Genomic DNA, 144179 nt, shown 5'->3' with positions numbered 1-144179 from the left:
ACAGTCTTCTTCCCTGAAAATGGTGATTGTGGCTGCGTTGGAAACCACAAATCCTGGTCAGGACTCACTGCCCCGGCCGCATTGACCACCAGAGATTAAAGCTTCGGTAGCATTTGACGGCACCTCCTCCTAATGATGTACATCTCTCATTTGTTTCTGTACTTTATCTTAAAGTTCATACCGCACCACTGGAAGAAGAAATCAATACTTCAAATAATCTCCCTTTGCCCATCACACAATTTCACTGCACTGAGAGTACACGCTACCCAATACCAGCCCGTGAGCTAAGCATCCCCCATAGAGCAGCGCCAGCTGCTTTATCAGAAATTCTTTCGATTTTCTTAGCAACACGAGTCTCCCTTTCTAGAAGATGTTGCCTTTTGGGGAAATGCTTTTTCACCTCAAGTTAAACTAACTTTACCCGAAGAAACCGTTAGTTTTCAACCCTCCTCACCCCCCGCCCTTCCATGGTTCGTTCTCTCCTTACTCCAAACCTGGCCCCTTCCCCTCCCTCTCGCCCACCTCCTCTGATTTCCAGGAGTTCGCACGTGATTGCCTGTCTGGCAGAACCGGGCCGCAGCCCTTCGCTTTTAAACGCTCTCAAGCGACTTGTTTCTATCTCACTGAAGATGCTGCGAAACCGCGCATCGCTGTAAAGCCGTATCACTGAGTGCCTCCCTAGACTCGAGTCTCCTTTCTCTTCCTTCGGAGGAATACGAAGTGCCTGAGTTTCGCGGCCCCGAGGTGCAGGTCGGAGGCACGCGCCTGGAAACTTATCCCAACGGCTCGACTCCAGGACTGGGGGGCGCGGCGCTGCCCAGGAATCCCGATGTCGGCCGGGCTTGTGCCGGCTGCTTGGTTCTAGCCTTTCGTACCCGCCTCGGTCCTCAAAGGCGAGCTGGGGCTGGTTCCTGACTCATCGACACACACACACATACATACACACACACACTCACACACACACACACACACTCACACACTCTCACACTCACGCAGGCGCGCAGACGCCCGCTCCTGGAGAGCCGGAGTTTGCCGAGCCGGAGGGGTCGTTGGCTCTCGGCAATCCGGAGCGGGCGCCGGCAGGCGTGGAGAGCACCCAGGGCCCGCCGGGCGGGGCAGCCTGGAGAAAACCCCCAGCGCCGGCCATAGGCAGCCAGGGCGCCCCTTGGGGCCCCGCTTGCGCCTCTCCAGGGTCCCCAACTCCAGCGCCGGCCCGACCACCTCGGCAGCTTCTGCAAGTTTCTACTTGCAGCACGGCCTCCGCTATCCCGGCTGCCTCACCGCGAACCCTCACTTCACGTTCCTGGGCTGCCCTCCCGCCCCACCGGGGGCTCCGCGCCGGGCGCACGGCTGTCGTACTTCCCGGGGGCGGTGCAGACGCCCCCGCCAGCGGCGGCGGCCGGGCGGTCTGGCCAGAGCTCGCCGCCGCCTCCCACTGCTACTGCCGCGGCGGCGGGAGCCTCTCCAAGGCTCCCCGGCAGCCCTTATGTATTATTCACTGGGGTGGCCGCGGCGCTTTCTGGAGAGCCCACGCCGGAGAGGCGAGGTCTTCACCTGGCACCTGCTAGTTTGGCGATTTGTTTCTTGGAAACTTGGGGTGATGCGGGGGTGGCGGAGCACATTTTTCGGTTGTTTGCTTTGGGGATTGGCGTTTTTGCCGGGAGCTCGCAGGAGCGCGCTGCGCCCAGGCCCGGGAGGGAGCGCGCCAGCGCCGGCGAGCGCGGCGGGCAACCCCGCGAGCGGCCGAGGCTGGCTGGCGGGCTCCAGGGGAGAGGCGCCTCGGCGGCCGAGCGAGCTGGGCCAAACAGAGCTCTTTTCCTCGACACCCCCCCACCCCCCGCGGGCCCGCTCCCCCCGCGGCGCGCGCTCGGCGGGGCCCGGGAATCCCCGGCGCCCCGGACCGCCCACCGAGTTGCCGCTGCCTTTCACCACTGCTCCTCCACCTGGCCTCTGGCCCCAACTTTCCCCAGCCCCGACACGCGAGCGCGCGCACACACACACACACACACACGCGCACGCACACACACCCCCTCCCCTCCCTCGACCCCAGCTCCACTTCCCCGTGTAGTTTGGAGATGACAGATGCCCGTAGACTTTCACCAAACAAGCGGTGGGGGCAGCAGACTACAACAGTTATTTAATTAAAAGGCATTTTTCGTCTATTTCTCGCTCCAGCTCCCAGAATAGCTTTTTCACCCCTAGACCCTGAGCACATGCCTGTCTCTCCGGGTTACCAGTGGCCCGCTGACACCCATCTCCTTCCACGCCCCCCCTTCCGGCGTGAACCCCCAGCTTTCCTGGGCCCCCGAGTCACACCGACACGCACACCTACAGGCCGGCGGCGGGGAGCGTCTAGGGCACGATGCAGCGGGACTGCATTGCACAGTCATCAAAGTTAAGTGTGTGTGTTTGTGGGGTGCTCGTGTGCGCCGGGGGAGGCGCGGGGTCAAGAGGAGCGGAGCCTCCACTCTGCCCCCCCAACCTCCGCGGGTCAGGGGATGCCTCTACTTGAGATTGCAGCCATTTTAGGGAAAGAGGTGGCTCGGAGCCCGAGGGGAGTGAGGGGGCACAGCACGTCACGGGGGGCTGGCGGCTCCGCAGCCCCTCGGCGCAATTGGAGGGCGAGCAGGCGCCGGGCGCACAGGGGCGCGGCGCCCGCGGCGACTTGGGGAAGGTTGCGCTCGAGTTCCCTGGTTTTGCCTGGAGTTGTTCGGGGTAACGCGCCGGCTCCTGCCTCTTTCTCGGGTTCCCGCTGGGCTGAGAGGTGGGGGGGAGGTGTCGATGGCAGATTGGGCACGGGAGGGACGCAACAGACCCCTGGGGACTGGAGAGCTAGCGCTGGGGGAAGGGGCCACCTCCTCTCGCCGGTTGGCGCTGACCCAGACAGTGCGACCCACTTGGCCCCCCATCCTCCCCACCCCCTCCCGAGCCTCTGCCTCCCCGCCGAGTGCCAAGAGAGCGCGCGGCGGGGGGCGCGGGGCGCGACGCCACAAGGCACCCAGCCACCCCTTACCTGGTTGGAAGGGGTTTCCCAGGAGGAGCCGTAGTTGTAAAAGAAGGAAGAGAAGAAGGTGTCTTCCGACAGCCCGCAGCCCGCCATGCTCTGGATGCAAATAAAATGAGGAAAGAAAAAAAAGCACACACACACACAAAAGCAACCCAAAATTGTCAAAATCAAATTAAACCAATAAGCCAAGAAGAAATTCTCTCCAAAATAAAGAAAAGGAGGGGGAAGGGAATGGCAAAGGGAACGGAAACTCTCGGCGGTGCTCCCTCTCCGGGTGAGGAGGGATGCTCGGGCTGCCGCCGCCGCCGCCGCCGCCGCCGCCGCCGCTGCCGCCTTCTCGAGACGGTACCTAGAGAGGTTCGTCCTGACTTGGGCAGCCGCCGCCGCCGCCTGTGCCGGCTGCGTGTGTGCGCGCGTGTGTGTGCGTGTGCGTGTGCGGTGTGTGTGCGCGCAGAGCGAGAGACCGCAGGGGAAGCGAGAGGGCGAGAGAATGAGCGAGCCGGGATGGAGGGAGGGCGCAGAGGCAGAGCGGGCGGGCGGGCGTGTGCGCGCGGGGGTGCGTGCGTGTGTGTGTGTGTGCGCGCGCGCGCGTGTGGCTGGGTGTGCGTCTGTTTGGGGAGCTCACCGGAGAGCCGGGGCCGTCACGTGGGCGCGCTGACTCCGCCGGCTGCCGGGGACAGCCTGTACTACAGCCCCGGCCACTAAATCAGCCCGAGCCGCCAGACCTTCGCAGCCCGCGGCCGGCCCCGCCGCCCTGCACGACCTCCTCGCCATCCCCGCTGGGCCCTGCGAGCCCCAGGACGGCAGGGGGCGCCGGTGCGGCGGCGGGCAGGTGGCTGGGTGGGTGAGGAGGACGGGTCTCCCTGAGCCCGGGAAGGGAAAAGAAAGATGCGCGCGGAGACACACAGGCCCCCCGCTACACCCCGCACGCTGCTAGCAAGCCTTCCTCCCACCCTGTTTGAAGATTTTTTTTTTTTAATTCCCAAAATTGCTTTCCCGTGCTGAGACCCCTCTTCCAGCCACGGGAAAATTATTCTCACACAGTTGCTCAATTTTCTTTCTTTCTCGGTGCCCCAGACCCCCGCGCGCGCGTGTACACACACACACACACACACACACACACACCGGTGGCCACCTCCTCCCATCCCAAATGCAAACCCACTTCCTTTTGCCGGTTGCTGTAGTTAAGCTAAGTCAATGCTACATCAAACTAGGCTAGGCTGAGAGGACTGGAAAGTGGATTTAGGGGACAATACTGCCCCAGCAGGAAGAAAGGCTCTAGTTTGGCGTTCTGTTGATTTAACAGTTTAAAACGAAAAAGGATTTTGTAGCTTCTGCACTAAAACTCAGGCCCCTTGAGTCACAATTCTTTAAGGAGAGCTATTCTCTTAAGTCCATTATATGAAATAAAAATGAAAACGGTTATAATTTCCTCCTCCTTTCCCCTCAAGATGGTATTTTAGAACCAAACCTTTCTCTCAGTCTTAATTATCGGGTGACTGGAAGTTTTTTCTGCAAAAGACATTCCTTACCTCCTCCCCCCTTACTCTTTATATAGATATTTATAGAAAGTAAGATTCAAATAAAATCCAGCCTATCTGTGTAAGATGCTCTTACAAGTATTCGAATCCTCGCAGGGAAATTTGAAACAATCTCTTATAGTCAGTTTATACTGTTTTCTTTCCGAATCCTTTTTCCAAATGCTGCCCATTTTTATTCAAACCAATTGTGTTGTTCCAAGAGTTCACACTTCCTCTTGTAAATTCCCCACTTGAGGTTGAAATCCTCTGTGAAATAAACATTTCCACAGCAACCCAGTGATGTCAGAAACATCGGCTCATGATTTCAGAGGGGAAATAAGGCAGGAGGAAAGGATGGCTCTAGAAAGACAGTTCCTTTTTCCTTGCAAATAGCAATGGCTCCTGGTAGAAATTCAGAAAACATTTCTGGCTAAATACCTGTTTTTCTGAGATTGACTTATTTTTCAACGATATGTCAAATGACCTTTTGTTAAGAAAAAAAAATAGGTCACCATCCTCTTTTCCTCTTTTTTTGGATTCATGAAGAATAGTGTTTCAAATCAGTGGTCCCTAACCGCACTGGCCACTATAGATTTTAATAAAGGAAAAAAGGATTTTTTTTCTAAAAATTGATGTTGGAAAGAGTGAGAACATTGAGAGATGAAATGTAATGTACTAACTTCAGAAATAGTGTACTAACTTCAGCAAATAATGCTGACTGACCCAGCTTCAAAAAATAACAATAGTTTTTTTTTTTTTTAAAGTATTAGGCTCACAGACATTCTATGCAGTTATCAAAATTAGTGCTGATCTCACCAATAGTGAATAGAGGGGCTTCTCCTCCATCGTTCCCTCTATTGTTTCCTGTGTCCCCTGGCTGGGAGAAAGAGCGGAATCATTCTTCATGCTGCCCCTATGTCAATCCCCCTGCAGTCCCACCCCTATAAACACTAAATGTAAAGAGACTGGAAAATATAAAATTAGGCCCAACTTCTGGGGTTTCTTGGGCTTCCTGCGTAAATAAAGTTCCTTAGATACAGAGCACTATAGAAATTTACAGTTTGTAATGTGCTTTTTGTGCACGTACTAGCCCAAGTTAGCATTCTATTCCTGCAGCGACTCACTGCTTCCCTGCTCTCAGTTCAGGTCCCACTTCCACGCCAACAGATGTTAGTTAGTGCCGTCTCTGTTGTCCCTTCTCTTGTTTAATGAAGGCATTTATTCTTTGCAACAATCTTGGGAGAATCAGGACTTCTTATCTCCGTTTCACAGGTGTGGAAATAGGCTCAGAGATCTTAAATAACCTACCTGCCATCCCCCAGCTATAAAGTGGTTGGGATTGAACCCAGACTTCGTGACCTCACCTCCCTCCATATCTAACTGAGCCCATCATAGTGCTGTTCTTGAATGACCATTTCACCCACTCATCCCCAACAAATGGAGTGTTTCCAACCCTCTAATTTCCCCCAAACTGATGACAAATGTACATTTGTGACATGTGTTAATTTAAAAATTGATTGCATGTTCATTAGCTGATCCACCCTTCATGAGAGCCCTGTTAAGCAGTAGATGAGGAAACTGAGGCTCAAGGGAACACCCCCACACTCCCACTCCTACATACAGCTAGTGAGTGGCAGAGGTGGGTCTTGAACCAAAGACTTCTGGCTCATGCCTTCCCTTTCCCTGAAAGTTAGTCTTTCCCATCACCAGACACACAGGGAAACAAGTCCATGGATCCCCTGAGCAGGCACAGGGCCTGCAGAGGCAGGAGGGAGGGGCAGGAACAGGTGAAAAGCATCTCCTCTGAGCACAAACGGGAACATTTGTATAAATGAAGTCTGGCCTGCAGCCCCAAACATTTGGCTCCCCTCAAATTTCCAGTTCTTTCTTTTTTAAACAGGAAAGCTCCAAAGAGGACCACCTGAGTAGTTTTCTGATAAAATCCCTGCCCGGCTTGCCCCTCTGCTGGGGCAGCCCTGCCACCCTGAAAGAATCCTGCCATCCTCCGTAGATTTGCTCACCTGGCATTAGCACAGTAACATGAAGGTTTGTTTGCTAGTTCCCAACAACATAAAAACAAGCCCCCCCCCCATCCCCACTGGGCCCAGAACAGATGGAGACAGCCCCTCGGGAAACAGAGGGAGCCGCAAGCTCATTGAGAAAAGATCACTCCAGCCACCTTGCCAACTCCTTGCTGTGCAGTATTCAGAAGTCTGAAGATGGAAACCCAAAACAGAAAGCATTTTATTTCCAAATCCGCTGTGGTTGGTTCTCTCAAGACAAACCAAACTTTCTTCTGCATGCATTCCTCTAGCATATTGCCAAGTCATGAGTTGTCACACCGAAAACGTGTGTTTTGTTGAGTGAATATTATCCCATTAATGAGAAATCCATCTTTATTCATAAACACTTTCCTCCCAAGAAATAAGTTTTGCATTAATCCCGTATTGGAAATGGTTAATAGTCCAGATGATCCCGGGGTGTTTTCCTTGTTTATAAATGAGCTGCATTAACACTCTTATACCACTAGGGTATCATTTAGTGAATGGCTGCTCTGCTTTGCAGATGCAAGAGGCCAAATTCTTGTAGATGTGGATAAAAAACGATCGTTTTGGCTAAAACTGCAGATGGGAAGCAGATGTAATGTACAGAGGAAGTAGATTTCATTTAGTCTCCTTCCTTTATTAAAATAAAGTCTACTAATCTGTCTTGTTTAAAAAAGCCCGCTGAATACAAACGTATGTGTTAACTCGAGGCAAAGTGAAAAGCAATATTTTTCCTGCCTTCAATAAGTTTATGGTCTCAACAAATGTTGTTTGGCCTATCAGGTTTTTTGGTTACCAGTGTTTCTTTGTAATTGTTTAAAAATTCACATCATCTAATCAAAATTCTAATTACCCTGGGGAAAAATTAAAATTAAGAAGAAGTAGTGAGACACGGAAAAGTCGAGAGGGCAGAAGAAATGCTATAGCAAAAGAGGAAGACATCTTCCATGGAAAGTACAGATGACAAGGGCACGGAGGAAGATGCAGCAGTTAATGAAAAAGAAACCAAGGCAGAAATGAACCTCAAAAGACATACGGCAACAGTAACAACAAACACTTATCGAATGCCTCTAATGCGCCAGACATGATGTTAAGCACATGATAATCTTTCTTACTTTGGGCTTCCCGGAGACAAGGATTGGAGTGCAAGTTGTTTATTCGGGAGGTGGTCCTAGGAAACACAGAGAGGGAAGTAAGAGAAACGAGAGAAAGCAGTGGAAGAAGCTGTCAAAGGTGCAACTGCAGGTAACAGGAGTTTTGTCCTGCCTGGGTCCCTCTGGGAGACAGTGTAGAATGCACACCGCAGAGTGATCCTACTCAAGGGGCAAGGGAGCTGGGGCATTTATTGATCCTCCAGCTCCTCAGCAGAAGGCTCCTTCCAGGTGTTAATGTCCCAGCACATCTAACCTGTGGCCAGCAAGGATGCGGTGGGGTCTGGCAGCCAGAGACAGTGGTCAGGCAAAGGGATGCAGCTGCTGATGTTAGAACCCGGGGCCATGTACATGGAAATGGTCCAGGCGGTGGGGGTCTGGATGGGGCACCCACAGCATCTGCGACACAAACATTAACTCATTTAATTTTACAAAAACCTTATGAAGTGGGAACTATTACATTTCCAGTGTTTCCCAAGAGAACACAGTCTAAGAGAGTGAGGAGTGGCATCTGTTGTTTTTATCCAGCTAGCATCGGTTCCCTCTTCTGGGAACAGCCCCCCACTCGTCCTCTGAGAAACATTTCTTTCCCCGTCTCAGTGATCTAACCTAACTCCCTCACTCCAGGGATGTGCCAGGGACCCAGGTTGACCCAACGAGAGCTCTGCCTCGGATTTTCACTGAGAAAGAGAGGCGTGCTTGCCAGGAGAGCAAAGCTGGGAGAATGGAAGCCTGGCTCTCTTCCAGGCCATCTTACTCCCACAAGAATGAACCCAACTGCTTGAGAATGGAGCCAGCCCATAGGAAAGAGAGCCTGAGAGGAAGCACCACAGATTCCTGACTTACGTCTCTGGAGCGACTGGATCCAGCCCAACCTGAAGGCAGATACCTCCCTGGACTTTCCGGGAGTGTAAGCCAATAAACTTCTCTTTTATCATAACCCAGTTGGAGGCTGATTTATAGAAGTTAAGCAACTTGGCCAAGATCACACATCCGATGAGTGTGGAGTAATATTTAAACCCACATAACTCTAGTTCGATATGCACTAAGGTTCATGTTCTTAACCGCCATGCTCTAAGTGGCACTTAGCATCTATGATAGGACAGAGCTCAGAGCCACATCACCCTTCTCATTGCCTGGCCTCCACTTGGAGCCTCTTTCTTTCCAGAAGCAGCTGCCAATTTGTTTAAGAGGATAATTGATCAGGGTGCATCTCAGCTGTATTTGAATTTTTTGTTTCATCAAATCATTAAAAGTGTGGTCATGTTTTGACCACTTGGAAAAAGGTTGGAGTGGAAGTGAGAGAAAGTTTAAAAAGAAAATAAGGAATTAAGACCTTCAACTCTTGCCTTTTTTCTGGTGAGCCAATCAGAAGATATTTATGGCCAACCTCTTTATTAGTCAGGACTCTTGGTTGCAAGTGACAAAAACCCAACTCCAGTGACTGAAACAATAAAAAAAATTTTTTTATTGGCTCACCTAACTGAAGAGCCCAAGAGGCCTGTTTTCAGGCAAGGCTGGTCTATGCAAATCTCAAACAGTATCAACAACACTATTTCTTGGCTTTGGTTGACCTCATTCGCGATCCCATGTGGAGCCCTCAGCATTTCCTTTGGCTCATTCTTTCCTTTGTATCAGTGGTCCTAGCAGAAAGAGTGAAGAAGATAGATGTCTCTCTCTCTCTCTCTCTCTCTCTCTATCTCTTTCTCTCTTTCTGTCTCTCAGCAGTCCAGGCAAAACTCTTGAGAGTCCAAATCTTTGGCTGTGGGCTTTGTTTGGGTTACATGGCTATCTGTGCCTATCTTTACACTAATTGCACTAGCCAGTGGGATGCAGTGTTCTGATTGGCCAGGCTTCAGTCACACAGCCATCCCTGGCTCTAGACGTCAATATTGCCAAAGCAAATGAACTAGGACTGGGGAGGATGTGGCTCCCCAGAGGAAACTTGGGGCACAGTATGTTAATCTTCTACTTTGGGAAGAATGATGACTGGATACCAAGCAGGCAGAAATGGCCATCATACCCATCATCCACATCGCACCTACTATGCGCTCAGCACTGCGGTTGACGTTACCGAGGACCCATGACCTCTTTCCTGTCTTTAAAGAACACATACTACGTTCATAAAAAAAGTATTACTACATGTAGAATAACAAAGAAAATATATAATTATGGGCCCAGCACGCTTCTGCTGCACGACTCTGCTACCTAGAAAATATATAATTATAAATGAAGTTAATTGATGCGCATATTGCAGGTTGTTATTTGCAGGCAACAGAATTCACTTTAGATACTTTAAGCAGAAAGTCTTAGGTAATTCATATAATTCCTGGGAGAGTCAGAGAATTGGATTTGGATGCTACAAATAGGAACAAAGCCTCCAGGGATAAAAGCCGTATGATACTAGGGATTGGACACCAGAAACTCTCCCACCCACGGTCTTGGAAGAACAAGAAGTTTGATCACTTCGTTTGCCAGGACATCAGATCTCCCTGCACTTAGCAGCCACCATACATTTCTCACTGCTGCCTGTAAGACTGGAGAAGGTGTGTTTGTTTGGGGGCACCTTGGTCACATGGGTGACCTTACCTGCAGAGGAGTCTGGGAAATGCAGTTTTTAGCTTTCTGGCCTCTAAGTACAGAAGGGTTCATTAGGAGTGCGTTGCAATGGATGCTGGAGTGAGCTAATTTGAAATATCCGCCACAGGCAGATTACAGGCATTCAGTGGCGAGAAGAAGATAAAGGCTGGCTCAAGAGCTGATCATCCGTCACACTGGTGGTCTCACTTGGCTCTGACATTGGCTAAACAATTAGAGGATATAGATGCCAGGGGCTAAGGTGTCCACAGAAACCACACCTGGACCATACCTGCAAGTCCTGGATGCCATTTGAAGACAGATGACGGCAAGTCATTTGTCCATGGGAGGGCAGTCAGGAGGAACTCGGGGCAATGTTATATAAGCAGCCTTGACACCTCCCTCCCCTTCAGTATCCACGCGCAATGTCTCTCCTTAAACATTCCACTTCCCTCTCTTTCCACTCAGTCGCCTCGGCCAGGCCACCCTTCTCTCCTGTCAGGGCCATACAGGTCTTCTTGCATCCATTCTTGCCCGCTACCAGCCATTCTTTACCCTGCAAACAGAATAATCTTTTCAAAGCATAAACATAATCACAGCTTCCCTTCAATGGCTTCCATTGCTCTTTGGATTAAAACCTAAATCCTTAAAATGACCCCTTCCAATTCCTCCAATCTAGCCACCTGCCCGCCACCCCAGCTCTGGCACGATTTTCCACCATCCCATGTGGCCTTCTAAGGAGCCACAAGGCCCCCTCATAATCGGGTTCCTGCCACGTGCCTCTCCAGTCTCGTCCCAAGGGACTTTCTTCTCTGCTCTTCTCAGGGGCCTCCCAACCCACAAGAGGCTCCCGTGTGGCCAGCAGGCTCCGGGGCTCGCAGACGTCGGCTTCCTCCACATCAGTCTGGCTTTGCCCCCGCTGTTTCCTCTGCCTGGGATGCGTTGCCCAGGCTTCATGCCTGGCAAAGACCCTCTCACGCTCTCGTGTGGAAGTGGCCTCCTGGGGGAACGCGCCATCCCAGAGGAAATTCCTAGCACCTCTCTTCCCCGGTTTTCACCATCCCCCGTCCACTCCCCACAAGCCCGTCTTACTCACCTCAGTTCTCCTCACCTAGCCCAGGACCTACTCAATAAAGTTGGCTGAACAAGACTGAGTAAACTTTAAAAAGAAGAAAAAAAAAAAAAAAAAAGCAATCCCCCTACGCAGAACGCAATAATAAAGAAAATGTGTTCTACTACCACCTTGAGACCTCAATTAATGTGCTTTTCTCCTTGTGAATCCTTGCTTCCAAACAAACAGAATCTGACAGGCCGAATTAAATCATTTATCTTTCTGGTTCTCTGCCTTGGCTCTAACACTGGTGAAAAAGCCCTGATATTTCATAAGAGATTGGCAAAAACAAGAGCTACAGCCCGGTACCTCGACTTTATCTGGTTGTGCAACCCAGACAGACACGCATACAGGAGAAAATGTTCATTGCCAACGTTTCTTTGGAATCAAATGCCAAATTACCATATTTGATCAGTTTGTTTTCTCATATATACCCTAAAGAGGCTCTCTGTGTGTATGTGTATATGTGTGTACTCGCCAACTGTGTTATTTACTCCATACATGGCTAAAGCTGTGAATTACAGAGTGCAAACAGCCTTAGCGATAAAGAACACAACTAAAAATGCAAAAAAGTTCTGCTAAATGAAAATGCATTATACATTTTAGTGCCTTTTGATTTTGAGTGACCTATGGATTTCCAACCGTGGGCCATCGAGGAAACAAAAGATCATTTCCGCTCTGCCCTGTATAATTAAATACCTAGATGAAGTTTTCTCTGGTTCTACTTTCAGAGCCAAACAACACTTGTTTGCATTCCATCATCATATATAAACACCCACGGGCCAGGATAATTTACCTTTGCTGTTCTGTCACTGGACCCTTAAATCAGGGCACCCTGAACTGCATTTAAGCATATCAGAGAGGCTTCTGGTTATAAAGCCTGCAGTATTTATTTTTCTTTAAATAACAAAAATATTCTATTTGCCGTCCACTATTTGGAAAGGGATAACATGCGGGTAACACTCCATAGGTAATCCCCTCCTGGGGCCTACCGATTTGAACATCTTTTTTTTCTTCAAACCTTTGTCTGAGAGCCTCTGCGTTGTCACTAAAGAGAGTGATTTGCATTCACTTCTGCTCACTTCTCCTGCAGAGATCTGGAGAGTGAGACCCCAGTGAGATGGCTTCGGGGTCAGGCAGAAAGCAGGAAGGCAGTGGGGAGAGCCTGCGACGAGTTGGGGACTTGGTGTAGCTGGAAACAGCCTGAGAGACATCGTACAGCATGGTGGTTCAGACCAAGGCCCCTCAGCTTGACAGAGCACACGGATCCTCCAGGGATTTTGTTGCAATGCAGATTCTGGCTTGGCAGGGCTGGGGCCTGGGATTCTTCATTTTCTAGCAAGCCAATGGGTGGTGCTGATGCTACGGGCCCAGGGCCCACAATTTGAGCATTGAGAAGCTTTAGACCTCAGGCTCAGAGTCAGGCAGTACTGGCTGGGAATGCCCTTCCAGGCAGCTGGGCGATCTTGGGCAAATTACTGGACTCTATTGGCCCTGGATTCCTCATCCGTGCACCAGCAATGATAGCACCTGCCAGGCTTATCTGCACCGGAGGGTTTTAGGGTGATGTCTGGCATGTCAGAAAAGAACTTGCCAAATGTGTCTTACTATTATTTGATAGTGACAGAATGGGGACCAGGGCCTACCTTCCTCCCCTCCCCAGGGAGTGTGCCTTGCTTCTTTTTGTTATTTTATTATTTTTAACATTTAGACTATTCTTGGTTTTATTTTCACATTGCACAAAGTAATACACATTCATGAAAAGAAAGAGGAAGAAGATAGGAAGGTAAAGATGGAGGGAGGAAGGAAGGAAAGAACAAAATAAAATAAGAAAAGACTTCCAGAGAGACCAAGTGACATAGTGGTCTATATACTTCCAGACACACACACACATACTCTAAATAATGGAATTATACTGTACATACTATTTTGCAATCTTTTATTTTCACTCGATACATCACAACGACAACAGGTACGATAGTAGTAACAGCAACAATAACAATAGCTGGTCTTTATTTGGTGCTTACTGTGTGCCAAACACTCCTCTAACACACTGCAAGAGCGTTAACTCGTTAATTTTCATGACAGTTTGACAGGGACTCTTATCCTCCCCATTTGTAAATGAGGAAATTAAGGCCCAGGAAGTATGATTTCCCCAAGATCACACAACTAGTGGACGAGGAATTCAAGATGGAAACCAGGCGGTCCGGGGGCGCTGCCCCTCCCTCTGCTCTTCTTGTTCTGAGTCCTGATTACTTCCCACCCATCATACGCTGAGCATCTGTCCCTGCCATTCCGTATTTCTTGCACATCCTTTTTGGTAGCTGCACAGTATTTGTGGTCTATTAGCATCTCCGTTTTACAGATGAGCAAAGTGAGGTTCGGATGATCAATAGGTTATCAGAGAGTAAGTGAAATGACCATGAGCTGCCTGCAAGTCTAGGCTCTGTCCACCGACAATGCTCTGTCAGGAACAGAGACGTCGAGCACCTACTGTCCACGCAGGGGATTTGCTGATCTCAGTGGAGAATGGAAGACGATAGGATTCTTACTGGTGTAGAACTTGCTGTCCAGTGGGTCAGGACATGTAATAAAATAAGTAAGCGAGTACACCAACAAGATGACTTGAGACATCTATAAGTGCTAGAAAAACGATTCCACCCCGTGACGTGACGAACGTGAGTGGCAGTGATAATTCAGGAAGGCTTTGAGGAGGTAAGAGTTGAAGTGACACCCAGATGACAAGAGGAGGTAATCACACAGTAATCTGGAGGCAGATTTATTTAAATCTCTCAACATAAAACAAAAGCTTAATGGTGACCCTAGGGAATGGTGATCACAGATATCTTTTACTGTAAAAATCCTCATGTAGAACATGAGAGAGAGAGAGAGCAGGCAGAATGGACATGGAAAGGCAGGGGCCGGTGGAAGTGAGCCAGGCTCTGTCCTCTGTGTGGCCTTCGACACAGTCTCAGTCACCTCATCTGTAAAATGGGCCTGTGATTCCTACCTTAGGGCAGGACTGCCATCAACATGATATGGGATAACCATGTAAGGCAGTGGTCCCCAACATTTTTGGCACCAGGGACTGGTTTCATGGAACACAATTTTTCCACAGACCATGAGGTTAGGAGGGGGATGGTTTCAGGACGATTCAAACACATCACATTTATTGTGCAGTCAGACCTCTCTGCTAATGATCATCTGTATTTGCAGCCGCTCCCCAGTGCTAGCATCGCCACCTCAGCTCCACCTCAGACCATCAGGCAGTGGATTCTCATAAGGAGCCACAACCTAGATCTCTCGCATGCGCAGTTTACAGTAGGGTTGGGGCTCCTATGAGACTCTAATGCCACCGCTGATCTGACAGGAGGTGGAGCTCAGGCAGTGATGCAAGCGATGGAGATTGGCTGTAAATACAGATTCACCTCCTGTTGTGTGGCCTGGTTCCTAACAGGCCATGGGCCCATACCGATCTGTGGTCCCCAGGTCTGTGGCCCAGAGGCTGGGGACCGCAGTCATAAGGCACCTGGAGGACCCCAAACACTTTTGCTGCTGTTGACATTGACACTCAGGGTTTGATTGGTTTGTCTGGTGAAGCAGCAAATCTAGAGTATTAAGACATCAGCAGGAGAATAAGGAGATTCCTGAGACCTCACAAACTCCGTGTATTTTGAGCCTGTTGGGCACTGTCACCACCATGAATAAGATCCAGAGAAAATTCTGCACATCCTCTGCTCAGTCTCACCCCCGGTGCAACCTGGAAAATTCGGAGTAGTGACCTTTGGTTTCTCAGGTCACCTGTTTACTCTGATACACTGAGGGAGGGGCTCACTGGGCTACCTGTGGCCACCTTTGACCTTTCTAGCTGTCAGGTGGTGCCATCCTCGAGGGAGAGGCCTCTGGGGAAATCTTCCTTCGCCCATGGCAGTTAACCACTGAACAGGGGCCCTGACAATGTCCCAGGCCCTGGGCTAAGCACTTCCTAGCCATCAGCTCACTTCATCCTCCCATCTCCCATTCTCCCCATGTTACAGACGAGAGGACTGAGATTCCAGAAGTTACAGAGCTTGGCTGAGGTCGCACAGCCAGGTAAGCGGCTGGCTCGGTGCCGGGTCCTTCTGTCGTCCACTCACTGAGTCCTCACAACAGCCATCAGGACTTTCTGCCGCAGAAACCATTTATTCTCCCACTTTCCCCAGGTTAGTTCCAACCTCGCCTTCAGATCTCGGTTTGGGTCACCTGCTCAGTGAAATGCCCATGTTATGCGGTCGGCAAGCTCTGCATTCTTCATCCCACCTGTCACAGCCGCCACTGCACAGTTGTCCGTGTGACTGTTGGACCCACATACAACGTCGGGGTACAGAGCCCGGGCTCAGACGTCAGGTGGTGGGGTGGGAAGCAAGCGCCACCCCTCTCCAGCTGAGTGACTTGGGGCAAGTTATGTAGCCTCTGCCCATGTCAGTTTCCAAGCGTATAAAATGAGAATTGTAATAATACCTACCCCATAGTGTGGCGGTGACGATGAAATGAACTCATGTTGCCAGAGGACTTGGGGAAAATGCCCCACGGGTGGCATGCAATGCACATTGCACACAGGGAGGGACTAGAGGCTGTCCCCAGCTGCACCACACCCTCCACGAGGGCAGGGCAGTGTCAGGCTTGGCAGAGTCGGCCTTCCACAAATATCTGTGGAGCTCAATAAAGTGCAATCATGACCTTCGTTCTCATTTTACAAGCGAGCAGTTGAGTCGTTCGTCCAGGGATACCCAGCTGGTTAAGAGGCCGAGCTGAGGCTGGGCCCTAATCCTACGCTCACTGCACTTAGCTGTTCTGCTGGGCAACATAGGGTGGAAAAAGGAAAACCCCAGGGTCCAGGTGGGAGAGGTAACAGAGGGTCGCAGAGGATTAGGGAGGAAACACGACCAGGTAGGTGCATCTTCACACCTTCTCCCAAGCCCCTGTACCTGCAGACTCTCACTGGGCTGTGCTGTGCTGAGCAGCTGCTCCAGCCGGAAACCAAGATGGCAGCAGAGGGGCCAGAGGTCACTCCACAGAGGCGGAGGAGAGGGGCCTTGCTGTGCCCAGATAGACTTGCATGGGGCAGTGGGATCTCCCACCAGGCTTCAGTTTCCCGGGCACAGCATGAGGACTCTCAAATGCCCCGCTGTTTTTAACTTGTTCCTTCATTTCCCCAGGGGACTTGCATTGTGCCCAGGGCCCAATGATTTCCGGTGAACGTTCTACTTGGGGTGTTTTCCTGCGTCTTCAGAGGCAGGACTAATCCAGCCAGACAGGCTCCATTCCCCTGCCTTTACCCTCTCAGACCAGACCAATTGGGAGGTTTTTTTTTTTTTTCTCTTGAATTTAAGAGCCTTGCAGACATGAAGATCCTTTTAGCTTTTAACATATTTAATAATTTATTATTTATCTGATATTTTTGTAAATGTATTCCTCAGATCGTGTCTTTGCATCTCCGGTTTCCAATTTGCACCTACCTGACATAGTTTATATTACAATCCCTTGATGCTCTGAAGGCAGGGTTTCCTCTTTTAACACTTTTTTATAGTCCTAATGAACTTCTATGCTTCATTTACTCAAGAAGACGTCTCTCTCACTCTCCCCCTTTTACATTTTCCTGCTCACAGGCATACAAATCATATGTGTCACTAATACAGTGTTGATTTTCCCTGGGTTGGTTCTTTTTTTAAACATGTTTGCCCTTCAGCCTGCTATTAACCAGTTTCTTCCTACTTTGAAAAACTCACTCTTTTAAATTTCATCATTCAGTACTTCCTCAGGGATTTTACCCTTTATTAAGAAGTCAAAACCAATTTTGGAGCAATCATAGATACCAAATAGTCTCATGCATCTTTTGTGCCCTCCACGGGTCTGGCACAGGAGTGGGCACACGGCAGGGATGATCGATACTTGCGGGTCGATCCAGGTGGTCAACAAGCAATTCTTAAAGGGGTAGCTGGGGGTGCTGGTTCAGTACATGGGTGTGAAATCAAGCTTCGTGGGTTTCCGTGTTGGTTTTATCCCACATTGTCTGTGTGACCTTAAGCAAACCACCCGAATGCCCTGTGCTTTGGTTTCGCCAGCTACAAAATGAGAATGTGAGTCATTTCTACCATCTTTCAAGGCTTATTGCAAGGATTAAAACACTTACAATGACACTTGGGAGGGCAAGTTCTCAATGCACAATAGCTTTTGTTATCACTGGCCACCAACTCTTTGCAAAGTATTCAGATATTAGAGATCACCTCGAATCAAAAACAGAATGAGGCAATTTATACCTCTCCCCTTCCCTCAAAATTAAGAATCATGTGTGATAAAGATAATAAACAGATCTTGTTCCTGGTTGTCTACACAGCATGCAGGTGTGTGGAAATGGCCCATTCATGAGTCCCAGTGTCATTCTGTCACTTCTGTGTGACCGCAAGTCCTCCGGCATCTGCAAAATGGGGATGGATGGTACTTTGACCCTTGCTGGGGAAAGAACCCACAATCCCTGCTCTCAAACCTATCACCTTCATTTAAATAACTTCTTGCCTTGTTAGTCTAAAATGAATTGCCCACATAGCAGTTCCAAACACGTGGTAAGAAGCTACTTAGACAATAGAAGCTGTCCAGTCCTCAGAAGGATGTGTGGGCTCAGGTGGCAGAGGCAGAAATGCCCACTAGGGGGCGAGCGCGCTCATTCATTGTTCCCTGTGGGGGATCAGTGCAGGAACCAGGTAGGGAAAGCTCACGTATCGCGGGCACCGCCCTAGACCCATCTGTGTGTGTGCTACACAATCCTTCCGCTGCCCCAGCTCAGGAAGTTATGTTTTCTCCGTATTAGACCTAAGAAATCTGAGGCTCAGAGGGGTTAGTTAACCTGCCCAGAAACCCACACTTCTCTCTTCCTCTACCAGGCCCCCTCCAGGATCCCAGAAAAGGGATCAGCTTTGCCTGTGGGAAGGGAAGGTGTGCAGACGCCAGAAACGTAGACACTGACAAAGTGGTGGGTCACATACATCCTCCCCCAAAAAGGAACACCGGTTTAGGCGTGCGTTTCCCAAAGTGTGTCCTACAGAACCTAAGTCATGGGAAGTGCTCTGTAAAAAGGATCTGGGGTCATGTAAGTCTGTGAAATGTGGCATTCACTATTCTCTGAAATACAAAGTGCACGCCAGTTTGTTAAACGTCCTGCGAAGTCCTGCCGTAAAGAAACCTACTTGCTTGACTTTGTTTAAGCCAGTCCACATTTCCCTGGCCTATCTGACATCCGTGTTGTTATGTACATATGACATCTGTCAGTGTTCACTTTGAGAAATGCTTGTTTCAGAAAATGTAGAACATATTGAAAGTGAAAAAATGGGACTTTACACGTTTGAATAAGGGACTGCCACAGACGTCTCCAGGCTAGAGGAAAGCGTGTCCAAACGAGGTACTTATGCAGAGTCTGAGTTAAGAAACAAAAACAGACTCAGAACCATAAAGAAAGCTAAAGTGTCTATGACATGAAGAACCATTTCAGCATTCAGGATGACTCCCAAATGTAATCCAGAAGACAAAATATCATGGCAACCAGGATGTTTCACACCATGGGGTACAAAATCTGTATTTTATGAGTCCCCTCGATCTTGAAAATATGCTCAGAGCTAGATATTAGCATGGATTGTGAGTTTATTCATGAACCTGCTGTATTCACCAACACATACACACAATCAAAAACGGTTTTGCTGTGATGACTGTATTGAACGGCGTGAAGAGCACAGTCCACAGGACAGATGGTTAGACCTGTGGCTGGCTCCAACAGCTGTATTCTTCAGTTCAGCGAGAGGCCAGCGGAGACAAGTGAAGAACCAACTGGAGCAGCTGCAGGGACTGACCTTGAGTCACAGTCAGGACAGGAGCCCAGTGGCTCCAGTGGACCTCATGCCTTAGGACAGAGTACTCTGAAAAAGAGCACCTTCTTTTTCAGAGGAGATGAGAAGGGAAAAAAAGAAAGGAAGGAAAAGAACACCTATTATTCTTAGCGAGTTAAAGATGGCTGCAAATCTTTTAACACACCTCCTTTCAATAGATGGAGTCAGTTCTCCTCCCCTTGAGTCTGAGCTGGCCCTAATAGTTCACTTGACCAAGAAAAGGTGGCGGTGGTACCATTCTGGGACTTTTCAGGCTAAATCAAAAGAAGCATAGCAACTTCTGTCACAGTCTCTTGGAACACTCAGTCCTGGAACCTGGCCACTCTTGTGTGAGGAAGACCAAGCAGCCCTGTAGAGAGGCCTGGTGGAGCTCTGTGGCGCTCCAGCCAACGGCCAGCGCCATCTTGCCAGCCGCCTACAGGAGCCATCATGGAAGTGGATCTGCCAGCCCAGACAAACCACTTCAGCCATGGAGCCCCAACAAGACATCCAGCCCCCACACCCCGAATAACCTGGCCCTACATTTATGAAATGCAGTAAAATGGTGTTTTAAGCCACTAAATTTGAGGTCATTTGTTAGACAGCAATAGATGGAACACAATTTTATTCAGTTACTATAAGTGACAAGCACCAGAGTAGGTGCTTTGTATATATTACCTCCTGTACAGTCTTCTTTAGTTGTACAAATGTGAAAATTAAGAATGCAACCTTGGATAAATTATGAAACTCATCCCAAGTCACACAGAAACACTGTTTTGTCTGTCCAATGTCTTTAATGACTAGGAAACTCTTTAGGAAAAAAAAATCCACAAGATTTGCTAGAGATAAAATTAGTACTAGAAAAGTAGAGTGAATGGTGAGTTTGTGTGGGTGCAAAAGGATGCACCTCATATTCTGGCCTAAAATAAAACAAAAGTTGTAGACGGTTGAGAATTTTCATGAAAATATGCTCTCCCTCTGGCTTCAGTTATATCACTGCTATAAGACTGAAGAGGGAAAAGAGAAGGAATATTTTCACAATGTGAAAGATTTCTTGCTCTAACTTAGCGAAGCTAGCGCACCAGCTGGGCCCTCGACATTTGTCTTTACTAAGAGCACTTACGGATTTAGCACCTACTACGTGTTGGGCATTGCCTCAGGTGTTTCACCTGTCAGGTAACCACAGGCACATTTCTTTACGTTTGTAGGGGCTTTAGAGTTAGCAAAGTGCATTTACCCACATGCTCTCACTTCATCACAAGAGCAGATGCTTTTCCTGGGGAGTAAATGGAGCCAAATTCATCAACAAATGATTAATATTTACCAGGCATCACCTATGTGCTTTCAGAAATAAAATCCTTCCTTGCTTCCTCCTCCCCATGGGCTGGCTTGTTCCCCTTTGCTTTCTTAACAGTTTGTATTGTCATGGTTTGTACCTGTTTCCCGCATGAGTCTGTAAGTTTCTCTTGCATACCAAGAGCCTAAGTGCAGTGCTTGGGGCAGAACAGGCAAGTACTGCTGGTGAGATGGATGGATGGATGGATGGATGGATGGGTGGGAGAGTGTACAGATAGGTGGGTGGGAGGCTGGGTGGTGGGTTAGTGGACAGATGAATGGGGGGGTGGAGAATGGATGGAAGGGGGGCGGATGGATGGATGAAAGAACTATGTGATAGTTAAGTGGAGACCTGTGGAATTCAGGAACTATTACATTCCTCGCTATGTATCTGTGGGACAGGTATTTAACCTCTCTGAGTGGGGACTGTATTACTTACTTCCATAGAGTTGTTGGGGATAAGACAGAGATAGTGTTTACAGAAGGTCTCTCATAGAGGCTGACTCATTGTTTTTTGTTTGTTTTGCATGTTTGTTTTTTGGTTTTTTTCCTAACTCATTGTTAACTCTTGAAAGTGGTATCTAGGAAGAAGAGGAAGATGAGGAGAAGGATGCTTAAGAGAGTGAAGAGCCAGAAGAAAATGAGGATGAAGAAGACAGCATAGGAAAAGTCATCAAAACAGGCACAAAGGATGGGAAAAGACAAATTTAAAATATTGATGTTGTGTATCATGTGTATCATGGCGCCCAAGGCCTATTTAGGAGGAGATCAAACACAACAGAGCATCCAGTGTCGATTGTTGGCGCAGCCACTAGTGGGCGAGGCAATGAGGGAAGGTCTTTAGAAGGAGGGAGGACAGGAAGGATGTGACCTGTTGGGGCGGGATGGAGGCTGTGGAGGTGGCCGGGGAGGACAAAGACCGGCGTTAGACATATAGGCAAGGACACTGAGTGAGAGGTGCTTTCAGGGGCAGTGTGTTTGGGGGATGAGGGTGTGTGCCACCATGGAGTGCTCACGGGGAGCTGAGAGAAGATTCGGGACGGGCCTGTTGTGCAGCCCTCAGGTGCAAGGCAAGGGACACAGATGTTGATTCGAAAAAGAAAACACGGGGGTCAGAGTGGTATGGAGGCATCACAGCGGGGATCTCCCAGGTTTCCAGTGGCTGTCGTGTGAAGGGTTAGGTATCATCCCATCACAGTAACTGCTATTAATGTGCCAAGCAGTCTGCTAAGTTACTGCATGTATTATCTCACTCAGTCCCCCCCAAACTTATTTAGTACATACCATTATCCCCATTTTACAGAGGAGGAAAGAGAATCGAGACATCAAGTAAGTTGCCCAAGATCACCAGTTCCTAAGAGATGGAGCTAGGACTTGAATCCTGATTTGCCCAACTCCAAAACAGGAGGATGTACACTGTACCAAAGCCATTTTCTGTACTGCTCAAAAGGAGCAAAGGGTAGAAGTTACAGGGACACAGATCTGGATTAAGTAGAAACATTTCTCTCAGAATGACAGCTGAGCTAGATTGCTGTGGAAAAATTCAAGCAGAAGCGGCTGGTGGGGACAAACATCTGGTAAGAGCATACTGTGGACACCTGTCATGTTTCCTTACTGCCCAGAACCTCCTGAACACCCTGGCTATACCATCCAACACCATCTCCACATTACATGACTCTCCTCCCTGAGCCAGGGCCTGCAAACTTGCTTTCCCAGCCTCCCTTGCAGCTAGGACACAGGCGTCTGAGCCGGGATCCTCCAACCGGAGCATCCCAGACCGTGATTCAGAAGAGTGTGATGTGGAGTCCACCTTGCTAGAGGTTGGTTTTTTGAGGGTGGTAGTGGCCAAGAGGGCTACTTTCTGCCATAGAGTTGGCACCAGTGCTGGGGACGGTGGCAACTCTGATGAAAGCAAGTTGGCAGCATCAGTGGTGGTTTCCTCATCAGACCAGATCAGCACTTCCAAATGTGGCTCCTGGACTCTGAGCCCCATTCTCTGGCACCCTCAACCACTGTACAAGATCCCAACGTGCTCTCAGTGAATTCCTCCGCAGCCTGGTGAGCTGCAGCCAGTCCACTTCTACTACCCACCATTTAGGACGCTGGCCAAGACCAGTGCCCCAGGGGGGATTCCTTTACTGTGCAGAGCTGGACACGAACACCTCTTATCCCTGTCCCATGCTGATTCCAGAGTCTAGAGAATCGTTGTCCGTCAGCAGGAGAGGCGATTTCTAATGACTTCAGTACGCTGGTGACATGGCCCTATTAGGGGTGTATTAGTCATGGCTCTCTAGAGAAACAGAACCAACAGGAGAGAGAGAGAGAGAGAAAGAGAGAGGTTGATTTTAAGAACTGGCTCACATGACTGGAGGCTGACAGTCTGAAGTCTGCAGGGTAGGCAGCAGGCTGGACACCACAGGAAGAGCTGCAGTTCCAGTCCGAAGGTGGTCTGCTGGCCGAATCCCCTCTCCTTGGGGGCGGGTGTCAGTCTTTTTTCCTCTTAAGGCCTTCAATGGACTGGGTGAGGCCCACCCATATTATGGAGAATAATATGTTTTACTCAGAGTCCACTGATTCCAGTCTCATCTAAAATACACCTTGACAGAAACATCTAGAACGATGTGTGACTACCTATCGAGGCACCGGGGCCTCGCCAAGCTCACACATAAAATTAAGCATCATGGGACCCATCCCGAGCAACGTAATTATTTGTCGGGGGAAGAGTACCTGGCAACAAGCGCAGAGGCAGGAACCACCAGGGGATCAGAGCTCGGCACGCACTGACTGCACGTCACGTGGTGCCGCTCTGACGGGGGAGAGCCAGCACGATCCTTGAGCGTTTTTAAGCAAATTATACATAAGGGCCAAGAAGTAATTTTTCTACTGTGTAATGTATGGTTTGAGAGGTTTTTGGTCAATTTGGGGCTGTGTACTTTTGAAAAATATGAAAAACATTGAGAAGATGCAGAGAAGAATAACAGGTAATGAAAGGGCTGGACAGGAAGGCCGACTACTCACCGCCCATCCACCCATCCACCCGAGATGCATCAAGAACCTTCTTTGTGCCAGGTGCTGTGCTAAGTGCTGAGACGCACCGGAGGCAGGGGCAGCGTTTTATAAACCACAAGTCTCGAGCTGTCAGTGTGTTGCGAAAGGTGCCATAAATGGATTGGGCCCGGTACTTTCAAATAAACAGAACAGAGATGAAGCGTACCAGTCGTCACTCGAAGTCAGGGTACTTGGTGTTTCCTTAAACTTTGCTTCCAGTTTTCTGTTTACATAGGCTCGCGCCATGTAACGACATTCCGGTCAACGATGGACCGCCTATATGATGGTGGTCCCAGAAGATTATAATACCCTGTTTTCACTGCACCTTCTCTATGTTGAGATGTTCAGATACACAGATACGTCCCTTGTGTTCCAACTGCCTACAGCACTCAGTTCAGCGCCGCGCCGTGCAGGTGTGTAGCCTACGAGCAGTTGGCCAGACCACACAGCCCAGGTGTGTCGTGGGCTGTGCCACCTGGGTTTGTGTGACACTCCGTGGTGTTCACACAATGACAAACTCACCTACTGACACATTACTCAGATCCTATCCCTGACATTAAGTGACCCATGATTGTATGTGTACGTGAGCATGTACACTGGAATACCGTGTAAAATGTATTTATTTTTGTAGTTCATTGTCAAAAAAGTATGAAAGCCACCGGAATATAGCGTGACCCTTGCTCACCAGGAGCCTATAGTTTACTGAACAAATAACTTCCCTGGCGTGTTAGGAGATATAATAGAGCCACGAACTGAGCGGCACTGGCTGGCAGACGAGATCAATTTCCTCTGCCGGGGGTAGGGGCAGGGAGCGGGGCGGCTGGCCGGGCCTCACTCTCTGGGGTAAGGAGAGTTGGCGGGTGGTCAGCAGCGACTGGTGTGGGGAGGTGGAGGGTTCAGAGAGCACATGCCCAGGGGAGGGGGCAGCACGTGCAGAGAACAAAGACAGGAACAAGCGCAGCGCTGTCGTGAAGACACAGCTAGTTTTGGTGGTGTTGGTTTTGTGGTTCTTGCTTATTTTAATATCTCCGAGGAAAAGCCATGAGCATGGGGTTTAGCCTACACAAGGAAAAAGTGAGCTCAACAGGAATAGACTTACCACACCCAAGAGATTGCTAAAGAAGAAATAGGTTTCAAGAGGAGGACAGTCTGATGGGAAAGAAAGAACTGGAAATGTCCACTGGTGTAGTAAAACCTGGGCTCGTGCTGCAACGCCATGGGGCTCCCTGTGTACTGCTCTTCCCCGGGAGGCAGCAAGGAGGAAATGACCAGGACTGACTCCCTGGGAGGCCAGAGCCGGTGACTCCCGCCATCTTGTAGATGATGTTGGTGCAATGGACGGTGTCTCATCAGAGTGCCCCACCCTCCAGAAAGTACCCCACAGTTTGTGTTGGCTACAGATACAATCAACTCTTTGGTCAGTCAATGGCTGCAGTCAGTCGGACGTGGTGGCTCAGGCCTGTAATCCCAGCATTTTGGGAGGCTGAGGCAGGAGGATCACTTGGGGCCAGGAGTTTGAAACCAGTCTGGGCAAAATATCGAGACCCCGTCTCTACAAAAAAATTTTAAGAATTAGCTGGGTAGGTGGGGAGGCGGTGGTGGTTGTGCACACCTGTAGCCCCAGCTACTCGGGAGGCTGAAGTGGGAGGATCACTTGAGCCCAGGAGTTCGAATTGGTGGCTGCAGTGAGCTATGATCTCACCACTCCAGCCTGGGTGACAAAGCAAGACCCTGTCGCTTGAAAAACAGAAAAAAAGAGGCTGCATTCTCTACCAACTTTGCTGCACGCATCTATTTCCATTCACGTCTATTGCCAAAATGTCATGCGACCTCATCCCCATGTACTGTCCTCCATGGTCAGGCTAAAAATTGGCTTTACTCATTGTGTGAATCAATTGTCCACCAAATCCCGCTGTGGAGGTGACATTGGGCAAGTCCACAAACAGAGCCCTGTTGTGGGAAAACTACTGCTATTTTTTTAAACATTGTTTTTCAAGATTTTAAAAGATATCTTCTTTTGTTAAAAAACACAAATTACATTTCCCAAATCTACACCTTCATAGCTAGTGCCCTTAAGGAGTGCACTTTTTATTGAGAATGTATTTTCTCCCACGATCGTTACTGAGCAAGGACAATTTGTCAGGCCCTGGAGGTGACACCACCGTGCACACGCCTGCCTTCAAGGGACTTACTGTCGAAAACTGCTGCTTCCTCTGCATGTTCCCACCACTCTATCTTCTTGAGCTTTGCTTCCAATAATTTGTTATGAGAACAGTAGGTATGCAAGCATATTTTCAAATATCACTATATCAAATAGGTTTTCTCAAACTATATGTGCTCCTCATTCCTGCTGGAATGGAGACGCTGAATCTCCTCCACCCTCTCCCTCCCATCAAGAGAGACACCTGTTTACCGAAAGAAGCAAACAGATATTTCTGGACTATTCCCTGCTTTACACATAATGTGGTAGTAGCTTTCTAAACTGACCATCTCTTAACTGACTTGCCGGATTGACTGTCAACCATGCTGAAGATACTCATGGCCCATGACAATGCCAGAAGCTGGTAGGCTGCCCTTGAGTGTGCCCATATAGTCCCACATTTTGAGTCAACCCTTTGTGCCGCAGACCTGTCAATGCCGGTCTATTCGTTCATGCACCAGACATCTGAGCACATGTGATGTGTACACACTGTTCTACGTCTGGAGGAGAAGACAGAGGAGTCCTGCCCTCAGCGAGCTTCTATGCTCATTATACTTCCTTGCTTCTGTGGTTTCATTCCATTTTATGAAACCTATTTGAAATGAGTGGGAAAAGAATTTCTTGTTCCTGTGAAAACCAAGTGGAATGTTTTGGCATGACTGAATAGATGCAAGTTGCTAAAAAAAAATGTTGTTGAATTTGGCATGGACCAGACCAACCATAAAGTGTTGGAGAAAATGGTAAGACCGATTCTGCTTTGCAAGTGCATTTAAGTTGTTCCTGGATTTTTAAGAAACTGACACTGGAGGTTATAGGTGATGAATTGTTTCGGGGTGTGGCTTACGCAAGACAGACAAGAAATGTCAATCATGCCAACGAACAGACTGAGATGGCAACGTGGGAACTTGGGTGGGGTGAGTGAGGCACCTACCTTAAGGAGGTTGACGGGGGAAAACTTAAGGAGGCCCTGCTCTCAGGACCTGAGAGTGAGTGCCTCCTTCACTTTTGTGTCCTGAATTCCTTATCGTCCTCACCCTCATCCCAGCCTCGCCAGATGCCCTCAGACCTGTTTATACTTTAAGTGAAATATGGAAAGGCTGTAACATTTTAAAAGATTCATCATTTAACCAGCCGACTGGTTCCAATCTTGTTGGAAAGGAGAGCTTCTACATTACCAAAAATATTTATCAAGTTTGCTGCATCAATCGTGTGCACTTATTGAGTAGTTTACCTGGATCAGGCAGTGTCTAAGTGCACCATCTGTTAACTCAGTGCTGTGGTCCGAATGTTTGTGTCCCCGGCCAAAATTCCCATGTTGAAATCTAATCCCCAAGGGGGTGGTCTTAGGAGGTGGGTGGGGCCTCTGGGAGGTGAATTAAGTCACGAGGGGGGAGCGCACATGCACGGGATTAGTCCCCTTATGAAAGGGACCCAAAGAGCTACTTGCCACTTCCACCACATGAGGACACAGTGAGAAGGTGCCTCCATGAACCAGAGAGCAGGCCCTCAGCAGACACCCAAGGTGCTGGTATCTCAATTTTGGACTTCCCAGCATCCAGAACTGTTAGAAATAAATTTCTGCTGTTCATAAGCTACCCAGTTTATGGTACTTTGTTATAGCAGCCTGAAGGGACTAAGGTAGTCGCAACACTACACCGCTGTGTAGTAGACACTATTATCGTGCCTATTCTGTATACGAGGAAGCAGGCACTGTGAGGTGAACTGCTAAAGTCACACCGTCTGGCTCAGGGTCTGAGACAGCAGCACTCCAGGTTCCTTTGAGGATCCCTTTCTCCCCCACTGTCAGGCCATGTGAGTCACGTGGGGCTCCACCACCACGCCCTGTCCCCGGTGCGGCGCAAGCCTAGCCCGGGCAGTCAGCGCAGTTCCAGCTCCCTGGCGACAGCCATGGGCTCGGGGCCGACTATGGCTCCCAGCTGATGCACCCTGGGCCCAGGGATCCCAGGGAAAGCCACTGTCTTTTCAGCTGCGACTGCTGGCAATAAAGATGATAATTGTTGGGGTCCCCGAGAGGAGCCTGAAAACAAAGCCAACATAGAGGAAAGCAGAGGCCAGGGGAGGAGAGGGGCTGGGTCCCAATGCCATTGTTTGAGTCCTGGATAAGTCTTGCCTGAAGCCAGTTCACCCCTGGTCTTTCTGTTACATGAGCCAATTCACTCCCATTTTTGTTTAACCCTCTTTGAGTTGGGTTTTCTGTCACCTAGAGCCAAGGTTTTTCTAACTGATACCCCAGTCTTTTTTTCTGCATACTTTAATCATCGAACCCATATTTATTGAGACCCTATTAGGTATCTGGTCTAAAAGCATAGGTTCTAATTTAGAAATCTGACACGTAGCTGCTACTATGAATTTGTGTTCTCACTGGGAGTGATACGTACACCCCACCTACCCTGACACCACTGAAAGTTGGCTAATGTTAGAACTGCCACACAGCAGCCAACAGGAGCCAGTGCAAAGAGGGAGGTTGACGGCTGAGGAAGGAAAAGGCTGGAGCAGCCCGAGAAGGTGAGGATGGGCCTTGGAGGACAGGGAAGATGCGGCTGAAAGATGAGCAGGACCGAGGCAGGCTGACAGGAACAGTGGCGGATGCTGGCAGGGGGGAATGGCACAGGCAGATGCCCAGAGGTTGATGCGGGCCGGGCCGTGGAGTGAACCAGCTGGGTAAGGTGGAGCTGAGGGGGGGTTCCCAACTGGGTTCCCTCAGAAGCAGACCCTGAGACTGTGATTTGGTGGAAGTTTCTACTTGCGATGATTCCTACAAATGCTGGTCGGGAAACGCAGACAGGGAAGGGAAGGAAGCCATTTAAGGGGGCACCGTTGAGCACGCTACTGTGAGGGCCGCTGGCGCTCTGTACTGCTGGAGAACACTGTGGAACCTTCCCGGCCCACGGGGAGGAGGCTGAGGTTCTTACCCACAAACTTCCTGCCGAATTTCTCTGTCCCCATCGCATCACAAACCCTGCTGAAGGCTGGGAAGTTTGGAGCCAGACAGGGGTCTGGGGTACTAATTTTTTTTTAACCCTAGAGCCCAGGGAATGTTTCCACAGTCACGTACGTGGCAAAGGCAGGGAGAGAATCCAGATAACCTCCGCAACTCCTTCCCAGCTCCGCTGACCTTGGATGGTGAATTAGGATTCAGAGGTGCCCAAATGACTCTGCTCCTCATGGAAAGCCCAGGTGAGCTGTTTGCTCAGAGCCACCGGGTTCACCTTTGCCCTCAGCCCAGCACAGTGGCTCAAATCCCTACAATTACGGTTTTAAAAAGCTGTTGGCCTAGGACCAGGCACTTCTGTTTTGCTCATTTGCAGGGCAGAATGAATGCCGATTTCTTGTTGGCAACCTGCTGGGTGCTTGAAGCATTCCACGATTTAAGCAGTGTCCTCATTTTACTGAGAAAGATTCGAGGAAGAAATATACGAACCACACTACAAATGTCGAATGTCAGTGAAGTGGGAATATTTATTCATTTAGGAAGCCCTTAAATTAGAGGATTCTTAGCACAAGCAAGATCTTTCCTTCCTTCACTCTTCCAGCAAATATTGAATGGAGCCCCTACTTTGGGCCAGGTGAAGTGAGCCAAACCAAACCCTTGCTCTTATACATAATTAAAAATAGACATTTTTTTTGGTAACACCAGGTTGTCATCAGTGCTATGAAGAAAGGTAAAGCAGGGTAAGGGGGAATACGGTGATAGGGTGTGTTTTATTTGAAGGAGGCCGCTCTAAGTAGGTGGCACGAGTAGAGAGACCTGAGGGGAAGGAGGTGAGGAAGGAAGCCAGGTGAGTATCTGGGGGGAAGGGCATTTTAGGAAAAGAGAACCAGAAAGTATTGCCATAGTGATTTACAGCTTTTGCATAAAACATGTGACGCAGGTTGTATTAGTTTCCTGTGGTTGTTGTAACAAATTGCCACAGATTTGGTAGCTTGAAACAACACAAATTTACTATTTTACAGTGCTGGAGACCAGAGGTCCAAAATGCATCGTACATGCTAAAATCAAGCTGTCAACAGATCTGCGTTCCTCCTGCGGGTTCTAGGGGAGAAGCTGTTTCCTCGTCTTTTCCGGCTTCTAGAAACTGCCTTCACTTCTTAGCTCACGGCTCTTTCCCCATCGCTCCAACCTCTGCTTTTGTCGTGATATCTCCTACTCTGCACCCTCGGGGCTCCCTGCTGTCAGCCAACATTTGATTAGTCAGGACGCTGGGACCTCAGTCTTCAGGGCCTGCTGGCCTGGGGCGGGTGGACAGGGAGGGACCCAGAAGTGGGGCACGGGAGAGGCTGGGTACAGAGATAACAGAGTGAGATCCAGGCAGCCTCAGGCCTGCAGGCGGGGGATCCCACGGGCGAGAGGGCCACAAATGTGCCTACAGGTCAGAAGCCAGGCTTGAAGGCGGAGGAACAAGCTAAGTGACACCACGAGGAAACAACCGGTCAGATCCAGACAAATGAGGACATCTGAATGTGGGTATCACAGGGAGTTGCCAGCGTAGCTAGTTGGCAGCATGATGTTTTAAACAATGTCCTGATCAGGCAAAGCTGGAAACTGACTTATGAGTGAGACAGCATGTGACCCAGGATTGGCTTTAGAACTTTCCAGTGACAACAACTACACAAGTGTCGGGGAGTAGCTGAAACAAGATTGGCAAAATGTTAGCTGTTGGTGCAAGGGGATAGATACATGGGAGTTCATTATAAAATATCAATACTTTTGTGCATGTTTGAAAAACCGCATTAAAAAATCTTTTGGGAAAAACCAGCTAAGGTTTAGGGGAAGGAACTCGGCTTTTGGATTAGAAAACTAGGACTTATATACACATGAAGACATGTTCAAACTCAGTAATCAGAGAAATGCAAATTAAAACACTGAGATGTTAACTTGGCAAAAAATAAGAAAGTAGAATAATACCAGTTGCTGGCAGAGATGCAGGCATCCTGAAGGGTCATAGGGCCCCACTGCTTAAATAAGCCCACCCTGTGATCTGCATACCGCACAGAGAGGCTCACGGGGAAAGTGCGCAACAATGTGTTCACCGCAGCTTCACTACAGCAGTGGAAAGTTGGAGACAACTTGTGTGTTGGTCACTGGGAGCGTGGGTGGTTAAGACGTGAGGGTTGTACCCACGAACAGTATGGAGCGGCCTAACGCAACAGATTAGATGTACCCGTGGCAAAAATAGACCTTAAGGCATCAAGTTGAGGGAAAAACTAAAAAAGTAAGAAACAAATGATATCCAAATGTAAATTTAAAATGCAGCCCCACAACACAAAATGTTCATTTGGAAGGACACATATAAACAAGAAAACTCACATGAAACACAGAACAGTTATCTGAGAGCAGAGGTCAGAAAACTGTGGCTTTCAAGTCAAGCCTCCCCTTAGCCTGTTTTTGTAAATAACATTTTATTGGAACACAGCCACGCTCATTTGTTTACGGATTGTCAGAGAAGCTGTATTTGTATGAGTGATATGTGCTACATACCCAAGGCTACGCAGGATGGCTCAATCCTCTGCATCTGAGGTTTAAAGAAAAAAGGAGGTAGAAAATTTAGGCTGAGTTTCAATAGCTAATAGAGCCTTGGGAAGTCACTTTTCCTGTTTGAGCCTCAGTTTTCCCAGCTGCAGAAATAGGGTAATAACGTCCATCTCAGAGATAACACACCGGCAATTGCCTTGTGATTTAGAAACGGCTTTTCAAAAGTGAAGGTGTCTTGTTGTCAGAGTAACAAGAAGGGGGGAAGGGTATTGCAAATATGCATCCCCCACGATCCAGGGATGTGTTCTCCCCAGACTTCTAGTAGGGAGGGTCTGATTCTTTCTTTCCTTGCCCACTTTCTATGGAGAAGCCAACGGCACGAAGCAACTAGACGGCAAGGCAAAAGGAAGGGAAGCCGGAGACGCAGACCAACAGGATGCACAGACGGGAAGCATGTCGGAACCAGCTTAGAAAGGCCACAGAAAAGCGAACTCCAAGGGAGACAAGAACGGGTTTTCCATGAAGTGTGGGATGGGCCTGACTTTGTGGCCACTGTCCGTCAGCCCTCAGAAGTGGGGGCAGCTTCATGGGGGTGATGTCACCCCATCACATCTGATGTGAGGGATGGGGAAATTGGCAATTTCCTTCAACAAGGTACGATGACAGTAGCCACCATTCATTTAGGTGCTGGGCATGTACCAGGCAGACGCTACACATTCCACAGACAATGCTATTTAATCCTTTCACAGACATAATGCTATTTAATCATTCCAAGTACCCTATGAAGTAGGTACTGTTATTATCATCCCACTTTACAGGTAAACATATTGAGGTATCAAGGGTTAAGGAATCATCCCCAGGTCACACAACTGGGAAGTGGCAGAATCGGTAGATTCTACTCACAACCCTAAAAGGTAGGTATTGCCATCGCCATTGAACACATGTAGGCAGTGGGTTTCGGAGATGCCAAGTCACTCAGCTAGAGGCGTGGGGACTCCAGTCGTCCCCGCCGTTGACTACCGCATCGCGATGCCTTGGAAGCCCAGACTGCCATTTACTGGAAAAGCCCTTTGCTTCCCCGAGCCCTGAGCTTCGTCATCCAACTCAGCATCCGTGGAAGGGAAACGTAGACTGTGAGCAGCTGCAGGCATCAGGCGCAGGAGCTGAGGCAGCTCGGTGTTTACATTCCCTGGGTACAGACGCCCACCTTGCCGAGGGAATGCTGTCTCGATGTAAGCAAGAAGCTGACATTTAAAGGGGGAGGACGGCATGAAATGAAGACAAGAAGATGAGGTTTGGAGGAAGAAACAGCCCTAGATAGGAGAACTTGGACACGTTATTTCTCAAACCTTGTCAAGGTTGGGTTTGCTGCATTAAAAATGGAGACATTCTTTCCAGCTCTGATCTATGATACATACTTCCCACTCATTTTAAAACAATCACAATAATAATTTACTGAATAGTTGATCGTGGCCAGGGACTATGCTGTTTATGCATATATTGCATAATTTTATACTTAATACAAACATATAAAAAGTAGATGGCTGTCCCCATGTTACAGATGACAAAACTGAAGGAGAGGGTAAGTAACCCAGGATGTGAATCCGAGTCTGATACCAAAAGGTCATGATTTTAATCCAGGGGTTTTCAACCCTGGATTCACATTAGAACCAAATGGAGATTTTTGAAAGAAATACTGATACTTGGGCCTCAGATTTCAAAGAGATTTTTATTTAATTGGTCTGGGGGAGGGGTGAGTTGGGAACCACTCTTTTCACCATATTATAAAGCAGCTCCCCCAAAACTAGCAAACTACTCATCTTTCATTTCATGTCAGTGCACAGAAATGCACAAAGGTGAATTAATACAGCTGTGTAATAAACTAGGATGGCTTCATAATGTATAGTAAATGATGATATTCCTAAGCAATTAAATGTTAACTCAGCTATTCATATTAATTTGTAGTAAATGCAAATGAATAGATTTGACTTTGCAATTAAAAAAAAAAGTCTGAATTTGAAAGGTGTACCATTCTGATAATGCACCACATCACTTTAGGTTGCTGAAGGTTTTTTTTCCTTTTTTTTAGAGAAGATATAGTAATATAAGTCAGGAAAATGAATCAGGCAATAAAACAAAGCACTCTGTTAAGAGTCCAGCCAACACTTCCACACAAACAGGAATAAGTTAACCTCCAAATTGCAAATCATGACCCAACAGAGCATTAGGGCTTTGTTGTGATGAGGTTTAGATCTGAGACTTTTGGCAAGGTCAAGGTCATTGAGAATGATCAAGGTGCAGTGAAGAGACCTACATTTTCCCTTTTATATCCAGAATAAGAGTAATTAACTTTTACATTGGGCAACTAAATTCCTGAAAGTAGGTACTCCTAACAAATTTCTAGGTTTAAGCTGAAACTGGGGCTGTATATTGAAATATCAGTTTTGTGGCACTTAATGTTTTTTTTTTACCCCACCCCCTTAATGTTCTAAATTTTCTCATCTGCTTATTGGCTAGCTATGTGACCTGGGACATTTAATATCTCTTATCCTTACTTTCCATGTTGTACAATAGGGATAATACCCAGGATTCTTCCCAGGGTTGCTATTAGAATTGGATGAGCTCATTTGTGCAAGTAGGTCTAGCACAGTGCCAGGAACAGAGAAGGGGCTCGCTAAGGATCAAATCTCCACCTTTTCTATTAATGCTCACGTTAGGTTAGTGGAAACGGGGCTTGACTCAAACATACCCTTGAAGGATATTGGCACTATCTTCTTCTGGCAAGAGTTCAGAAGATTTAGTTTTAAATACAATTCACAAGTGTACCTTCACCGTAAGCCTCACTGACTGGGTTAGGCCTACATGCTAAATAGCATAATACAGCGTAAGACCTGCGTGTTGTACATCAGCCAGGGTGGGCTAAGTTATACTGTAATAACAAACAGCCCTCAAATCTCAGTGGTTCCTACAACATAAGTTGATTTCTTGTTCATCTCCTTCTTGGGTCCACAGGGAGCTCTGCTCTGTGGCACCTCATTCTGGAACGCTGCCAAGACAGGGGGAGCGGGAGCACTGCGGACTGATCACACATTGTGCTTTTACAGCTGCCACCCAGTGTGACTCATGTCAGTTCTGCCCAATCCTACTGGCCTAGGCAAATCACCTGGTCATACCTGACTTCGAGGGAGGCAGTGAAAACCTACCGCCCACATGCCCGGAATCGGAAATATTTGGAGAACTGCATTAATGACTACCACAGGGATCTTACAGTTTACAAAGCATCTGTCACAATGATTACCCAACTTAATCCTTACAATTCCAAGATACCAATTAATTCATTAAATGTGCTAATTCAATTATAAGGCGTCAGCAAACACCAACAAAAACAGAGAAAACCCAATGTAAACAGTTTGGGCAACTCTGCCCACTGCCGAGTGAAAGCGCCCGCCCGAGTATGTAGGAAGGGAGGTGTGAGCCTGCCGTTCACGCATCTTGAGACCTGCCTGCCTCTTGATGTGTGTTTTCTAAGAGCAGGATTCTGGGTTTGGTAAAGATTTCTTTTTCTTACATGGCCTCTGGAATGAAGGCCAAACATGACTCTCAGCTCAAAAATTATCTTTCAGTGTTAGAGGAAAAAGTGGCCATTCCCCCGCAACCCCCGGGAAATAGTCCAGCATGCACCTCTAACACAGCACCTCCTTAGGGAGATTTAATTTGGACTGTATCACGATTTCTACCTTACCCACTGACTTCAGTCTGGCCCCTTGATGAGAGCTGAGACTCCACTTTATCCCACTCTAAAAGATGAGGGAATGAACAAAGGCTCAACGGTCAAGTAATAAGGAAGTGGCTCTTTCAGCCAAGTCCCCTGTGAAGGGACAGCTTAGATGCAGCTTAAGGACTGGGTGGTTCTCCCCATCCGGCCTCTGGCTCAGTATTTCAGCTACATCTTCCACAATGGAGAGGGAAAGTATAAGGCAGGAGGCTAAGAAATAGTCTTCACTCTTCATCATCAACTCCCACAGGAGTGTTTTAGTTTCCAAGCCTGACCACTGGTGTCAGGCTTTGGGGGAAAAACATAGAGATGGTTTGTCAACCCCACTTAATTATGCCAACAGATAATCACTCAGGTGAGATTTGCAAAAGGCTAGAAAACCAGCTGGCTTAAGTGTGTCAGTATGTCTGGAAAAGCTTTCTCAACTATATCTGACTATACCAATAAATATTTATCTTTTCTACATCTGTACAAATAATTCATTAGACAGCAGTGATATTGAACTCAATCCTTTCTCTTGATTTAAAGATTAACAGGGAGTGGTTAACTTCTATATCCAGCAATTCCTAGACAGACAACCTAAAAGCATCCCTCAAACAAAGCACCTGGAAGTGAATAAGGAAATAAATGTAACATCTTTTTGAACGCATCGCTGAGCTTACCAGGAAGCGGGAAACTCCTGAGATGGGAGGGAGGGACTGAAAATTCAGACAGTCTGGATGATGTGACTGGGTGTGGTTTGACACTTGAGATAGGGACAGAGGAATGGGGGGGAAGAAGTGTAGGACTGAGACTTCTACATAAAGCCTGGACCTTCAAAAGGCACGCCCCAAGAGGCACAGGGATAGAACAAATGTGTTCTTTTCTGCACTTGTTGGAAAGGGTAGGATGGACTAAGGAAAATAACATGCTGTATGGGTGACCTTCCCTGCCTATGCCTGAGGTTGGGAACCCCACTATCTTATTAGCCCTAGACCTTGGGCAGCTTATATAACCTTACACCACCCACATCATTCGCCTTGGATAGGCTATTGCAAAGAACTGATGAATTTAGTCCAAGTGCTTAGCACAGTACCTGGTTCATAAAAGTGTACGATGGTAGACCAACTGGAAATATTTTTTTTTCTAGAGTTCAACAGATTTTTCCTTAAGAAAGTCAAGATATGGTTATGCAGTATCTGCAAATTTAATGAAAAAGAAATAAACCTCATCTTTAGTTGTAAAGGACCAGGATTTCACAGCATTTTCAGATGCTAATCAAATGATTAGGAAAAATATTCTAAAATTAGCAAAGGTTTAAAATTTCCTCCATGGTTATATCACTAAAATAATGGGAAAAAATGTTCTTTTGATAACTATCACCAAGTTTTATATTCTCATTATCTTAATGCCACTGGCATAGTTCAAAAACAGTTTTTATTTGGGGAAAGCAGGAAACCAAGTGGGATTATAAAAAAAAAAAAAAAAAAAAAAAAAAGCACCAGGTACTATATATACTAATCGGGAGGAAATGCCCTTGTGCTTGGAATGAGACAAAATAAACTGAATGACCTTGAACAGAACTTGGTTATCTCTGGGCCTTTTCTTGGAAAATGAAGGTTTGAAATCAATGACTTCTGGGGTCCCTTCCAGCACATTCTCTGATTTTATGAGTAATTTCAACTGCAAAAGAAACCACCCATTTGGCCCTTTCATTCCACAAAAACAAAACACACAGTATCATTTTAAGAGACAGAGTCAGATTCTTGTTCAGAATTTTAAAGCGCTCCATGACTACTAAGGTTAAAACTCCTTTTTCAAAAATCGAAAAGGTTGACTCATCAGAGGATAAAACCCATCACCACAGCAAACCAAAGTGGATTTTCAACTTAGTAGAAAATTTGAATTGACAAAGCATGCAAAAATTAGCTCAGATAGCTGCAACCTTCCTCTGTGAGTATCTTAGTAAGTGCTTAGTGGTTTAAGTGTTTATTGTTTATGCTGCAAGAAGCAATGAGGCTGGAAGCACGAACGTGATATGTCTAGAAACTAGAATCTTCATTCGACAGGGAGAGTCTTCAAGTAGAAATAACACAACTAAAGAATTAGAAATTCTTAATCTGAATTGTTTTAATTGTTTTAACAACATGGAAGGGGGAGTATGAGGATAAATCACCAACTGTCAATTTGTTTCTGTGAATTTCCAATTTTTCACAATCACTAGATTTACATACATTTATAGATTATGCTTCTCCACGTTAACATACGGTGAAAGACATTTTCCAAATAACTTTTGATGTAAAATGGAACTTAAGAAAAAAAAAATCACTTAAAAATTATCAAATCTTATATAATGGAAATACTTTAACCACAGCATTCACACATTTGACTGTGGATTCCAAACGCTTATCTAAACAGAGGCAACACAATTAAACTGCCTTCACTCAAAATGGTGTCAGAAGGCAACTACCCCATTTACCAGCCACTGATAAGTCATGACAACACTATTTTATAGCCTGTCACCGTATTTCTTTTAACCTCCCCACGTCCCAACACTGGGATTTAGGATTTCCTCAACTAAGGGCTTATCTCAAATGCTTTAGTGCACAAACAGTAAAAAATCAGAGTTGCAATGCCATATTCAGAAACCGGATAATGACTTGGAAATAAAAGAGGGGAAAAGTGATGAACTGCCACTTATCTGTTTTTCTAAGTTTCCTATTTCCTAATAAAGAGCAAAACTTTAAACACTACAAAAATAAATCTAATAGGCCTAGAAATTCTGTAGGTAACCCAATGACCATGGAAAACTTTTAGATCACTACTGGGTCTTTGTATTGTTCAGATATAACAAATAACAAATGTAAAAATAAGACTGATACTAACTAGATAAAATTTGTCCGAAAACATCTAATACTCCTTTTTACAATGAAAATGACTTTTAAAAATGATTCCCTAGATCTCATACCTATAAAAAAATTATCAGCATTACTTTTTAATATAAAATATAATAAGCTAATTACTTTACATATGTCATTTAAGTATTATTTTTCTTTCTTTCATGACTGGAAAAAAAAAAGATGCTGCGTAAGAAAAATAACAGTTGTGTGCTGAATAGTTCAAAATCTTCTGTGGGCCTAAGCACCCTGCTCCTGCTGTCCTAGCCACGCCTAAACCCTCTCATGAGACAAGATAGGAAGGTCAGAATATGGCCTTTCCCTGGAAACTTAAACAGCATCCTTAGAAAGTACATGCCATCCTGAGCTTCTCCTGTAAACATTGATCATTTATTTGTAATCAGATACTGACTTCAGATTACAGTATCTATAAACACTGCCACAGACACCACACTGTGAATTCATAAATAAAGTGCGGATTATCCATGAAAAGCTTGTGGTCCCTTTCAATATATCCAACAGATCCTTTCTGGGCACTTCCCTTCAAGCATTTACCTGGCATATAATCAGGAAAACATTCAGGTTATTTAAATCCTCTACTCATAGCATTATCAATGTTTACACAGAGGTCCCTTTGCACATAACTTCAAATAAGAATCCTAAGAGCCAGGGAGGTAAAGCAAGACAGATCTCTGGAAGAGATCGATAAATGTTTCAAAATCCATATAAAGACTGAAGCTTTACTTTACTCAGGCCCCACATCTATCTTAATCGTATCTGTAACAGTGTTATAAGAAAAAGCTGCCATTTATGGGCAGCTGTTGGTCATATATTACTTCATTTAGTGAATCCAACCACTCTGGCAAACTGTTATGTCCAGTCCTCCCTTTACAAATGAGGGAGCAGGTGAGGTACATCATAAATCCACATCTCCTGTTAGATTAGGGCAGAGGTCGGATTTAAAAGCGGGCTTAACTCATGCTCACCCATCACATCATATGCCTACCTCATTTCATTACACACACTTAGACAATCCTGTTTCTAGCCTAGTGGGTAAAAAACAAACAAACAAAAAAACCAGCAGGTCTGAGAAGGTAAGAGGTTCTACCACCACTACTGAGAGGAGAATGACACTACAAAAAGCAAGCACAAGAAAGCCACATCAGTTATGTTTTAAGAATATTTGCCGAAAAGTTACTGCATACTTAGTGTTGGGTACTAGGGACACAGTGATATGGGACATGGTTCTAGCCGTTAAAGAACTCAAAGCTTAGCAGAGGAAAACAGCCTTAAATACTTGAACAGATTCCAGGAACAGAGATGGAAGAGACAATCCATCATCATGATGGCTCCAAGTCGTGGGGGAGTGTAAATAAGCAGGCAGGAGAGAATGTATGGTTCACCTTGGAAGTATTTTTAATCCCCAAATTGAGGAAGTGACTTTTGGATTATGTTCACTTCAGACTTAGTCATATCAGTGCTCTATTTTAAAAACACAACCAAGAAATGATTGTACTGAAAACCAATACTCTAATAAAGATGCAAGCCACCAGTTTAAAAAAATCTCCTTGTCAAACCCTTGTATTACCATTCAAGGAAAAGGAGGCCCAAGAGTGCAGCAAAGTCCTGTTTCTTGTAAACATTAAACCAGAATGGAAAACAATCTTATAGACTCAACTTGTCCACACAGGTGCATTAACTTTCTCAACTTTGGATACGCGTCACAATCTTAGAACTATGCAGCTAATCAAGGACCCCAACCAGGCTTTACCTATCCAAGCTCCCCTGGTACCCAGCTCAGGGGAAATGGCATCAAGTAGTTGAGGAGCACTTAGCTAGGCAGAGTGAGGAAGGCCAGCTCTGCTGCTAAATGGCCATGTGATCTTGGGCCTCAGTTCTTCTGAAATAAGAATGCAATCTACCCTAGAGATAACCTACAACTGTAAGGTTCTGTTCTGATTTAGGATGCTGAAGCGTTCCTTCCCATCAATTTTAAAAGTTGCCATTGACTGCTTTCCCTTTTCCTCCACCATGCTGACCATTTTCTCCATTGTCTTTGGTCTCCTTACTGTTTCCGGGTTAAGAACACGACTGTTAACTGTCCAAGAGCTACCTGTACTGTTTAAAATTCTCTATGGCAAAACATACCTAATATTACATTTCTCTATGGTAATGAAACAAAAATTGGGGGAAATTTAAACTTCAAATGTTTTCCTTATCCCTGACATGAAAAACTTTCACCAAAGTTGACATGGGTAGACCCTGGTCAGTTAATTTTACATCACTTCAAGGAGACATCTCTAAAGCAGTCAACACGTTTTGTAGAAGCTCCCCTATGTTTCTCTAAGGTAATTAAATATCTCTAGAGAGGCATGGGGAAGTACAGACTCAAACACTAAAGCTTAGACAATACCTTAAAGTCATCAGTCCAGTCCCTCTTAAATGTACAAAGGTAAACATAAGAAAATAAAATGTAAGCTATATTTCAAATTATAGAAAGTTTCAATATAATGAATCTTGGGAAGTAATGATTACATAAAACAGCCAAATTTGAAGCTTTAAGAATTTTCAATATTTTATAGTCTTCAGTATGTTTTTGTACTAAGCAGAACTGAGAGTGTATACATAAAGAACAAATACACTAAAGCTATCACATATACTCATCACAAATCAGAGATGCAATTCTAACCATTTCTTTTTTAATTACCATGGAAGTTTATAATTTTTCTTTTTTTTTTTTTTTTATTTGAGACAGAGTCTCACTCTCTTGCCTGGGCTGGAGTGCAGTGGTGTTCATCATAGCTCACTGCAACATCTGACTCCTGGGCTCAAGCAATTCTCCTGCCTCAGCCTCCCGAGTAGCTGTGACTACAGGCACGTGCCACTATACCCAGCTAATTTTTTCTATTTTTAGGAGAGATGGGGGTCCTGCTCTTGCTCAGGGCTGGTCTCGAACCCCTGACCTCAAGCAATCCTCCCGTCTTGGCCTCCCAAAGTGCTAGGATTACAGGTGTGAGCCACCTCGCCTGCCCTGTAATTTCTTAAAAATCAAAATGTTTCCCTTTTTAAGACTATCAGCACTGGTTAATTCTCTGTATTTAGTATTAGGTTTTCTGCTAAGGCCCTAAAATAGTGCCAGGGTCATAGAGCTGAAATATTTCCCAACATCTAATCTTAGCAATTCTTTTTTTTATATACTCTAAAATAAAACAACACACATATCTGTAATCATTAAAATAAATTTCCATCCATTAATGGTTTTAAATAAGTCATTCTTTTAAATTGGATAGTATGCTTCATTTCACTCTGACCCTGCCTCAGATTTGGCTAAGCCAAAATTTCTACTTTAAATTGCCCAATAATTCCTTACACAAAAATCAAATTACTAGCTGAAATGAAGACAACTCTCAGAGAAGTCATCACATCTATTAATGCATGTAGAATGTGTTCACCAATACCATGAACCAAAAATCACAGAACAAGACATAAGGAAAATACACTGGTTCTAGCTGAGTTTATGGGTATAGTTGCCATGCAAATCTAAACACACTAAATGCATTAAATTCTAAGTATAAATAAAGATCATTTGCTCTGCCTGATAATTCTTTCAAATGGCAAGGTCTTAAAGACTTTACCACTTTCTCCATGCCCACTATATCCATCATCAACCATGGGTAGCCTTCCCTGTCGGTTCCCAGACTACAGAGTGAATTCACTAAAGTCCATAAGATCAACACACCCGAGATTCTTAAGTATCCCTTTGATACTCTTTTACTTACAATCAAAACAACTTTCAAACACAACTTCCCTCTTTCAAGCCTGAACTTGATCCACCTAAGATTAAGATACATGCTTTCCTACACCAAGATAGAAGAAGCCATTTGAGTTGAAGTCTCAACCTCCCCTTCTATCTTCACCCTGGTCTAAGAAATGTTCTCCTTATTTCCAAGGCTAATATCACGATGTTTGATCTCAAGTCTTCTCTCAAGTGTGGTCTTAACCCCAGTCTCTCCTAAGACAAGTTTTGCCTAAAATATGTCCAGGTGGCCTCTTATCTAAGTATCCCTTCTCATGGTCTCAATCCTAACAATGCAAATTTTCGTAAAAAGTAGTCTTTGCAATCTTTTCCCGCTTCAAAGCCCTTTCTTATTCAACAATGCCTAAGGACGGGTACACAGAGTAAACGAAGGCATGCAAAGGGGTTCTGGCAAACTGAAGAATACGTGCCTTTGACATTCACAATTCTCATGCACCAGACCTGTCTTCAGCATGAAACTATACTATCTAAATGGTTTTATTTTCTGGTCTCCCCTTCACTTCTCCCAATTCCTTATTAAAATGTTTTGTGCTTGTAATCCCTACCATTTTTCTCCCTAGGTGGTAACTAGGATCTCAAGAATCTGATCTGCAGTACAGATTCACAACTGGCATTCCAAGCCAAGCCCATGCATTACATATACCCTAAAGCAACTAGTACTGTTGATGACGCCTTTGTTTTTATACCACTACTTCATCTCTTGCCCTTTCATTCTTATTCTTCTGTTCTGGTTCCATCTCATTACCTGGGTTATTACAGTATTTTTTTTTTTTTTCTAATGGCTTCAGTTTCCCTTCTTCCTGCAATCTATCCTCTACACTGAACTCAGATCTACTCTTAAACAAGCCTTCAAAAGTCCTCCACAACTGAATCCCAACCTAAATTCATAACCTCATCTGTCCTTACTTTATAATACACAGATTATGCTCCAGCCAAACCATCCTTTTAACACACCACCAGAACTGGCCCTGACACAAAAAGCACAAACCATTTAACACACACCCCACCCCCCCAAAACCCAGATAAATTGGACTTCATCAATATTTAAAAGTTCTGCTCTTCAAGCCATTCTTGAAGAAATGACAAGACAAGCCAATAGGCTGGAAAAACACTTGTAAAACACAAGTCTCATAAAGGACATGGATCCAGAATACATAAGGAATTCTTATTTATTTTTTTAAAAAGACACAGGGGTCTGGCTATATTGCCCAGACTGGTCTCGAACTTCTGGCCTCAATCAATCCCACATCAGCCTCCCAAGTAGCCGAGACTACAGGTGCATGCCACTGCCAAGTGGCTGAGAATACATAAAGAACTCTTAAAACTCAACAGTATAACTATTAATTATAAAAAGGGCAAAAGATGTAACTAGTCGCCTAAGAAATATGAATGGCAAATAGACACATGAAAAGATACTCAGCACCACTAGTGATTAGTTATCAGTGAAATACAAATTGAAACCGCAATGAAGTACAACTACACATCTGCTAAAATTTAAAACAAACATAGGTAATTATGAAATGTTGGCAAGGATGCAGAACAATAAAAACACTGATACACTACTGGTGGAAGAGCAAATGGTACATCACTTTGAAAAATGGGCAGTTTCTCATAAACATGTCCTTATCATCCAACCCAGCAATCTTGATTCCTAGTTATTTTTACCCAAGAGAAATAAAAACCTATGTCCACATAAAGATCTGTATGCAAATACCTTTATTCACGTTAGCCAAAAGCTGGAAATACCCTACTTCCTAACAACTGGTAAATGCATAAACAAATATAGTACACAGATAATGGAATATGACTCAGCAATAAAAAAAGAACTTACTCATATACGTAAAACAGATGAATCTTAAAAGCATTATGCCAAATGAAAGAAGTCAGACACAAAATACAACATACAGTGAGTCCATTTATGACCTTCCAAAAAAGCAAAAAAGTACAGAAAGTTCAGTGATTGCCAAGCACTTCGAGTGAGAGGCAAGGTATTAGCTACAAAGAGGGGGAAGTTTTTTGGGGTGATGAAAATATTTTATATTGATTGTAATGATGATTATATACAACTGCATATATTTATCAAACTATAAATCTAAAAGGGTATAGTTTACTACATGTAAATTATACCTCAATAAAGGAGAACTTTAAAAACTGTTTCTGAACCATGACTCTGTTAATAATCTAAGATCCTTAGAGCCTGTTGAAATCCTAATAATTGAGGCCCAACCAAAATACTACTCCCTTCACAAAATTTTCCCCGATTACCTATCTCAGAAGTTGCAAACGGCTGCTCAGAATCCAGCTGTAAGAGTTAAAAATCTAAAATTTCTAGTTGGGAGATTTCACATATAGATTTAGATTTCCAGCTTTGAAATACCATGAGGCATTCTAACATGGCAACAACTGGCTAGAGCCAGGGGTGTGAACTTGACCCAGCCCTCACAACCCTGAAATGGCTCACACTTGACCATTTAACTTAACTTGGCTGCTATTTCTATCACTTTTCTGGCAGCTGTAAGAATATGAATTTCTAAGACTTGCGTGATCTTAATTGATCTTTCATTTCTGACTTCTGATAGCTCTTTGCATCTTTCCTTACCGTATTCATCACAACTTGCTTTATATTATTATAAATCTTTGCATATAATTTTTAAAACATAACCAGACCGTAATTCGAGAAGGTCCCTGGTTTACCTATCAATCTGTTGTTGTATCATCACACAGTGCCTTACAGAGCTGGAGCTTAATAAAATAAACAACGGTCAGTACCATGAATCAATTTATACAAAAATTCTACTAATACCATGAACAAGTAAAATAAACTGCCATCAGGAAGAAATGTTTTTCAAAATTATCAAATTATGTAAAGTGGTTTTCTGACATTTATGACTTAAGTTCTCAATTAGGTTCAATTCACAACAGTCTATTAATTACAAATGAGGAGTCTACAAAAAAAATAGAATCTTTTCAAACAGAAAATATGCCCATGGTAATAAAAAAAATTCTAAGAAACTCACCAAACGTGGAATTCCAAGGTTTGTTATAAACATACCACACAACTAATGACAGAGGTGGCTAGATAAAGCTACTTTTGCTAGATTGAGTTCAAATATCCTAGAAATGAGTCCTGAGTCCAAGTCACAATTCACAGTAAGCAAATCACAAAAGTTCCCATCAATTTTGCCATTGCTAAAGCAATAGCCATTAAGTAATTAAAAGCCACTGCAACTAATAAGTTCTCAACAAATGTGTTTACTATGTTGGTGACAAGATCAACTACTTGACTACTTGTACAATGGTTAGTTACCTACAGAGCATTTTACTCAAAGGCACACAGTAGCAAGGAACAAATTTTTTTAGGGATCGCTAAAAATGCTCAAGAGCAGAAAATAGCCCTCACCATTTTCTCTAATAAAAAAGAAAACTGCAAAATTCAAATCAATGCTTATATACAAGCATCTATCAAACATGTCAACTTTATTTTTAAACTTAATATTGACCAAAAACTTCACATGAAGCAATCTGTAGGTTAGTTTCATAGTACAGGAATTCTGGAACGGTCAAAAACATTTATAATTAAGATATTCCTATCTTGCCTTTAATTTTTAAAAATGGTATTATTTAATGAGCTATGGATGCATTTAAACATATGAGGTAAGGTCTCCAAGATTAAAACTCTCGTGTAGTAATTAGGTACCTTAAAATTATAGTAAGATTAGTATGAGTCAAAAGTATGCCATGGTTGCTTGAAAGGTTAATGTAAACTTAAATTACATTCAGAGAAGCAATGGCAGGCCTGGTCCTCTGGAAATACAAGTTTAACTGCAGTCTGACCAGTTTAGACCACAGTACTAACAGCAATCCAGAGAACAGCAGGCAGAGGTTAGCCAGGAATATTCAGGATATCTAGAAATCATCTGAAAGAGGAAGGCTGAGAGGAAAAGAAAACAGGCTACTCAGCCTAAATAAGAGTAAGGGAAGATGACAGTTAAATCTAAATATCTACATGGCCACCGCGCAGTAGAACAAGCAGCCAGCCTTGTTTAACTAACTATGCTCTAAAAGAAAAAAATCAGAACCAAATAGTTACTTTCTATTATTTTTGGAGGGAATTTTAAAATTTTCTTGTTCTATACCACAAAGCGGTTATTTGACAGCCACTACCCTATGCGAACAAGGGAAATTATAACAACTTTGGTGTTCGACTGCCAAATCTGTAAAATAAAAGGGTTGGAGAAGACAAGTTTTAAAAGCCACACCTTTGCCAGTAACATCCACGGTAAGAAACTGCCAGCTTTGGTCAGATGTGGCCAGTCTAGCACAACTGTAGACAGTTGGGGATGGACATCATGATGGGAAATAACAGCTCAGCTTGCTCTCCTCTTTCCATGTGGCCACTCCTGATACACACTCATCATTTCTAGAAACTCAGCCAAATACCAAACTTTGTTCTACATATCTGAAACTCTAAAACTTAAAGTTTTCTCTGTAAGAAAACCTAGAGGTCTAACTTCAGATTTTAAACAGGCCAAGATTAAATAATACATGACACCACACTGAGACCTATTTAAATTGGATAGATGGTCAGATTATAAAGATATATGATGGGATTTACAAACTCCACACTTGTGGCATAAATTAACAGCTAACATATTCCTGTGACAAGAGCTCCTTTATAGTGAAAATAGTCTGACCAAGTGCCTAGACTTTCTTAACATAACTTACAAAGATTCCAACAGACAATGTTGCCAAGATCTAATGCTGAATGAATTTCTAACCAATATTCAAATGTAACCAGAAATATTCTAGCATGTCAATTATTCCATGGGAACAAAATAAGGCACTTATAGAAGCGTATGAACTCTTTCAAGCCACCAGGCATCATTTAGTAACCACAGCTATCTACACTAAAAAGCAATCTAGTAGCCCAAAACATTTAATTTGCCAAACTCCCTATAGAAAACATGTGCTTCCAAGTATATTTAAATTCCAATGACACACACCTATTTATATCCTTTAACATTTAAAAAATTTTAAACGTGAGAGGGAAGAGGAAGCCCAGACGTTAATAAGTACAGTATTTAGTCTTCAAACAAAAAAGAATTGACTTATCATAGAATCTTTGATGGGCCACAAACACCTCATTTTGGGTTCCAAAAGGGTTTTTCACTTATCTACTGCCTGTTTTAGAAAACAGAAGATCCAATGTACATTTTAACACACTATACAAATTACTTTGTATGCTGCGTAAAACTTCCAACACTAAGAATATAGTAAAACTGATGGAGATCTACCATATCCTTCCCTTTTATCTAATACAAATAAACATGCTTCATGGGTTACAGTACTTAAAATGTTTATGTAAGTATAGTAAAAAGATTTGATAAAAATGTAACAAGATAATAAATTAACAGCCTTATGAAATCAACTTTAAGACAGACAAGAAGAAAGCCATTCTTTCATTATTGTGGTCTTTTGGGATCCAATTTCAAACAAACACTTACACTTTATCCCATTAGATCACATCCTGATTGACCTAACAAAGCGCTATGCTATGCTTTTAAAAATATTGCTTTAATGCCTGCTTTATGTAAGGAATACTCCTCGTGGAAAAATGTTAAATATGTAATAATAGTATAATTATAATATAAAAAGAAAAAGCCCCACACTTGGGAAGAGTCTAGAGACTAGAACAAAAGTACCAAAGGGCTGTGGCCAAAATTAGTATAAATAGACTTTATTGAAGTCAGTGCCTCTGTACTGAGACAGAAGATTGTGTCTACATAAGCACAAGTTGTAACATTTCACAACTTCTAAAAGGAATGTCAACAATTACAACGATCATGCATACCATGGTCGATAATCACATTTTAGAAGCATTTTCAACCATTTCTAAAGAAATGCTTATAACATTGTTATATATAGAACTACTTTCAATAAACTGCAAAACATTGATCGACTTTTCCAGTATGAGCTACAGTGTCAACACAAAAGGGAGGCATAAATGTTTAATTTATGAAATCAGAATGGAATATTTACTGTAAAGAAAAATTAAAAAGCTTTCAAATAAAGGCCATTATTGAACCAACGTGAAGAGCACAACTTGAACTTTTGAGTTCATTCATCTTTTAAAGCTGTCCTCTGAATAGCTTCAGTTCTAAGCACTGAATTCAGTACTGTGAATATTCCTTGGATTGAAGTTTGGCAATGATGCGGTCCAACTGTCTCTTTGCTTCACACTGTGGGAAATTGCTCATGTCATAATATTGAGGGGCAATTTTCACCAACCTGTCCAGAAGAGGGGAAAAATTACCAAATTAACATTTAATTAATGTACAGTAGTTACTAACAGGATAGGCATCACTTATTAATATACTGATGAACTAAGGCAAATCTTCAAATCCAAAACAATGATAAAAATACAAATGCCTAATCCTTAGGAACACCACTTAGAAATATGTTAAGTATTTTAGTATTTTAATAAGATGTAAATTTTCTAATGTTGAATGTCCCATAAACTTTTCAAAAAACCCAAGATATGTTCTTTTAAAAACCTTCTCTTTACATTAATATAAAAATAATAACACATAAGGTCACCTGACTTATTCACTCCAGCACACTATTTTACCCTGCCTCATCCAGGTTATAGTAATAATACAGGTTCTGTGTAAGAATCAACACCTTGACATTCAAATGATCAGATTTTCTCATTTCCAATGTTTTAATAACTGTAAATATAACTCTATATCCAAAAAATACACTTGACTGAAATCTTTCATAAAGTTTACTATATAATTTTTTCTCAACAAAGCCTTTTAGATAAAATGGTAATATACTACACAATTGAAGTGTCCAAAAGTCACATATCAGTGTAGGAAAAAAGCTGCACAATGTATAGCAAGCGACACCACCTAAAATAGTGCTTTCAGTCCCAGTACTGTTGGCTGACATCTTCCATCTAAGCTATAGAATGTATTCTGGCAACAATAAATAAATCAAACCAAAACCTCCACAAGAGCGGAGGTTATTTTGCTTAAAATAAAACAATCAGTTCTAATCACATTTTGTAAAAGCTAATATGCTAAAATACAAAGAGCTATAATTTTTATGCTTGCACAGGTACTAAAACCAATATATAAATAAATAGTTGAGAGTTAATTGTAATGGGACAAATAAAATATACAAAAAGACCGACTTCTGGAACCAGGGAACACATAACAGCAAGAATGGCTCCAAAGAAACTCTTGATATTATGCAATTGTAACTTTATCTGCCTCCAAATCCAGGCCACACTAACAATCCCACTGTTTTCTTATCAAAGGAAAGAAGTAAGAGATCAATGATACCATCAGGCCAATTGCCCATACCTACACACTGGAATATACATCCCTAGCTGAGGAGAAAATCGAGTCCCCAAATGAGTAAACTGAAGGCCATGACTCCAGTAACAGAGTCACATTCCATTCCGAGCAAAATACTATTAGAACAAAGGCATGCTTACCACTCTGGCTTGATATCTGTACACGTCCGGATGTAATTCTTTGTTGTTAACACAAACTCATTATAAAGCACCCATTCAGGCTTGTGGTCAAGAACAGTAGAGGGATGCAATTGAACCACCTGGTTATCTTTCACAGTTAAGTAATGCCCTGTTCGTTCTAAATGTGCCACCTGAAACCAAAACCCAGTAAATTAATACAATGCTTTCTGATGTGCTACTTACAAAAGAAAAGTGGTGTAAAGTCACCTATATAATTAGGAACAGGAGGGCCTCACATTTTGCTTTTTATTCTATGGCTATACTTATTTATCCCTGCTTCATAAAAGCAGGTATCAGCAAACACCTATGGGTCCAAGTCCAACTCACGGCCTTTATTTGTAAGGCCTGTGAGCCAAGAATAGTTTATATAGCTCTAAATAATTGGAGGGAAAAAAATCAGAAGAAAAAACATTTCATGAAACATGAAAATCACAAAATCGAAATTTCAGTGCCCATACGGAAAGTTTTATTGGAACACAGGCACACTCATCTGTCTATGGTGACTGTCATGCTACAAAGGTAGGCATAATTGTGTGGTTGTGACCTAATGGGATCACAGAGCCTAATATACATTATTTGGTTCTTCCTGCCTTAGACTACCCACAGGAGGCTCTTCAGCACCGGGCACCAACTTATGAGAGTAGATGAACAATTATTAGAAGATTCATGGCTAAGGTAGAAGACTAAATTAGAAAGCAAAAAGAAATGAGAAGAAAAATGTAACAAAGAAAGGAAAATAAAAAGAATGGGAAAAAGAGAAGTTGAATGTGCTTCTCTTCCTATACTTCTTTTTCGATACTCAAATGCCTTGATTGGTGATACTCATCTAATATTTAATTAACCAATACTGAAGGAGAAAATTGGCCCTTTCCGATTCTAGAACTCTGTAAATAAAGATTGTGTGTAAATAACAGAAAATGAACTCAATTTCACTGAATAAATGGTACCAACTGCCTACAAGGTGTCAGGCACTATACTACATACATGTTGTTCCTAACATTTTTTTTTTTTCTTAAAGAGCCGAGTTTCACACTATGTTAGAATTGTGACTCCTGGGTTCCAGCCATCCTCCTGCCTCAGCCTTCCCACCCAGGAGCTGGGACTACAAGGCATGCTCCACTGTGCCCAGCTCTGTTCCTTAACAAATTTTAATCTAAGGAAAGAATTAGGAAGCTATAATGCTTGAATAAAGCTTTGTCAATCTCTTTTGGATTATTAAAAGCAAATTAAAACAAATGAATTATTATATTAAATATTAAGAATAAAAAAGTCTAGAGAAATAATTTTCATACCTCACTCTATTAAGCATAATATCTTAAAATAAGATGCCATACCAGTCTTATTACTCAGATTCAAATACAGACACCTCACCAATCTCCTAATTTTCTTAACTTTTTTCAGACATAATTTCTCAGGGTTTCAAACACCTTAAAATAAATATTCACAATATTTACTTGAAAAATTTTACTTCAGTTCTTATAGCCTCCAATACAGCACAAACCAGCTAATCTAAATGAAACCCTTTAAATCATGGTTCATCTTTATTGCTTAACTCAGAAGACATTTTTGGCTTTTGCAGTACCCAAGAGGGTTAATTATAAATGCCTACGATCACTCTATAGGACTGTAAACGAAATCTAGTTATTTGAATATTTGAATTTTGGGGTGCTCAGTTTCTAGAAAGAAACTGAACTGTACTTTTGGATCCACCTGGACAATTGCTTCCTTTTAGTACTCTTGCTGTGACAATGTTTCCGATTATGATCTGGATTCAGAGAAACTTTAATATACTTATCAAAAGTCAAGGGTTAAATTTCACATTCCTGAAGAAATAAGTGCTTAATCACACCTGAAAATGGACGTGCCCATTTGGTATAACAAAGGCTCCACTGATAAAAAGGTAGCTTTTAAAATTGATTACTACATAACTGTACTAATTCAGCTATTCAGGGCATTAATTTGTTACTTGTTAGCCATACAAAAGTTCTTAGAATATCAATTCACTCAAAGAAACTGATTTAACAGCATTTAAGATCCGATTTTTATAGGTATTCTTAAACTCGTCTTTTCCTTTATGTGGATTCAAAGGACCATAATAGAAATCAAACAGTATCATGTGAATACTTAATAATGCATTCCTGTATTATCCACATACCTGCATAAAATACCCAGTAACCAAAGCTTTCCTTATATTAATATAATAGTCCCTGCTTGTAAAGTCAGTACTTCGACGAGGCAAATTAAATCTGTCCATAATTCGAGATAGCTGCTGGCGTACATTGTCTGCAGACATCAGGGACCTGTAGTTAATGAAGTTGTCATAACACCACTGAACTGATTCATGATCTAAAAAGTTAGAGGGGGGTAGAGAAAAGGAGAACCATGAATCATCCACATAGGAATGTTTTCTAATTAGAAAGTAAATTGTTACAAAGAATAAGCTAAATAAACACAAAGCAGATTTACAGACATTTTCTTTAAATTAACTACAATGTTACTGACTTTCCTAAATATCACATAGTGTGGTTCAAAATCAGAAACAGAAACTAAGATTTTTGGTTTTGGATGTCAAGACAATGACTTTGAGTTAACTGTTTTTAGTGTATTGAGTTATTTTATCCATTAACATCCACCTGCTTGTATCCAACAGATCGTCTATCAGACAGGGGTGATTGGGGGAATTTGGTAAAATGCCATATCTTGCTCATTTTCAAAGAAAACACAGTCTCAGATTAAGATAATCAAATACAGCATGAAAGTTATGAAACTGAACACAAAACGACTATTGTATATTGCTATTTTAGTACATTGCTCTTTATGCCTGAGCTACAGTGCCCCAAACCTCAAGAGGCTGAAATTTTATTGTGACACATGTGCTTCTCAGCAATTTACAAGGTTTGAAATACAAATGATAGTTTACAAGGATGTCTGAAATCTCCACTCATGTTTAATAAAAGACCTATGTCTAAGCACTTCAAGTAATTTCACTACATGTATTATCAAAAGGGTAATATTTCTCCACTGATGAATCCTTGATAAGCTCTCAACTAACCCAGTGTTGCTCATCTAAAGAGCGAGCTCAAACTGTAGCATCATGAAAAAATATTACAGTGACATCTTTATGTCCCAAAGACAGTCACAGCAAAAAACTGCATTATTTACTTCAGAGGCACTTTGATAAATACAACTAAAAGTGTTATTGTGAAATGGCAGAAGTAAAAAAACCACGAAAATTAAAATTGTGTTGATCCTTCTCCAGCTATGGTGATATATGCTTATCTTTTACACATTGTTTCCTCTTTGATTCTAGGATTCTACCAATTGTAACATACAACTCTATCTTAATACTCTTGAGAAAAACAACAGATATATAACTAAATTTTTATCCATTACAAAATGTATCCTTTCAGAAATTAGAGTGGACAGGGTGGGGTCAGAAACGGATCTCTGAATTAAAGAATATGGCACTGATTAACATCCATCAATTAACCCATCTGGAATGTGAAATGAAAGGTATCTGTCTAAAGTTATTGACAAAGCACTATATATCTCTGGGAGATGAAACAAAGTATACTTTGGAGGTACTTTTGCTTATGTCCTGTAGCAAGCGAAAGGCAATAAAAATACCTAAACTAGACAATAAAAGGGGGGGGGGACTTTTGAAAAGAGTTGTTGATTTGCCGACTCTGGTTTGAAATGCAATCTTTTCAAGGTCTTCAATTTTTACAATTCATAAGCTAAAGATGAACAAAATGGCAACTATAAGTTATTCATCCAGGTAAATAATATCTGATAGTTCTAGTATATTTCTAAACTTGTCAGAAATTATTTGATAAACAGGAGCAATAAATCTAAAATTAGGAACATTTTATTAAAATTCTAGCCATCAATACAGTAAACTCACGAGATCTAAAGCCAAACCATTTGTAAAATTTTTAGAGATCTCTCACACACTCAGATTAAAGTATTGCAAAATAACTTAAACCTAGTTTTGTTTCTAAAAAGTGTTATTTACATAAATAGTACTAAAATGACATTTTATCAAGGTGACATTTCAGCTTTACTATGCAATCAACCATTGTCTCTACTACTGAAAAACATCTTGACTAGTATATGAAATATATGTGCTATTTTTGAAATATACTTAATGTCTCAATAACATTTAAAAAGCATTAGTGAATATATTTCAAATTCAATAAGTGGATACAAAATATCCAAATAGTAATGTGTGAGGGTCTAGAAAACTTTGATTTTGTTTTTTGAAGAGCTCTCCTTATTTGAAAAGGCAGCAGTCACTTATTAAAGACTAAATCCTCTACCTCTGACTAAAGAGGACATTTCTATAAAATGTCAAGTCATTATATACAGCAGAAGCCTAAAATCCAACCAATGATTTAACATCCCTCTGGCAGTAAGAAGTATTTATTAGAAAGGATCACACATCTAGTGAGTGAAAGCTACCATTCTAACTCATTGAATTCCTCCCCCCACCCCCTCCCCCCACTGCTGGCCCTTTTTAGAAAAGGATAAAGTTTTTGTAGATGTTTATAACTATTCAGTATTTTCATAGAAAGCTTCAAGTACCAAATATCTTCATAAAGAACAAGCATTAAGTTTATCATCTTAAATATTAAACCTCTCTAAATTCAAATTAGTTAGATTTATATTTAAAATCAAAATAACAGCTCTTAAACATATCAATCCTAAATTTCATTTTCAAGACACAATTATGAAATCCAAAATACTGCTATGCTTAGTTAACAAAAAGTTTAAATGACAAAATAACACAATCTCTAATTTTAAAAGAATTCGTTAAAATGCCTTGTAAAAATAATAGAGTAGGTATATGTATAAAACCATGATGCTCCTTCAAAAATCTTTTATCACTTAAATGCCATCATCACAATATCAAAGGAGATTCTGAGAACCATGATGAGAGTGAACCTGCTCATTCTCAAGGCATTCCCTCTTATAGCAGCTATCACGGTCTGTTAATAGGTTATATCAATATATCTCTTGGTCACCCAGCATGATGTGTGGCAGACAACAGGAATATAGTCTTGAGTTGACCTATCTTACCAGAGATAATATTATGTATTATCAATATTATGGACACAAGAGGAATAAAATAAAATGTTCTGAAGTAAATAGTGTACTGGCCTTCAGCTCTTGGTTTCTCAACCATGTTTCCTTTACTTCCCTTACCTGCCCCCAGTTTTTGAGACCTGGGCAGAGAAGGGCTCCACCCTTTCTCTCCTGGATAGCCATTAATACTATTTGACTCACACCAGGGTTTGTGAGTAAGAAACAGAGACGTATGACACCACAGGTGCTACATTCTTTTCCATATGCTGGCCCTCTAGAACTGGGACACTTAGAAAAATAAATTTTATCACCACCCCCTACAGATGTGCCAAAGTCAACAGGCTCTATTTTAGCAGTGTAAATAGGATTTTTATAAGGTAATAAAAATGAGTTATAAATAAAACAACAAGTACAAAATTGATATTAAGGAACTACTCTTGAGAAGAAACTGTAAACTTAGAGTGACTAAGAATCCCTCATTTATGGGAGAGGGCGATGATACAGGACTATCAGTCTTTAATTATGTTATCTTTAGGTCAGCCTACTGATACGTAGAAACCAAACCTTTTCAGATCCTGTTGCATTCATTTCTGTATTTATTCTCCCCTTTTAAAGTTTTCCTCTCACTTAAGTTTTAGAAATGGTACATTCCAACAACAGCTAGCAATAACTTTATTATTACTATGATTCCTTCCTCATTTTCAAATAATTGGCAAACGGCTTTCAGGTCACTAAATATTTGCTAATATAATTTAAACTAGAACAACATTTTATCATGTGTCTATAGCATAACTCATTGAACCATTTTTCTACCAGTGGGCATTTGGGTAGTTTTTGTACTATCACAAATAATTCTGGTATGAAAAACTTTAATGAAAAACTTCTGTATCCACAGAAATTTCAAAAGACAGCTTTCTAGATTACTTCTGGGTCAAAGAGTATGAAGTTGTTAGGGTTACTGGTAACATAAAAATCTGCTTTTCATAAAGACCCACATCACTTTTTATATTCCTACCTCCGATGTATGAGTGTTCCACTAACCCCACTCCCACACAACTAAGGAATATTTTTCTCTAATCTTGCCAATTTTTTAGGTGAGGAAATGATATCTCAACAATAATGCAACTCTTGGGCTAACAGTAGAGTTTAATTTTTCTCTCATGATTACAGACCACTTGTAGCCTGAGAACTGTCATATTTGTTGCCCATTTTTCTATTTTACTAGTCTTAATATTAAAAGCTCTTTATTGGTAAAAATGTTGAGTAATGATTATATAAACAATACTAATCTATTGACAAAAAATGTAAAGTGTATGAAAATAAAAAAGTATATAAAAATTTATATGGTTTGTGGTAGATTATATCCAAATCTTTCATTTTTATCACCTTGTATTTTTCAGGTTTTCTGTAATTGGTGTTTCCCCCACCCCCATTATAAATGTAAACAACTTTGAAAAGGACTGGCAATTTCTATTTTAAATGCTAGTCAGGAGTTTTTCTAAAGCACCCCTGGGTTTTTAATGTAAAGTTGTCACAGATAATAAATGAAAGTGAGATGAAGAAACATTTTATACACTGCAAGTGACATTTAGACAAAAGAGTACCTTCAATCTAATTTACACTTACTTTGTTTAAAAGCATGGTAGACATTCAGCAGTGTCAGATGATCTCCATCTATGTGGGCAAATCTCATCTTGGCCTCATCTGCGGCTTTCTTGGCCTCCGTGGGGCGAACAAAACACTGTGGGACTAAACAAGGTTGGTATGGGCCCAACACAAACGCCCATATCGATGAGTCACGCATTCACAGATAGAGGAACAAGGCCTAGCTAGGTCAGTTCACAGAGCATAGGGCAGGGCAGGATGGCCTCCAACTGCATCTTGGACTGTTTACTACCTTGATTAGGTACATCAACACCTAACCACATCTGTAAGACAAGAGGGTTTCAAAGCTACAGAGTACCTGATTATTTTAACTAGATCTAAAAGTAGGCATCAAAACAGCTATTCTGAAGGCCATCAAGATACTAGAAAGCTCAACTTATTTCAAAAAACCAGTGCTGATAGCTCTACCAGTAACCAGAATTATGGTGTCAACAGCCTTTTAGCTAATCGTAATTTTCCAAAAGGCCATCCAGTGAATCCACTGAATGGCTGTGAAAATTAGCTGTACTTACTTACCCACTGCAGAACTAAAACCAACTTTGCAACCAGTCTACTGCCACATTTCTATTAGAATTTCTTCCCTAACACTATGGTTAGTACCAACTGGTGGGTATCACTATTAGCACCGGTGAGCAGAAGCATATGTAAACATAAAAATATCAAGTCTTGGGTTTTGATGATAGCAGTAGTGGTGGAAGGTTAAACCGCCTTTTAATCAAGAAAATTCAAAAAGGCTGTGATATTCAGCCTAGTGTTCCAACATTTTAATAAAATTAGTAAATAAAGTCCCAAGTTAAAAAAAAAAACTTATGTGAATCAAAACCTCAATATAAAAGCAAATGCCAATATTTTAAAAGTTGACAATTAGTCTGAAACAATCATTTCAAGGGTCATCAAAATATTTAACTACAGTTATTTGTTAGAGCCTCAATATTAATTCACATAAAACTGTATAAGTTGTTACAAAGCGTATACTACATTTTTTGAAATACAACTTTCCTTAATTTACTTTAGCAATTCCATAGTCATAAAAGTAGTATGAAATAAAAATACTTAACAGCTTGGGACTTTTTCAACACATTTTTAAAGCTCTGAAAACCTTGTCAATGAAAAAAAATCATAAATTATCAGTTCAGATAGAAGATAATGGGAATAATTGACAATGAGATCAAATACAGTATTAAATTACTCTTTCCCACACAGTTTCCCCTTTAAAAAGATGCCAAAGTAGCCAAACAAAGACAACAAAACATGATCACAGTAAATATTAAAAGTCTTGCTTAATGTAGCTGAAGCAAGGTAATTTACGAAAGTACAGAAACTTCTCATAGCTGTGAATGTTAATGTGAACTAGCCACCAGAGTTAAGTGGGAATGAATAGGTAGCACTCCATAAGGCCCCTGGGTTTGCACTGTTTATATCAGGACCTCAAAACGCCAGAAACTATTTAAATGGCAAACAAAGCATTACAAGCTCAGCAAACTGTTTTTGTTCCACAACTTCTTTCTTATCTGTTATTTCAACAGTTTTCCCATAAATGGCCTGTTTAAAAACTACTGCACATAAATGCTTAATTTTCTTGATTTGCTAAAGATGACCACCAGCAAAGCCTATGTTTTGCATAACTCCTACTACAGATAAGACTGAGATGTGGTTGGAAGATTTCAACTGCATCACAGTGACAAATTTTTTAAAGGGCTAATACTCTAAATTCAAACAAGGGTAATCATATAGTATGTCTGATTAGACAATCTAAAGAAATATAAATAGGGCAGATAACAGATAAGTGAGTACACAGATAATCTGGTAACTCTTGCCCCACTTTCTCTAAAAACTAAACTCTTGGGAGAAGACAACTGGGAGAATCTAACAAAACAACACATAAGAAAGGCAGACAACAACCTACCACCACCTCCGCAAATGAGACTACAATTTAATTTAAATGATTCGATACTGCCCTGCCCATCTGCTCTGAGTCTGATCAGTCATAACTCTGCAAGAAAACATTTTAGCTAGTTCTTACATAAAAACTTCACACCATTAGAATATACCATACATCTAAACTAAGCCATAATTTTATATTTAAATATTTTTCAACTTATCCTTTAATTCCATGGAAGATTTTGAATTATTTGCAGCATTAAAAGTAATTAAGACCAATAAACCACTTTGTGATTAGAAGTTAGTTCTCCCCAGTCCTGAAATTAGTAGCATAGAATACTGATTGTCAGTAAAAACTTGTTTTCCATTTTTAGCTATAAGAATCATTAATTTGTTTGTTAACAATATCTCTACTCCTTTGGGAAAATCTATTTCCAAGTTACTATTCATCTGTGGATTAAATTTTACTGCTACTAAAAATAGCACTATTTCCTCAGCTTAATGTTCCAATTTTACAAAATTAGGAATTTTATCTATTAGGTATGTTTCTCTTACTAAGTGTTTTTCTGCCATTGTAAAAGAATAACATTATCAGATTAGTTTTAAAGCCTGAAAGTATATATTACCACTTCTATTTATTTGATGCTAAGTTTGAAGTTTATGTTTGTTTGATTGCCACTGGAATACATACTTATACACGTAGATAGATATGGCTCAACTTAAATGTAAAGTTTAAGTCTGTCACAGGCTCACTTAATAAGTGCCAAGTACTAGAACAAAATCCTTCTTGTACTTTCAGTGATAAACCGCAAAGATAGTACTGATGGACCTACCACAGAATTCAGTAACACTTGCGTTCAAACTTATTCTCAATGCAATTTTTATTTGCACTCAGGAGAGCCAATGTTTTACTATGTTTTGTGCACAATGACTTACTTTAATTTGTAAATACTATGTCATTATGAAACTATTTACAAGGTATTTAGGAAACAAAATGAGTTCCTTAAAACGATCTATATAATCCACTACCATACTAAATATTAAAAAACAAAAACAAAAGTGAAGTCCACCCAAACTTTGAAGAGCTGGGCTTTTGTTAGTTCCTTTCCCTCTATTACCTGACAACATAGCAGTAATAGATAGGACCTCATTAGAACAGTTGTAGTCACAACTTGCAATAACCATTTTAGCGAGCTGTGGATCTAGAGGAAACTCTGCCATCATGGATCCCAATTCAGTAAGATCTCCATCATCATTTAAAGCAGCCAGATAATTCAAAAGTTCTAGGGCTCTCATCAGAGTTTCAGGAGCTAGGGGGAAAAGGCAATCTATTAGACAAGTTGCCTTAAGCAAGCAAAAATGTGACAAAGTACTATCATAAGCAATCTCATTTTTCACTCTACAATGGACCAAACTCAATTGTCATCAAATCCAATTATATAACTCTAGCAAACAATGAATCATACAAAATTGCAAGATTTTCTTGTAGGTAAAACTTTCTTTTTTCTAAATATTTTAAGTAATTGCTAATTCATCAATGTGTTTATCAAGCTATTTTTCCCAAAGAAAAATCAGAAAGTTTATTCTCACATTTTCATGACCAGAAGATAATTCAATTAAACTGAATACTTAGAATAAATTCTGAAGGAAAAAAACTTATTTGCTCATATAACTGTCATCCTTTTTAGTTTTAATGCCATCATATAAGATCACTTATGTTGATGCATACTGGAAGAAAAAGCCAAAATGTATTTAATACATACATTGAACAGGATGCAGACAAATAGTTAAGTCCATTTTGGTTAAAAGAGCTGACAAAATGTGCTTTCTTAAGTCATACCTGGTGGATCCATAAAATCAAAATGCACCAAATCATCAATACCAAGTTTCTTCAACTGTAACACAACTGATCCTAAATTAGAACGCAAAATCTCAGGATAGGTGTTATCCTAGCAAAAAAACAAAAACATGTGTTTGTTGTTAAACATTGCTCAATCACCTTGCTCCCGAAAACAGAACATATCTGTTCCCTGTCTCCTTAGCTATTTACTTTGGCACGACTTCTATAACACTCAGGAGAGAAAAATACTTGTGGACTACAGAAATCAGACACTTTTCTCCAACAATCTTTAGTGTTCAAAGCCTCTGCTGCTGTCCACCCCAACTCAGAACGGTTTAAAAAAAAAAGAAAAGAAAAAAAGTTGTGCAGTAGTCCCCCTTATTCAAGGTTTCAATTACCCACCACCAACACCTGAAAATATTAGATTAAAATTTCCAGAAAATATACAATTTGTAAGTTTCACATTGTACACTGTTCCAAGTAGTGTGATGAAATCTCACTCAGTCCCACCTGATCCAGCCCAAAATGGATATTAAACTCACTGTCATGGTATCTCAGCACTTGTGTTCAAGTAACCCTCATTTTTTTTTTTTTAGTAACTGCTCTACAGCGCAAAAGTAGCCATGCTGACAATTCACATATGCCAATGCCAAGGAGAAGCCTTGAAGTACTTCCTGTAAGTGAAAAGGTGAAAAACTCTCCACTTAACAAGGGGCAGGGGAGAATCACACACTGTACTATGATCTACAGTAGGAATGTATCCTCAGTGAAACTGCGAAAAAGGAAAAGGAAATATGTGCATAGTATATGTAAAGTTCTGTACTATCTGAGGTTTCAGGCTGGGAGTCTTGGAACGCATACCCCTGTGGATAAGGGGGTACTACTGTATTGGTAGATTATACCATAAATCTCACTCAGAAAAAAACTAAGGAGCTTTTGGTCTTAAAAGGGAAGATAAAGTAAATGAAGCAATTTTCTTTTCTAGGTTAACAATTCAACCTAAACTTCCAAACACATAGGAAAAACACAGTAATACCCCTTACCTGCATTTCTGTTTTATAAGCTTTCTCTGTGTAAAGTCTGAAGCATTTCCCAGGTCTGGTACGTCCAGCTCGACCAGCCCTTTGTTGGGCTGAAGCTTTACTAATAGCTGTCACCAAAAGGGACTCAACCCTGATTCGAGGATTATATACCTATTGGAATGGAAATAACACAAGATTATTTCTTCAGTTAAACAAAAACTGTGATTCAGAGGTACCCAAAGCCTACAGTAAATCCCAAAATAAACAAAGTAGTATTGATGACCACCATAAATCATGTTGCCACAATAATAGAGAATTCATCACCCCATGCCTTAACTTTCTCTCAGACATTCTGACTCCACCATTCTGAAAGACTCAAGCTAACATGAAAAACTTCTTATCCAACACACAGATGGTGTATGTAATCTTCACTGCTCCTAGTTTAAAATAATTTCAGTTCTATCCGTTTACCTTGTACCTTTACATGCTGGTAGTGAAGGATTTTGCCTGAAAAAAACCTGCAATTTCAACACCTGATGTTCAGAGTGGACATCAAGAAAAACACTTTGAACTTAGTCTAAAAGAAGTCAGTCATGTACTTTCTGTTTGAAAGGAAAATTTTCCATCAATAACATGATATACCTACAAGATATAGTCAACTTACCCAAAAGATGTTTGAAACATAAATTAGAGTATTTACTGAGTCATCAGTATTTTAGTTATCAGCACTGCTAAAATAGAGGAGTAACACAGTACCTTTGTTCAAATAGTGTGCCCAGTACATAGTAGGAACTCTAATGTTGGGTAAGTGACTGGTCTGCAGGGATGATAATCCTGTACTTTTATTACTTCACCTATGGTCCTTAAATGAATGTACAAGCCAAAACATCCCCCACCACAATACTGAAACAAAGAAACCAAAGCAACCCTAAATGGGAGGAGAAAAAAAAGCCTCTAGGATTAAACATAAAATACTGCCTTAATTTCTGAACACAAAGGCTCCTATGCCAGAAATCTGAAAATGAAAACGAAAATAGAAAAATATTTGTGAAATATAAATTTTAGCCATTAAATAAATGGGCAGTAAGTACCATGCAACTAACACTGATTTATAAAGTGTTCAACTAACACGCTAAAACAGGTACCTTTTGTTTTGCAAATCCAGGATCAATCACAAACACCACACCATCTATCGTCAAAGATGTCTCTGCAATGTTAGTTGACACAACTACCTGTTAAGAAATATAGTATACAAGTTATGTTACACATTAAGTAAAACTAACATGACAGTAAGTTTAGCTATTAACTTTCACTAACACAAGGAACTTCAAACCAGTAAATAAACTACTTCCCTTCCCAACAAAGCTATTACTTCAAGTTATCACTCAACCACATTACATGATGATTATGCAATAAAAGAATAGCATCAAAATAAAAATACTTATAAAGCTACACAACATACCTTACAGAATGTCTCACTGATAAAACATCCCTTATAATTAATATCTAAACTTCCACACGTGTATTTTTCAATTTTTCCAAGCAATATTTACGAAGGAAAACTTCATATTTATATCACTGAAACTCAATTCACCATTTTTCAGAAATGCCCCAGGGAAAAAAACTCAAGGTACAATCCAGTAAGAATTGATAAATCATCACGATCTAATGTAAATGTGTTGGTAAGTGTACAGTCTCAAAGGGATAATAGGTAATATGTTATTGTACACAAGCAACTGTTAGGAACCATACACTGAACAAAGTTTAAAGCATTTAAATACTAATATGTATGACAGCTTATTTTTATATGTGCATGTTTAACTACATGTTAGACATGTTTTAGGAAATTGGTTAAGGACCTGGAAATGACATGTTACATATAATTTTTTCCTTTTAAAACAATGGGAAATAGGGATTCTTCATTTGCATTTTTACCTAGAACATCTGATTTTCAGGAACCGATTACTAACATTAAGTTGGAGATGTCTGTGTATGTAAGCAGTTGACACAGAAAATGAATGAGAAACAGTCTGTGCTTACAGCTTTTACAGTTTGTAAGGGAAGATTAGGCATGGATAGAAAGGGTAAATGACACCAAAAATTCACTGTGAGATTTAAAAAGGGTTTACTTCCACGGTGAAGACAAGACAAGGCTTTACTAAGAAAACAGCATTTAGAATAGTTCTTGAAGGTAAAGTAAGATCTACTCACAAGAGAGAGGGAAAGAGCATTAGCATCACAAAGTTCAACTTAAACAGTGTATGTGGGCAAGAATGTCTATGGGCACATATAAGATATGGAAGGACTTATATTTATTCCTATTATTTTATTTTTTAAAAGCATTTTCTTTCATAAATAAAATAGCTTAAATAACTCATAGGCTTTTGTTCCATTAGCTGTTTTATTTAAAATAATATTAACATTTTCATTTTCTGACTTCATACCTACTAAGGAGATGTCCCAAGACATTGGCAGGAAGCCTTGCAGGTTTAAAAATTTACTACTAAGGATCTATTAATAGGGTATTTCAGAATCATTTACATGTCAAAACCCAAAACATTTCATTTTGCTGTTGGTCATGTGAAAAGACAGAACTAGCAAAAGGATAAGAAACCACAGGTGGTTTGATGATGCTACTGAAATTCTACAGGACACTGAGATAACACATACAATCAATAATTAGAACTGAAGCAAACATAAACAGGGTATATAAAGTTGACAGGTGGACTTGAGTAAGTATAACCTGAGATTAATACTCTTCTAGAAAGTCAGTTTTTTATAGTGGAAGGATCAATGAATTCAGGGGTAGGTGGCAGAGCCAGGAGTCAAATCTCAGTAGCTAAGTAACTGTGGAAAGGTTTTAATACCTCCAAGCTTCAATTTCCTTTTACGACTCTGGCTTATTACTTAGTTTAGCTAACACAGAGCTGTAGGGAATAAAATGGATGTAGAAATGCCTTATAAACTATAGAGAACCAATTATATATTAATAATTATATAAGAGGTCTTCTGGTTTTCTGAAATTCTGGGGTGAAAATCATGGTTCTGAATATACGTAGGACAGTAGAGAAAACTACCTTCCCTTTTTTTTTTTTTTTAAGTTATTTTGGGAAAAATAATTTGTCATATTTCTTCTAAAACAAAATAGAGGCCGTGTGATAAAAATTTTTTGATGTGATCAACTCTTAAAGACGTGCCTAAAAAGTTAACTTTTTCTCCAAAAAATAATTTCATTTGTGTACACGTTTTGTTTGGGGGTTGTGTGTGAGACAAATTCTATAATACTTATAAAGAAGTGATGTGTGATTCTACAAGAGTTTAAAAATCAAGTGATTGTGCCAACTAGGCACGCCCCATGTCATTAGTGATAAAGAGTGTATTGCCAGCTAAAAGTCAACCCCCAAATGTAAGTGTTAAATGAGTCCTCAGAGAAGCTTGAAGTTTTAGGGTTTTCCCAAGGACTAAAAACAGCTAAGGCGAAATAAACATATACACATACATAATGCAAACGAATAAATGAAACGATAAAAGTTGCCCTGGGATGGGCACAATGGCTCACGCCTGTAATCCTAGCACTCTGGAAGGCCAAGGTGGGAGGATTGCTTGAGGTCAGGCTTTCAAGACCAGCCTGAGGAAGAGCGAGACCCTGTCTCTACTAAAAACAGAATAAAAAATAGCCAGTCAACTAAAAATAGAAACAAAAAATGAGCTGGGCACGGTGGCTCCACCTGTAATCCCAGATACTTAGGAGGCTGAGGCAGGAGGATCACTTGAACCCAGGAGTTTGAGGTTGCTGTGAGCTAGGCTGACGCCACAGCACTCACACTAGCCCAGACAACAAAGGGAGACTCTGTTTCAAAAAAAAAAAAAAAAAAATGTTGCCCTGGAACCCCAGCAGCTAAGTGAGGCAAGCCCTAAGCATGTAAATGGCACACCATCCAAGAGACAAAATGATCCTGAATTTGTAAAGGGACATACATATGATCAGTAGGAATCTATTTAACTGTTACAAATTTTCTAGACTGTAACTTTGCAGTAAGTGTTTATTTAAAAAGCATTCAAACCTCACTAAGTAACTATTTCAGGTAAATATTCCCAATTCTAGAAAATAAACCGTATGGTAAAAAGTTTGGCATCATTGCCAAGATTGCTAAGAGTAAACTTCTCCCTCAATAACCTGCCTTCCAAAAGGACCCACTATGATTTAGTCCAATAATTTCACTCTAAAGAGGTAGAACTCAGAGTATCTGAATTGCCCTATTTGAACACTGTTTGGGCACAATAATGCACTTAGATTAAACTAGTTTGGATTTTTAGTCCCCAGGGAACTCTGTGGAAGTCTCCAATTCAAGGACATTAACTTATTTGCTTGTAAACAATCCAGCAGCACCAAACTAGCAATCTTCAGACGGTGGATCATTAAGCCTCTCTTTAAAACTATAGAACCATCTCCACAAGGGCCATTTCTCTTTTTTATTGAGCAAGTATGCTCTGAACCATATTAATCAGCAAACTGTAGGCTAAGCTACAGAAAAAAATAGCTATTTGTATGGACAAAATTAATGAAAACTGATTATTTTAAATCAAATAATCATTGCTGGATTTTAGTGACACCAAATCTATAAAACAGCAATTATAAGTCTTAGTCAAAAGATGCACAGCAAAGTTTTACTGAAGAGTAAACTTTAATGCATACAAAGAACTACTACAGCTTTTAGCTTAATCAAATACTTAAAAAAAACTTCAGAAATTATCAAAGCAGATGAAAATATCTACCCTCATATAAATACATGTAGCAATATGAACCTTTCTTGGTTGTTAAAAACTTGAAATAGTTCACCGTTAGTGCTATTACTTGTATACATAAAAAGAACATAGTAACTATTTGTAAAATGAATGCTACTTAAGTACACAAATGCCCATAAACCATAACCTTATATACAATCTACACTGTAAAACTTTAACACTAAAAAGTTGTGTTCATTTTACCACAGTCAAGTTGAAAAATCTATTCTGCATAAATTAATCAAATGAAGAGTGAGATAACAAATACAACACTGCCTTACAAAAGGTACTCAAATATAAAGTTATACAGAATTACAATTTGATGGAATTTAAAATACTGTATTAAATATTCTATTTGTTCAATAACTTCAAATATTTTTATATATCTGCTCTATGCTATTATCCTTATACTAGTACAAAGTAAATAACAAAAATTAAACCAAATCATATTTTGTTTTTCACAATCAGAAGCAGAGAGTAAATCTCTAGCAGAGAGTAAATCTCTAACTGTTCTTATTTAATTTTAATTAACTGTATCATTGTTGTGTGTGACAGTTAATACTTTTGAATGAAAGCTCCACTCTAGCACCTGGTGTGGTAAGTGTTTGATTAGTGGCCCTTAGGGCCTTTATTTTGTAAAGGTAAACAGGATATTATAAAAGGTGTAGCATTTATGTGCTGTTATGAGTAAAAAACAGAAACAAAAAAGCATTCAAAAAAAACCAAAACCAAACAAACAATAGAAAACAGTTTCCTGTTCTAGTGCCTACCCATTTTCCCTCACATATCCTTAATTCTCACGTCATCTCCTTCCCCACAATGCCCCCAGTCCTTTCTTCTTGCTCTAACTGGGCCAGCCAGTGACTGGCCAGAATATGTTTCAGCTATCTCTAGGTGTCAGCTGACAACCCCATCTCAGACCAGACAGCTGACCTGCCCATCAATAAATATACATGACTTGCTATGCAGGTCCTCCTCTATCAGCTACTCTTGAATGAAAAATTTTAATCTGTGCTTTGTTATTCCTCATAATGAGAATGATGACCCAACTGCCAAAGAAGTCTTCCCTCATTCTCCCAGGATCATCCGTCCAGGGAGGGGCTCTTCTCAACCATTAAGATGATGTTGATACATGGCAGGAGATAACATGATTTTCCAGCAAGAGGTCCAATAACTAACTGAATGAAACACATCACATTTTCTCCCACTAAGTCCATAATACACATAAAGTAGCACGTAAAAAATGTTTTAGCATGATCTGGAGATAGCACTATGACAAAAAAATAATTGAAAGTTCAGCATAATGAAGCTATGATTACACTATTTTTTAAAGTCAAAATTACTACGTTTGATGATCTATGAAAAACTCAGAAGTTGATGTTTTTTCCCTATTAATCTCCTATTAATTTATATTCCAACAGGCTGGTATGCATATGCATTCAGCAAATTCTCTCAATTTGAAAAACATACTCCGTTCATTTAAGTTTTATACAGCCATGTAAAAAAATAATTGGCCATGATACAGTTAAATGTTTCTCTGTAATTTGTAATTTTTTGGTAATCATCCAAAATATTAGCAAAAAGATTGGGAAAAAACAGCAATAGAAGTTGTGAGTCCTGAATAGAGATGTAAGAAAGCAATGGATTCTGATTTTGACTAACACGTAATTTTAAGTTGAGTAAAACCTTAGGTAAGATAAGACTTTTTTCTATACCAATAAACTGAAAAAATTTATAGTAGCTACCATGAGAGAGCATGGTAGTACATCATATACATTAAGCTTAATACTAAATAATCATCTACCAACCAACGTGATGAAAATAATAAATTATACCCAGTTTAAAAAATAAAAAACATTGGGATCAGAGATTAATAATCTTATCAAAATTAATATGCTTCTATTATCTAACCTAACAAATGGCTAGGCTTAAAAGTCAAATTGACTCCATTGTTCTAGGGGTTTTCAAATCTTTTAATAAAATAGTGCAATCTTATTTTCAAACAATCTGTTAAAACTCCCGAATCTTAAAAAATAAAGGCCTAGCTTCTCTATTTCAGACTGGTACTCATCTCTCTTCCCATTCCACCAACAAAGTGCCTCAGAGATAGGGCTGGAATAACCTTATTCCCTTTTCTGTAACTGGGCACACATTAGTACCAAAAGGTTCCAGACAAAGTTCCTGCCTTCAAGGAATCCATATATTTATGCAGTATGATTAGTGCTACTGTTATTAAAGGTCTGCAGAGTCAACATTCCACACCTATAGGCATGACATTTGGTTAGGTCTTAAAGAAAATTCTAGGCAGAAGGCCAAGGCACTGAAGGAAGAAGTGCTTGCTTTTTGCCAAATGATTTAATGGGAGAAAGACAGCACTTGGCCCAATGTCCCCCTTTTCTAAACCCGCCCTAACTGACCTTACATTTGCTGAGGAGGACTGCCAAGGTGGGGAAAAGCAGTACATATTCTTACTCTAGGGTCAAAGACATGCAGAACCCCACCACAACACATCTTTTATCACTTTTGAAATGCAGATTATTTTGTTATATATATCCGGGTCATAATCACCCAAAACATAGTCCTTTACAATTGAATATAATTTGGTATTTCAAAAAAACAATTCCTTTGGTATTAATGAAATGTTTATAAAAAAATCTTTCTAATGTACCTTTCTTCCAATTGCTCCATTCTGTTTTTTTGGAGGTGGAGGTTCAAAAATGCGCTGTTGCTGCTGAGGTGGAAGTGTAGAGTACAATGGAATGATTTTAATGTCACCAACTTCAGGCCCCAAATCATCAACTTCACGCTTTATTCTCTTACAGGCTTCATCAATTTCCTACAAAATAAAAGTCTGAGTCTAAAAACAAAACCAAACACTGAAACATTCTAGTTTTTATCATAATCTTAGTTCTATGCGGCTTATTTCTTGTATACAATCTGCTTTCATTTCATGGATACCCTATTTTCAATTTAGTAACCAAAACAAATTTAGCCAATTTCAACGAGATTTCCACAACAATCCAAGAAAGTTTGATTTTTGTATTCTAATGAATATGTAACTGCCTTATTTGCATTCCACACCCCTTCCCCCTTTTCTTATAGTCAGATTTCCTAATTAATTCTCAACAAATTATACTAAAATTGAAATTTCTCACCCAGGAATATTTTACTGCACTCATGACCTTTTCAATTTTCACAATCTAAAAGAAATTGATGTGCCAGACATTTTAAATAAGCCAATTAGGCTTTAATGTCACGTATCACTAATGCAATTATGTGGCAGATTTGCTTCATTGTGCCTAATGAGAACAAACACCTTTACAGTATCAACATAGGTATTTAAGAACTAGGCTAAACCAAATATCTTATGAGCAGCTTCAAAAATTTTCCTACCATAGAAAAGTAGTCACATGCTGCCTAACAACAGAGGTATGTTGTTAGACAATTTTGTTGTTGTGCAAACATCAGTATACTTACACAAACCTAGATAGATGGTACAGTCCATTATACACTTAGGTTATGTATGGTACAGCCTATTGCTCCTAGGCTACAAACCTGTACAGCACGTTCCCGTATTGAATACTGTAGGCAATTGTAATATAGTAAGTATTTGTGTATCTAAACACAGAAAACATACAGTAAAAATATGGAATAAAAGTTAACAATTTGTATACCTATATAGGGCACTTGCCATGCACGGATGGAGCTTGCAGGACTGGAAATTGCTCTGGGTGAGTGGTGAGTGAATATGAACACCCAGGACACTCTGTACTCTACTGCAGACTTCATAAACACTGTACACTTAGGCTACACTAAATTTACAAAAAATGTATTTTTCTTTCTTCCATGATAAATTATCCATAGCTTACTGTAACTTTTTTACTTTATAAATTAATTTTTTTTTAACTGTTTGGCTCTTTTGTAATAACACTTAGCTTAAAACACAAACACATAAAACTGTACAAAAACATTTTCTTTCTTTATATACTTACTCCATAAGCGTCTTCCTATTTTTAAAATTTTTTTTAGTTCTTATTCTTTCTTGTTAAAAGCTAAGACAGACAGACACACACACACACACACACACACACACACACACTAGCCTAGGCCTACATAGGGTCAGGATCATCAAAATCACTGTCTACCACCTCCATATCTTGTCCCACTAGAAGGTCTCCATGGAGCTGTCATCTCCCATGATAACAAGGCCTTCTTCTGGAATACCTGCCTGAAGCTGTTTCACAATTAACTTTTTTTTAGTAAGTGGGAAGATATTCTAAAATAACAAAAGATAGTATAGTAAATACATAAAGTAATATTATCGTTTACTATCATTATCAAGCATCATGTACTATACATAATTACATGTGCTATACAGTACTTTTCACAACTGGCAGCAAAGTAGGTTTGTTCACACCAGCATCACTACAAACAGATGAGTAATGTGTTGCGCTGTGATGTTACAAGGCTATATTTAGTTCAATTATAACATTATGGGACCATGGCACTGTTGCCACCAGAAGACCAAAACGCCATTATGCGCACATGACTGTATTCTAATGCATTTGCATTCAAATCAAAGTTTAACGGGAGAAAACATCATATGGGGGGGGTGGTGGAATTTTTAGAGTGGGAAACAGATTTAAAAATGGGGAGGGGAGCATGGCCAGCAAATATGTTCTAAATTTAACTGAAGCATTACTTCAACTAAACCCAAAAATACGTCAAACAGCTCGTTATAATATATTCTAGGCAGCCTACCCAATGAACAACCCAATCAGAAGCTATCCTCATTAACAAATTACCTTTTGTTCAAAAGACAAAATGATACAAATGGGGGGGGAACCAAATTTTAGGTAAATTTATTCTATATTTTTATATCAAATTAATTTTCATTTAAGTGATTTTATATCCAATTGCAATTTTGTTTCCATGTTAAACACAAAGTTCTTAAATACCGTAAGAATAAAAAAATTATTTCCACCTAGTTTGATTATCAGTTTTCTTTAATAATATAAGGTTATCTGTCTTGAAAATTGTGACACAGAAAATTGCTACCAGGGATCTGATGTTAATAGTTTCGCCTCCTGAGATCAAGTTTCTAAAAAAGGAAAGTAGAATGCTATTCATCAAAAGAAAAAAAATATAACAAATGAAACAAATATTTTTAGAAAAAAATTACTGTGAAATGCTGTATCTAGATTAGAATGCCCCCTGCTAGCATGCAAATACAAAATTAAGAGTTCTCCAAATTAAAAAAAAAAAAAAATTTGAACATATATACAAAACTAAATTACCAACATCCAGAGTATCTGTAACTCTGTTAACTTTACCATATAAACAAGTGGCAACTATATGGTCAAAAGTCACGAAATATCCAGATTTCACATACTAAAAAATTAAGTACCCAAATCATACATTTGCTTTATGATTCTAGTATTTCAAGATGAAAATTCCAACTTTAATGAAGGGACTAGACTACCCAATCTGCTAAGCATGCATGGAGATAAAATAAACTGACAAGTGCATGGGATATAAAGGCATCTCTAAAGTACAGAAGAAAAATCCCATACTAGTTAATGTGTTTATATAAACAAGGTTCTAAATTCAATTTTAAAACTCTGCAATAAAAATTACCCCTTGAAGTTTAGCAAACTTCCATAGAGTCAACACTGAAAGTTCAGAATGCCACAAAACTCATCTATATTCATCAGAATATAAACACAAACAGGTAGAGAAAGAAATGGAAGGTTCACTTTCCATGCAGCAGTCATCTGGTTAGTCATCGGCAATACTAAGACAGAGTTCAGGAATTTCTGATTTGAGGAAAGACTTTTAGTCCCCAAAGCATCAATATATGTTACCTCATTAATTTGGACTTTACCTATGAACTCACTGCATGTTGAAAAAAATATTTTACTAAACAAAACTAAACATAAAAGAATTTGTTGCCTAAGGAATGAAAGGTTTCAGCATCTTCAAGTACCTACTTTTAAAACAATTGATACTTCAATTACAATCACTCCTACCTAATTCAGTAGAGTAGCTTCCCTAAGGACTTACTATGAGGCAGCACTTCATTTTAAACATTAGGTCCAGATATTATGCATTAAAATAACTTAAAAACATTCTAGAATTCAAATCTTTCTCAACCTTTCACCAATTTAAACCAGTCTCTCTCCTTCCCAAATTAACTACAATGTCTACAGAAGCACTATTATGTAAACAGTTCACAACTACCATGGCCCTTTATTACATGAATGACATATGCTCCAGCACACATCTGTAAACCATGCTGTTTACGTCCTCCTTTCCCAAGCTATGTCATTCAGTTGCCAAAATATGAATTACAAAAAGATCAGCCAGATGAGGTGGCTTATCCCTGTATTCCTCTGGGAGGCCAAGGGGGGAGCATTGCTTGAGCTCAGGAGTTCGAGACCAGACTGAGCAAAAGTAAGACCCCATCTTTACTAAAAACAGAAAAAATTAGCCAGGCATCCTGGCGCATGCCTGTAGTCTCAGCTACTTGGGAGGCTGAGGAGGATCATCTGAGTTTTAGGTTGTTGTGAGCTAGGCTGACACCACGGCACTACAGAGCAAGATTCTGTCTCGAAAGAAAAAAAAAAGAAAAAAAGAAAAGAAAGGAAAACTTGTCTCAGAGAAAAACCTTTCAGGTCCTTACCATGAAGCCAGCCATCTGATATCTCTGACAGAATTCCAATTTGCTTGGGTTATCTGAATATACTAACAATTTTAAATAATCATTAAGAAAATGAAAATATACTATGCAGTTTGGAAGAAGTGAGAAACCATAGAGACCAGACACAAGAGGACAAAATGAGCATCTCAACAGCCTCAATACTGCATCACAGTATAAATGCCATTTACATGCCATCAAAAAAGCATTTGGTACTCTTGCTTACAAAATATATAAAAATTCTTCCATTTGAAATGGATAAAAAGGAAGACAATTTGCAACAATCTCCCCAAAGAACAAGAATGTTTCTTTACTGGGAATAATTTTGCACCCCCTGAGGGGACATTTGGCAATGTCTACTAACACCTTTGGTTGTCATAACCAGGGAAAGGAGTGTTAGTGCATCTAATGGGTAGAAGCTAGGGAGGCTGATCAATGGCCTACAATGCACAGTGTACCTCACCACACAGAATTAACTAGCCCACATGGTAAATAGTGCTGAGGTTGAGAAATCCTGCTCTACAGAAAGAAAATCATGGCCAATGTGGTACAAATCATTAAGACAATCCTGAAGAAATCTAAGGATAGAAAATTATTTGATGCTTACAGTGTTAATGCAATAGTATTTGCTCAAATATTATGTACCAAGCACCCCTGTAGAATCTAACACAAAGAGTTCACATTCCAGTGTAGGGAGGCAGTCACACAGCAGATCTTTAATATCTGAGAGAGACTAGGGCAATTTCCCAAAATTTAGGGTGTCATCAATGTATCACAGGCATCATACTGGCCACAACACTCCTCTGGTACAGTAACCCTTAAAATAAAGGAAATATAAAAATGGCCCAAGGAGCTTGTTGAAGATGCAGATTTCTGTATTTCACTCCCAAATTTTACCAGTTTCACCAAGTCAGGAACAGAGGTAAGAAACTACCTTGTTTTAACAAATTCTCTTCTCTCAGGCAGGCAATGTACTGACCACACTTGGGGAAAAATATTCCAGAGCAGAAGACAATCTTTCATTGCAAAGGATGCCACAACATTTTAAGCTTTGCATTCATATACTATCTCTGTTGCATTTTTTTAAAATTTATAACTCTCTTAAAATGTAAAAGCAACTCTTAAATGGGTCGTAAAAAAACAAAAATGGGGTGGATCAGCACATGTAGCTATTTAAATTTAAATTATTTAATATTCTGTGAAATAAAAAATTTAGGCCTTCTTCATAGTAGCAACATTTCAATGCTCAAAAGCCCTATTTTGTTAGTGGCCACCCTAGTGAACAGAAGATACAGAATACTTCCAGCATTACAGAAAGTTCTGTGCTCTAGAATCTTGCCATTCAACCCTTGAGGAGTACCAGCATTATCAAGATGTTTATTAGAAATGCAGAATCTCAGGCCCCATCATGACCTAATGAATCAAAATCTGCAAGTTTTCTAAGTGCTTTGCATGTATATTCGTTTCAGAAGCACATTCTACAAAATTCACAAAGCCTATTAGAGCAAAACTCTAAGAAATCCTTTAGTAAAATGCTTCCAAAGATTTTGTTTTACCCAGATAAGTTTTCCTAAATTTACTTGGCCACTCAAGCATTTCATAGCACACCTAGACCCTGTTGGAAATGAGTTTAGAAAATGCTGTATTTGAGAATAAAATTTATATCTAAAAATTAGGTTAAGTTCTAAGAAAATTTTGTGATTCCCTCCAATCTTCAGTGAGCACACGGAAGACAACAAAACAAAACACACAAGTGTTCTGAGGATGGATAGGCAGCCCAGTTCATTCACAAACTAAATAACTGATGAAGGTAACTTCATTTCAAAACCAGCTGTGATACAAATTCATGCCTCAGCAAAACACCACTTATAACCCAGACCTCTCCAAGGCTGAGACTACAATTGCTAAATCTTGAAATTCTAAAAGCATTTAACACTCTTAGGATAACTATCTATAACACAAACACTGGAGGTATAAAAAGGTATTCCTAGAGTATATAAATAAAAGAGCTTATATATTTTACATATTAATACAATCAGGTTGAGGAAAACTGTTGGGATAAGAAAAATATGGTTAATATATGCCAAATTCTTAATAATGAAGCAAATAATGACAATACCTCTTGACCAGTTAAGAAAAGTAGAAGATCTCCCTCTTCCTCTTCACACATATGAATTTGGATCACGGTTCGAATTGCTGCTTCAAGATAATCTCTCTCTGGTTCTGGAGTGTAAAAGATCTCAACAGGATGTGTACGCCCAGGAATAGTTAAGAGAGGACAGTTATCAAAGTAAATCTGGAATTTTCCTGCATCTAGTGTAGCACTCATAACTATAACCTGAAAGAAAACAACAAATTACTTGAAGCTGTCTGTCTTCTTACATGGTCTCAAGTACAGCAATATATGTTTTATATATATCTCAGTTATAAAGAAGCCTATGAAATAAAAACAAAAAAATCAAATACAGAAGGGCTCAGCTACACAAAGTGATTTACATTAAAAAATTAGAAATAAACCTAACATCCAATACTATTATCTTTCTTCATGAAATACCTTACAAACCACAGTTAATAAAACTATGTATGTGAAATGACTGGTAAAAGACATTAACATATAGTATGATTACTGCTATATTTATTAAAACAACTTTACATATAGGGAAAAACAAGAAAATGCAAAAAAAATAAAATAAAATCAGTAGACCAGATATAAATTTTCTCCCTTTTTCCAAGTTATCTTTAATGAGCATGACTTTTGAGAAGTTCCTAAAATAAACAAGCATCATTCTATATTGCAGAAACTCACAGCAACAAAATGTTGTTCAGGTGCAGGGCCACTAACTGAGCAGTCGCCTTCCCTCTGTGTAAATCGTATATTACATAACCCATTACAAGTTTACTTAAATAGAAGATTCCTCCATAAAACATTTTACTAGCATTCTTAATTTCTACTATTGGGTTTCTCCCTAAAAACCTTGGTAGCTCATGAAGTTTAATAAATAATGATAGCACATATAAAATTCATTAAACTTTAAAGCATAAATTTAATTTTTATAAGCAAAAACATGCTCACACCTCAGTTTTTAAAAAAGACCCAGAATCTTTCTGCCCGGTACAGAATCCTTCTATAACACACATACCAACAAGAGATAAGTCTACATTCTAATGAATGGTATATACACACACATACACCAAAGCAAAAAGGAGAAATTCATAAACTTTGGGGAACCAAAATGTCAGGAAATAGTTTTAAGCTCTTAAAAACCAAGACACTAGTAGTGCAAGCAATTGCATTTCTAAGGAGCTGCTTGTCCTGGGTATAGTTATACCCATACTCCATCATTACGAGTTATAAAGGGTACAGTGTTTGTGCTGGGATAAGGACATGGATCTGAGGGACAAAGATTAGACCCTAAAAGGAGACCTCTGTACTTAATGAAGGGGAGGGTGAGCAGCACAGTTACAAAAATATGTTATCAGATTATAAAAGATCTGGGTGAGTTAAAAATTGAGATCTGGCTTAAAAATACATTACTAAAAAGTGGGAGAAATAAAGTCTAAAACAAAGATACAGCAAAGTAGGTTAGAAATGAAATTACTTCACCTTTAAATCTGATCTCTGTCTTACAACTTCCTTCAAAACACCCATGAGAATATCTGTAGCCAGTGTCCTTTCATGAGCCTCATCAAGAATTATTACACCATAACGCTCCAGGAGGGGATCATTCATAGCTTCACGAAGTAACATCCCATCAGTCATATACCTATATTTACAAAGAACATGTTGGTCAAGGTTCATTTAAAACTAAACTCCATTATCATAAAAATGAAATACAAACACATTAGGTAAGTCAAAAATAAATTTCTGCCCAAAACAAATGTGCTATTATTAGTTCACGATCGATCACAAAATTAAGCTTCAAGAAAATTTTCTAAGAGTATATAATCAAACAAGATACACATCACAAGTATAATACTGAAATGTACTGAGAAAACAAGATATTCCTGATTATGGAATATCATAATCACACAGTTTCATACAAATGCTAAAGCAAAATCTGTCATTTAAATAAATTTCTTAATAAAATTTTTTAAACATAAAAACATTCAACCTGTAAAACAAAACAAACGATTTTAAGTTGCCTCATGACATCACATTACTAAAATGTCACCTCATGCAAATGTGTATTTTTTAAAAAGCCTTAACAACTCCTTACTTAACAAGCTAACAACAGGTTCCTGGTTCAAAAGGGCTGACACAATGTGAGTCTACCATGCTCCCCTCCCTGGCAATGAAATGACCCTGAAGAAGCACAAAAGAAATTCATTCATAAAGGCAGTGGGACTGAGCGGCAGTATCAACACTATAGAAATGCTGACACATAAAAGGAAGATAAAAAGCAAATGATATCGGATTCATCAATGAACCAAAAAGAGAGGGAAACCAGGCTTAGGGATGGCTCAAAAGAAGGCAGCTAATATAGAATCCAGCCATCACAGGAGAGGTACCATGCAGACTCGGATAAAAATGGAGGCAATCAGATTAAAGGTGGTTTGCAGAATGCTGTATGGCTCAGCCATTTCTTGTCCATTCCACTCTGCTTGCTGCTATCACTAATACAAAGCAACTCACCTCAGTTTGGCACCTGGACAAAACACAGTATGCCCTTAAATGCTGAAGTCATAGCTCATTCAGTTAAATTAAAACCCATGATTTTATTTACAGATTTAAAGTAGTATAAAAATCTGAAGTCATCATTTATAACCACCACTTTGGTTCTTTTCATGATTAGTCTAAGCTAATCTTTTCATGGACCAACTTGATATTTTTAGCTAATGCCATCTGTTGGAGCATTAAGTTCAACAAATTGATAGTACACAACAGAAAGAAATGAATCCTCTTTATTTCACCTAAACTTAATTCTAAATTTAATACACTTTTGATAAACAAACCCACATGTATTCATTTATATACTTTGTTTCTTCTTCCATGGTCATATTTAAAAAAATAAACTACCACATTTCTGGGATCAACAACAGCATCAGCCACAAGATAATTTTTTGTAAGAACATGAAAGAAAAAACACTGCCAATTAAATTATGACGCAATTCCTTAACCATAGTTCAGCACAGTGCATCAGTGACACTACAGCCTCTAGCTGCTTTGATATTTCTCTCATCTATCTGAGGACATTTGGCAATTTTACCTGCCTTCAGATATGTAAGACATGAGGTATGCAATCCTCTTGAACATTATCTCAGTAGTGACACCTAGTACAGTTTCATTCCCTTGTGGCTAACTTCCTTAGCTTGAATAGGGGCTCTTGTTTGTTGTTTTGCAGGGTAAAAATATGGATTGGTTACTCTTCCAACATTTGCTCAAATACTATCAAATTTACCCCCTGCTGATCCAAGTTCCAGCCTTTCTGGATATTCAATAACTATTCATTTCAATATGGAATCCCAGTGTAACATTTTTGAAGGCATTTTAATTGGTAAATAAACTCAGTATTTTCAGTCCCAACAACTCACATTACTTATCTGAAGTAACAATGAGTACAGCTAGATAAAGTTCAAGCACTCACAGGAAACGATAATCATTAACCTGCCACCAATTATAAGACCTCCATAGGTTTTAAGATACATTCCAACTTCGGACATTAAAAACATGAGAAAAAGGTCACGTAACTGATAAAATATCAGATTTTAATTTGAAAACTTCTTAAACTCATTCAAAAAGACACTCTGATCTTTTTCCTCCTCACGTTCCTCAAGCTTTAAACACCCACAACAATATGGAGCAGAGCTGACCAAACAATGATTCTTTTTAATTTTTCTAAGGAGAAATGTCACAAATGGCAGACTACAAATATTACTATTAATAAATATATTAATGGAACTGTTATTTCCAAGCTTTATTAACTATGCATATTGCAAGTACTAAGTTAAATGGTAAACTAAACTCAAACCTTCTGCCTTCCAGAGAATTCCTAACGGTTTCAATGTTAATTTGATCATCCCCCAGTGATCCAATTCCATGAGACGCTAGTTAATTATTTCCTCCATCACCAGTTAATACAGGAAGCTCGCTGTTTGTACAATAAAGAATTTTGAGAAAAATGACATTTTAAAAGTTAGAAGGTTTCAAGATAAAAAACTGTTTCTTTTCCAGTGAAGAAAACTTGAGTAATAGTTAACTTTTCCAGATTCTCAAAACCAGTTAAACAGCTTACTAAGACTAGATATGGATTCCCAACCCTAGGTCCCCCTCTATACTAACATACTCTGATCAAAGTCCCAGATAAAGGAGTACATTGTGTTTACACATATAATTGCAAAGAGGTTCCCCAAGAAGAATATGCTCAAGTCCTCACCTCTGGTACCTATGAATGTGAAGTTATTTGGAAATAGCATCTTTGTAGATGTAATTAAGTTAAAAAATTTCAGATGAGATCATCCTGGATTTAGGGTAGGCCAACATCCACTGACCAGGGTCCTTATAACATGAAAAGCGAGGGAAGTTTGGAACACAAAAGAGACACAGGGAGAAAACCATGTGATGATGGAGGCAGAGACTAGAGTTATAAAGTTACAAGCCAAGAAATGCCAAGGACTACCAGCCACACCAGAAGCTACGTAATCTTCCCTCAGAGCCTCCAGAAGAAACCATCCCTGCCAACATACTGATTTTGAACTTCTGGCCTCCAAAACTGTAAGAGAATAAACTTCTGGTAAGTTTAAGCCACTAAAAAAAAAAAAAGGAAGTACTTGATGATTTGCTATACTGCTAAGATGTATGAAATCCTTTACAAAAAAAAAAAAAAAAAAAGTAACTTGACACAGAACACCGGAAAGGCAAAAGCGGGTATGATGATCTAGAAAAACCATAGTCCATTTCCCTTTACATAGGTCAAGCTATATTAGTTCTCTTAGATACAATGAAATATTTATCCAAGCCAAAGAGTAAATCACAAGAATACGAAGTTGCAATAAAATTATTACATAATTTTGAAGTTTCAATAATGAATTAGTAAACAAAAATGTCACATGTTAGCCAAACTCTACATTTTACTAGGTGCCCTATTACCTACAGTGTTCTTCCAACTGTTTTGAGGAAGAGACTCACTTAAAAAGTCATTAGCATCACCTGGCAACTGATTAGAACTACAAAACGTGGGCTTTATTCCAGATCTACTTAATCAGGATGTTGAGGGCAAGGCATAGCAATCTGTGCTCTAACAAGTTTTCAAGTGATTCTGATATCTACTAAAGTTTCCAATGCACTAGTCTAAATTAATTAAGCTAAACAACAGGTAGATTAAGCAAAGCAGATACCAATGTAGCAAAAACATCCTTGGGAGTAAGTCAAAAATTGTACAGGTTTCTAATAGTGACTGCTTAATCAGTAAAATAAACCAAAATCCCAATGTGTTTGGTAGTATCAACCTCACTTAAATATTTTTTGCAATAGGCACACACAGATGGCATAGTAAAACTTCAAGCCATACATCAACTCTGATCCCAGCCAGATGACATCACCAATTCTAATAACAAACCATGGCAAAACATTATATCCTGCAAATACAGTATGTATTTATATTTTTATGTATATTCATAACTTTTAGAAATATCTCCAATTTTCGGGTTGAAAAAAAATCACAAGCCAAGAAAGGGAAAAAGAATCCCCAGGCAAAAATTGTTTTTCTAAAACGAAAACCATAAATTAAAAAAAAATTAATAAACAATATATTTAAGGTATTCCTAACTTTAATGCACATCAATAACTAATGCTCCACTTGAGTGATGAAAAAACTATCTATGTAAAGCAATTCCAATAATTTAGTGTAATATTTGGTGCAGGGAATAGGGGAATGGTGACAGAAACTCCCTGAATCCCTACCTCAAACCTTATGATACTAATCTCCAAATTCCAGCTTGATCAAAAAATTTTTAAAACCACAATAGCGAAATACATGGATTAAATTATTTAAGACCATTTTGGGCAGGGCATGATGCAAAACTGAGACATTGTAAAAGTAGTTAATTCAACTCCTGTGCAAAACAAATGACAAACTGGGCAAAAATTGCAACTTAAATCCAAAGTGCTAATTTTCTTAAGAACACCTACAAATCAGCAAGAAAAAAGCCAACCACAAAAAGATGGGAAAAGAATATAAACTGATATAAAATTTCATCAATTCCATATACCATATATTTTGTCAAATTTAACTTCTCTGAAATTGAGATACATTTTAAAATAACACCTGACAAATGGCTGTCAACCAGGTAGCAATCCTGGAAAAATGAGAAAAGAGAAAAATCACCAGTCTCAGATTCCAAAAAGCAACACAAATGGCTACTAAATATATGTAAAGATGCTTAATTTCACACAAAATAAATGCAAATTAAAACCACAAAGAGATTCTGTTTTTCACATAAGAGACCAACAAAGATTTTAAGAAGTTTTATAATGCCACATTGGCAAGGGTATGGAAACAGATGCTCATCTCTCATTTCTTACTGGTGGGAGTAGATAAAATCTCTATGGAGGGCAATCTGGCAAAAGCTGATAAAATTCAAGCACACTCTTTGATCCAACCAATTTCACTTGCAAGGAATTCATTTCACAGATGTGCACGCGTGAAAAAAAGTGTGTAAAAGACTGTAAGAGGATACTGAGGACAGCAACCGTTTCTAATAGGAAAACTGTAAATCTGAGTATCCATCAATAGGATTAGTCAAACTAGGGTACAATCATAAATGCATTAAAAAGAACGAATCAACTTGATTACTGTTCTAGAACAATCCCCAAGTCATTATGTGAGTGAAAGCAGTACACATACTGTCTTGAGCCCTGGTATAAATGCTGGAGAAGTTAAATCTGTTATGAAAATCCTACCTGTGCCGTGCTATTCCAATATTGTTAGTTTGATTGCCTTTCAAAGTGTAGGCTTTATCCTGGCATAACTAAATATGAAGATAAATTAAAACTATTTCTAAAGAATCTAAAACTTGACTCAGCATGACCCAAAGAAATTCTTGGTATCTGTTTCAAAAGGTATCTATTATAAATGACTGACACTTTTTAATCTTAGTAATTAGATTTACTGCTTTCCATATTACCTAGGAAAGCTTTATAAATACTTAGAGAATTACATGGAGCAATGAGAAATGAGGATGAAGGAAAAGAATAAAACACACAATGATTAAGAACACATGCTTGTTGCAAAGACAAACTTGGTTTCCAATTGTGGTCTAACCTTTGACAATTTCTTCTACTTCTGTAATGCTCCTTTTGTAAAATGTAAATAGTGTGAAAATTATTTAAATTAAACAACAATGTACATAAATAAAGCACTTAGTACACTAATTGCCTGGCACTTGATTAAGTATGCAATAAATACAACTCCTTACCACACTTAACTCATCTTTAAGTAACTAATAAATCCTTGCGATAACCTGTCACTCCAAAAATCATAATGTGATACATACATACAAATTTCTGTTCTTACCAGTTGGGTAAAGGTAATTACATTTGACATGAAATGATAAACTCTGAGCAGGGAAAAGAGAAGTGAATATATGAACCCCAAGCTGCATGCTTCAGAAAATCTTGTAACAAGATGAGTTACACACAAAAACCTATTAAATGTGCGAGACAACTCTAAAAGACTAGAAGGGGTCTGGAATTCTGGAATTCCAAAGGACTCAATTCTCTTGAATTCCAGAGAAACAACACGTGCTATTTCGCAAGTATTTGAAGTTTAAATTCCACCTTAAGAACTAAATGGAACTCCAAACAAAGGACCCATACTCAACGAAGCATGTTGGTCCAACTTTAACAAATTGATAAATGAATTTATAGGTTTTATTTTAAAATGCTCAAAGTATATATAACTTTTCTATTTGCCACAAATTTGAGAATAGTCAACTTAAATACAACTTGAAAGTGCCTCTATTAAAGAAAAGCTTACTTATGTCAATATGCCTAAACAAACAAGTTTGTAGTAATTTCTTCAAAGTTATGAGATTAACACTTCTAAAAGATACTACGCTCAAAAGAAGTACTTGTTCACCTTTATGTTCCTTATCATATAACGTTTGTTTAAAGCTTTTATCTGTAGAATACTTTTAGAATGACAAGGTGGCACAGAAGAATGACAAAGCTAAAACGGCTTTCATTCATCAGGAACTGTATCAGAAGACAGAAGAATAGTATAGTGAGATTTTATTCAATATAGCTCTCTTCACTACTCAGTATGCTGAGTCTCAACACCCTACACACCTGCTATGGTCTCAATGTGTCCCCCCCAAATTCATGTTGAAATCCTAACCCCCGAAGTGACAGTATTAAGCGGTGGAGACTCTGGGAGGTGATTAGGTCTTGAGAACTCAGCCTTAGTTAAAAACAGGCCCCAGGGAGCTCACTATTCCTTTGCACTATGTAAAGACACAGCTGTGCCATCTATAAAGCAGGAAACAAGCCCTCACCAAATACCAAATCTGCCAGCACTTTGATCTTAGACTGTTCGGCCTCCAGTACTGTAAGAAATAAATTTCTGGGTTTTTATAAGCTACTCAATGGACAGTATTTTGTTACAGTAGCCCAAAAGGACTAAGACATTATCCCTCACAATGCCAGTACTACAAAGTGATCAATTACATTGCTAATAGTTTTTAAACATGCTCACAGTGAATGCTATTATATTTATTCGATAGCTACAATAAAGTCATCACAAATTATCTTCCTCCATCAAAATAATTTCTTCCAACATCAATTACTTCTGCATGGCTCAGGTACAAAAACAATGCAGAGTGTCCCCAAAGTTGCCATACATAGGGAAAAGGAGAAATTGTAGATAAATGTACCTTTATTTACAAAATATTCACTACAGAATTTTACAAAATTTTTCCTTTGTTCATACCAGCATAGTTCTATGAAGTTATGTAAAGACAACTTCAAGCAAATCTGATCCATGTAAGCACAGCAGTTTAAAAAAAAAAAAGACTTTTTTTGTTCAATATTAAGATCTCCTGAAGATTAGCCTATGTATAATCTGCTAGCCACGGTACAGGCATTCAAACAATTCAGGTTTAGATTACTTCTATAACTTTAATGTCTATGCACATTTCCACAGCCAACAGAAGGTTTAAACTACTTCAGGTATAGACAGGTCACTCAATATGATACAGTTAAACTGTTCATTCGATTTGTTAAATGTTAAATAATAACCTAGAATATGTTCTCATCTTAATGATTTAAAACATAATTTTTATTATTTTCCATATTAACTGTAGGACACCACAGGAACTACTACTTTAAGGTAGTTCAAAGTTCCAACAGTATATCATACATTCCTTCCGGTGATATCATAGTTGTGAAGCTACATTTTTGATAGTCACTGTTATAAAAAGTGAGTACCATGCAAAAGTAAGTACAGAGTAGGAAATAGGGGTGGTAGTGTCTAATTTGATTTCAAAGTCCAAGAAACTACTATACTCAAATGGTGCAGCTATACTGCTAAATAACGGTGGTTATTTAAGAATGAAATAAAAGGGTTTTTTAAATGTATGTGTATTCTTAAACTTAAATGCTTATGAAGTTGTTAGGAGCCACCTATTTAATAAATAGAATTCTGAAGTATCTCTTTAGGCTTAGGGTGCCATAAAGAAATTAGTGAAACATTAATGTCTGGTGAATCAAGACAGTGTGACAACTTCAACCCTACTAAAAACCTAGCTCACTAACCTAGAATACCAGAAAATGATTTATACTATTTGCTACTTCTAGTCCATCTGCCTAAGTCTCCCCATCCTTCAACTAAGATGAAATATTTCCCCCTTTGTGAAATCATCTCTACATTCTAATTACCTTCCTAATTGCTTCACGGCTCACCGCCCTGACCAAGTCAGTAAAAAGCCAGTGGTACTAGTACAAATTCCCTACATACTTAATGTTCCTTTCACTGGTAAAAGAATCAAAGACTTATACAGGCTCAAGTTCAATTTGATATATTCTTAGCAACAATATTAAACAGTACAAGCAACACTAATCTTACTATAATCACAACAGCACTATGTATCTGTGGTCCCCTCCCCATCCACCAGTTCTCCTACCATCAGTTCTAAGCCAGTTAGGAACAGGGCCACACAGCAGGAGGCGAGGGAGCCTGCAAAGCTTCATCTGTATTTACAGCAGCTCCCCATCCCGGGCTCACTCCCGTCTGTGAAAAAATTGTCTTTCGTGAAACTGGTCCCTGGTGCCAAAAAGTTGGTGGCCGCTGCTATACAATGAGACAAACTACTAAATGATGTAAATGGTCACATGGAAAGGCAACATATTTTGAATAACTTGGAATCTACGATGTTTTAATGTTCTAATACAACAAATGGGGCAAAAACAAAAAGAAAGTATCAAAACCCATTTGTAGTATGTACAGACTCGTTCTTAGAAAGCTAAACAGCTTAAGACCACATGCCAAAACATACATCTTTGTTACGGGAAGTAGCTATTATGCATATATATGTGTTTCAGAAATGCTTAAGTTAGCAATGGAAAATAAAGGCAATTCACTTCTTCAAAATATATTGCCCACTCCTCAAATTTTCACAAGTTTTGGAGGAAATGGTTTTTCACCCTTACAACAGAATTTACAGAAAGCTAGGATGAATGTGTTCATTAATACTTTGTATGAAGCTGGCACTGTGTAAACAAGCCTTCTATAACTAATCCTTGAAAGTGCTTAAGTACAAACACAAAGGTCAAAAGGTAACAAAATATGTAGACCCTTAGAAAATCAAGTTAGCTTTCTATGAATTAATAAAAGCCAACAGAATTCTACTCCTAAGGTGACTACAGGAACTTTTTAGTGTTCTGGGTAGGAACTGCCTAAAGTGGTATGTAACCACATTTATCCTTTATTCCTACCTCTAGGAGTCCAATAGAATTACCTTTACCTAATTATGTGCTACACTTGAATTAGAACAAATCCTACGATATAACAGATATTCAATAAATTAGTTTATAATTGTTTGTGTAAGTAATGGTCCTTAAAGTACCCTACCTATTTGACTTCTTACCTCTAGCCCTGAAAGAGTATTTGGATTCATTCCACAGTGACAAGTATTATCAAAGGTTAATTCAAGTTACCACCCCCAATTGTAATTCAATTATTATGTTAAAAGAAACTTTACTAAATTGGTTTCAAAAGTTCCTTTCCTTGAGTTAACCAGTAAGATCCAATAATTTCTCAAACTGAAAACATACCACCACTACAAGCAGCAAGAATCGGCAATGCTGACGAAAGCACTCCTAATCTGAGTGCCAGGATTACTCTAAAGTTGTACTCGGACTACCATATTTGATCTCAGAGCCCTATGAGGTAGTTATTATCAGCTCCACCTTCTAAAAAAGCACTAAGCACAGAAAGGCTAATTAACATATAGCCAAGGTCACAGCTAGTAAGTGGCAGAGCCAGGACAAAACTCAGGCACTATAAGCCTAGAGGCTGTGCACTAGGATTTATTTCCTTTTCATTCTCAAGTCATTTATTTTTAAATGAGATTGCCAGCTTGGAAACCCACTCTAGAAACTCTACGTAGTCCTCGTGCAGGTAGTGCTTTAGTGTTATTTCCAGAGGCCCCAAGAATCTGTTACGGCAATTCTCCACCTGTCAACCTTAGAGGTTCTGTACCATCCAGCCCCTTACTGTAGCAGTGTATGTATTAGGCTATTATATTCGTGAAATACTTTTGGATTCTCTTTCATCTTCTTACCTATATTGCCTTTTTGAGATTAAGAACAGTTCTTTAACATCCTAAAACTGATCTGGCATAGAAATGCTGATTTACACAAATCAGAAGGCTACTTAAAGAATATACAGACAAGAGTGCCACCTTCTCAAGTAAGAACTATGATTTTTTCCCTTCAGAAAAAAATATATTTGAAACAAAAGCTGTTCTATCTGCCTGGAAAGCTCTCACCCTACATACTCCAATTCCTGTTCTGGCCAACCATCATTTTCAATTCAAATCTTGACTTAACATCTCATCACAAATCTAAATCAAATTCTTAAATCGTTCTTTCATATAAACCCCAATATTCTGTTTCTGAAGCTTAATCGCAATTTGAAATTTTATATTTACATTTCTATTTGCTTTATGGGGACAGGGACCAGCTTTACTTTTCTTTCTTTTTTTTTTTACTATTCCTAGCACTGCCTGACACATAGAAGGTACTCAATTATTAGCTGACTGAATGACTACACAGTACTTGTTCAACTAACTGGATTCTCACTATTTCAGTAATTTTACAGCTTGGGGGAAAAAAAAATCAAAAGGATGCATATCACCTAAAATAAAAGCAAAATTAGCTACCAAATCATCCAACATCAAATATTACAATGTTTTCCACAGGTACAAGATTAAACTGTTTTCTTCCATAAAAAATTATCAGGTCCCTAAAAAAATGGAAGAAATAACTTCTTAATATGTGTTACAACTCCAACTACAAAGTGCTTCTTAAAATCCACCACAAAGGTGTTACACTAGGAGCCAACCTCATCTTCCGTGAATCAAAATGAATTAAGATATGTTATACTGACTGGTCATAAATACACCAACTTTTCCTTCACTGACTGCTCTGCCTTTCTTTAGCTACTTCATTGGGTTTTTTCATAATTGCCATTCTAGGACAGCAACAGGAAAATAAATTTGTTGCAAAAGGCATGCTTCAGAAAAAAAGGATGGGGACAGGCAAACACATAAAAAATGAAATATAAGACCTCTATGGGGAGAACTATGAAACACTAAGTAAGGAAATTGCAGAGGATGCAAACAAACAGAAAAACATATCATGCTCATGGACTGCCAGAATCAACATTGTTAAAATGTTTGTGATACCCAAAGTGATTTACAGATTCAATGCAATCCCCATTAAAATATCAAAATCATTTTTTGCAGATCTAGAAAAAATAATTCTGCACTTCATATGGCACCAGAAAAGACCCCAAACAGCCAATGCAATCCTAAGCAAAAACAACAAATCAGGAGGCATCCCTTTATCAGATTTCAAACTATACTACAAGGATATAGTAACCAAAAAACAGCATGGTACTGGCACAAGGACAGAGACATAGATCAATGGATTGGAACAGAGAACCCAGATATAAAACCATCCTCATACTGCCATCTGATCTTTGACAAAGCAGACAAAAACACACACTGGGGAAAAGAATCTTTATTCAATAAATGATGCTGGTAAAATTGGATAGCCACAGGTAGAAGACTGAAACAGGATCTGTACCTCCCCCTGGCTACACAATGGACACGTGAGCAATTTAATATATCTATTTATGAAAACAGCTAATGAAGAGTACTGATAGTTGTCTGATGTAGTCACTCTTCTTACCCAATTAACTATATAACTGATCTTCAGTTAAGGATTTAACTGTTCTTAATATATGGGTTCTCAATGAGTTGATAAATGACTACGCAAAATATATTTAGAGATTCATAAAACACTGCATTTAATAAAGCATTTCCATTAGTTAAAACTACCACTAGTCTTCTTCCTATTAAACAGGAAAGTTATATTTGAAAATTTTATTTCGTTTTAGGGTAACTTATGGGCAATAATACACTCTTTTATTAATATTATGTAAAGACAACACTAGGTTATCTCTTAGCTCTTCAGCAGATTCTAGAAGGAACACCAAAGACCTTACCCAGTCTGGAATAAGTTTTAAAGAAGTTTCATCATAATCTCTCGGAATTGCTCCATCAGAAAATATGACAATGCCAAAAATACTTTCACTTTAAGCTATCAAATCTATCTATGTTACTTGTCATTCCCTACCAACTGAACCAAAATCTTTCACAAGCATACATCTTTTGAAAGTCTATCCTTTCTCTACTTCCCACTACATACGCACAGCCCCAATATTGCGTATAACTTTCTCACATCCCAATTTACCAATTCTGTTCTCGCTACTCAACTGACTAAGCCACACGAGTGGCTTACCAAAATAACTTTAATGCAAAGTGAATCAAATGTCAGAATGATATTTTTACTAAAGGTGAGTAATATCTGCCCTTTATTATCCTCAAGTCCTTGACATTATGTGCATTTTAAAGTATTATAAAACAATGAGCTACAATTTTGTTGATGTAATTATTCTGTAATCAATGTAATATCACCAAACTAACAATGAAAATCAGGGGTTACGCCAAAAACATGCCTCATAAAGACAAGCTGACTTAAGTACTTTAAAGTTGAACTACTAACCATACTGAATTAATAAGTTCTAATAATATGAGCTATACCTCGAAGAACTAAAAAAACCTGACACAAACTTGAAAAATGGATATTTAGATTAAAGATTTTTACTTGTAGTTGTCATATAATTATACTTTAAGAAACTTTATCTCTGATACACACTGAAATAAAATATCTAGGATTTGTTTCAAAATTATTTGAGACAGGGAAAAAGTTGGGATATGGATGAACAAGATTGACATGGTTGAAGGTTGGTGATAAATACATATGGAGTTTATTATACTATTCAACTTCTGCATACACTTGAACATTCCTACAAAATACATAGTTTAAAAAAAAATCAACTGTTATGTAAGACTCTTGTTTCATTTATACCATTAACACTGTAAATATCTCTGCCATCAAAGACTCACATCACTGCCCACATAACATTCTGTCTCCAAATGTCTTTAAAAAAAAAAAAAAAAAAATCTCTGGGAGAAGACTGCATTGCGATAAAGAAATCATTTTAAAGACATGGGGTCTCACTGTGTTGTCCAAGCTAGAGTACAGTGGCTATTCATAGGCACAATCATAGCACAATGTAGCCTCAAACTCGTGACCTTATGATCCTCCTACCTCAGTTTCCCAAGTAGTTGGAAATACAGGCACTTGCCACAGCCCCAACTCAAAGAAATTACTTCTAAAACTGACTTACACGTCACATAAACACAGATAAGCAGAAGGGAAATGAGATTTTCAAAAGAGTGACCATCAGGCAGCAAATATCACTACTTATGCAGAATGCAAGTGTAAGATGAAGATAAAAAAATTAGGAAAAGTTAAAACATTAGAAAGAAACTCAATATGATTGTCAATCATGTGCACCACAGCTATAAAGAGGAACGAGGACCTTTAGGAGTCTCCAAGAGTATATTACAGAACAAAAGATTCCCCCTTAAGCTCATAACATATGCATGGTAATAGCTACACAATTATCATTGAAAGTATCCTCTTCCCCCAAATGTATCATGCCCCATCCTACACATCATTCTTTTAAAAGGAGCTTTTACTAAGCTTTACTTTTCTATCACATTTAAATGATATATCAGAGTGCATCCAATAAAGACACATTATACAGTATCAGTAACATTTCACCTATGATGCAGAACAAAATAACTAAAATTTGACCCCTGAACTTCAATTTCTACTGGACAGCTACATATATTACTACCAGGAAAAAGAATCTATATTAAAAAGACATCTGACAAGTCTAAGAAAGTCTACTTTGGACAATTCTAATCTAAATTTGGATGACTTGCTCCTGCACTAGCAAAGTTCTCTATCTACTGGCATAAAACTGCAAGCAGAGAAAGAAAAGCATCCATTTTTAAAGATATAGTACTTACTTAAGGATGGTTTTTGCACTACTGCAGTCCTCAAATCGAATGGAGTAACCAACTTCCTGGCCCAACATCACATCCATTTCATCAGCAACTCTCTGAGCCACACTCATTGCAGCCACTCTCCTGGGTTGGGTACAGGCAACTCCTCTCTTGGGTCCTGGTAATGATCGCATATACTCCACACACCACTGTGGAATCTATCAAATAATTTCACATTTAAATTAATTCTACTCTGCCTGCATATCAAGTATATTTAAAATAAAGCACTTATCTCATTCCAATAATTTAAACAAAATTTAATCAGGCATATGACAAAAAGAATTATTTATGACTCAAACTTATAACACAAGCTCTCTTAATCCAAGGAAGGGTCATGTATAATATTGATAAGACACAATAATATTCTGGAGTAGGGTAGAGGTCCAATTAGGCTTTACTGGATATGCTCAACAGTATAACTGTCCCCATCATTAGATAATTCTCTGTGCAATGAAAAAAAATCCAATTTACAACAAATTCTACTTTATAATATTATAGCAATGTTAGCTTCCAAAAATATTCTAAGTCTAACTTTTAAATTCCCATACAATTTGAGTTACAAAATGCAGGTAAAGGTAGAAATCATATCGCCTTGTAGCTATAAAGCTGTGCTTTTAATTCAATTCAAATCTAGTTTAAAAACCAGCATAAACTAACTCCTAGCCCACTCTTTGGTGCTCCTATCCTTCTCCCCTCAAAAGCAGTATGTACAATGGCAACACCTTAGGTACCATCTTAAAAGCCAATTTTAGGAATTGACAGTCTCAAAAATCAACAAGACCTAGAGCAGCAAGCACTTCCCCAAATAAGAAGGGCAGCCAAGGGGGAGGCAGGAAAAAAATTCCAAGCACAAGTTAGTTGCCATGATGACAGTACATTTCCTCCCTGTTTCATCATCAACAGAAGCTAACAGATCCTCTAATTTTTTGGTTCATACCTAGTCATTTAACTGGAAAAGAACCATGGGGAAAATGTAAGTGCTAACCATATAAAACAAAAATCCACTGCTAGGAGGAGGACATGACTGGTCTCCATCAAAAACTCCAAAAGCCTACTAGATTCTAATGCTACAGGAAACATGGGGGTTTTCTGGTACAGTGACGCTTGATGAAGAATATTGGTTGTTGCATATTATTACATTTTAGTTAGGCTGCTTTCACAATTTGGGGATAACTGCCATCACTGACAAATATCTGAAGGGGGGATGATTATGCTGCTTCTCTAAGAACAATACATATCTTTAAAAGGTTTTAAATGAACAAAAATACTAAACTAAAATAGCAGTGTCTCTCTAGTTGTATAAACCCACAGACCCAGGTTTAAGTGGTTTTCCAGTAAGGTTTTGCATACCTCTCTCTCTCTCTCTCTCTCTCTCTATATATATATGTATATATTTATCTCCTCATTTCAGCAACCCTCTTACCAAGGCAAAATGGACTTTTAAAAGACCTATCAAAATGAAATTCAAAAAACATTCATTGGCAAATTAAAGATATTTAAAATGAATTCAGAATTCTCAAGGCAAGAAGGTTCACAGATTTTTGAATTCACTCCAGTGAAACGGATAGCTTACCCCCCACTTTAAAAACAAGACAGTTTTGGTTAATTTAGCAGTTCTCAAACTTTTGATCTCAGGACCCCTTTAAATTCAAAATAACTGAGAATGCCAAACAACTAAGTTTGTTACAATAAAAGCCCATTCTATGTTAACACAAATAACACTTTTATGAAAGATAACTAAATTTTTTTAAAATAGGGACTACTGTAACAGGGTCTTGCAATGGGGAAGAGAGTGGACTCAACTTCCCAAAATAACTGTAATTTTCAAACCAAAAAAAAAAATTTAGGCCAGGCACAGTGGCTCAAGCCTATAATCCTAGTTAGTACTTTGGGAGGCTATAGTGGGAGAACTGCCTGAGACCAGGGGTTGGCAACCAGCCTGAGCAACACAGCGAGACTCCGCCTCTACAAAAATACAAAAATTAGCTGGGCACAGTAGCATGTACCTGTAGTCCCAGTTACTTGGAAAGCTGAGGCAGGAAGACCCACTCAAGCCCAGGCCCAGGAGTTTGAGACTGCAGTGAGCTATGATGACACCACTGCATTCTAGACCAGGCAATAGAGCAAGACCCTATCTCAAAAACAAACAAATTCAGCTAGATGAGTGTACTGCCTTACATTTTTACAAATCTCTAATGTCTAGCTTAAAAGACGACAGGTGGATTCTTTTATCTGCTAATTCAATATGTTGGTAATATTTTGTTTTGTTTGAAGTATACAAAGAAAATCCTAGGACTCTTGAAAGGGTTTCAGGGATTTTTAAGAGTGCCCAGGCAATATTTAGAGAACCACTCAGTTAATGCATCTATCCACATTTCAAAGGAAAATAGCATTAGGAAAGAAAATAGGTCCTGAAATATATAGGCTATTGGCTTGTTCAAGATTGGGATCAGTTGTTCCAAAGCTATTCTTCTTTTCAGCTTCTTCCCTTTCGCCACTTGAGGTCATCTTTTTCAAAACTGATCCTCTGCCCTCTAATCTTCTTGTTTATACATTATCCTGAGTGGTCTTATGTGTTCTCCTAACTTCTAATACTACCTACAATACACCAACGTCAATCCTAACTCTAGGTCCCATCCCCAACCTAATCATCATTTCCAAACGAAGAACAACTATTTCATTAGTATCTCAAATTCAACATGCTCAAAAGCAAAGCCACTTCTCACCTTCCTCCAAATACTTATAATTCCTCACATATGCCCTACTCAGTAACTGTTAACATCCTGACTCTAATACATCCTTTAATTTCCATTCCTATTGCCCTTCAAAGAGTCAAAACTTTTATTACGACCTCTTATATGGTCTGTCATCAACATGCTCACTAGACAGGACATTTTTGTAGAAATCCTTTGTCACTCCCCTCCAATTTAAAAGCTCTGATGGCTTCCTAATCTATAGCAACGTATATTAAGGCCTAACCTATAGTTCCAGTCTCACCAGCCCCACCTCCCACTCCACACACCCTCTACACTCTAGCCAGGGCATACAATGCTTTCCCTTCCCTTAAACAGGTGTCCTTGCTCATGCAGTCCCTTTGGGTGAGCTAGCTTCAGTTTCTTAAATGTGCATATAGTATATGCATACTAAGTAGCAACATGAAATGTCTTTACTGGGGGTCTGTCAAAAGTTAGAATCATTACTTTAGATTTTGTCTGGAGGACTTCATTTTCTGATAGGCACAAAGAAATAACCAAAAAAATGGCTGACTACTCTTAAAGTTTAATAAGAGTATGCCAAAAAGCCTCTGAATGAAATTCACTGTTTAAACTGGTTTCCCTTCAAATCCCCCAAATGCCCTGCAAACCTAAGTACCCAAGTATCTTAAGTAATCCCCCAAAATCCAAATAATCACAAACCTCTTGTTTTAAGTTGACTTCATCTTTTTCTACAGTTAATAAACTCATCTCTGAAATAAAGCGGACCATATCAGACCAGAGAAGAGCAGTATGAAATAAATGTAACTTTAGCTACAAGACAAAGTTTTAAAATGTTGAGCCCACCTAAATTCATAAACTATGTAACTCAGGGCAACCCATTAAAGTTAAGTTTCTCATAAATATATAAACTTCATTTTGCTCATTTGTAAAATGGGGATGAATACCTTCCTTGCAGGGCTGTACAGTAATTCAAATGAAATAATACATGTAAAGTACACAGCGTCTGTCTTTACCCAAGTGCCAATTAAATGGCTGCTGTTAATACTATGCAAAGTGGTAAAACATTCCAAATAACTATTAAAAATACTATGATAGTAGTAAGTTCAGTTACAACCTTTCATGTATTTTTTAAAAATTCTTTAAATTTCATTAAGTTGATTTAAAAAACCCTGTTGGCTTCATTTCCTAATAGCAACACTAAGTTTCCCTCATTAAAAAAGAAAAATCACACTCACTAAGGCCTAGTCTTTAATAAAACTTCCTATTTTGGTTGCCATAGTAGCCTTCAAAATGTCTCCATAAAATGTGCAAACTGACCTGTGGCATATGTATAATAAATTGTACATGCAGTATGTTTAATTATAAACATGTATCATAGGTTCATGAATATGAAAAACAGGCCAGTAGGATAACACAACATATTAACAATCATCTCTGCATGGTAAGATAGCTCATCATTAAATTCATTTCAGAACTTTCCTGAATTTTCTACAGTGGCCAGGAACTGCTACTTTTGTAACCAAAAGGAATTTTTAACTGATGATTCAGCCTCAAGAAAACGAAAACATGGTTAACCCCTCACTCGTGGCAAGAAAATGCAAATTAAAAAGCACATCAAAATATCACTTTTCACTTGTCAGATTTATAAAAATTCAAGTTCAGTAGTATGTTCTAATAGTTTCCCACATGTGCTCTCATATATGCTCATGGAATAGTAAAGGGTAAACTGATATGCACCCTAAGGAAGGCTATTTGGCTGTATATATCACAATTACAACTTATCTTCTAACCCAGCAATTCCCACTTCCTACAGACAAATTTGCCCATATAAAACACCCATTAGAGACAGCCTAGATGTCTATCAACAGGGGTCTAGTAAATAACAGACCATCCATGTTTGAAAAATATCTTACATATTCCTAGATATATTACTAATGAGACACTAGTGACAGTGTTTAGTTCTACTGGGATGGGGGTGTGACTAGATGGATGAAAGTCATGGGTAGAGACTATATGTCTTGAAGCACTTCATGCTTTGAAAAAAATAGATAATATTCACATGGTTCAAAAAATTATAATAAATTACAAACAACAAAAACTACTCTAATGGTTTCTCCACCCAAGCACTGGAAAATAAATTTTGTGCCCCCAAATCTGTACTGTCCCAGAGCAAAATGGGTAGGAGAACATCACTCTGAAATATTTAAGGCAATAAAATTGGAAAAACCAGCACTGCTATTTTCACCCAGACTCAGGGAAGACAGGTACTCCCTATGGGATTTCCATTCTAAAAGTCACTAAAAAGCACTAAACATCAAAGCAGCTATTCAAGGTGTTCTACAAGACAGACAGACAAAGGGAACCAGACCACCAGCATCAAATAAGCAACATTTGGTAAACTGATGAAATATGTACCGTGATATACAATAACTCACCTGTGTTGTTTTACCAGATCCAGTCTCACCAACCAGCACAAAGGATTGATGTCTAACCAGAATATCTGTAAATCTATCCTTGTATTCCCAAACAGGAAGCTGAAGCCGTTTCTTTAGAATATCATAGTATCGAGGAGTATGGGGCAAATTGGTGAATGGATTAATGCACTGTGGAAGTGATGTGTGTCCTGCATGTCCCGTGTGTGCTGAATGAGCAGAATGTGTTGAATGTGCCGAGTGGGTTGAGTGAGCTGAGTGGGAAGCTTTTAAAGGTGGTAATCCAGCACTGATAAGCATTGCATTAGTAGAAGCTCGCAATTCCTTCTCCTTTTCTTTCTCCCTCTCCCGCTCTCTATCTCCTCTGTCACGTTCTCGGTCTCGATCTTTAGACCTATCTTCACGATCCCGGTCACGATCTCGATCCTTCCTAAAAATAAAAATTTAGAATTCAGATTCTGATTTTTATGCAAAATTTCCATGGTAGCATTATAGTTTAAAAAAAAAAAAAAAGCATAAATGTCCAACAACTGAATGAATAAATGGATATAAAATTCAGTGGATTACATAACTATCAGAAATAATGAAAAAGAACCTATAATCAAGGCGTCTCCATGCTCCACCATAAATATCTTTCCCTTCCTTAATAATACTCAAATTCTTTCCACAACCTTTACCATAGATGAGGTAATACAAGAACTCAGTATCTGGCAAGTAAACTGCCCCCCGCCCCTTTAAACATAAGTCACAGACACTAGAGATTGAGGGTAAGGTGGAAAAAAGGCCTAATTGGGCAAAAGAAGATGGCATCACAATCTTTACCAGATTCTCCTTCAAGTTATGTGAGGAGGTATTTTTTGCACTGAAAAATATTCAAGATTTAGTAAGAACATTGCTACCATACACAAAGACAACTCCACCTCACAATGTTACAGTAAAGAGTGATGGTTTTACTCAATACTTTTATTCATTTCTAGTAAATTACTTTAATATCCCTTTCCTTGCTGCAGGAAAATATTTTGTGCTGTAATACTAAGTGAAAAGAACACAGTACAATGTTACACATATCAGTATCTCAACTAAGTAATACAAGTATGGATTATAGCTAAGTTTATTTTCTTAGTTATACTTTACAGCACTTTCCCAATTTGGTTTGATAAGTGTATACTGTTTTACAAGGAAAACTAATACTGAAACACTTTTATTCCTTTTTCATTGTTCACTTACATTTTAGCCATAATGGCTATAGTAAAACATTAGAAATACTTTGTAAACCTATGTACCTTGGTTAACCATAAAATAAAATGTAGACAAATTAAAGCAGGCTTCATGAACAATATTAAGTTGTTTAAAATGTTAAAATTATGCAGGTAGCCACCATATTAAACTTAGGTCAATTTAAAATAGCCAATTCTGGTATCTATTATACTTCTAATTACTAGAGATGGCCCACCATACAATGGTAATTTTAAAATAATCTATGCTAGGAATCCTCACAAGTAGAATGACTATAAGTTGCTCGAATGTCTCTGTGTTCAGGAAAAGGCTGTTGCTGAGATGGGCTGATGGTGGGCATAAAAACCTTAAAATAATCTACGCATATTTCTACTAATCCAATTTACTCCAGATCAAGTCCTATAGCAAACAAACTCGCCACAAGGTGTTTAGACCCAGACTTGAAATATTGTGGCAACATGGAGCTATGTTCATTGTTCCTTATCTGCAACATACAAAAATAGCATAAATTTTCTGTGCTCCAAGTAAGTACAGTCATGCATCATGTTAACATTTCAGTCAACAACGGACTGCATGTATGGGACTGCATGCATGATGGTGGTCACGTTAGATTATAATACTATAGTATTTTTACTGTACCTTTTCTATGTTTAGATAGAAATACTTGCCATTGTGTTACAATTGCCTAGAGTATTCAGCACAGTAACATGCTATACAGGTTTGTAGCCTAGGAGCAATAGGCTATATGCCACCCCGGTTTGTGTAGGTACATTCTATGATATTCACAGGATGAGGAATTTGCCTAAGGACACATTTCTGAAAACTTATTCCCATCATTAAGCAATGCAATACTTATCAGTAACACAGCAGGAACTAGCTGTGTTCATTCTCTAGGATGGTTCCCCAATTACAGAAATGGTAAGCTAACCAATTATATCTGATCTTGTCCTTAAAATATATATTTCTATTTCATACGAATTTACTCAAAGGGGAGAAAAGCCTTATATGTGTGTGTGTGTGTGTGTGTATATATATAAAAATATGAAAAGTGATTTTCCCTTCTTCCATTTCAATGTTCAGCTTCTAGAGAATCACTGGGCATTGTAGCTAGAATTGAATGAAGCCTTTCATTCCACCTGGCATAAACAGAAAGGAAATCAAAGGGAAAGAAAAACTAAAGGATAACACAATAAACATAAAATGAAGTTTTACAATTCAAAACTTCAGAGTCCTGGCCTATCTCTGAAATACGTCACCAACCACCTTTCTTTGCTTCTCTCATTCTTTTTCCAATCTAAGGTCCCCATCAATTAAATAAGCATTTATACTGCCCCAAAATGCAAATGAGTAGTAGTTTATAATAATGTACATAAAAATGTACCCAGCTTAAAGGCTATGGAGCATACACTGCGAAAGGAACCCTTAAATAACATTTGGTCTAAATAAAAAGGATTCATATTTCTAGTACTCACTCAACCATGCAGGAGAGGGAGGGGACCCAAAAAAGTTCAATGAACTTTCCTATGTTCTCCTAAGTTCTTCCTAAGTTCTCCTATACTTTTAGCATAGTAAAAGGCACTTAAGATATGGATCTAACTTTTCAAGAGTTACAAAACTTGGGGGAAAAGGGGTGATGAACAAAGTAAATTGTATATATATACAGACACAGACACAGACACACACAGTCTTGCTTTGTTACAGTAATACCTACACTAACAAAGTTTTTTTCAGGGACTCACTTTATCAGAAGCTTCATTACCAAACAAAATACAGAAGTACAGAATACATTCTGAAGACATAAAGTTTAGCTGCTGACCAAAAAAATGGAGATAGCTGTGGTTTAAGAGTAAAACTCGTACTCGGATCACAGGTGTATAACCACAAGAAAGGCATTAAGCCTCAATTTACTAATCTGCAAAGTGAAAAGTATGAATAAAATGTCTCAGATTAAAATAAGAGAGCAACAGGGAGGATGCAGAAGATAAACTCACCACCCAGAAATGCTGCCTGTGGTTCAAACTATCTACCTTCAATGGGGAAGGAGGATAAAAATTAAAGGTAAAAGAGGGACTAGAATCCTGCTTCCTAAATATGTATATTTCATTGTATGTACACATATATTCTTTCTTAAACAGGCATTTCTTTTATAAAGGAGTTTTGTTCTTAAAGATTTACTAATTGAGGCATAATGGTACAAAAAACTGATCATCAAAACAGCACTTTATGCTCACTTAGCCACAACAGTAGAAGGGACAGACAATATGAAAGCTGTTGAGCACATGGTTCTGTACTGTGTCTCAGCTCAATCCTTGTTCAGGACTTAAGCTAACTGTATGACCAGTTATTTCTTTCCTTATCTATAAAATGTGGTTACTAATAATTTATGGAGTATAAAAAGGATGAAATGAATTAATATATGTAGTATGCTTAAAGTATTGCCTGGCACACTATAAATGCCCAATAAATATTGGTTATCATTAAAGATTTTTTTTAAAAGTTACAATACAATGTTAAAATTCTACATGGAAGAATAACAGGCACTGAAGTACTTACTGCTAATGAAGATGTAAACTGATCATCAAAATAGGAATATTTTTAAATAAGCATTGCTTTTTATCTGGCAATCTTACTTCCAGTAACTTCTCCTAAAGATATGGGTACACAAATACGTATCTATAAGGATGTCCATTATACTTTTCGTTTATAAAATAATGACTGGGAAACTATGTAAACATCAGCTAACAGGATATTGGCTAAGTAAGTTATGACACACCTTTACAACTGGAGAATTATGCAGCCAATGAAAAGGACAAGCGTGCGTGTGTGTGTGTGTGTGTGTGTGTGTGTATACACACACTAGTTAATGACATTTCTGAGTGGGGAAAAAAAATCAAAGCACAAAATAACAAATACTGAAAAATCCCACTGATAATTAGTATAGTTCATATTTGTGAGTAAATATGCAGAGATCGTAAAAATGTTCAAAAAAATATCCTTCGAAGATAGAGATGAAATCTCAGGGAATTTATTGCCTTTTTCTTTATACTGTAGTGTACAGATATTTCTTGTGTTCCCTGTGGAAAGTTACTTAGCCTCACCTACTACATAGGACTGTAGTGAAAATGTTTATTACGTATAAAGCACCTAGAATAGTGTCAGGTGCACAGCACGTACGCTACATGTTATCGCAGCATTAATATTAATATATTAGCTTCACTTTCCTGCAATTAACAGGAAAGCACTTATCAGGAATATGGGAAACCAACATCAAATGAAAAATGTTCCTAATTTTAAAAAAATCTTTCTATACTTCAACAATGAGTTGTCTTTTGGTAGTAATTTTATAGTGAAAATTCTGTAGGCTCATGGAGAAAGGAATAAGGTCAGAATATATAACAGGAACTTACAACTTCTACACCTCACTTCAAAGTTAAAATATGCCAGTAGTAAATAAAGCCTTATATAGTTTGGGAGCATGAATATACGTGAAATCTCCCACTGAGTTACTCTCCCTTCTCAGCACTGGAGAAATGGGACAGTCATGTTTGGCAGTGGCATTCAGGAGACTGACAAGCCCAAGCTCTCAGATAAAACCACCTGCTAACTGTCAGGGATTTAATAAAAATCCATGAAAACTAATAAACACTGTAAGCTAAATAAAACCATTTCTTTTAGAAATGACACAGAAATCAGCATAAAACTTCCCTCTAGAAATTTCTCAGGACTTGGTCATTATTCTAAAGATGAACTCTCCTTTACCTACAGGCAAATGTCAATATACAAGGCAATCATAAGGTTACCATCTTGGACTCAAAGAGTCAACACTCTTACTAAGGAATCTGTTTTTAGAAGAGAAAGGAAACAACCACATATACATATCATGGGACCACTAATGCCAAGGAAAGCATTTTAAAATGGTGTGCATATGCACAAATATAAATGAGTGAATTCATTCCCTCCCATATAAAATACTTTGTTCCAATCTGACCTCTTGTGAAACATCAGCCAGATGAGAAGCAATTTATTTTTGCTTCAGAGGAATCAAGAACCAAGTGTTCCCTACTTCACCAACCCATTATAAATATCATTAAAATAGGCTGTAATGACTCTTAACTACATTATTAGGCTGAGCACTGAAGAGTGAAAATAGAGCAGGGTTCTAGATCCTGCTGTAAACTGTGTAAACTTGCACAAGCTACCTAATCTCTGGTCTCCGTTTCTAATTCCTCGAAAGAAGCTGATTACACTTTTTAAAATTGCTTCCAGCTCTAAAGATTTGTAACATATAACTCAAACCCACTTAACATTGGCTGGGGGTCATGAAGGATAGGGAGGACAGCCTAAGGAGAGCCTTACAATGCCACTGTATGATTACAATGTCTAATTTTGCAAGCTAAAGAATCTACAAAATTAAAATGTGACCAACTTCTGCTTTCTAGCAATATAAGGCAAGACATCAAAAAGTGCATCCTACCCTGGCTTATACTCCAAACTGAAACTAAACAGATACCTGGAAATCAATCCCAATGAAGAACTTTAGTATAAAAGAAGGCACAAAAGCTATATAGGCAACTTGACAGAAACTGTGTCACATTCACACAATAAAATGAAATTATGCAAAGTATCTGGATATTCGGACTTCTATGATTTTTGCCTGAATTATCCAAACAGATCTCTGTACTTCTGGATAAAAACATACACTGGACAAGAAATTACTTTTACGCATCTGCTTAAGTTAACTGCTAAATTCCTCTGTCCCTTTAAGGAAAGGCTAAGGGAAAGGAATCAGGAACACAATGAGTCTACGTATTTCAACTCTCAACCTCCACATGGGCGATTTATTGCCAAAAGTATTAAAAACACTTTTGAAAAGAGTCCCCGTAATTCAAAAGCTACTTATGAAGGAAAATGGGAGAAAGAGAGAAAATAAGACTTTACGGGGGAAAAAGAATACCTTCTAATCCCTACCCCAGGGATGCTCAGTAACCACTGCTTTGAACAAGGCAGGAAATAAAGGAGATGGCGGGAGCGTAGGTAGAGGGCGGAAGTTTGCCTAGTGTCTACTTTGAAGTATTTGAATGGAACGAGGCACGCTCTCTCCCGCCAAACTATAAACTCAGCCGCCCCAAACCACCAGCCTTCCAGCCCACCAGGTGTACTACTCCACGTTTTCCTTTCTCCCAGCAGGCCCTCTACTCTCCCTTCCCCCGAGAACTACCCTTTTGCTCGCTTCACTCAACTCCCGCCACCCCCACCCCAGCCTACACAAGAATCCACACGCTTCTCTCACTTTCCGCCCTCGGTCTTACCCCTTCCTGAGCACCCAGCCGCGCCCCCCACCCCCACAATCACAGCCCTTTCCCCGATCCCTCAGCCTGAGAAGTACCTGGTGCCCTTGGAAGGGAATACTCCCGCCGCGCCCTCCCCCACCCTCTCCCCAGGCTCCAGGCCTTACTCGGGAACAGAGGCCACGAGGTCCGCGGTTCCCTCCCTGCCGACCCCATCGAAAGTGACTCTCGCTCGGCTTGGCCTCGGAGAGGAGGCGCCCTCGTGGCCACAACAGGCCTCTCCACCCTCCCGACTGGGCCGGACGGCGACCCCGCCACACGCAAACCCCCGCGCCCTTGCCGGGCCGGACAGGGGCCGCTCTTCCCGACCCGCCGCTGCTGAACCAAGCCCTGAGGAAAACAAAGACTCGGACTCCGAGACCCGCTTGGCCAGGCCAGCCCTGGCCCGCTCCTTGCCGGAACCCCAACAAAGCCCGAGTCGCTGCCTCGCGCCGCCGGCCTCGCTTACCCATCGGTCCCCGCACGCTTCTTGCCGGAGGGGTAATCCTCCCCCAGGTCCAACCGGTGGCGCTTGGACATCTTCGCACTCTTCGAGAGGGCGGTTATGAAGGAAGCAAAATAAGAAGCTAGCTACTGTATGGGCACAGTAGAGGACAGCTATTTAACTCTGGAGGACCCCCACCCCTCCCGCTACAACAGCCCACACCGTGCGGCCCGAACCAGGAGCTAAAATGGCGGCGGCGACGAGGGCTGGGCCTGCGCGCGCTTCCGCAGCGTGCGTGCGTACGTGTGTGCGTGCGTGGTGCGCGCGCACGCTGCCCAGAGGCGGGAACTCCAGTCCCGCCAGCAGCCTCATTGGTCCGACTTCTTTAGGCCCTACCTTTCTCCAGCCTCCTCGGTCTTCCAGGAGCTTTCCGCCTTTTGAGCGGCTGCTGGGGCCCCTGAGCCTGGTGGCCTTTACGCTTCTTGTCAGTCCCACCTTACCCCACTGCTTTACGAAACTGAGAAAGTCTAGTCCTAGTGAGGAAATCCTATCCATCTGTATTACCCTGGCTTTAGGAGAATCGGAGACCCAGAGAAAGTGAGAAACTAATGAAGATCATACAGCTAATAAGTGGAAGAGCCTTAGTTGGAACCCTACTGTTTTATAAATCCAGATCTAAAACTTGCAGCCACTACACCAGACACTTAATTGCAGTGAGAAAATGTTTGGACTTGCCATGATCTATTTTGCCCTTTTTTTACCCAGCGCAGGCAAAATGCACTCAAGCTGTAGATGTTTTTACTGGAATACAGAAAATTGGCAGTGAGGGTACAACTTTTTTTTTTTTTTTTGCTCCCCGCACCTCGTGTGCCTACAATATGCTTTCACAGTATTACCCCTAGCTCTGTCCTTATTCTTACAGTAGTAACCCTGCAGGGTAGGTGTTGTTTTAGAGATGTACACCCTAAGGCTGAGGAAGGTGAAGAAATCACACAGGCAGAAGGGCTGTACCCTACAGCTTGTAAAGCGATAGCAAATTGATGGGCAGGATGACCCTTAAGACTTTTGTGGCACTCGCCCCCTAGAACCCATGCCCCCTAGAACCCATCTGCTCGCTCAATTGCATTCATTCTCGGAAGAAATGCACAAGAAAAAGGTCTGTGGACCAACCCAAGCAGAGTGATCTCTGTTTTTCATGTAATGGCTCTGTTTGGCTACTCTGGAAGACCATACTATGGTTCATATCAAATTCGCAGAACTGCAATGGCTAGAATTAAATGCAACTTAAAAATCGCAACTGGATAAAGAGGGTTTTTATTTTTGTACCAAACCCACATTCCAAGGTCAACACAAAGAAACAGGTGTGTCTTTTTCACCTATAAAATGTTTAGTACAACTTTCTATCCTGAATGTACAGTGGTCTCTATTTTGTCCCTGGTTTCACTTTCTGTGGTTTCAGGTACCCATAGTACTGTACAATAAGATATTTTGATAGACCACATTCACATAGCTTTTATTAAAAGTGTAGATTGTCCTCTACTTATGATGGGGTTATGTCCTAATAAACCCATTGTAAATTGAAAATATCGTTAAGTCAAAAATTCATTTAATAAACCAATAAACCCATTGTAAAGTTGAAAAAAATCTTAAGTCAAACCATCATAAGTCAGGGACTATCCGTATATTGTTATAATTGTTTTATTTATTAGTTATTGTTAATCTCTTACTGTCCCCAATTTATAAATTAAACTTTATTATAGGTATGTTTGATAGGAAAAAAATGTAGTACACTTGACCCTCCATATCTGTGGGTTCCTTATCCATGGATTCAACAAGCTACAGATAGAAAATATTCCAAAAAGAATGTATGGCTGCATCTATACTGAACATGTACAGACTTTTTTTGGTTCTTATTTCCTAAGCAATACAGCATAATAACTATTAATCTTTATATAGCATTTACACTGTATTAAGATATTATAAGTAATCTAGAGATGATTTAGTATACAGGAGAATGTGCATAGCTTATCTGCAAATACTGCCATTTTATATCAGGGACATGACCATCCATGGATTTTGGTATCTGCAGGGACTGTACTGACTTTTGTCAGATCATGATGTATAATCGCTGACTTGTAAACCTGGAAAAGGGTTCCCAGCTGATTTTCTCTTTTTGCTTCCTTATTTCAAATGAAGAACCTGAACCCCTAGGTTTTGCCCAAGTTAACACAGCCACTTAAAATCAGCATCAAAATCCAGATTTCACTCCAGCTATTGCAATCCCAGTCTTCAGGTTTTCAGTTTGAGGACAAATATAAAGTGTTCTAAAATTTCAGAGACATAATCAGGAAATAAAGTTAGAATTCTACCTCCAGAAATGCCCCACTCTTAGAGATGCCAGCCTCATAAATGTGCAAGGAGACTTGATAAAGGAGGAACTGAAATCAAGGTGATGAGACCTTTTCCTTGGGCCAAGGATATATCTAAAGAAAACTATAGCCTAATCAACTGTGTTGTAACCTAAATGACTGAAGAAAGGCCATATTTACCAAAGGATATGACTTTATGGACTCCATAATAAAGGGAACAAAGGACTAGAATCTTCCAGGATGTGCACACTTCCTAGGAGAAGGAACAGAGTTCTAGATCTAATGCTCCACTCCAGATTTTCATATATAATTATCGCTAGAATACAGAAGAGCCACCCACCAGGCCCCCCACAACTTGCTGGGAATATTTCCAGAGATTTTTTTTTTCATTTTTTTTTTTCTTTTTGAGACAGTGTCTCACTCTGTTGCCCAGGCTAGAGTGCCAGGCGGTCAGTCTAGCTCACAGCAAACTCAAATTCCTGGGCTCAAGCGATCCTCCTGCCTCAGCCTCCCGAGTACCTGGGACTACAGGCGTGCACCACCATGCCTGGCTAATTTTTTTTTTTTTTTCTGTATTTGGTAGAGATGGGGTCTCACTCTTGCTCAGGCTAGTCTCGAACTGCTGACCTCAAGCAATCCTCCCATCTCAGCCTCCCAGAGTGCTAGGATTACAAGCGTGAGCCACTTCGCCCAGCCTCCAGAGAAAATTCTATTGCCTTTACTTTTACTCTTTGCCTACTAGAAAACCCTCGGATCTATTATTTAATATTTGGTCTACGGCATGGACTTACTCACCTAGAAGAATTGTCTTATGCAGCTAACCAGCTCCAGGTCTCAGCCACAGGTGTCTCCCAACCTAAATTAAGAAATAATAATGATAATAGCAGACACATGTAAAGCCCATCGTATAAACCAGACACTCTTCCTTACATATTTTAGCCTATTTGAGACTTATGGCAATATTGAGTTAGGTGCTATGAGTTAGACTCGTTTACAGATGAGGAAACTGGTGCACAAAGAGGCAAAGTATCGTGGCCGCGATGACAGTTCTGGGATTCAGCCCAGAAAGTACATGTGCTTAACTGCTGTACTGTGCTGCTGCCGATAAATAGGTAATCTCTTTCCACATTAATCTCCTAGGTGTGGTTATTGAGGACAAACTCAACGTGAAATGATATGCAAGTTTCTACGTTGTCCAGATGGAGAACTAGTTTACAGAGCTCTCAATGGACAAGTTAGGATTTGGAGGATTTAAACACAATCTGACTCCAGAGCTGTGCTATTAACCACTATAACTGTGTCACTGTTACCCATACCTTAATTACGTCATTTAATTAGTCACTCAAAAATATTTATTAAGTCCCCAAGTCAGGCCTTGAGTGAAGTATTAGGGAAAAAGTAAAGAAGAAAATACCCATAGTTGCCTTCATGAAACATGTCAAAAGAAGAAAGACAGACATTAAACAGCCAAACACATAAATAACTGTTGTTACAACTGTAATAAGTGTTTGAAAAGGCCATCTACAGAGGATGGGAGCTATGAGAGCATACAAATGACCTTGGTCTAGATTGAGGGTTAGGAAATGCCTCTCTGAGAAAGAGACATTTAGACAAAGATCTAAAAAATGAATACAGATTGGCCAGGCAAAGAGGGAAAAAAGCATCCCAAGTGCAAAATCCCAGTGCAAAGGCCCTGGAACTGTAAAAAGTAAGGTGCAATTCATAGACAGAAAATGAGATGGGATGAAATGATGAAGCAATGAGATGAGGAAGGCATGATCCTGCAGATGCAAGAAGGAACCATATCATGCAGAGTCTGAGGAGTACTGCTGAGGATGTAAGGCTTTATCCTTCCTAAAATAATGGAAAGGCAACAACAAGATTTAAGTGGGAAAATGATACAGTCAACCTACCAATCGCCCCCTCTGAATTCTCTTTAGCTACTAAATGTTTACAAATTGAAAGGATTGTCAGTACTGTTTTTAATCACCTGATCCTCTGTACTATTCAAGAGATAGAAATAGTTACAAACTGTAGTGGATGCTGTGACTTGCCATCAAAATCCCAATTCCAGAATGAGACATCCTCAGCTGCTGGGAGTCCTGCCTGCACTCAACCCTCAGCTGTCAGCTCTCTTCAGGAACTTCCTTGGCTAAAGAAACCTGACATGCCCAAGGGCAGCCTGAGTACATGTTAGAGATACAAAGGCATGGCCCGTCTGCCCAACTCAGGACAACCGTGAGCCTCAGAGCATCTAAACTCACCGTGAGATCAGCTGAGGCCTTTCTTATGTCAGCATCTGATGTACCACACTACAATTTGGCCACCAACCCTCCAGACCCCACAAATTAAGGACAAAGTCCCCAACATCATTTAAAATGCCCTCACTCCAGAAAGCATCCACAAGTTCAGGGGTCCGCAAAGCCACCTGCACTTCTGCACAACTGGCTACAAATTCAGGGTTTCACATAACCCCATTATATTTGATAATTTACTGGAATAACTTATAGAACTCAGGAAAGCACTATACCCTCAATTACAATTTTATTATAAAGAATATAAATCAGAGTCCTATCCCTGTAGAATTAAGACATGTGACCCTCCCACACATCGATGTTCTCACAAGCCAGGAACCTCCACTGAGCTTCAGTGTCCAGAGTTTTTATTGGGATTTCATTATATAGCTGTGATCGGCTGAATCATTAGCTCCATGATTGAACTCAATTTCCAGTGACCCCTCCTCCTTAAAGGTCTGATATCATGTGGCTCAAAGCTTCAACCCTTTAATAACATGGTTGGTCTTTCTGGCAGGACCAGCCTCCATCCCAAGTTATGTTCTTAGCCCAAATACAGGTGTGGTCCAAGGGCCCACTATAAATAACAAAGACACTCCTATCACTTGGGAAATTCCAACAGTTTAAAAGTTACCTCCCATGAACCAAGGATAAAGGCCAGTCAAATTCTTTATGGTACAATAGCATCATGGCCAACTTTTCCCTATCTGATCCTACTTTTATCTTTTCTTTCCACTGATGTTGATCCTATGTGTACTCCTGAATAAACTTTTTAAATGCCAATCTTTGCCTCAGAGTCTACTTTTCACAAAACCTAACCTGAAAAATTTGGTGCCAGAAATGGTCCAAGAAGGCAGACGTTATGATTGTATTTTGGACTTGGTCACCCATTGCTGGCTGGCAATGTATCAGTGGTGGCAGGTAGAACATAGCTACCACAAGTAAACAGGGCAATTGTCAAAATTTCACCTGTAGTGTACCTGGGAAAGAGTATGTGGTATACAGCACAGTACTCAAGTATGGGAGAAATAGAGACTGTAAGCTCATTGGAATGCGATGGCTATTGCTGAGTGGAATTAATACTTTGGAGAGAGATAACGAAAGGCTAAGCGTGATTAATCTGTGATTCAGAGCTAAGTGTGAATACCAGAAATCCTTCTGGGGAGCATATAAAAAGGTTCTTATCTCCTGCAGTGGGAAAGCAGAGAAAACTGAGGATCATTTCCAGGAGTTAAACTTAAGTAGCAGAAGGCCAAGTGGAAACTTCCAAAGAAGATCAAACTCTCCAGCTAGGCAGGTGTGATATGTCCAGGTTAGGGCTCTGGTTGGGAAAGAGTGGGATTCTGACACATAGCATGGGTACATTTGGATTGATGTACCTGAAAAATCTTGAATGCCTAGATTCCCCTCAACCTGCTAGGCCTGCCAAAGTGGCCTCACTCCTCCCTATTAAAAGCTAGCATTCCTCCCTTGTGAAACAATGGGAGGTCTCCTTTCTCCAGAGTAACATTTACCACCCTTCTCAGGATACACCCCCTCTTGCCCTGCTGGCTGCTAGGCAATAGTTATGGTCAATTCACTACATATAATATTCCAGGGACATCATAGGACTGATAATATCGGAATGCAACCCTACCCCAGAGAAGCTGTAGGTCCTAGCCAACAGGTACCAGCAGGAGCCAGGAGAGTATACATGAGGCTGAATTCTGAAAGTTATGAATGGTTGGGGGGAGGTGGAATATAAAGTTAGATAAGAGAGAATTTATCAATTTTGGAATACTCTCCTAGGATACAGGATTTAACACTTATGCAAGGACTCCTGGTAATAGTGTGAACACACTTAGGATGACATCTAGAAGCATAAAAAAATTAGTGGCCCCACAGTACACCAAGTTAAGTAGAAATACCAGAACTGCTGTGGTTGACATTGTAAGTGAGGATTAAATGGCTCACAGAAATGAGCTTGCTAGAGTGAATATACTTAAATAAAGCTGGAAAACCCAACAGTTAAATATATTTCACAGGGAAGTTCAGAGGATATGCCACTTGCCAAATCAATAAGGAATTCTCTGGTGAGAGAGACATCAACATCACTCAGAAACTCAGTGTGGTGGTTCTTCCTGTAGTCCAGGGTAAAGGTAGAAGATGCTGTTTCTGAACTGGTATCACTGAGAGCAATAAGGATAATAGAACCTTGTAGCACAGAGGTCACCTGATGTCATTCAAACACCAGAAGCCAGGTGGATGCTGTAAGGTAAGAGTGGCAGGCAAACTGGCTTGACCCATAGGGCTTTTGGAGATAGTGAGTAGAATGAGGCATCGAGGGCAAAATAAATGGGCAGTCATCCAAGGAAGTCCTTAATCTGAACAAGAGGTCGAGGGCAGTTGCTCTGATACAAAGTCATGATCACTTCCCCAGTTTCTGGATTTGAACCAGTTTTTGGACCTGAACCAGTTTTTGGACCTGGAATAATACATTGATGGGTGGGGCGGCCAGGTCCCTAGGAGAAAGGACTCTGCAACACCATACATAACAAGTATGCACAGTAATAATTCCCTGAGTCCTTCCCCCAAGTGATCTATAGCCATTTACTCAGGTACCCATACACTGGGGAAAAGAGACTACCTAAATGTTTCAAGGACAGTTGGATAGAGTGTGAACTGATACTGATACCTAGAGACTCAAAGTGTCATTATGGGCTCTCTCTTAGAGTGAGAACATATGGCAGCCTAGTAAAGGTCTGTCCCAGATCCAGCTCATAGTAGGTATACAGGTCCTCAAACCAAGTTGTCATGTCCCTGGTGTACAAACATACATAGAATAGACATCCTTAGTAGTTTGTGCAACCCCCATACTAAATTCTTGACCTGTAAGGGTAAGAGCTATCATAGTGGGAAATGCTAAGTGGAAATTGTGCACTCCTCCCACAGAAACCATCCTCACAGGGTTAACAAGAATTATGTGTATATGTCTGTTTGTATACTGTCTATGGTACCAAATTGACTTATAAATAAATGAGTACACATAAATTAATTAAATAAGCCCAAGTGCTTTTCAAATTCATGTGACTTTAGTAATTTTTGGTAAATAAAGCTAGTTTTAAAATTGTTGGTAAAGTAAAATAGAAACATCTTCAAAATTTACACTTTTTCCCCCTGGATCTATTGGTCAAACAGGTTTATGATGTCTCTGTTAGATCTTTTAAGGTCATAAAACTGTTGCTTCTATGGTGTTTTTGATACTTGCTTAATTTCTTTGTGAGCTTATGAAGGCATGAAAATGTGGTTTTTATTAAAGGAAAAGTAATTTTGTCTGGTTTAGAGGTTTTAAAAAGTTGTTTTAAATTAAAAAAGGAATGCTGGATAAAACTGAATGGGTATAGGAAGGTGGGAAAGAAAAAGAATGGGAAAAATTTGTAAGTTGTTATAAAAAGTTTATGGAAATCTTATTTTGTGTGGTCAAATCTGATTAAGATTGAATGGATTTGTTTATAAAATTTCGTTAAATTAGCTTTAGCGTTACTGATATGTTATCGAAATGGTAAAATTTGGTTTTCTCCTTTGAATAATATTTTCATGTAATAGTAGTAAAAGATAGTACAATATTTTTGTTTACCTTTTGAGCAAACTGCAAAAAAAAGGGGCGGAGAAGAGAGAAAGAGATAGATTCAGTTCATATTACGGTATATTTATTAGGTCTTCTGATTATTTAGGAAACTGAGTCTCCTCTCTATTAAAAAGTAAAGTATTTGCTTTTTGAATCTTTGAATTATCACTTTGGCTAAATGAATGACTTATTTTACAGTGACCTGTGATCCTATTTTGTGGTACGATAGTGTTTTAAACCTTTGATATTTGACAGGCTTTCCAAAATCAAATTTCAAATTCTAAATTCAGTCTTTTTTACCTCATTCTAACTTTTTGGATATTAGCACCCCTGGAAGTCTAAAAAAGACATTATTAGGCTTATTTGGTATATTAAAATCATATGGGAAGCATTGTCAAATATGAAATGGTATTTAACTTTTTGGGGGTTTTATTTATATAAACGTGTTATTAATATGTGTTCCAAAACTGTATGAGATTCCTAAAATTCTGTTATATCTTGGTGTATGTTATCAGTAACAATTATGATTATTGTGTTAAATTGTTGTATGCCACAGAAATAACCAAATTTGCTTGTCAATTGTGTCTTTAACCATGGTTATTCTAACATTTCTGTCATCTGTAGATAATTATTAATTATTGTTTTACTTTGACTCTTCTCAAAAAGCTATAAATTTAGCCAGGCATAGTGGTGCATGCCTGTAGTCACAGTTGCTGAGGAGGCTGAGGCAGGAGGATCGTTTGAGCCCAGGAGTGATAGGTTACAGTGAGCTATGATCACACCACTGCACGGTAGCCTTGGTGACAGAGCAAGACCTGTTTCTAAAAAAAAAAAAAAAAGGTTTATAATCAACTAAAGTTCAAAATTTGCTTCTATGAGGAAATTCATGGAAAAGATTCTGGTAAGTACTCTTGAATACAGATTCCTGATAACTTTGGAAATCATACTATTGGACTAGGAAAAACTTCCAGAACTCAAATTAAAAAGCTGATGCATTTATGAGGATTTCTAACCAAACATCAAGCAGAATGAGAGTTAATTACATGGGACTGAACTAATGGAGGACTGACATTTTAAAATGACTTTTTGTTTGAAACATTGCTGATTCATTTCATGTTTTATTTTTCAGAAATCAAGAAAGCTTTTTTTCTTTTAAACTAGCTTACGAAAAATTTGGTACAGTATACTTTTATGAGCAAAATTTGAAGCAATTTTTCTTTCTATCTGCCTGATTTCTCCAGAATTTGGAAACTATTTGTGAGTATCTTAATCTATGTCAAAATAGTTCTTTGCATAAGTTCAATAACAATCTGTTTTGTAACAGGACACAGTTGGAGACACTGCTTATTTTACAAGGCTTTGACTGGAATGGCATATTTCTAGATATGACCAGACTGCTTTGAGGAAATGAGGTTGACTGTATAGATCTGATAAAAAGCCTATTGAAAAGACTGGGCTGGTACCTCATTTATGCATTTCCTTTACAAGATTCCTGACCAGTGGTAAGTAAAGGGTGTCACTTTCTGACAGGCCCAGGAACCTCAAGTTATTTCAAGACCTCGAAGAGAGAAATTTACCCAATTCACACAGTTACTGCAGACAGTCTGATGGCAAATCCTTGGCTTTGCTAGACTTGAGAAGCTTTTGGAAGTCTAATCTGAGATTCCATTAAAAAAAAAGTTTCAGCAAAGCCAGTTTAAAAATAGCCTGTATGACCAATCGCTATTCTTGCTGCACTTAAAGCAAATGATCAGGCCAAATATAATTAGACTAAAAAATTTTTTCGAGACAATGTCTTGCTCTGTTGCCCAGGCTGGAGTGCAGTGGCATGATCATAGCTCACTGCAGCCTCAAACTACTGGACTCAAGCAATCTTCCTGCCTAAGCCTCCAGAGTAGCTAGGACTACAGGTATGCACCACCATGCCTGGCTAATATTTTAATTTTTGTAGAGATGAGGCTTGCTCTGTTACCCAGGCTAGTCTCAAACTCCTGGCCTCAAGTGATCCTCCTGCCTCAGCCTCCCAAATTGCTGGGATTACAGGTGTGAGTCACCACGACTGGCTGAGACTAAAATTTATTTTGCAAATAAATTGGTCTTACTATGATTTATTCTTGGTAGCAATGGGAAACTAGAGAGAGAAAAATTATGTATTAAGTTTCAGAAGATAATGAAAATATATCCATTAATAGATTTTAGCCTTGTTCATTGGTTTTGAGTTTTTATTATTTCCCTAAAATTTGGATTGAATCCTGAATTCTTTCCTGGCTACAAGTCTTCAAACTAACGTTTCCAAATTCTTCTTCCACTTTTTTGACTTGGACTTAGTGAAATTGCAACTACCTTTTTTCCTGTGCCCCTGCAAGCATACCTTGTGACATACAAGCTACAGGCAAGAAAAATCTGTCAGATTGCCACTGTCTACTTCCACTTTAACTTCCTACTTCAAGTCTAACATCTAGACAACTCAACTGACTGCCCTCCAGACTCCAAGGAAACTGGTTTATAGAGTGTTCCAAACATTAACCTTTTCTTCTGTCTGAAAGCCTGTCTGTAACACTATCTCCTAAAATGAGACACAACAGTTTAGTGGGACAGGCCTATTCCAAGAAATGGGAGACTGTTTTAATGGCATCCTTTGCCACCCAACTGTTAACTCAATCTTTCTCCCCACTGCCACCAACTCAGCTTTTAGTGTGTGAAACTTCTAGGGAAGTTAGTGTGGGAAACCCCACACTTTCATGGGTTTTACCTTCAGGGAACCCACCAGTTTTTTACAATGAAAAGCCAAGAAAAATGCCCTCATGGTTCTGGCAGACACAGAGAAAGAGTAACCATTATAAAATATGCCCAGAACATTCTTCATGATGAAGGCCTCCTTTCCAGGGAAAAGACTTTGCCAGAACCTTGGCCCAGCTTGGGAAAGGGTATTTCTCCCACACCTACCCCCTGGAGCCTTCTTGTCTCACCCAAGGAAGTAAAAAAAGCTATCAAACATTTATGAAGGTCACAGCTCAGGGACATAGCCCTATTAAAAGGCTACAATTTAATTGTAAGATTACAACACTTCCCTGCCCCACTCCTTACTACCACACCAACACGACTCTAGTATAATAGCAGTGGGTTATGGCTGAAAAAGCTGCAAGACAGAAATTCTAACTGAAGAAGAGTTCTTAGGGAAGCCCAAAGTCAATAATGGAGACTAAATAAGGACACTAGAGGAATTTGAAGCCTCTAGCACTTCCAGCTACAGCAAGCATTAAACATGGCCCAACTTCTAGCCAGAATAACATAAAACCTCACACTAAATGCCTATTTACTTAAGTTCCTATTACACAATATGTCATGCTGGATTTCAACAAAAACTAACAAGGCATACTGAGAGGCAAGAGAAAACGTATTCTGAAGAGACAAAGCAAGCAGCAGAATCAGACTCAGATATAACATATTTTGAAGTTATCAAATAGAAAACTTAAAATAACTATAATTAATAAATTAAGGGCTTTAATGAAAAAAGTAGACAACATGCAATAGCAAATGAATAATATAAGTAGGTTGAATGGATACTCCAAGAAAGAATAAAAAATCAAAAATATTGTAACATAAACAAAGATTGCCTTTCATGGGCTCATTAGTAGACTGTGTATGGCCAAGGAAAGAATCAGTGACCTTGAAGATACGTCAACAGAAACTTCCCAAACTGATATGCAAAGAGAAATAAAAATTAAAAGCAAGAACAGAACATGAAAGAACTCCAGGACAATTCCAAAAAGTGTAACTGTATGTAACTGGAACACCAACAGAAGAAGGAAGACAGCATAGAGAAGAAGAATATTTGAGGTAATAAAGATTGAGAATTTTCTGAAGTTAATGACAGACATACAAGTACAATCCAGGAAGCTCAGAAAACACAAAGCAGGATGAATACCATAAAGCATACAACTAGGCATATCATACTCATACTGCAACAAAGCAATGACAAAGACAAAATGTTAAAAGAAATCAGAGAAAAAAAATCTTACCTACATAGAAACAAGGATAATAATCACAGTGAACTTCTCATTAAAAACCAAGCAAGCAAGAAGAGAATGGAGTAAAGTATTTTAAGTGCTGAAAGAAAAAAACTCATTAAGCTAGAATTTTAGGTATAGTATAATTGTCTTTAAAAGTGAAAGAGAGGCTACATGTGGTGGGTCACACCTGTAATCCCAGTGCTTTGGGAGGTTGAGGTGGAAGAATTTCTTGAGGTTGGGAATTCAAGACCAACCTGTGCAACATAGCAAGACCCTGTAGCTAAAAACAAAAACAAAAACAAAACAAACAAACAAACAAACAAAACAATTAGCTGTGTGTGGCAGCATGCACCTGTAGTCCCAGCTACTCAGGTGGCTGAGGCAGGAGGATAACTTAATCCTAGGAGTTAGAGATTACAGTGAGCTATGATGATACCACTACACTCCAGTCTGGGTGACAGAGTGAGACTCTGTCTATTAAAAAAAAAAAGCAAAGGAAAAATAAAGAGTTTTTTTGGTCAACAAAAATGAAGAAATTCATTGCAGACAGAACTGGATGCATTAAATATTTTTAAAAAGTTCTTCAAGGAAAATCAAATGGCATAGAAGAGAAACTCATATATACATAAAGAAAAAGTGTTGAAGAAGGAATAAATGAAGGTAAAATAAAACTTTTTATTTTCTCATTCTTAATTGACCTAACACTAGCACTTTGTTTAAAATAATAGTAACAATGTCTTTGGAAATTAGAATACTGAGACAAGTGAAATGAGTGATACCAATGTCATAAAGGATGGTAGGAAGGAATTGGAGATATTCTGTTATAAGTTATTTGCCCTATACATGAAGCAATATAATGCTATTTTTGGGTGGACATAGATTAGTTAAAAATGTATATTGAAAACTCTAGGGAGTCAGATTGGAGAAGGTGGTAGAACAGGAAACACTAGGATCGTCTCTCCACCTAGACAACAATTGCGCACTGACAAAATCTGTCTCTGGAGTCTATAGAAGGCTTGCAAATTCCAGGGGAAGGTTTAGAATCTGATTTCCAGAGATATCACATTATTAGATTCAAATGTCTAGTTTAAAAAAAAACATAAGGAAACAGGAAAATATGGCCCAGTCAAGGAAAAAAATCAATAGAAACTGTCCATGGAACACATTTGATGGCAAATCTACTAAAAAAGACTTTAAAACAACTGTCTTACAGAACTAAAGGATGATAGGGAGAAAGTCAAGAAAACAATATATGGACAAAATGGAGATATCAGTAAAGAGATAGAAAAACTTAAAAAGAAACCAAAAAGAAATTCTGCAGATAAAAAGTAAAATAACTGAAATAAAAATTTCACTAGAGTTATTCAAATGTAGATTTGAGCAAGCAGAAGAAACAATCAGTGAACTTGAAGACAGGACAATGGAAATTATTGAGTTTGATAAACAGAAAGAAAAAGACTTAGGAAAAGTGAACAGAGCCTAAGGTACCTATGGGACACCATCAAACAGACCAATATATACCTTGCAGGACTTCCAGAAGGAGAAGACAGAAGAAAAGGAGAAGAGAGAAGCAAAAGGGAAAAGATAATATTTCAAGAAATAATGTCTGAAAACTTCCCAAATTGGACTTCATAAAAGTTAAGAAATTTTGTTCATCAAAACACAATACCAACACGGTAAAAAGGCAACCCACAGAATGGGAGGAAACATTGCAATTCATAGTTGTGATCAGGGATTGATATTCAGAATATATAGGAGCTCCTAAAATTCAGGAACAAAATAACAACCTGATTCAAAAATGGGCAAAGAACCTGAATAGACACAATATAGTCCAGTAATTCTACCTCCGGGTATATATCCAAAGAATTGAAAGCAGGGATTCTCACAGATATTTGTACACCATAGTTCATAGCATTATTTACAGTAGCCAAAAGGTGGAAACAATCTAAAATGTCTATTGATAGATGAATGGATAAACAAAATGTCATCTATACATAAATGAAATATTATTTTGCCTTAAAATATGAAATTCTGACATATGCTACAACATGGATGGACCTGGAAAACATTATGCTAAGTGAAATAAACCAGACAGAAAAGGACAAATATTATATGAGTCAACTTCTATGAATTACCTAGGGTAGTGAAATTCATAGACAGAAAATAGAATAGTGGTTGCCAGTGACTGGGGAGAAAAGGGGAATGAAGAGTTATTATTTAATAGGTTCAGAGTTTCAGTTTGGGAAGATGCAAAAGTTCTGGAGATGGACGGTGGTGATGGTTGCACAACAGTATGAATGTACTTGATACCAATAAACTATACACTTAAAAATGATTAAAATGGTAAATTTTATCTTATATATGTGTGTGTATATATATATTTTACCACAATAAAATAATCTGGGGAAAAAAGGGTAAAATGTTCACCTCCTTTAAAGACCTAAAAGATAAATGTTGTTCCCATTGTACCTCCACTTAATTTAACAGTCTGGCCTCTGCAAAATTCAGGCAGATCCTGCATAATGGCAATTTACCATCACACACCTAACCAAATAGTATCCCCAACTGCAGTTTCTGTGTTGGGTCTATCTTTGCTAGAGGAGATTAGCATGGACTCAGGTACATGATATGTGATCAATGATCTGACAAATCCACTCTTTTTCCATCCCTATCAAAAAAAGAATCAGAAACAATTCACATTCCTTTGAAATGCGCAGCAGTGTCCATTTACAGCCTTGCCCCAGAGCTGTGTTAGCTCTGCTGTCTCCTATCATAACGTAGCCTGAAGAGACACGGACCAGCTGAAGATCCTACAGAATATCACACTGGTCCAGCAAGTTGATCACATCATGTTAGTTGAACCAGAGGAACAAAAACTGGCTAGGAAGTTGGAGGCCTTGGCAATTCACATGCACTCTTGAGGGAAATAAACCATAAAAGATTCTGAAGCCCACTACATAGTAACTTTTTAAAGTCCAGTGAAATGCCAGGACATTCCCCCCCCCCCCAAAGTAAAGGAGAAATTACTGCATCTTGTAGCTCCTGTCACAAGAATAGCAGCACAATGCCTGCGAGGTAGTCCTCTGCAGGTCCTGGAGGCAATGTATTTCCAGAAGGGCTGCTCCAGCTCACATACTGGATGATGGAAAGTTGCCATTTTCAATGGGGTCCATGGCAGGAAAGGACTCTGCATTAAGTCGAAGCTACAGGGCAAGCAGCTGGCCTCTTGGACCACACAACCCACCAGCTTCCATGGTATTATATTGGGGGTATCAGTGGTGGGAAAGGGGCACTAAAAAATCCTGTGTTATCCAACTGGTAGCAGCCAGCCTCTATCATCAAGATGAGATTCCACATAATACTGTGTGAGACAAAGGAACTCACTTAACATTAAAGGAGACACAGGAACAGGCACGTGACCAGGAGGTTCACTGTTCGTATCACATACTGTAATAACGAGAAGACAATGTCCTGGCTGAAGCACCAGCTCAGAGCCGATGCCCTATGAAGATGGCATTCCATGACTTCAGAAAGCAGTGCACTTTCTCAGTGAACGGCCTTCGTATGGTACCGTTTCCCCGGCAGGTAGAACACATAGGTCTGGGGACCAAGGGAAGGAAGCAGGCATTACCCACACTTTCCTTTACTCCCAGTGATCTGTTTTGGGAACTTGTGCTTTCCACCCCTGAAACTCTGAGTTTTTAACACTTAAGAGTCTTGGTTCCTAAAAGGGAATACTTCCACAAAGGCTGCCACCTGGGCTCTTTAAGTTTCTCACACCAAGAGACTAGAGGGCAAGAAGAGGAATTACCATCCTGACAGAGGTATTTGGCTCTGATCATCAGGAGGTGGTAAGGTTGCTTTTACAAAATAAGGGCAAAAAGGAAAAATATGTTTTCCTTCTGGTGATCTATTTGAGCACCTCTTGGTATTCTGTTGACCAATTTTGACAGCAAATAGACAAGTGTAGCAGCTACACTCTGAGAGGGGCATAGTGACCAGAGACTCAGATTCTGAAGAGTTGATGGTCTGGGTCATACTTCTAGGTAAGCCACCAGGACCAGCAGAGGTGCTAGCCAAGCGTGAGGGTAGGATAGGCGGCCAGTAGAGCAGGGAAACAATGAGCATTAACTGCAGCACTGAAACCTACTTGAGTGATGGTCTCTGCAGATGATCCCCCTCACCTTCATTCTCTTAGCTTTCTCTAGGAAAAAGGTGCTCCAGAATTCTGGAGGAGCTGTTTCTAGGACTTGCATAAAGAAGTGGCTCTGAGCAATGCAAGGGGTGGACTGCAATAGATCCTAGGGTGTGCTACCCACATCTCATTTCAAAAATGAAAGACTAGCTGGGCACAATGGCTCACATCTGTAATCCTAGCACTTTGGGAGGCCGAGGCAGGAGAATTGCTTGAGCCCAGAAATTCGTGACTAACCTGAGCAACGCTATCTCTACAAAAAAAAAAAAAAAAAAAAATTAAAAACTCAGCCAGGTGTGGTGGCACATACCTGTAGTCCCAGCTACTTGAGATGCTGAGGCAGGAGAATCGTTTGAGCCCAGCCCAGGAGTTTGAAGCTGCAGTGAGCTATGATGATGCCACTGCACTCTAGTCTGGGAAACAGAGTGAGACTCTGTCTCAACAAAAAAAAAAAAAGAAGGAAAAAAGAAAAGAAAAGGAAGGACTTATTTCCCCAGGATCTGCAAGGAGTGAGGCTAGCACACAGCCCTCAGTTGTCAGCCTCTTTAGGAATTTCCTCAGCTGAAGAGAGCCACCTCACCCAAGGAAATATCTCCAAACCGAGGTAACCTGTGTCTAATGACTGGTCGATGACTCCCTTCATAGTCTGGGCCAAAGTGGAAGGACCATCAGAGTTCCATTTGGGATGACTTTAGGCCTTGTTTTGTGACTGTACCACAGCCAAACTTTATCCTCTGTCCAATCCTGCTTTCTTCCCTTCTTTTCCACTGGTGTTGATCACAGGAATCCTCTCTAATAAAGTTTCTGCATGCAGATCTCAGTTTCAGAGATTGCTTTTCAGAAGCCCAACTTAAGATACTAGTATAGGTTTCTTTCATTTCAGTTTGAAGAAGCTCCAAATTCCAGATGAATTGTGAGAGAGTTTGAAAGTCTTATGTCTTAAGTCTTATTCATTCATTCAAGAAATATTTATTTTGCACCTACTATGTCTTTAGCACTATTCCAGGTGCTAAGGCTTTTGCGATGGACAAAATAGACAAGGTTGCTATCCTCATGGCATTTGCATTCTATGGTAACAAACATAAGGAGGGTAACAAACAATAAGTAAATAAATAAACAAATAGGATAATTTTAGATATTGATGAGTGGTATGAAAAAAATAATATAAGATAGTATGCTAGACTGGATGTGCCAGAAGTGTGAGGGACTACATTGCTAGGGTGGTTAGAAAAGGCTTTTCCTAGAAGATGGCATTGAGATAAGATAATAAGAAATCAATTTTTTAAAGAAGAACACTCCAGGAAAACAAAAAAGCAAGTAAAAGGAGGGAAATGAGTATGAGTCTGTGAAGTGTAGGAAAAAGATCAGAATGAATGGAAGTAGTGAACAAGAGAGAGTAAACTGAAATGAGGTCATTGAGGTAGGCAGGGGCCAGATTGTTTAGAGCTTTATGGATCATTGTAAGGAGTTTGAATTTATTCTAATTTCAGTGGGAATCCACTGGAGGATTTTAAATAAGGGAGCAATATTATGTTTTACTTTTCCATAAGTCACTTCAGCTGCTGTTGGAGAATCTATTATGGAGAAATAAGGCAAAAGTGGAAGCTATGGAAGTATCCAGGTAAGAAATGAGGGTGACTGCTGTGGTCTGAATGTTTTTGTCCCCCCAAAATTAATATATTGAAACCTAATCCCTAATGTGATGGTGTTAGGAGGTGAGGCTTTTGGGAGGTGATTAGGTCATGAGAATAGAGCCCTCATGAGTGGGATAAGTGCCTTTATAAAAGAGGCCTGAGAGAGACCCATCACCTTTCCCAACATGTGAGGACACAGCAAGAAGGCACCATCTATGAACTAGAAAGCAAGCTATTACCAGACACGGAATCTGCCAATGCTTTGATCTTAGACTTTTCAGTCTCTGGAATTGTAAGAAATAAATTTCTGTTGTTTACAAGCTACTAAGTTTACGGTATTTTGTTATAGCAGCCTGAATAGACTAAGACAGTGAGTAAACCTAGGATTGTGGCAATAAAGTAGGTAAGATGTGCTTAGATTTTGGGATATATTTTACAGATAGAAACAATAGGACATACTATTGTATTGTCTTAGTAGAAGGTGGGGATGTCAAAGATTAGTTGACTGTATATGTGTGGGTTTATTTCTGAGCTCTCTATTCTATTCCATTGGTTTAGGTGTCTGTTTTTATGCCAGTACCATGCTGTTTTGATTACTATGGTTTTATAATATAATTTGAAATCAAGAAGTATGTTGCCAGCTCTGTTCTTCTTTTTATTTATTTAATTATTTATTTTGAGACAGAGTCTTACTCTGTTGCCTGGGCTAGAGTGCCGTGGCATCAGCCTAGCTCACAGCAACCTCAAACTCCTGGGCTCAAGCAATCTTTCTGCCTCAGCCTCCCGAGTAGCTGGAACTACAGGCATGCACCACCATGCCCAGCTAATTTTTTCTATATATTTTTAGTTGTCCAGATAATTTCTTTCTATTTTTTTGGTAGAGACAGGGTCTTGCTCTTGCTCAGGCTGGTCTTGAACTCCTGAGCTCAAACGATCCGCCTACCTCGGCCTCCCAGAGTGCTAGGATTACAGGCGTGAGCCACCGCGCCTGGCCCCAGCTCTGTTCTTCTTGCTTAAGATTGCTTTAGCTATTCAGGGGCTCTTGTGGTTCCATATGAATTTTAGGATTATTTTTATCATTTCTGTGCAAAATGCCATTGGAATTTTGTTAGGAATTGCATTGAATCTGTAGATTGCTTTGGATAATATGGACATTCTAATAATGTTAATTCTTCCAATCTATGAACTTGGAATAGTTTTCCATTTATTTGTGTCTTCAACTTCTTTCATCAATGTTTTATAGTTTTTAGCATATAAATATTTCACTTCCTTAGTTAAATTTATTCTAAGTATTTTATTCTTTTTGTTGCTGTTGTAAGTGGGATTTTCTTAATTTCTGTTTTGATAATTTGTTGTCAGTGTATCAGTGCTACTGATTTTTGTATATTGATTGTGTATGCTGCATCTTTACTAAATTATTTATTAGTTTTGGACTTAAAGTCTATTTTCTCTGATACAAGTATAGTGCCATCCCTGTGCTCTTTTAGTTTCTATTTACATGAAATATCTTTTTACCATCCTTCATGTTTTCAGAGTATATGTATCCTTAAAGCTAAGATGGGTCTCTTGTAGGTAGTATGTAGTTGGGTCTTGTTTTTTTTTTTAATTCATTCAGCCATTTTATATTTTTTGATTGGGTAATGTCAATTTACATGTCAAGTAATTATTGATAGGTAAGGACTTAATATTGCCAATTTGTTAGTTATTTTCTGGATATTTTGTAGTTCCTTTTTGCCTTTCTTCCTCTCTTGCTATCTTCCTTTGTAATTTGATGATTTTCTGTAGTGGAAAGATTGGATTCCTTTCTCTTTATCTTTTGTGTATCTACTATAAATTTCTTTGTGGCTACCGTGAGGCTTACATAAAACATCTTATAATTACAACAGTATATTTTAAGCTAATAACGACTTTAATTGCACACAAAACTCTACAATTTTACTCCCCTCTCCTCCATTTTAAGTTTTTGATGACACAAATTACAGCTTTTTATATTGTTTGCCATTTAAGAAGTTATTGTAGCTATAGTTATTTATAATATTTTTGTCTTTTAACCTCTATACTAGAGTTACAAGTGATTTCCACTCCATCTTGATAGTATTAGAGTATTCTGATTTGACTATGTACTTGCCTTTACTAGTGAGTTTTATACTTTCATATGCTTTCATGTTACTAATTAGCATCCTTTCAACTCAACTTGAAGAACTCCTGTTAGCATTTCTTGTAAGATAGGTCTGGCAGTGAGGAACTCCCTCAGCTTTTATTTGTCTGAGAAAGTTTTTATCTCTCTGTCATTTCCAAAAAGCAGATTTGTTAGTTAAAATGTTTTTAGCTGCCAGGTTTTTCTTTCAGCATTTTGATTATATTACCCCACTCTCTCCTGGCCCACAAGATTTCTGCTGAGAAATTCACTGACTGTCCTATGGGGAGGCGTTTCTTTTATATGATGATTCTCTTTTCCATTATTGCTTTCAAAGTCCTCTGTCTTTACTTTTTATCAGTTTGATTATGTTGTGTCTTGATGAAGTCCTCTTTGGGTTGAATCTGTTTGGGAACTTTTGAGCTTAATTTACCTGATAATCATATCTCTTCCTAGATTTGGGAAGTTTTCAGCCTTTATTTCTTCAAATAATTTTTCTTTCCCTTTCTTTCTCTCTTCTAGAATTCTCAAAATATATATATATTAGTTCTCTTATTGGTGTCCTATGAACACTGTAAGCTTTCTTCATTCCTTTACATTCTTTTAAAAAAATTTTTTCTAACTAGAAAATTTCAAATGACCTGTTTTCAAATCCATAGATTCTTTCTTTTGCTTGAATAAATCTGTTGTTGACATTATTTATTGCATTTTTCATATTATTATTCAATTCTTCAGCTCCAGAATTTCTGTTTTTTTATTTCTATCTCTTTCTTGAACTTTTTATTTTTTCATGTATTATTTTCCTCAATTTGTTGAATTGTGCATCTCTTTTCTCTTGTAGCTAGCTGAACTTCCTTAAAACAATTATTTTGAATTCTTTGTCAAGCAATTCATAGATCTCCATTTCTTTGGGTCAGTTACTAGAAAATTATTGTTTTCCTTTGGTAGTGTCAGGTTTCCTTGATTTTTCAATTGCATTGTTGTTTTTCTATCTAACCAACTTTGGGAGAGAAATACTTTCACCATTCAGACTGACTAGGAATTCTGAAGCTCTCTTTTTTTTTTTTTTAAATGAATGCTCCTGCCCAACAACTCTTGTCATCTCTTGGGTATGGGGGATTCTTAAGATTCTATGCTTTCTTTTGAACCTTCAAATCCGGTATCATGCTGAAAATCTTCCTTTTTTTCCCCCTAAGTCAGTACCCTGAAATGCTCTAGTTTGTGTGCCCTGTCTCAATCATAGAGTCAGGCTGGCTGTCTGTGTGTGTTTATGAGCCATCTGCAAGGGCTCATATTTGCCATCTGTGGGGGCATGTATGGGGAGCTGGCCACAGCAGTGAGGAGGGTTAAGTGAGTCATGCAAAGCACTCCATGCAAAGCATTTGGGATGCCTGTGAGCCAGCTGAGGGAGTCTGTAGCCCCAACAGCTCATGAAAGGGCTTCCTGATAGAATCTGCAACACAGAGCAGTTAGTAGGATCCATGGCCCTTTGTTGAGTTATGAGCCCTGGTTGATATGAGTCCCTACCTCTCTTCCTTGCTCTCAACTTCTCCCAACTACTCAGCTGTGCCAATGACCTCAGTATTCTGAGTGGGTTGAGAAAGAAGTGGACCTTTTGAGCAGCATCTTGCATAGCTGAGAAGTCAGGCACTTGCTTACTATTCATTCACTTTCCTCTGTATAAGATTCTAGCCTCAGGGGGGTCTCTCTTGGCACTGAGCTGTGCTGCCTTGGGGTAAGGGTGACACAGTTAAAGTGAAATTGTTCTTATTACCCTCTTCAATGCATCTATTCTTAGATTTTTTTGCTCCAAGGTGTGCTGGAACTTCCAGACTCCCACAATGATACTCTCATCTGTGACTATAAAAATGAATGCTTCTGTATGAAGATGGTGGTAGCAAACTCTGTCTTCCTGACATTACTCCTATGCCTAGTAAACTTTTATTGGATGCCAGATACTTTGAATTTGTCTTACTCAATACTGGGTATTGTTTATTTTTAAAAATATGTTGGGGCTTTTTTTCTTGGACACAGTTAAGTTATTTGGAATGAATTCAGTTCTTTCAAAGCTTGCCTTTATGCTTTGTTAGTTGGGTCCAGAACAGTCCTTAGCCTAGAGATTGTTCTGCCTGATCCATTTTGGTGGTCTTTCCGTCACTTCATGTAGTTTTCTCATACATATTGCTATGGACTGAATGTTTATGTCCCCCTTCCAATTCATATTTTGAAACCTTAACCCTCAATGTGATGGTATTTATAGGTAGGGCCTTTGGGAGGTAATTAAGATTAGATGAAATCATGAGGGTGGTGCCCTCATGATGGGATTATTACCCTTCTGAAAAGACAGGGAGACATAGCATTTCTGTCTTTCTGTGTGCAAGCAACAAGGAAGGCCACGTAGGGACATAACCAGAAAGGGGGCCCTCATCAAGACCCTGACCATGCCAGCACCTGATCTCATGCTTCTAGTCTCCAGATTTTTAGAAATAAATGTTTGTTGCTTAAGCCTCCTAGTCTATGGCATTTTGTTACAGCAGCCCAAGCTGACTAAGGCACACATACACTGATTGGTACTGAGCTGAACCCTCACAGGGAACCCTTTGCAGATCTTCAGAGAGCTTTCCAGTGTGGCTCTTCACTCTTTGGCCCTGCCCCAAAAACTCTAGCTGCCTTGATCTCCTCACACTCTGCATGCTGAGTTTTCAAATCAGAGATGCTTGGTATGGGTGCTCCTTCCATGCACTGCCGCTGGGAAATTCTCTCCTGGCATTGAGCTATGGCAACATTAGTGTTCACCTTATTTGTTTTCCTTCTCTATGCTGCCTGTTGTCCAATGCCTGGAAACTGTTATTTTATATATTAATATTTTATCTAGTAGTATCACTGTTTAGGGAGGAGGTTTAATCTGGGCTCTGTTGCTCCATCATGGCCAGGAGCAGAAGTCTTATAGTACGTTATTAAAGAAGTCTATATAGACTATAGACTCTTAGGGTATGCTCCAAAAACTGGTAGGAAAAGTCTTCCCTTATTTTTCTTATTATTTCAAAATTTTATTGGCCATTTGAGTCCATTTCTCTTTCATAAGAAATGTTTAACCAGCTTACTAAATTCTCTTAAAAAGTCTTGCTAAGATTTGGATTGGGATTGAATTAAATTATATACTAATAGAAATATGACTGATATCCTTGCATTTTCATATACCTTGCCCTTGGATAGGAAACGTTAATATCAAAAAAATAAAATTTCTCATCTGGTAGATGATATCGATGGCCTGGAAGGGGAGGAGGTATGATACAGTTGGATTGTATCTCAATTTTACAATAATTCAAGGCTGATAAGAAGCTGCATAGAGTGGGAACTCCACTGAATGAAGCATTAAAATTCAAAAGATCAAGGACAGAGAGTGATCTCTACCATAGTTTGTTAAATGAGAAAACAAGATGGAGAAAAGTGTATGCAGTTTTTACTGTTTAACTAAGAAAGGAGAGACACACACACATATACATACTATGTATGTACACACATGTGCATAGGTTTGTATCTACTTATATTTAAAAATGGTAAGTTAATTAACTATAAAGGCAGCTTTACTTGACTTCTTTTTGAGGAAATATCAGAGACAGAAACTTGACTATTCTGAATGTATCTTGCTCATAGATCTTCCTTTAAAACCATGTATATATTATATACTTATACAACAAACTTAAATATTTAAAAAGCAATCCCTGGAAATGGAAAGTAAAATGAAACAAATGAACCCAACCCAACTGGAATCAGGTTGGTGGCACAGCCACACAGAGAGAACCTATTTAAAGTGACTTGAAAGCATAGCAATTTAATAGCCCATCCCTAGTGGGATATGCCCTAAGAGCGAAAAGAATTGCAAAAAACATCTTAAGCTGCTCGCAGAAACCTCATGCTCTAGAGGTAGTGTAAAGACCATTATTTTGAGACTGTAGTGTATACAGAGTGGCCTAAAGTAAATAAGAAATTCTGTTAGGATTATTAATAACTGCAATTTTTCAGTGTGGGAGAAAGGAGATCAAAGAGTTAAATAAAAACCCTGTAGCTGAATTGTTACTATTAGTATAAACTCATGGCGTATATCATCTTATAAACAAATATCATTTTCTACTCTGTCCACTGAAGAAGCTCAGAAACAATGAGAAAACCAGTAACACCAAGTGCACAGATGCTGGTCCGAAATACTATTTTCCCTGGAAGATAGCAGGGCCCCTTGGTTTACAGCCTTAATAAATCTAGGGCAGGAAACAGGCAGCCTGCCCTGAACATCTGAGCTTTCTTTTCTCTGGTTCAGCCTCAAAGACTCCCAAGGGTTTTTCTTAATGATTGAGTAGTACTCCATGGTATACATATACCACATTTTATTAATCCACCCATGTATTGATGGTCACTTGGGTTGTTTCCACATCTTTGCAATTGCATCATTCAAAGTGAAGTATCACAAGAATGGACAAACATGCTGACTCGGGAAAGGGGGGGGTGGGGAAAAAAATATGAAACTGTTGTTTTTAACTTGCATTGTTCACTTAATAATTTATCATGAATACTTCCCATATTATTTCATATCATTGTACAAGAAATAATGTATACATTATGAGGACATACTGTATCTAACAAGATATACTGTTAGACTCTTTGATTCTGTAAAATTAAATTGTTATTAATGATAAAAAAACTAATAATAAAAAAAAAAAGAATGGACAAACAAGCACAACATGTACTCACCATCAAATTGATGCTAACTGATCAACACTTAGGTGCTCACAGGGAAGTAATATTCATCGGGTGCTGGGTGGGTGGCAGTGGGGTGGTGGGGATGGGTAAACCCACAACTAATGGGTGCGGAGCACATTGTACGGAGGGATGGGCACACTTGTAGCTCTGGCTTGGGTGAGGCAAAGGCATTATATGTAACCAAAATGTTTGTACCCCCATAATATTCTGAAATTTAAAAATAAATAAATAAAAATATGGGCGAAAAAAAACCCTCCCAACAGTGTGTCCAAGGGACTCAAGAGCCAATCTGGAGAGACTCTCTCCCACAGCCCACTGAAATATAAAATAATAATGATAATAGATTGAAAACAAATATAATATGTTCATCTCCACTAGGTTTTTTTCCCTCCTCCACCAACTCCAATCTCCACTGGTTTGTAATGAAACAAACACACAAAGGAAAACATAGGAGCCACCTTTACAGGGTGCTAGGAAACCAGCTCATCTGAAATCAATCCTTTATCTTATTTTCCTACAGAGTTTGCACCTCCAGGTACCAGATGATTGAAGAGGACACTGCACATTTGTATTAAATAGAAGAAACTTCTAAAGTTGCTTCGGTTAACAAAGAGAAGGAATGATGGAATCAAAATATCACCACTGTGCAACAATCAATGGATATAAGAGTCCTAAACAACAAAGAGAGGCAATCTGACCTTCTGTGTAACCCTCTATGATAAACATTTGCCAGAAAATTAAACCTGAATCTGATCAAACCTCTAGATCTAACCACCAATTACAGCAACTACAGCAGACAAAGGAATGGTTTAAAGGATACCATATAGGTGCAATTATCATAATTCAGGCTTGGGAAATACTCCTGGACAAACAATTTATTTTCTTCAGCAAATTGCAAGAAAACATGTGATAGAGGGAGAGTCAACAGATTAAAAGAGATTTAAACACCCTCAACCACCAACTGCAATTGATGGCCTTATTTAGATCCTGAGTCTAGCAAATTAACTAAATAATCATGAGATAATTGGGGAAATTCGAATAGTGAATAGACGTTTAATTATATCAAGAAATTGTTGTTAATTTTTAAATATGTGGTAAATGGTATTTCTTTTTTTAAAGAAAAATACTAAAAGGTTTATAAATTAAAAAAAATAATTCTCCCCTAAATAAAGGTAGCAAAATTCCATTATTGTCCCCATAGTTCTCCTTTTAGGGGTCTGAAGGAGTTGGATAAAATCATTTTAAAATCCACATGGAAATATCAATGCCTGAATAGCAAAGAAAACTATGTAGAAGATAAATAATGAGAGACTTGCCTTCAACTGAAAGCCACTGTAATAAAAATCACTGTAATACAATCAACATGGTATTGGCATAAGAGTAGACAAATCAGTGGAACAGAAGAGTGGATCCAAAAATAGATCTCAGTATATATCATAATTTAATATGTGACAAAGGTAGTATTTCAATTCTGTTGGAAGGAATGGCTTATTTAATAAGTTGTACCGGCATAACTGCCTATTCATCTGGAACAAAATGAACTTCTATCCCAATTTTACAGCAAATCCAAAAATAAATTCTAAATGGATTAAACATTTAAACGTAAACAATAAGTTTTAGAAGAGATTTAGGTGCCTACATGCAAATCTAGAAGACAGAGAACATCTTTTTAAACTAAAACCAGAAACCTGGAAAGCATAAAAGATAGACATATTCAATTACATAAAGTTTAAAACTTTTATTTAGTGAGAGATACCAAAACAAAGTCAAGAGTCAAAATGCATTTAGAAAAACATGTGCAATGTAGATAACAAACAGAGGGTTAATATTTCTTATATACAACAATTTCTTACAAATTGATAAGAAAAAGATAAACCACTCCAAGTTTTTTAAAAGGCAACAGTTATAAAAAGATAATTCACAGAATAGCAAATCCAAATGGCTAGGAAACATATTAAAAGGTACCTAAACTTACAAGCAGTCAGGGAATTGCAAATTAAAATAATGATGAGATATTACTCTACACAATCAGACTGACAAAAATTTAAAAGAATGGTATTACCTATTGCAATCTCATGCATTGCTTGTGAAAATGTGAATTGTTAGTGCTTTTTGAGAAAAAAAAGTCTAGCAGTATTTATTAAGATAAAGAATCCATATACACTTGAACGACTGCACTCCTGAAACTGTAGCTGCAGAAATAAAAGAACCAATGTGGAAGGCCATATGTAAACGTATTTATTGCAGAATTATGGTAGCAAAAAACTAAAAACAAAATGAATATGTCCATAAGAAAATGGTTGAATAAATTGTGTATGTATCTGCATCATAAACTATTAGCTTGGTGCAAAAGTAATTGTGGTTTCGGACTGTGAATTTTAAATCATTATAACTAGTCTCAAATACATCTTTATTAATCAAAATAGGAACCCTTACAATCAACATATTTTTGCCAACAAGAAATAAGTTTGTTTATTCCTGTAGCGTAAAAATACATGCTTCAGGATTCCACAAACTCTTGGAAAGCATTTTCTGCATCCTGCTGGTTGTGAAAGTGTTTTTCCTGTAAAAAGTCGAGATGCTTGAAAACGTGGTAGCAGGTTGGTGAGAGGTCAGGTTAATATGGCGGATGAGGCAAAACTTCATAGCCCAATTCATTCAACTCTGGTTGCGCGGTCAGGTATTGTTATGGAGAAGAATCAGGCTCTTTCTGTTGACCAATGTAGGTTACAGCTTCTCAGATGTAATGGTTTCGCTGGGATTCAGAAAGCTGTAGTGGATCAGACTGGCAGCAGACCACCAAACAGTGACCATGACCTCTTTTTTGGCGCAAGTTTGGCTTTGGGAAGCGCTTTGGAGCTTCTTCTCAGTCCAACCACTGAGCTGATCATCGCTGGTTGTCATATAAAATTCACGTTTCATGACACATCACAATCCAATCAAGATATGGTTCGTTGTTGTGTACAGTAAGAGAAGACGACACTTCAAAGCGACAATTTTTTTTTATTTTTGGTCAGCTCATGAGGCACTCACTTATCAAACTTTTTCACCTTTCCAATTTGCTTCAAATGATTACATGAGTTTGAGGAAAGTGTTTGGAATGCTCTATATCGGGTTGTGAGTGGAGGATTTGCCAAGTTGGGGGAGGAGGGATGAGATCCTGAAAGGCGAAGGGTAGAAGAAAACAATGATCTAATTTTTTTAGCCACCCTAATGATATCCAATTGATGTGTTTATACATATTAATATGTATATACATAAAATATAATATACAGGTATAATGTGTGTGTAAATGTGATATATATTGGGAGAAAGAGCAAGAACTGAACCCATATCTACATATTGGTAAGGATGTCCATGATATGGTGTTAAATTTTAAAAAGCCAGTACTATATGGTATGATTCTATTTTGTCAAAGCAAAGCACATACAAACAAACATCTATATTTGTGGGCTACATAAATGCTTGTAATATTGAATGAATCATTAAAAAGATGTGAAGGAATAATGTCAGGGTGTTAACATCTATTACCTCAAAAGGGATTGAGGAACGATGGAATGATGATTAACTTTTTCTTTACACATCATCACACTGTTCAATAAGCCTGTATTGCTTTGTAATTTGAATGAAAAAAGAAAAAATATATAGGGCCTTCCATCTGAGGACTTGATATATTTCAATACGTATTGAGGTCTTCTTTTTTTCCTCAAATATAGTTTATATTTCTAGCCTGCTAAAAATTTTGTTGTTTCTTAATCAGGAACGAGTGTTTGAGCTTTATTGCATCTTTTTTGGCATCTAGTGAGACGATCATCTGGTTTTTTTCTTTTAATCAGTTAATGTCATTTTTCTCCTTCTTATCTGTACCCTCCCATATGGTGATCTCATTCAGTTTCCTGGCTTTAAACATGGTACATATGCCAACAACTCCAAAATATATATCTCCAGCACAGACCTTCTTCCCAACTCCAGACCCTGCATAACTGCCTGTTGACATCTCCACTTGAAGGCCTGATTGACATCTCAAACTCAACACATCCAAAATGGAACCACCTTCCCCTGTTCCAGATCCCACCAAACCTTGCATGACTTTGGGGAAAAGCTCATGTAGGAACCTGCAGCTGCCCTAGTTGGATGAGAAAACATGAGTCATCTGTGACTTTCTCTCACACCCTGCATGCAATGCATCAGGAAATCCTGTCCCTTCTACCTTCAAAATGTATTCAGAATTGACCACTTTCATCATGTCCACTGCTTCCGTTTTGGTTAGAGCCACCATCCATCCTCCCTCACCCAGGTTACTGGTCTCCCTGTGTCTATTCTCCCACCTCCTATAGTCGATTCTCAACACAGCACCCAGAATCAAGCCCTTTAATACATATGTTAGGCCGGGCGCGGTGGCTCACGCCTGTAATCCCAGCACTCTGGGAGGCCGAGACGGGTGGATCGCTGGAGGTCAGGAGTTCGAGACCAGCCTGAGCAAGAGCGAGACCCCGTCTCTACTAAAAATAGAAAGAAATTATATGGACAACTAAAATATATATATACAAAAAATTAGCCGGGCATGGTGGCGCATGCCTGTAGTCCCAGCTACTCGGGAGGCTGAGGCAGTAGGATCGCTTAAGCCCAGGAGTTTGAGGTTGCTGTGAGCTATGCTGACGCCACGGCACTCACTCTAGCCCGGGCAACAGAGTGAGACTCTGTCTCAAAAAAAAAAAAAAAAAAAAAAAAAAAAAAAAAATACATATGTTAGATCACATCATTGCTTTGCTCAAAACCCTGCACTCCCCCCTCCTCCCTATTCATCTCCCTCTGACACTGCCCTCATTTCTCACAGAGTAAAACCCAAGGTCCATAAAAGGGCCTACATGGTCCGACTTCCCGTGTCCTCTCAACCTCATCCCCTTCCACTTTCCTCCTGACTTACTCTCCCACAACCATTCTGGCTCCCCTGAAGTGCCTCAAACATGCCAGGCACACTCCCCCCCCTCCCCCCCCCAGTGCCTTCACACTCAGTGTTCCTTCTGCTTACAGTGCCGTTCTCCCAGATAGCTGCTCAGCAACTCTTCTCAACGAGACCTACCCTGACCACCTTATTCGATATCCTCCCTCCTACCCTGACACAACAAATCTTGCTTGCCCTGACCTACTTTTCCATTTTCCATAGCTCTCATCCCTTTCTGACATACTGTAAAGTTTATTTATTAAGTGTACCTTGTATCGTCTGTCTCATCCCATTAGGAAATCAGCTTCAAGAGAGCAAGAATCTTGTTGTGTGCATTGACGTGATGCAAACGCTTAGAATAGTGTCTGGCACATAAAAGATGCTTAACAAATATTCACTGAATGAAAGAATAAATTAGTGCATTGCATTAGCCCTGTGTATGGAGCTTCCCCCAAACTGGGCCTCCTCTTGCTACGATTCCTCTCTTACGTGTGTTTTAAACTGTGATGTTCCTTAGGAATTTTTTTCTCTTAAACATGTTCCCTGCTGCTTTCTCTCTTTTAGGAATAATTCCAAGTTTCTAATTCATTAATAGAGTTTTTTATTCTTTCCCTACACTGTTGTAGATTTATTCTTTTAAAAGTAACTGTTTGGTGGTTTCGTAGGATTTGGTGAGGAAGAAAAGGCAAATGTGTGTCTCACTCACCCATCATCGTCCATCCTTGACCTCAGAAAATTGAGTTCGTTGCTGTGAGTCAGACTCTCTGAGTCTGAGTTCCTGGACTTTAGGTCCCAGTGACCCTACCAATACAACATAGTCTTGTGAATCCTGGCTTAGCCACCTGCTGACGTCTAATATCTCCAGCTCTAGCCCTTTAAGGGCAACACTGCCCACATTAACTGAGACATTATAAAGTATTTTTCAATTCAGAAAGGACATGAATTGCATAAATGCTAGATAATAAAAATGAGGTTCTAATGCCTGATACCACATTTCCTTCCCACTGAGAGACTCAATCTTAAAATCAAAGGTACCCACCCACATCCTTAGGAAACTCATTGAAAATCTTATGCAGCTGAAAAAAATTCTAATCTCCTTTTACCATGGCTCTAGCAGTCAATTAAAGACTTTTCAAAATGCAAAATATGCATTTTTATGTCTGCTTTCAAAGTCACTAAAGACCAGATTTTGACCATTGATTTATATGCTGAATATGCCTACCCTAGGAAAAGAAATTTGGTTAATTTGGGAGTGTGCTAAACTATTTTTATCTAACTTTCCTATCAGCATAGCATTTCTAAGCCATAGAAAAACATACTTTTTATTCCCTCCTTTAAAAAAATTATATTCTCAATGCTCTTGGTTCTTTATATAATGTAATTTTGTGACTATGTTGGATTTTAGGGGAAGTGTGTTCACTGCGAGCCCATTTGTCCAAGGCCAAACATGAATTAATACAGATCAGTAAATCACAAAGCTGTGACAAAAATTATTATTTTTAAGAATGTGACCTGCACTTTGATGACTACCATTAAGCAATGGTAGTGGTAGAAGAGACCTTGAGTTATCAGCTGAGTCAGCACCCAGAGGACAGGATAAACTAGTTTTTCTAGATCTTTATGTTTAACCAATAGAACTATAACCTAACTTACTACTAACAGTCCTATCCCTTTCTCTTACCTTTCACAAATTCTTCAAATGAGAACTCCAGTTTATAAACCAATGGTATAAATCACTAAAGAGAAATTGTTTCTATTATCTTAGAAAAATCTATGCAACTGGAGGTCCTCATCTTATTTTGGAGTTTACTCTATTTTTCTAGCACCCTGATAGTACATAAGTTCTTTCTTATGTTCATCCAAACTTTTTTTAACTTTGCTGTAAACACATTTTCTCTTAATCAAAATTATCGGACATGGAAAATCATTGCTCATCATCCTCTGTATTATTCTTGGGGATAATATACAAGTTCTCTCTTTGGTCTGTTCTATTTTAACTTTTACTTGTGAGAAATGGAAACTTTCTTTTCATTTCTCATCATTTTTAGATCCTATTCAGAAGTTCCATGTGACTACAGAAATGTGGTGGCCAAAATGAGACCCCATTTACTGGATCTTTGTAGAGACGGTAGCTTTTGAAAGATTGAAACAATAGGAGAAATTAAACGGGAAGTGACAGATTTAACTGTCTAAAATTTTTGAACTTTCATACCGTGGACATAATAAAGCTGGCTAGAAAGTATTTGCATCATATATAAAGTTAAAAAGTCATATCTATACTATCTAAAGAATTCTCTCTCATATATGAAAATCTGCTTATATATAATGGCTGGTCTTTAATGAATGTTTTTGTAATAAGAAGGTGTTATTTTTAATTAAAACAACTTGAGTAACATCAAGTCTCCAGTAGATACGTGAATGGAAAATACCCTTATTGGCCATCACCCACTTTTCCTTAAAATCTAGTTGACATGTCATGTCTTAGAAGCACTGGACAAACCTTTAGGAAAGTAAGCTCTTCTTCAAACTCTGTGAATCTGTATTCCATAACACATTGTACTGCCCCTGTTATAGCAGTCGCTACATTACACTCACATTTTTTATGATTGTCTTCCTTACCAGAAATGATCATCTGAGGTCATTTCTGAGGTGGGAGATCAAAGAACATGTATTTGCTCCATTCTTTTTCAATTGTCTAACGTGGTGCCTAGCACATGCAGTAGATGCTCTAACATTGCTTATAGAACGAATTTGTTTGTGTTAAAACAAATGTAAATGGTTACTATGAAACATAGAAAAGAGCTCCCTCCTAAAGCTCTCAAAAATATGCCATACAATGCAATATTATTTTGTTTAAGAAGAATTTAATACTTTGGGATATGTTCCTTTTTTCTATGAATTAAAAAGGCATGAATATTATTAAAAAGATATTAAAAGATAGGAATTCTCCTGAAATTGATTTATAAATTCAGTGTAATGCCAGTCAGTATACAGGGCTTTTTAAAAGTGGACAAAATTTTTCTAAAGTTCATCTAGAAAAGCAAACATGAAAGAAAAGCCAGGGGAAAAAATCTGCAGACAACAAGGAACCATAAGGAGAAATATCTCTTCCAAATGTTCAAATATTTCATTGCATTATAGTAATTAACATGCTATGGACTAGTATGGAGGCAGAAAGATTCTATTAAAAAACAGAATGGAAAATTCAGAAATCAACAAAAGTATATATGAACATTATTTTAAGATAAAACAGGCCTCTCAAATAGTGGTACAAAGATGGCCTTTTTCACCCTTTTTCATACTTCATTAATAAAGTATGTTGTGTAAAATGGAAAGCCATTTGACAAAGGTCACCTGGATCTCTATTTCACTTCTTTCAACCAAAGGAAATTCAATGGCTCAGACTCTCAAAGAAATATCATTAACAGCAACAACAATCTTAGAAGAAAACAGGGATTTTTAAAAAAAAGTGTGGACCGGGTGCAGTGGCTCATGCCTGTAAATCCTAGCACTCCGAGGCAGGAGGATCACTTGAGGTCAGGGATTTGAGACCAGCCTGAGCAAGAGTGAGACCCCCATCTCTACTAAAAATAGAAAAAATTAGCCAGGCTGGTGGTGTGTGCCTGCAGTCTCAGCTACTCAGGAGGCCGAGGCAGAAGGATTGCTTGAGCTCAGGAGTTTGAGGTTGCTGTGAGCTAGGTTGACACCACGGCACTCTGGCCCAGGCAACAGAGCAAGACTCTGTCTCAAAAAAAAAAAAAAAGTTTGAATGGGGAAAGGCATACTAAATATGACATGAAATTGAGAAACCACTAATGATGAGATTGAATATTTAAGTATTTTTAAAAACCCTGAAATTTCCATGTAGCAAAAAAAGTTCTCAAAAAAACAAATGAAAAACTCTGTATAGACAAAATCAAAAGATAAACAAGAAACAGAAAGGAAAATGTTTGCAATGCCTGATACACGAAGGATCGATCTCTTTAATATGCAAAGAATTCATACCAATCTGTATGGAACAGATCAATGACTCAATAGATAGATGGGCAAAGGATATGATCACAAAATTCACAAAAGAGCAGTAAATGGCTAAAAATCTATAAAAAGATAATAAAAGAGTGCCAAAAGAAAATAAAATTATCTATCAGATTAGCAAATTAAAAAAAAATTAATGACATATGGTGTTGGCCATGGAGAAGGGAAAGAGATGCTCCCTGAACTGTTGGTGGAGGATGGAAAAATACATAAAATATTTGAGAAGGTTAAGCCAGAGGTAATACATGTGCCTGTAGTTCCAGCTACTCAGGAGGCTGAGGTAGGAGGATCACTTGAACCCAGGAGTTAGAGGCTGCAGTGAGCTGTGATTGTGCCTCTGCACTTTAGCCTGGGCAACAGAGCAAGACTCTGTCTCTTAAAAAAAAGATATTTGAGAAGGCAATGTGGCAATATTAATCAAACATTTAAATTAGAACAAACAGAAATATGTTTAGGGATTTTTGTTGTTAGAGCACTGTTCGAAACAACAAATGCGAGAAACATCCTGGATGTTGTTTAATCAATATGGAACTGATTAAATTATGATATAGCTGTATAATATAGTCTGAATGTTTGTGTCCTCCCCTCAATTCTGTTAAAACCTAATCCCTCAAGGTAATGAGATTAGGAGGTGGGGCCTTTTGGGAAGTGATTAGCTCATGAGGAAAGAACCCTTATGAATGGGATTAGTGTCCTAATGAAAGAGGACAAAGGAGCTGATTTGTCCCTTCCGTCATGTGAGGACACAGCTAAAAAGTGCTAACTATGAAACAGAAAGTTTGGGCCTTTATCAGACACCGAAACTGCAGTGCCTTAGTCTTGGACTTCCCAGCCTCCAGAACTGTAAGAAATAAATTTCTGTTGTTTATAAGCCACCCAGTTTATGGTATTATAGCAGCGTGAATGAACTAAGATACTGTACACTGGCTTTCTATGCACTCAGATAGAACAAGCTAGACTAGAAGGATATGGAAAAGTGTCTGTCATATCATTAAGTGAAAAAAAACAGCAAATTCAGAACAGAGGTACAATATGATACCATTTGTTGTTTTAAAAGGTATATATAGCATGTATACTTTGCATGTATTTATATAAAAACTATCCAGAAGGATACATAATTTATTAACAGAATAAATACCCAATTTATTCTGGAAATGGGATTGAGAGGAGGATAACATGAGAGACTTTTACTTTATGCTGTTTTCTGTTTTTTCTTTTTTATGAGTATGCAGTATTTTGTAATGAAGTTAAAAAAACATTGTAAAATGCTTGTGTTTACATGGCAGTCATTAGAAGCAAAACCCTTTTTACAGATAATCTAGCAGCACGTGGGCCGGGACTAGGGTGAGGTTGGTGAGGCATTTGCCTTGGGCATAAAATTTAAGGGGCCATCAGAAGATTCGGTGATTAAGGTAAGCACTATATATTTTTGAAGACCTTATTTTTTTAGAGCAGTTTTAGGTTCACAGCAAAATTGAGAGGAAGGTACAGAGAGTTCCCATAAACCCGCTGTCCTCATTATGGATATCCCCCGCCAGAGCAGTGCATTTGTTACAACTGATGAACCTCCGTTGACACATCATTATCACCCAAAGACCATCGTTTTCATTCGGGTTCACTCTTGGTGTCGTACATTTGAAACTGCCCTTCAATAATGGGGTACAAGGTGAGAACTAGGGTAAAGGCCTAGCTAAAAATAATGATAATTAGTCACTGTCCCCCTGTTTGCTTCTCTATGATTGCCACTCCGGAGCCACGCAGCTGGGGTCCATAAAGATTCTTAACCTTCTCCGTAGATAACATCACCTTTTCAAAACCTAAAGGTAGTTTTTAAGATATCTTCCAGGCCCGGCCTTCCAGTAGATTGATTAGCCCACCCAGACTGGTGTCCCATACCAAGAAACTGACTCAACTGGAATCGTGACCCCACGGACTAGCGCAACACAAGAAGATGATTTCTACATCCCCATAATTTTGCCCCAATTAACAAATTGCCTAATCCCTTACCTGTGAAACTATCCTTAAAAACCTTGTCTCCCAAATTCTTGGAGAGGTGGATTTGAGAAACTTTCTCCTCTCTTCCCGCCTCGCAGTACGGGGAATAAAGACTCTTTCTCTGGGGTAAAACCTGCTGACTCAGCATATTGGCTTCTTTCTGGGCAGTGGGCAGACGAACCTGGTTGGGCAGCAACACATTCTATGGGTTTGAACAAATGTATAATGACACGTATCCACTGTTATATTAAATCGTATCACACAGAGTACGGAATGACATATTGCTAGAAGTTCAATGGCTTCTCTTTAAGGGACAAAGAGGCTTTGAACAGAGAGACCTTTCGAGCCTGAGTGATAGCCCTTCATGGTGCATGCTTTGGTCACATTTGTCTTTCCCTCATTTGAAAACTCTATCAGCTATTCCCAAGACACCCCCTTTAATTGCATTGCTTATTAAAGAGAGGAATTTTTCTGAGTGCACAATATGTTTTTGTTTTAATGTTTCGTCATAACATAATCTTTTGGAAGACATTTTAAACAACAAATTAGAGACCCAAACGTTTAGTTAAAATTTTGTCACGGATGCAAATAACTCACCAGAGTGAGAACAGAGCAAAGGAAGGTACTTGCTGTGCAGTTCTAAATAGCCTGTGCTCAGGCCTTACCACCTGTGTTACCCCAGGAAGTGGCCCTTACTCCCCTGCTTGACAGCTGGTAGGAAAGTAATGTTTGACATTGATTGTAAAGACACACTCCAATTCCAGAAATATCAAAACTTAAATGTTTGCATTTACAATCACAAAATTAAGATAGTTGCTTAAGAGTTTGTTTCCTTTACAAGACTCTAAGCTCCTCAGTTCTGCTATTGTTTCTCCTTCATCTCTGTGTTTCCAGAGTCAAGTATGGTACTTGGTATATATTATGTGCTCAATAAATGCTGTGGAGTGAATGAATAAAGGCAAACTGTAAGTTAATTAGGTAACTAACAATACATGGTCATGAATTCAGTTGGAATGACATAAGTTTGAAGGGATGGTTCTCAATTTATTCTTCCTTTTTTCATGAATTGTGATGGAGGTGTTTTGCCGCTCAGTTGGAGGAATGTTTTTCTCAAATTTAAGGGGGGAGGCTTACATAAATGGATAAAATATTCATATTTAAACTGTCTATGAATCTTTGGAACCTGCTTCTACTTCTCTGATAGGGAGTAATTCACAAACGAATAAACAAGTAGCAAACTAATAACAGGACATCTCAGAACTAGCTGACAGGCCTTAGGTCCAGAGACTGATTTTTCAAGAAAATGTGTGCTGAAAATTATGATTCTTTATCACACATTTGTACTACCGTAGCATATAGACTGGTATTAATAAAATTGTGTTGGTTCATATGATGGAATTAAATAAACCCATATTTCATGGTGCTATTCAAAGGGCCTTCTTAACAGTTCAGGGGTTAGGACTAGATCCACTGTCATCCCAGAGACTCCTCAAAAGGGAAGGCACAAAAAGTCTGTGAGTGGGGTGTTCTAGTTATCCATTGCTATATAACAAACTACCCCCAAAATGTACTGGCTTAACCCGGCAACCATTTTATTATAGCTCATGACTTCGCGTGTGAGGATTTTAGGCAGGGGCTGGCAGAAGAGCTCCACGTTGCACTGACTAAGCTCACTTGGCTCTATTCAGATGGAGGCTGGGCTGGCCGGGAGGGGCCAAGAGGGCTTTACAGCCATGTGGTAGCTTGGCAAGTTGGATGAAAAGCTCAGCTGGAGTGTCCCCTGGAGTGCCTGCATGTGGCTTTTTCACTGTGGTGGCCTCAGTAATTAGTTTCCTTACATGGCTATTTATGACCCAATCTCAGAATCCTATGGTGGCACTTCTACCATACTCTAAAGATAATTCTTGCCCAGACTCAAGAGGTGGGGACATAGATCCTACCTCTGGAAGGAAGGAGTGTCAAGGAACTCGCGGCTTTGTTTTAGTACTGCCGTAAGTGTGGGAGTGGGGAGAATTGAAGGGGAAGTTGAACTTACAGCGGAAGGACTGTGTGCCCTTCAGGCTTGCTCCATGGTGAGGCTGCAAGTAGGAGAATGAAAAACAGGGTCAGGATCTAAGCAGCAGGAGTCAGAAACCATGTGACGGGAGGCACTGTTGGCATCAGGCATTCGGAAATAAGATCTATGAGCAGCAAGTGACGCCAGAGGGTCCCCTTTGTGACCATGCAGTGCCTGGCTAGCATGTGGGACACAGGCTGATACTGCCCGTCAGAGGAGCTCAGATGACTGGACAGTTGCTTCTTTACGCTTGGATGTCAGAGTAAGTCTAACAATGTGGTCACCAGAAATCACTGTTTCCTCTTCTCAGTGACTCAGTCTCTTTTCTGTTCTCCAGGCCACTTTTCTAAGTCCTGACCAAGTTTTTTTGCCTTTCCTTAAGCAGAAGCTTCTGTTCAGTCCCCAAGTCCACCCATAGCCTTAACCTAGGGGGCAAGGGGACCCCAAGGGTAACTTGGGGCTTCCCTGGCGTCTTCATCAGCAGGTCTCAAATCTGTCACCTGACCTGTGTCCTCCTCTGTTATCCCCCATATCCTTTGGTCCCCTTTCCTCTTCCAGTTACTCTGCTGTTTCCACCCCTGCCTTCTGGTTCACTTAGGGCTGTCTTAAGGCTTTCTCTCAATCGATATTTTTCACCAAAAATTTCCCTACCGACAACTCACAGGAGAGCCAATTGTTAAATTGCCAGGAAGTTTGCAAGCCAGTGGACTTCAAGAGGATATGAGGATAGCTTGAATTCAGTCATGGTTGACTGTTTATGGTTATAGACCAGCCCCTCATTCCACAGCTAGTTGTGAAACATTCACCAGCACACCACTGCCTACCTCTTTAGGATTTTTTCTTCTATCCTCTTGCCTCCCCCAACCTTTGCCTGAATTTAATTCAGAAATTACCATTTCCACGTGCCGTGCAATCATAGAACATTTGCATTGAAAATACAAAATGATCAAGAGCACGTGGCTTCTTCTTTCTAAGCCTTTGTGTCCTGTCTGTAAAGCAGTGATGACAACATCCTCTGCACAGGTTGCATGGGATGAGATGAGGTCATGCACATGTCACTCAGCCGTACTCAACACACGTTGGCTCGTAGCATTTGTCTCTTCCTCTGCAGCCACCCAGCCTTGGATTACGCACTTATCAACGAGCACTTTTTGGAGCTGTCATTCTTTGAATAGCTGGCACTGATGATTCATCAGTGAAGTGTGTTTTCAGTTGGAAAAATTGTTTTAATGGCGGAAAAAGCTCACAACAATCAGTCCACACTCTTCTACGTCTGTCATGAATTGTGAAAGCCAAGTCTCTTTCTGCAATGCTAGACCCTCAGAAGTTTGTGAGTTTTCTGACTATGAATTCTGGGATTGTTATCCATGCTGGGCTTCTTTCACTTGGCCAAAGCTATTCTTCTGGGAGTACCCACCTGGCATTTTTCTCTATTCAACTTTGCCTTAATTTCATGGGACCAGCTTTCCTATGTGCTGAAGTCATTGTGCATTGAGGTCAGTTCTGAATAGGCTGGGCACAGCCCTTATCTCCCCTTCTCCAGAGTCTGAAGCAATGCAGTCCCTCCTGTGTAGCCTCTGACATGGATAAGGGCTGTTAATGTGGTTTTCCCAATGGAATGCATATCCGATTCTTCCTGCAAGACTGATTTGACTTGGAAAAGGAAATACTTTCATATGCTAGTGTTACTACATTTGATGAGATTAATTGCCCTCTATTTTTAAAAATGCATATTTTAATGGCTAACCAGGATCTCAAGAAATGCATAAACTAAAAATAAAAGTCAGAAAAAAAATAGAGGTTATTTGTTTGACTTTTGAAAATGCCAAGGTCCTTTTTATGCTGCTCCATGGTTCTTATGGACTATTTTATTTTAAAGTTAGGATTACTGAGGTATAATTCACATGCAGTAAAATGTATTTATTTTAGTAGTTCTATGAGATTTGACAAACACATAGGTTGTGTAACTACTATGACAATCAAGAAATGGAACATTTCCATTTATTCCCCAAATTCCCTAAGGCCTTTTGTAGTCGACCGCCTTCCCTTAACCCCAGGCCCTGGCAACGACTAATCTATTTTCTATCTCTACAGTTTTGCCTTTTTCCAGGAAGTCATATTAATGAGAATCATACAATATGTAGCTTTTTGAGTCTAGCTTCTTTTTCTCAGCTAATGCTCTTGAGACACATCCATGTTATACCTGTAGTAGCATTAATACTTTGTTCTTTTTTGGTGCTGAATAGTAAGCCACTGTATGAATGTACCGTTTGTTATCTATTCACCCACTGAAGGACATTTGAGTTGTTCCAGTTTTGGGCAATTATGGAAAAAGTCATAGATATCTGCGTACACATTTTTATATGAACAGAAGTTATCATTTCCCTTGGGTAAATTCTATGGGCCATTTTCTCTGCTCTCCCAAACTCCTGTGGCTCCCTTCTTGTCCTTAGAAATCACCACCCCAGGGAACTGAGTACCGTTTTTTACTTCCAGCAGAGATGTGTGAGTTCCAGTGCCAGGAAGCAGTTTCACTTTTTAGGTCCCTGGGCCACCTCTACCATAGAGACATACTCTCTATAAAAGATAGGGAAATAATCAATAAGCAGATACATAGGTGGGTGCTAAACTAAAGGAAAAGTGTGGAAAAACAAGGCCAGTAAGCACGAGACAGGGCTTCTATGTCAGGTGCTGTAATTAAGGGCTTCTTCTTAATTAGCAGCCCAGCTGCCTATAAAATTGAATTGTGCTTCTCTGCTTATAAACTGGAATCATGACTCACTGAATTATGAGTTGCTTAAATCCACTCTTGCTGTTTGTGCACATGAGCTAATGTATTGCAGCTGATATCTTGACTAAAGTGAGATGATTAGGAGGTCTCTGGTCACCAGAGATTTCTATTAATAATTCTGTTTGAATAACAACAATAGCTAACACTTACTTAGTGCTTGCTGTGTACCAGATACTGTTCTAAGGGCCTTCCATATGCTAACTTATTTAATCCTAATGACAGCCTTAAAGCTAGCTTTTATTCCCCCCAGCTCTTTACAGATACCACAGACTGTGAGGCACAGAGAGGTAAGTACAGTCAGCATGTGGCGAAGCTGGAAATACAAACACAGGCCATACGGCTGTCGAGCCCAGTTGCTCAACCACTAGTCTGTCCTGCCCCTACGCACTTGCTATTATGAGCTAGACATTTGGAATCTCTTTTTTATCGTCATACTAGCCAGACAAGGTGACTTCTTATTGTCCCTATTTTACAGATGAGGGAATTGAGACTCAGAAATTAAATAACTAGGTCAAGGTCCCCCAGCTGATGGGTTGCGGAGTTGGGCATGGAATCCAAGTTAGCGCACGTGCTCTCCACTACCTGTACCTGCCTCTCATAAAATCACTTGGTTTGCCGTGGCCTTGACCTAAGTTGAGAGGCTGTCGAAGACATGAAATGAAGATGAATTTGTCTGAGTCTCTGTTAACCTTGCGGCCCAGGCTCTGCACATGCTGCCTGAGTGTTTCTGCAGAGAGCTCGCTCCATGCAGCCTGCCGGGCCCAGAAAGGATCTCTCCGGGGACCAGGAGGTGTATTGTAAAAACATTGTGATTTTCACTATGTCTTTTCTCAAACAATAAACTCCCCTTAGGAAAGTTGGGCTAGAACAAAAATAAATACTTGTTAAGGATATATTTACAATAGAAGTTCCTTTTGCATTCATTTGACTCAAATTTCCTTAATAGGCTGCTTTTTCTGGGCCCCATGCTTGCTCTAATTAGTTTTTGCATCATGTGATGGTTAGTCTCTGGAGGGAGAGGGAGCCTGAAAGCTAAAGCAGCAGCTCTGGCTATAAAACTGCCAAATAAGCCCGTCGTTCCTTAAGCTCCATGTGGTGGAGGTGAAGGCCAGCCTTGCCCTTATCAA

At 39.5% G+C, this 144179-nt stretch overlaps 1 protein-coding gene across 1 annotated transcript; it reads right to left on the bottom strand.

The window, feature by feature from the left end:
* Positions 1–47572: 47572 nt before the first annotated feature.
* DHX15 (DEAH-box helicase 15) lies at positions 47573–102487 on the bottom strand. The gene is made up of 14 exons (XM_069495267.1): positions 102248–102487; positions 95219–95645; positions 90031–90224; positions 75971–76130; positions 74486–74704; positions 68338–68505; positions 62030–62116; positions 60906–61055; positions 59863–59971; positions 59141–59332; positions 56103–56225; positions 51547–51737; positions 49353–49522; positions 47573–48139 (listed from the first exon to the last, which is right to left on the bottom strand). Exons 1-14 carry the CDS (start codon positions 102316–102318, stop codon positions 48022–48024), a joined length of 2379 nt encoding a protein of 792 aa, XP_069351368.1. The 5' UTR covers positions 102319–102487; the 3' UTR covers positions 47573–48021.
* Positions 102488–144179: the final 41692 nt, after the last annotated feature.

The sequence above is a fragment of the Eulemur rufifrons genome, chromosome 19 (genome assembly GCF_041146395.1).
Source record: "Eulemur rufifrons isolate Redbay chromosome 19, OSU_ERuf_1, whole genome shotgun sequence".
Taxonomy (NCBI): Eukaryota; Metazoa; Chordata; class Mammalia; order Primates; family Lemuridae; genus Eulemur; species Eulemur rufifrons.
The sequence above is the reverse complement of the archived record's forward strand: the minus strand, read 5'-3'. Positions and strand labels throughout refer to the sequence as shown.

Excerpts from the sequence above, each read along its gene's own strand:
- DHX15 (XM_069495267.1), bottom strand. The coding sequence starts at position 102,318 with ATGTCCAAGCGCCACCGGTTGGACCTGGGGGAGGATTACCCCTCCGGC. Across the intron at positions 95,646-102,247 it reads AAGCGTGCGGGGACCGATGG|GAAGGATCGAGATCGTGACC; the intron begins GTAAGCGAGGCC and ends TTTTATTTTTAG. Across the intron at positions 90,225-95,218 it reads GATCTGGTAAAACAACACAG|ATTCCACAGTGGTGTGTGGA; the intron begins GTGAGTTATTGT and ends ATTATTTGATAG.